This window comes from Leucopleurus acutus (genome assembly GCF_964270905.1).
Source record: "Leucopleurus acutus genome assembly, chromosome: 4".
NCBI lineage: Eukaryota > Metazoa > Chordata > Mammalia > Artiodactyla > Delphinidae > Leucopleurus > Leucopleurus acutus.
The window spans coordinates 116,652,826-116,797,004 of record NC_139146.1 but is presented as its reverse complement, the minus strand read 5'-3'; the positions used below and the strand labels follow the sequence as shown (position 1 = coordinate 116,797,004).

The 144,179-nt window shown below is 40.1% G+C and overlaps 3 protein-coding genes and 1 pseudogene across 6 annotated transcripts; 3 read left to right on the top strand and 1 right to left on the bottom strand.

Annotated features, from left to right (window-relative positions):
* Window positions 1-25,494: 25,494 nt before the first annotated feature.
* TMEM150C (transmembrane protein 150C) lies at window positions 25,495-41,120 on the top strand (the record flags this gene model as incomplete). The annotated part of the gene is made up of 7 exons (XM_082837706.1): window positions 25,495-25,580; window positions 27,055-27,108; window positions 27,238-27,270; window positions 27,736-27,803; window positions 34,425-34,552; window positions 37,717-37,894; window positions 40,912-41,120. Exons 1-7 carry the CDS (start codon window positions 25,501-25,503, stop codon window positions 41,118-41,120), a joined length of 750 nt encoding a protein of 249 aa, XP_082693832.1. The 5' UTR covers window positions 25,495-25,500.
* A 16,514-nt stretch (window positions 41,121-57,634) lies between these two features.
* Window positions 57,635-93,264, bottom strand: ENOPH1 (enolase-phosphatase 1). 2 transcript variants are annotated; one of them, XM_082838343.1, is made up of 6 exons: window positions 92,963-93,264; window positions 70,017-70,118; window positions 68,374-68,576; window positions 66,161-66,293; window positions 64,088-64,211; window positions 57,635-58,716 (listed from the first exon to the last, which is right to left on the bottom strand). In XM_082838343.1, exons 1-6 carry the CDS (start codon window positions 93,044-93,046, stop codon window positions 58,577-58,579), a joined length of 786 nt encoding a protein of 261 aa, XP_082694469.1. In that variant the 5' UTR covers window positions 93,047-93,264; the 3' UTR covers window positions 57,635-58,576. The 2 variants fall into 2 exon arrangements, with proteins under 2 accessions (XP_082694469.1, XP_082694470.1); XM_082838344.1 differs by having other exon boundaries at window positions 92,992-93,035.
* Window positions 93,265-93,712: 448 nt separating this feature from the next.
* Window positions 93,713-99,236, top strand: HNRNPDL (heterogeneous nuclear ribonucleoprotein D like). Of its 2 annotated transcripts, XR_014326183.1 has the most exons (9): window positions 93,713-94,630; window positions 95,423-95,591; window positions 95,691-95,852; window positions 96,303-96,434; window positions 96,582-96,696; window positions 97,222-97,392; window positions 97,733-97,825; window positions 98,198-98,302; window positions 98,981-99,007. XR_014326183.1 is itself a non-coding variant. In XM_082838659.1 (8 exons), exons 1-7 carry the CDS (start codon window positions 94,188-94,190, stop codon window positions 97,801-97,803), a joined length of 1,263 nt encoding a protein of 420 aa, XP_082694785.1. In that variant the 5' UTR covers window positions 93,714-94,187; the 3' UTR covers window positions 97,804-97,825; window positions 98,981-99,236. The 2 variants fall into 2 exon arrangements, 1 of the variants encoding a protein (XP_082694785.1); XM_082838659.1 differs by lacking the exon at window positions 98,198-98,302 and having other exon boundaries at window positions 93,714-94,630; window positions 98,981-99,236.
* Window positions 99,237-112,801: 13,565 nt separating this feature from the next.
* Window positions 112,802-120,065, top strand: LOC309961142 (small ribosomal subunit protein uS17m-like; annotated as a pseudogene). The gene is made up of 2 exons: window positions 112,802-112,867; window positions 119,613-120,065. The product of its transcript is annotated as a small ribosomal subunit protein uS17m-like (transcript).
* Window positions 120,066-144,179: the final 24,114 nt, after the last annotated feature.

Sequence of the window (144,179 nt, the reverse complement as noted above, 5' to 3'; positions counted from 1 at the left end):
TTGTCTAGTTGTGTCCTGTTACAAGGAGAACAGATTCTTATTGAGCTTATACAAATACATATATTGTCATGAAAAATAAAAATATTTAATAAGGGTTTCTGAATTCTGGGGGATTCGAATAGTGAGAAAAAGAGAAATGTTTCAACTTTTGTTTACAAAAGTATACTTTATCAAATTGCTGTAAGGTATAAATAGTTTTTTTAAAAGAGAGGAGGAAAGAGGCTCTTTAAATCTGTAAAACAAATCATTAAAGAAGCAGCAATGTTTTCAATGAAGTCATAAAAATTGTAGTCATCTTCATCAGTTCATTCAGTCTCCTGTAATTAATTTTTGTTTTGCTTCATCTTGGGTTTGAAGCTTTATGAATCTATCAGTTTTCCATTAGCATTTAGAAATTCTTACTCAGTTCAGTAGTATGATGTTAAAGTTGCCAGCATCTTGGCCTTGAATCTCTTTGAAGATAAAGAGATTTTTGCCTGTAGTTGATTGTAAATGCTTTCAGAGAAGAATGGAGAGTAAAACAATAACTATCTGTGAGTGACAAAAGACTTAAATAGCCATCGTTAAAGATCTGGTGAGAGAAAGTTCACCTAAAATGATGCAACTGAGAAGCAAATTGTTATTTTTGTGATACACAAGATTGTAAAATAATAACTGGAATTATGACTGATAGTATTATACCAGGACACATCAGATTTTTAGGAATTTTGTATAATTTCTGGAGCACTTATATAACCATGTAAATATAATCTAAAAAGTTTAAACATTACTTTTTATTTGACCTTGTTTCCCATGTAATTTAACATATCAAATAAGCCTAAATAAATTAACATTTTTCTTTTATAAGGAGAGAGAACAAATCTTTTGAGATCTTCCCTGGGCCCTCTGGAAAATCCCAGATTTAGTTTGAGGTCAAAAAGACTTCATTCAGAATTTGATTTGGGGAAGTTTGTCCAAAATGTCAAACGATTTAAAACACTTGATCAAATAGGATCACAGGTCACTGTGAAACAATACTTAGTTATATATTCAACCAAAGTGACAATTAAAAGATTTCAAAGGCTAATAGAGAAAGTTATATAGTTGTAAAAAACCTTAGCTCTTTTAATATGGAAAACTCAGTTTTCTTAATCAAAGACATGATAAAGACAACGTGAAGCCCCAGAAATTATTTTGATAAAACACAGGGTCTTTGTTTTCTAGGCAGCTTACTTTAAGGGTAAAGAAAAAGCTTGCAGAAGCTTATCAAGAGCAGACCAATGGTCCAATAAGTTTTAGTTTTACATAAGGACACTACTTATTAAAGCTTATTTTTTAAAATCCTTATAACAGAACCATTCAATTTTAGCCAGCTTTGACTTCACAACATAAAATTTCTTTTCCACAAACGTGTAACTTTCTATATCCATTTAGGTTTTGTCTTATTCTTTTCCTTTCTTAATCTGGAACAACTAGTTATTTTATTTTAGACAGCATTTCTCTCTTTTTCCCTGACAAACTCATTCTATATTCCTTGCATACTCTGCATATAAAATTACATCCCATTTTCTTCCCATATTTTGTATGCAAAGTTGTTTCCCTTCACTCTTATTGTTTCTTATAGTTTTGTTTTTATGTATTGATTATAAATTTTAACCATTAGTAAATTTTACCTTCCAGTGAAAACTGGGAAGCAGGCAATTGTGAACTGTCTATCACATATTAGCATCCAGTAGTAGATTAGCAAATTTATATAATTTAATAATATATATTATTATATATAATATATATTATTATATTATATAATAATATATAATTATGAAAACATTCTTTTTAGAGACATGTTTTTCATAGTATAATTTTTAATGTGATAAAAGATATTTATTAATAAAACTAAACATATTTTGTCTCTCTGTAAAAATTAAAAAACCAAAAGTAGATAAACTTATGTTTAGCAATCAGTCTCAGTATATTATCTTATTTGGATATCTAAATATTTGAATATCTAGATATCAGTGAATATCCATTATTTAGTTTAACTTAGTATAAACTTTTATCTCAATTGTTTATTTAAATTACTTTTTAAATTTACCTTTAACAATCATGCTTAGATTATACATCAAACAGCTAAACATTATCTTAAGTTATTTTTCTTATTGACAAATTTTGTAACATAGAGATAGCATGAGCTTATGTGACAAGCAAACCCAGGTAGGAAAAGTTGTATGTTTGTATTACATTTAATGTTGACAATCCTGAAGACATGTCTGTTTTTATTAAACCAACAAACTTAAACTAGTTTTTTTTCCAAATTAGTTGTTCTTTTTTTTTTTTTTTTGTTTGTTTGTTTGTTTGTTTGTTTGCGGTACGCGGGCCTCTCACTGTTGTGGCCTCTCCCGTTGCGGAGTACAGGCTCCGGACGCGCAGGCTCAGCGGCCATGGCTCACGGGCCTAGCAGCTCCGCGGCATGTGGGATCTTCTCGGACCGGGGCACGAACCCGTGTCCCCTGCATCGGCAGGCGGACTCTCAACCACTGCGCCACCAGGGAAGCCCAGTTGTTCTTTTATTTAAAAATTCTTTTAAGTTTTTATACAATTTTTCAAAGTTACTTTCAAAGTTACAAAGTTACTTTCAAAGAATTTAAAAATTCTTTTAAGTTTTTATACAATTTTTCAAAGTTACTTTCCGTTTACAGTTATTACAAAATATTAACTATAGTCCCCAAGTTGTACAATACATCCTTGAATCCATCTTACACCTAATAGTTTGTACCTCCCATTTCCCCACCCCTGTGTTGCCCCTCCCCTGCCCACTGGTAACCACTAGTTTGTTCTCTCTAACTGCGTCTCCTTTTTTTTATTATATTCACTAATTTGTTGTGTTTTTTAGATTCCACATATAAGTGATATCATACAGCATTTGTCTTATTCTGTCTGACTTATTTCACTTAGTATAATGCCCTCCAAGTCCATCCATGTTGCTGCAGATGGCAATATTTCATTTTTTATAGGTGAGTAGTATTGCATTGTATATGTATACCACATCTTTTTTATCCATTCATCTGTTGACAGACACTTAGGTTGCTTCCATATCTTGGCAATTGTAAATCATGCTGCTATGAACATTGGGATGCATGTATCTTTTCAAGTTAGTGTTTATGGATTTTTTTGGATATATACCCAGGAGTGGAAATGCTGGGTCATATGGTAGTTCTATTTTTAGTGTTTTGAGAAACCTCCATACTGTTTTCCACAGTTGCTGCAATAATTTACATTCCCACCCACAAATGTATGAGGGTTCCCTTTTTTCCACATCCTTGCCAGCATTTGTTATTTGTGTTCTTTTTGATGATAGTCATTCTGACAGGTGTGAGGTGATATCTCATTGTGGTTTTGATTTGCATTTCCCTAATAATTAGTGATGTTGAGCATCTTTTCATGTGTCTGCATTTCCTCTGGAAAAATGTCTATTCAGTTCTTATGCCCATTTTTAAATCTGGTTGTTTCTTTTTTTGTTGTAGAGTTGTGTGAGCTGTTTATACATGTTGGATATTAATCCCTTATCAATCGTATCATTTGCGAATATTTTTTCCCATTCAGTAGATTGCTTTTTTCGTTTCGTCAATGCTTCCTTTGTTATGCAAAAGCTTTTAAGTTTTATTAAGTCCCATTTATTTTTTTTTCTTTTATTTCCTTTAAGAGATGGATCCAAAAACATATTGCTGCGATTTATATCAAAGAGTCTTCTGCCAATGTTTACCTCTAGGAGTTAAATTAGTTTTTATTTATCAAAGATTATCCCAGATCATGTGAACTTGAAAAACATTTGGATTAGATTTTACATTTCTGAGAGTTTTAGGAATCAATTTATATGAGCATTTATTTTTCTTTAAGTCAATTAAATAGAACTCTTAAAAATATCACATGTACATAATATACATACATACATACACGTAAACATATAGACAGACACAAAGAGAGATCTTGTGGCCTTCATTTAAAAATTTTAGCCACGTTGGGAATTCCCTGGCAGTCCAGTGTTTAGGACTCCAAGTTTTCACTGCTGAGGGCCCAGGTGCAATCCCTGGTTGGGGAACTAAGATTCCGCAAGCCACACGGCGCGGCCAAAAATAAATAAATAAAAATTTTAGCCATGTCTTAGGTACAAGACAAAAAAATAACTGGATCCAAATTGTGTTTTGGGCCGGTGGACTCAGTTAAGATAACCTGCTCAGTTAGACAAAGTTATTTACAAAAGATTTTTTTTGCATTCTGTAAGGATTCTTTTAGAGAAAATATTTTTGGAGTCATTTTGTCTTTTAGAAGCTTCTGCATGCCAGTCAAAGAATGCATTCCATTATCTCTGAGAGGTTTTGGATCCTCTTTTCCAGGGTCTCCCTTTAGGTGGACTTACCTCAGTTAAAATTTCCCCAAAGTGGCCACTGCAATTACAAATTATTCAAAAGTTCACCCATTTTTCCAGAAAGGCACAAGATCCTGGTCCCTAGTGGGTATACATATAAGAAGCAGGAGTCTTTTAAGGGAGAAGGAGGAACTTCAGATCAGGTAGACCCCCTCTCTGCCTTTAGATTCCCCGAAACAATCTATGGGGAGCCCAGTAATCCAACGGCTGCCTAAACCCCAGGGAATCACGGGTTTCTCCCCTCACAGACAGACGCGTGACTTAGCAAGAAGCTTCAACAAACAGAAACAGAGAGCAAGTGTGCACAATAAGGTTGGAGAACTCAGAATGCAAAGAGAGGAAAGCTCAGACCCAAGAGAGACTTAACCCCCAAACTCCAGGGTCCGCGAGAAAGCAGTGAGCGCAGTGGGCTGTGGGTCCTGACTCCTGATTGCTCCTTGGAGTCATTGGGAGAGTCTTCTTTGGATCCCACTTCTGATGCTATGAACTGTCAAAAGTTCGGAAAAAAGCAAAAGTAAAACCAATGAATCACTGAAGTCATCATACTAGTTTAAGTTTATTGTGCACACACCAAAAAAGACAGTTTGCAAGACAGGAGCATTCAAACGAAAACATGGAATGAGGCTCAGAGGTGTATTGCTGTATTGCTCTAAAGCAGCTTATATAGTATGGAGGCATTGGTTGTTTATTCTTCACAGCGATTGGTTACAATATTAGAATTTTCTTAAATGAAAGGGAATTGGTTAGCGATGCCTCATTATCAATTTGGGGGAACGATTAAGTTTCACTTTTGACTTTCCCAGAGGCAGAAGCAAGAAGTGACCCAGATTGGCCTTGCTTGTCTTGCAAAATAAGCCGAATTAAGTTTTGCTTGTATAACTAAACTGATTTTGCTCAGGGAGTTTTCAAGTCTGGTCTCCATTTGTGTTTGATTTTAATGAAACAAAAAAGAGACACTTGGGAGAGACGGCATGTGTGTCCTAGGGGATGATTCCTCTGCCTCCACCCTGCCCCTCCCTTCCACTCTCAGGAACTGGGTATCATGTATGATCACATATGATCCATCTTCACAGGGAAGCAGAGATGGGCCGCAGAAGGGAGCTGGCATCTGAGCTGTGAAAGGGGCAATTGGGAGAGCATTGACCTAAAGAAGTAACCCAGGACCAAGGCCAAAGCATCCTGGGTCTAGTGAAGGACACTCGAGCCTTTGGAGAACCACCAAGGGGCACAACGGCTGGGCCCAGCACACTGAGTGGTTCAGAGTTCCAGTTTCACGCCAGTCACTACTTTCTGAGAGTTGGGAAGCATGCCAGTCTCTTAGCAGGATGCTTGTAAGTCGTTGTTCAGATGTGTTACTGCTCAAAGTGCTTAATTTCATTGGTTCACTATGGAGGCACTTTTGTTGGTGATTTTGCTAATTTTGCTCTTAATTCTGCAGGCACACCCTTATGTATACCCTGTAGCCTTCTAAGTGCTTAAAATGAACATGCAGTGACATCATCTGTGGGAATGAGGATTTGAGAAAGACAGAAGAGGTTGATGATTTATGAGGTCTATTCCAGGTTGTTTTTTGTGCAAGGGAACTGTATGAAATGAGAAACTGCATTAGGTCACCTTTCACAAGGTGTGTGGAACGCCAGCTGGGTGTGGAAGACTAGGCATCAGGCAGTAAACTACATTTTATAAATCCCTGGTTTCACTGATTTTTATTCTGGTGATGTAGTGGTTCTGAGTGTTCGGGGGAGTTCAGGTTCTGAGTTGCTGATTAGTTCCTCTGGCCTTGAGAACGATGCAGGATGATGTACAACCTTCTTCAGTGCACATCTGAGCTCCACAAAGCAACCTCTGGTCTCATATATTTCATGTGGTTTTTTGGTCCTTCCAAAGACGTCATCAGCATAATTTCTAGGAGACAGTTTGAAGGATTTTTGTACCATACCCTGCTTCACCAAGAGAACATTAAAAGCTTACCTTACTTTCTCTTACACGTTCCTCACTGAATTCCTGAGCAGTCACTGTTAAGCTAGAATAAATTTGCACATTTCTACTTTCTTTTTCTGGACCACAAATGGGTGGGCACTAGTGATATTAAGACAGCAATTTATAATGATAGGCTTCCAATTATTGAGCTCTTGCCATATACTTATCAAAGAGCCTTACATGTTTTAACTTCCTTAATCCTCATGGCAGCCCTAGGAAGTAGGTATTATTATGATCCCATTCTATAGATGAGAAAATTGAGGCTTAGAGAGGTTAAGCGATTTGCACAGCATCACCCAGCAACTCTGTGGCAGACTCTGGATCCAGGACACATGCTTAGGGATCCAGCTCTATTCTGTGTTCCCACTGTAATGGAGAGTGGAAGAATTATCATTTTGACTCTCACTTTTGATATATCACATCCACTGTGCCAGTTTGTTGGATGAGGAGATACAAGTTCAGTGCTTGGGGCTTGATGGTCATGTGCAGTAGTAGCCTAGCATTTTTCAGCCACATAAGATTCTACCTGAATTTCCTTCTCAGATCCCCATGTCTTGAACTTACCGAACTTACCTATCCTTTGGGGATTTCTTTTTTGCTCTTGTTTGCTTCATGTTTGTTTCAGGCCTGTGGAGTTGGTGTCAGAGCCCAGCAAGAGAGCGCCAGCATCACAAGGAGTCGTCGTTTGTTTTGGCACTTGGAGCTGTGACTGTGGGTCAGAAGGGGTTGTTGTGATGCTGTTTCAAAGCTCTGGATCAGGGACTCCCGGGCACAAGGATTTCATTTCCAGTTAGCCTGTGGTCAGATGGCTTTATAGTCTTTTTTGTGTTTGTTTTTTGCCTTAGGGATAGGAAGGCACATGAAATAATTGCATGTGGCAAAGAGTCTAGACAAGATTCTTTAGAACTGGTGAATCGAGAATGTTAAAAGCAATGACGTCATTGTCATCTATAAAATAAAATTAATAATATTACTCAACTTTTTTGTACCTCCCAGGATGCCCTGAGGATTCATTTGATTCCAGATCTATAAAATACAACTAGCTCTTTAGGAAAAACATGTGTTTGTGTATTTGTAAAGGCTTTTTGAAAATTATGTGTAAAATATTGGTCACTGCTAAGTGAGGAAGATGTCCCCTGGCCTTAATTATTTCATGTACTTAGAGAAAACACCTAGTCACTTGGAATGCTTGGGTATCATCTGATCATCAGGGCAGGATTCTCTTAAATTGTTGTCACCTAAGAATCCATGTACTTCTCCAATAGCTCGTGGACAGAGTGACTTCATCATTTTTATGGGAAATGATGGCAGGTATCAGATAAGATATTTGGGCTGCGGTGAACAGAGTATCTGAATGTATTCGCTGTGGTAAAAGGTTCAGCTGCTGTAAAAAGAAACCCAACAACAGTGTGGCTTAAAAATGAAGTTTGTTTTCTCAAGTATCAGTCCCGGGCGGGTGTCCCATATCAGCGGGAGAGGAGAGATTCATGACAGGCCATGCTCAACGTAACTTCTTTCTTCTGGTCACCACTGTCTCAGCCCATAGGAAATGAGTGTTTGAGAGACGTGTGTGCCGGGACAGGAAGTGGCACCCATCTCTTCTACTCACATTCCATTGGCAGGAATTCAGTCCCAGTGCTACTTCACATGCAGAGGAGGCTGGGCAGCCAAATGATGCCTAGCTATTCTTTTAACACAGTGGAAGAAGGGGAAAGTGGATTTTCATAGACAGCTAGCTAACAATCTTTTTAAATTTTTATTGAAATATAGTTGATTTACAATGTTGTGTTAGTTTCAGGTGTACAGCAAAGTGACTCAGATATATATATAGATTCTTTTCCACTATAGGTTATTATAAGATATTGAATATAGTTCCCTGAGCTATACAATAGGTTATTTATTTTATGTACAGTAGTGTGTACATGTTAATCCCAAGCTCCTAATTTTTGCCTCCCCCCCTTCCCCTTTGGTAACCATAAGTTTGTTTTCTATGTCTGTGAGTCTCTTTCTGTTTTGTAAATAAGTTCATTTGTATCATTTATTTAGATTCCACATATAAGTGATATCATATGGTATTTGTCTTTCTCTGTCTTATACTTCACTTAGTATAATAATCTCTAGGTTCATTCATGTTGCTGCAAATGGCACTGTTTCATTCTTTTTTATGGATGAATTAATTTTCCATTGTATATATATACCACATCTTCTTTATCCATTCATCTGTTGATGGACACTTAGGTTGACAGCTAACAGTCATATGATTTTGTCTCTGTCTGGCTTACTTCACTTAGTATGATAATCTCTAGGTCCCTCCATGTTGCTGCAATGGCATTATTTCATTCTTTCTTATGGCTGAGTAATATTTCATTATATATATATATATATATACCACATCTTCTTTATCCATTCCTCTGTTGATGGACATTTAGGTTGCTTCATGTCTTGACTATTGTAAATATTGCTGCAATGAACATTGGGGTGCATGTATCTTTTTGAATTATGGTTTTCTCTGAATATATGCCCAGGAGTGGGATTGCAAGATCATGTGGTAACTCTATTTTTACTTTTTTAAGGAACCTCCATACTGTTTTCCATAGTGACTGCACCAGTTTACACTCCCACAACAGTGTAAGAGTGTTCACTTTTCTCCATACCCTCTCCAGCAGTTATTATTTGTAGACTTATTAATGATGGCCATTTTGACCAGAGTGAGGTGATACCTCACTGTAGTTTTGATTTCACTTTCTCTAATAATTAGCAATGTTAAGTATCTTTTTTTGTGTGTGCTTTTTAAAAATTTATTTTATTTTTAATAGATCTTTATTAGAGTATAATTACTTCACAATACTGTGTTAGTTTCTGTTGCACAACAAAGCGAATCAGCCATATGCACACATGAGTCCCCATATCCTCTTCCTCTTGAGCCTCCGTCACATCCTTCCTACCCCACCCCTCTAGGTCACTGCAAAGCACTGAGCCGATCTCACTGTGCTATGCTGCTGCTTCCCACCAGCCAACTATTTTATATTCGGTAGTGTATACATGTCGATGCTACTCTCACTTCGCCCTAGCTTCCCCCTCCCACCCCATGTCCTCAAGTGCATTCAGGGCAGATTTATTCCTGCCCTGCAACTAGTTCATCAGTACCTTTTTTTTTTAAGATTCCATATATATGCATTAGCATATGGTATTTGTTTTTATATTTTATAACAGCTTTATTGGAGTATAATTACTTTACAATGGTGTGTTTGTTTCTGCTTTATAACAAAGTGAGTCAGCTATATGTATACATATATCCCCATATCCCCTCCCTCTTGCGTCTCCCTCCCACCCTCCCTATCCTACCCCTCTAGATGGACACAAAGCACCGAGCTGATCTCCCTGTGCTATGCGGCTGCTTCCCACTAGCTATGTGTTTTACATTTGGTAGTGTATATATGTCCATGCCACTCTCTCACTTCGTCCCAGCTTACCCTTCCCCCTCCCCATGTCCTCAAGTCCATTCTCTACATCTGCGTCTTTATTCCTGTCCTGACCCTAGGTTCTTCAGAACCTTTTTTTTTTTTATGTTCCATATTTATGTATTAGCATACGGTATTTGTTTTTCTCTTTCTGACTTACTTCATTCTGTATCACAGTCTCTAGGTCGATCCACCTCACTACAAATAACTCAGTTTCATTTCTTTTTATGGCTGAGTAATATTGCATTGTATATATGTGCCACATCTTTTTTATCCATTCATCTGTTGATGGACATTTAGGTTGCTTCTGTGTCCTGGCTATTGTAAATAGTGCTGCAATGAACATTGTGGTACATGTCTCTTTTTCAATTATGGTTTTCTCAGGGTATGTGCCCAGTAGTGGGATTGCTGGGTCATATGGTAGTTCTATTTTTAGTTTTTCAAGGAACCTCCATACTGTTTTCCATAGTGGTTGTATCAATTTACATTCCCACCAACAATGCAGGAGGGTTCCCTTTTCACCACACCCTTTCCAGCATTTATTGTTTCTAGACATTTTGATAATGGCCATTCTGACTGGCGTGAGGTGATACCTCATTGTAGTTTTGATTTGCATTTCTCTAATGATTAGTGATGTTGAGCATCTTTTCATGTGCCTCTTGGCCATCTGTATGTCTTCCTTGGAGAAATGTCTATTTAGGTCATCTGCCCATTTTTTAACTGGATTGTTTGTTTTTTTGATATTGAGCTCCATGAGCTGTTTGTATATTTTGGAGATTAATCCTTTGTCTGTTGTTTCATTTGCAAATATTTTGTCCTATTCTGAAGGTTGTCTTTTTGTCTTATTTATGGTTTCCTTTGCTGTGCAAAAGCTTTTAAGTTTAATTAAGTCCCATTTGTTTATTTTTGTTTTTATTTCCATTACTCTAGGAGGTGGGTCAAAAAAGATCTTGCTGTGGTTTATGTCAAAGAGTGGTTTTTCCTATGTTTTCCTCTAAGAGTTTTATAGTGTCTTGTCTTACATTTAAGTCTTTACTCCATTTGGAGTTTATTTTTGTGTATAGTGTTAGGTAGTGTTCTAATTTCATTCTTTTACATGTAGCTGTCCAGTTTTTCCAGCACCACTTATTGAAGAGGCTGTCTTTTCTCCATTGTATGTTCTTGCCTCCTTTGTTATAAATTAGGTTCCCATATGTGTGTGGGTTTATCTCTGGGCATTCTACCTTATACCATTGACTATATTTCTGTTTTTGTGCCAGTACCATACTGTCTTGATTACTGTAGCTTTGTGGTATAGTTTGAAGTTGGGGAGCCTGATTTCTCCAACTCCATTTTTCTTTCTCAAGATTGCTTTTGCTATTCGGGGTCTTTTGTGTTTCCATATGAATTGTAAAAATTTTTGTTCTAATTCTGTGAAGAATGCCATTGGTAGTTTGATAGGGATTGCACTGAATCTGTAGATTGCTTTGGGTAGTATAGTCATTTTCACAATATTGATTCTTCCAATCCAAGAACATGGTATATTTCTCCATCTGTGTGTGTCATCTTTGATTTCTTTCATCAGTGTTTTATAGTTTTCTGAGTACAAGTCTTTTGCCTCCTTAAGCAGGTTTATTCCAAGGTATTTTATTCTTTTTGTTGCAGTGGTAAATGGGAATGTTTCCTTAATTTCTCTTTCTGATTTTTTGTTGTTGGTGTATAGGAATGCCAGAGATTTCTGTGCATTAATTTTGTATCCTGAAACCTTACCAAATTCATTGATTAGTTCTAGTAGTTTTCTGGTGACATCTTTAGTATTTTCTATACTATGTATAGTATCATATCATCGGCAAACAGTGACAGTTTTACTTCTTTTCCAATTTGTATTCCTTTTATTTCTTTTTCTTCTCTGATTGCTGTGGCTAGGACTTCCAAAACTATGTTGAATAAGAGTGGTGAGGATGGACATCCTTGTCTTGTTCCTGATCTTAGTGGAAATGCTTTCAGTTTTTCACCATTGTGTATGATGCGTGCTGTGAGTTTGTCATATATGGCCTTTATTATGTTGACGTAGGTTCCCTCTATGCCCATTTTCTGGAGAGTTTTTATCATAAATGGGTGTTGCATTTTGTCAAAAGCTTTTTCTGCATCTGTTGAGATGATCGTATGGTTTTTATTACTTAATTTGTTAATGTGGTGTATCACATTGATTGATTTGCATATATTGAAGAATCCTTGCATCCCTAGGATAAATCCCACTTGATCATGGTGTATGATCCTTTTAATGTGCTGTTGGATTCTGTGTGCTAGTATTTTGTTCAGGATTTTTGCATCTATGTTCATCAGTGATATTGGTCTATGATTTTCTATTTTGTGATATCTTTTTCTTGTTTTGGTATCAGGGTGATGGTGGCTTCACAGAATGAATTTGGGAGTGTTTCTCCCTCTGCAGTTTTTTAGAAGAGTTTGAGAAGGATTGATGTTAGCTCTTCTCTAAATGTTTGATAGAGTTTGCCTGTGAAGCCATCTTGTCCTGGGCTTTTCTTTGTTGGGAGCTTTTTAATCATGGTTTCAATTTCATTACTTGTGATAAGTCTGTTTATATTTTCTAATTCTTCCTGGTTCAGTCTTAGAAAATTGTACCTTTCCAAGAATTTGTCCATTTCTTCATGGTTGCCCATTTTATTGGCGTATAGTTATTTGTAGTAGTCTCTTACTATCCTTTGTATTTCTGCTGTGTCAGTTGTTATTTCTCCTTTTTCATTTCTAATTTTATTGATTTGCGTCCTCTTCCTTTTTTTCTTGATGAGTCTGGCTAAAGGTTTATCAATTTTGTTTATCTTCTCAAAGAACCAGCTTTTAGTTTTATTGATCTTTGCTACTATTTTCTTCATTTCTATTTCATTTACTTCTGCTCTGATCTTTATGATTTCTTTCCTTCTACTTTGGGTTTTTTTTGTTCTTCTTTCTCTAGTTGTTTTAAGTGTAGGGTTAGATTGTTTATTTGAGATTTTTCTTGTTTCTTGAGGTGAGATTGTATTGGTATATACTTCCCTCTTAGAACTGCTTTTACTGCATCTCATAGGTTTTGGGTCGTCATGTTTTCATTGTCATTTGTTTCTATGTATTTTTTTATTTCTTCTTTGATTTCTTCAGTGATCTCTTGGTTATTTAGTAATGCACTGTTTAGCCTCCATGTATTTGTGTTTTTTACAGTATTTTTTCCTGTAATTGATTTCTAGTCTCATAGCATTGTGGTCAGAAAAGATGCTTGATAGAATTTCAATTTTCTTAATTTTTCTGAGGCTTGATTTGTGACCCAAGATGTGATCTATCCTGGAGAATGTTCCATGTGCACTTGAGAAGAAAGTGTATTCTACCACTTTTGGGTGGAATGTTCTATAAATATCAATTAGATCTATCTGGTCTGTTGTATCATTTAAAGCTTGTGTTTCCTTATTTATTTTCTGTTTGGATGATCTGTCCATTGGTATAAGTGGGGTGTTAAAGTCCCCTAATATTATTGTGTTACTGTCGATTTCTCCTTTCATGGTTGTTAGCATTTGCCTTATGTATTAAGGTGCTCCTATGTTGGGTGCATAAACATTTATAATTGTTATATCTTCTTCTTGGATTGATCCTTTGATCATTATGTAGTGTCCTTCTTTGTCTCTTGTAACAGTCTTTATTTTAAAGTCTGTTTTATCTGATACAAGTCTTGCTACTCCAGCTTTCTTTTGATTTCCATTTGCATGGAATATCTTTTTCCATCCCTTCACTTTCAGTCTGTATGTGTCCCTAGGTCTGAAGTGGGTCTCTTGTAGGTAGCATATATATGGGTCTTGTTTTTGTATCCATTCAGCCAGTCTGTGTCTTTGGGTTGGGGCATTTAATCCATTTACATTCAAGGTTATTATCGTATATATGTTCCTATTACCATTTTCTTAATTATTTTGTGTTTGTTTTTGTGGGTCTTTTTCTTCTCTTTTGTTTCCCACCTAGAGAACTTCTTTAGCTTTCTTGTAAAGCTGGTTTGGTGGTGCTGAATTTCTCTTAGCTTTTGTTTGTCTGAAAAGCTTTTGACTTCTCCATCAGATCTGAATGAGATCCTTGCTGGGTAGAGTAATCTTGGCTGTAGATTTTTCTCTTTCATCACTTTAAGTATATCCTGCCACTCCCTTCTGGCCTGCAGAGTTTCTGCTGAAAAATCAGCTGATAACCTTATGGGGATTCCTTTGTATGTTCTTTTTGGTTTTTCCCTTGCTGCTTTTAATATTTTTTCTTTGAATTTAATTTTTGTTAGTTTGATTAATATGTGTCTTGGTGTTTTTTTCCTAGGGTTTATCCTATATGGGACTCTCTGTGCTTCCTGGACTTGGGTGACTATTTCCTTTCCCATGTTAGGAAAGTTTTCAACTGTAATCTCTTCAAATGTTTTCTCAGACCCTTTCCTTCTCTCTTCTTCTTCTGGGACACCTATAGTTTGAATGTTGGTGTGTTTAGTGTTATCTAGAGGTCTCTGAGATTTTCTTCAATTCTTTTCATTCTTTTTTCTTTATCCTGTTCCTTGGCAGTTATTTCCACCATTTTGTCTTCGAGCTCACTTATTCATTCTTCTGCTTCAGTTATTCTGTTATTGATCCCTTCTAGTGATTTTTCATTTCAGTTATTGTGTTGTTCATCTCTGTTTGTTTGTTCTTTAGTTCTTCTAGATTTTTAAGTATGTTTTCATGTGTCTTTTGGCCTGTATGTCTTCTTTGGAGAAATGTCTGTTTAGATCTTCTGTGACATTTTTCTTGTGTCTGTTCTTTTTTTTAAATTGTGGTAAAATATCATATAAAAGTTACCATTTTAAGTGTATAATTTAGTGGCATTAAGTACATTCACATTGTTTTGCAACCATCACCTTCATCCATCTCCAGAACTCTTCTCATCTTGCAAACTCTGTAGCCATTAAACACTAACTCCCTATCCCCTTTTTCCCCCAGCCCCTAACAACCACCATTCTACTTTCCAACTCAATAAAGTTGATTACTCTAGGTACCTCATATAAGTGGAATCACACAGTATTTGTCCTTCTGTGACTGGCTTATTTCACCTAGCATTATGTCCTCAAAATGTCCATGTTGTAGAGTATGTCAGAATTTCCTTCCTCTTTAGGCTGAATAATACTCCATTGTATGTTTACACCACATTTTGTTTAGCCATCCATTGATGAACACTGATTGCTTCCACCTTTTAGCTACCTTGAAAAATGCTGCTGTGAACATGGGTGTGCAAGTATCTCTGAGTCTCTGCTTTCAGTCCTTATGGGTGTGTATCCAGAAATGTGTTACTGGCCCGTATGGTAATTCTATGTTTAATTTTTTGAGGAACTACCACACTGTTTTCCATAGCAGCTGCCCTATTTTACATTCCTGCCAATACTACACAAAGGTTCCAGTTTCTTTCCATCCTCACCAACATTTGTTATTTTCTGGGGTTTTTTTGGTTTTGGTTTTGATTTTGATAATGGACATCCTAATCAGTGTCACGTGGTACATCTTTTTTTGATGATGTAGGTTTCTAAAATTATTTTTCTACTATGGTAAAAAATATATAACGTAAAATGTACCATTTTAACCATTTTTAAGTATATAATTCAGAGGCACTGATTAGATTGGCAATGTTTTATAACTATCACCACTCTATTTCTAAAATTCTTTCATCGCCCCATGGATGAAGTTTTTAAAAGTGAATTTTAGACACTATGACAATTAATCCCCAAATACTTCAGTGTGCATCTCTAGAAAATAGATACCTTTTCCTATATAATACAATATTTTTATTGTAAGAGCCTTCACTTACATTCCATTGGACAGAACTTACACACAGGGCCACACTCACTTGAAAGGGAGGCTGCTAATTATAGTGTAGTTGAGCAGCCACTTGCCCAGTTATAATGGAAGAAGGGAGAGCAGATTTTGATGCTATACCAACCTACAGTAATAAAGCAATGAAGACTTAATTGGTTCACATTACGAGAAGTTTGGGAGCTGGTGATATCGGGAATTTAGTACGGTGTCTAATGAATGATATTATCAAGGAGTCAGTTCTTTCCATCTGCTACTCTGCCATCCTTAGTATTTTGGCTTTGGGTCCTTGTGTTTGTTGTCTCATGGTTACATGATGGCTGCCATAGCACTAGGTATCATACTTTCACAACAGCATCCCAAGGGGGAAAGGAGAAGAATGGGCAGAAAAGAGGCTTTCCATTTCATCTCATTGGCCAGGTGCAAGGGAGTCTGGAAAGATATTTGTCTAAGGAAAATGAGATAGCTATAATTGACTTATACTGGCCATGACTTATACTCTTGGGCCGAACACATTGCTGTACTGGGTAAAACTAGATTCTGTTAGCTAAGAAAAAGAGGAGAAATGATTTTTGAGTTGGCAATTATATTTGCCATATGTGGGAAATATTTTTATTATTGAAGGTATAAATGGACTCTGAGGAGGATCTTGGCATAGAAATTCTAAGAGGTTAATATTGAATTGAAAGACTAGAAGAAGGGACTTCCTTCTGGGATTATTCCGTGAATGGTGTGAGGACAGTATGTTCCATCTATTTCTGAGAAAAAGAATCATTTGGGCCACTAGCGTGAATGGATCCCTATAAGTCATTTGTTGACTGAATGAAAGCGATTGATTTTAGAAATCAAGAGCCCATTGAAGAAAAACCAGTCACCATTCGTTCTACATAGAAACTATCATATTCCTTTGGAGATGGTAATATTTTAAAGAATTCCATTATTAATTAATATATTGTTTCTTTCCAGTGCTTGTGGAAATTATTTTGGCTCAAAATTGACCTCATAGCTTGAATAGTATTGTTTATATCTGTATGATTAAAGGAAGTCATATATTTTTATATGACACCAAGTCACTCAAGCTATCATGCTTTCCCAAACTTAGGATTTTGAAAGCAAAACTTTAACCATCAGCATATTGAGTTTGCTGTATTGAAGATCTCTATGCTGACTTACATCTGAGACCCTGTAAACATTTTAGGGCTGAAACAAAACAAAACAAATAGTCCTTGTCTTTACCATCTATAATTGTAAATGAATTACAAAATAACTCACGCTGTCCACATTTGTCTATGATACACGTGGAAAATAACTCGAGATTCCCAGAAGGTTAAAAAAAAATCAAGGGTGCTCTTGGTCCATAGACACTGCAACAATCCTGGTCATTAGTGGGTGACTCGTTAATCTTTCCTGCTCCATGCCAGCTGGCCCTGGGAGCAGAATGAAAAATTGCTTTGGTAGAGAGTTTATTTCCTGATAAATTACAAAATTTTAAGAAAGATAACTGAAGACCCCGAAGATCACTTGCAGTGGCATATAGTTAAGACTTATTGAAAAGCCATCAAATGTTAGGCACTGTTATCAGAGACTTAAATGTATTTTCAACCCTCATAAAAACCCGATGAGTAGGTACTATTATTGTTCCCACTTTACTGAAGAAACTGAGGTACAGAGAGGACTGAAAAACCGAGATCACACAACCACTATAATAAGTGGCAGAGCTGGGATTCCAAGCCCTGGTAAGCTGGCCTCTGAGTCCATGAACTCTAGCTGCCTCTCACCACTACCCTAGGTTATACAAAATCCTTCCAATTCATAACAAGCAAATCGTTTCCAGCCCCAAAAGATATTATCTTAACTTTTGAGACATTTCACTGTCATAAGTAGTTTCTTATTAATAAAGTTTTAAAATCTGTAAGTCAAGATGATCCAATGGGCTTTCTTTTTCCATTTGTTGCTTGGAGGAGTTTTACCGCCACCTGAAAGAACGGAAAGTTTGTCTTCAAGGATTATTATTGGTAACAGTATGCTATATTCTTTGACTTGAGTAGCTTCATTAGATTATACTATAAGAATCATCTGTTTGGAATTTGGTGATAAAATTATGAATATATGACCTTAATTTTATCAAGACCCGTTCATGTAGTTGGAGTCAAATCACGTTTTTCAAATCACGTTCATGTAGTTGGAGTCTTGGGTGCTGAGCAAATGTGGGCTTAAGTAACACTTTGTTTCTTTCCATGAGATTGTAAATTTTCAAATGACCAAGTGTTCTCTTAACCATTAAAGCTAGAAGACTTACAGAGGAACAAAAGTGTCGACAGCAGAGCCACTGCAAACGTTTGACGGTTCATTTTTCTTTCTGAGGAAGAAGGAGCGCTCAGGGAAGCAGGGAGCAGATTGAGATTTTCAGCCTTTGACTCTGAGTGCTCAGCAGTCCGCACTGTGCAGTCCCACTCCTACCACAGATTCCATGAAAGAGACTGAAGATCGCTCAAACTTTGAGAATGCTATTTATTGGAAGAAAAGAACATGCAAGAGAAATGTACAGGGGATTAACAGTACTGGCATTCGAGGAGGATTTGACCATCTGGATAACAGCTTTGCAAATCATTTGGGTAAATGACACCATTTGGAGGGGAGTCTTCCAAACTGAGTCTAAATGCCAGAACCCTTTCGAGAAGGTTTATGCAATTCTGGCTCTTTTCCTCCTTTTGTCAGAAACGCATTAGGTGACCTTGTTCCAGATATAGTTTACCATTTGGGACATGGAAGCAATTATCCTAAGTTTTTTCCTATGAGGTATTATTGGAAGATTAATATCAATGGAGTAAATATTACACAAAAATTTTAAAAAGTATAATTCAGAATGCACAGATAAAACTATCTTAAGAGTATGGAGTAGTCCTTCCTTCTTCCCCTCTTTCTTTAAAAAGGCAAGGAAAAATGTATCCTCATAGCTGGTAGGTACCATGTTGATGCAGCTCAGGGAAAGAGTGGAACTTGTCCTTGCTTGGAAATATAAGTAAAGTTTGTGTGACACTTTCTACTGTGATAGGAAGCATTGGGCCAGTTTATTTTAATGGTGTCTGGAAGGATGGGAGAAAGAGAACCACCTCTCAGTTTTAACTTTTAATTCTTAGATAACATTGAGGCAATGAAGAGAGTTGATTGAATAGATCTATTCATTTTTTTCTTTTAGAAGTACTTCCAGTCAAACATCTGAACTTGTCAAGCCAGAACACCTTATGAACCAAACCAAATCAAATATTCATCTCCTGGCATCTCCAGAAATCCTCCTCCAGCACAGAAAGTAGAGAGTATATCAGTGTTTTTTCTATTGCAGGTTCTTTGGTTACATTATCAGCTGGGTATGCGCTAAGGAAAGACAAATAGATTATTTTGGACAAGAAAAGTATATGTAACAGAGTCCCCTTCTTTGGTTAACACAGTCCCACCAGGGAGGGAGAAGGAAATAAAAGCATCAAGATATGTCAGATGGGGTATTGGTTGGTTAACAAAACCAGAAGCTGGTCCTGAAAGAGCATTTTACTTTGATTTTCTGGTCTCCATGATAACTCAAAGGTGGGTAAGGAGGTGAAGTAGGGAACTTCCCCCATCTACACACATACACCTCACTGTTCTGTTCTTAACCTCATACTCGTCAGTTGACAAAAGAACCTGGCATGGTAGGGTGTATTATGGCTTAAATATATGTTCTTCATTATAAGAATCTTCTTTACTACTTATTACTAAGTCAGAAGACTGACTTAGCTCATCACCTATTTCCTGATCCTTGTTAAAGTGATTTATAAATGGTCTAGGGTCTAATACAATTGAATAAGACAATAGAAATCTATTGTTTAAAAAGACATAACCAGATCACAGATTTAAATGTAAAATTATACATCTTTTAGGAAAAAAATACAGGAGGAAATCTTCGATATTAAGGGCTAGGCAAAGAGTTCTTAGGCTTGACATCAAAATCATGATCCACAAAAGGAAAACTTGGTAAGTTAGAACTCATCAAAATTTAAAAAGACAGTCTTTTAAATAAATAGTTCTGGATACTATCAAGAAACCAGAAAATAGGGAATTCCCTGGTGGTCCAGTGGTTAGGACCCCACGCTTTCACTGCCAAAGGCCCGGGTTCAATCCCTGGTCAGGGAACTAACATTCCACAAGCTGCACAGTGTGGCCAAATAAATAAATAAATAAATAAATAAATAAATAAAATCTGACACAATCCCTGTTTAAATAAAAAAGAAGAAAAAGAAAACAGAAAATAACAAGTGTTGGTGAGGATGTGGAGAAACTGGAACCCTTGTACATCACTGGTGGGAATGTAAAATGGCGCAGCTACCATGGGGGTTCCTCAAAAACTTAAACATAAAATTACCACATGACCACCAAGTACCAGCAATTTAATTCCTAGGTATATACTCAAAAGAACTGAAAGCAGGGACATGAATAGATATTTGTGTATGTCATACATATGTTTATAGCAGCATTATTCACAATAACCAAAAGGTGGAAACAAGCCAAGTGTCCATTTACAGATGAATGGGTAAACAAAATATGGCATATACATACAGTGGTATATTATTCAGCCTTAAAAAGAAATGAAGGGCTTCCCTGGTGGCGCAGTGGTTAAGAATCTGCCTGCCAATGCAGGGGACACAGGTTTGAGCCTTGGCCTGGGAAGATCCCACATGCCGTGGAGCAACTAAGCCCACGCGTCACAATTACTGAGCCTGTGCTCTAGAGCCCACGAGCCACAACTACTGAGCCCGTGTGCCACAACTACCGAAGCCCATGTGCCTAGAGCCCGGGCTCCGCAACAAGAGAAGCTACTGCAATGAGAAGCCCGCGCACCACAACGAAGAGTAGCCCACGCTCGCCGCAACTAGAGAAAGCCGTGCACAGCAACAAAGAACTAAAGCAGCCAAAAATAAATAAGTAAAATTAATTAATTTAAAAAGAAATGAAGTTCTGGGACTTCCCTTGTGGTCCAGTGATAAAGAATCTGCCTTCCAATGCAGGGGACACGGGTTTGATCCCTGGCTAGGGAACTAAGATCCCACATGCTGCGGGGCAACTAAGCCCGCACACCACAACTACTGAGCTTGCGCACCTCAACTACAGAAGAGAAAACCTGCAGGCCACAACTAGAGAGAAACCCACGCACTGCAAAGAAAGATCCCGCATGCCTCAACAAATATCCCGCGTGCCGCAGCTAAGACCCAACACAGCCAAAAATAAATTAAATAAATAAATAAAATTTTAAAAAAGGAAAAGAAATGAAGTTCTGATACATGCTACATCATGGTTGAACCTCAAGAACTTTATAATAAATGAAATAAGCCAGACACAGAAAGACAAATACTGTATGATTCCACTTACATGAGGTAGCTAGAGTAGTCAAAATCATAGAAGTAGGGAGTAGAATGGTGGATACCAGGGGCTGGGGGAGGAGGGAATAGAGTTATTGTTTAACGGGTATAGAGTTTCAGTTTGAGAAGATGAAAAGGTTCTGGAGATGAATAGTGGTGATGGTTGCACAACAATATGAAGGTACTTAATGCCACTGAATTGTACACTTACGATGGTTAAAATGGTAAAATTTTTACATTATGTATATTTTATCACACATACACAAAAATAATTTTTAAAAAGACCCTGTATAAGAGGATAGAGATGCTACAGACTTGAAGAAAATAAATTGCAAACTACATGTCCAAAAACAGACTAGTATCTAGAATATATGAAGAAATCTCAAACTGTTTTTTTATTCTCAACTGTAAAAAAAAAAAAAGAAAGAAATCCAAGTTGAAAATGGGTAAAAGACAAGAATAGACATTTCACTGAAGAGAGCATACAGATGGCAAATAAGCACAGGAAAAGATGTTTAATATCACTAGCCACCAGGGAAATGCAAATTAAAACCACAATGAGATATCACTATATGACTCTCAGAATGGCTAACATAAAAAATTGTGATAGCACCAATTAACACTGATTATTTAATGATAACACCAAATAGTGATATCATCGATAGTGATAATGATGTGAAGAAACCGCATCAATCATACATTGCTGGTAGGAAAATAAAATGGTACAGCTGCTCTGGAAACAGTTTGACCAAGTCTTTAAAAACTAAACATGTATAAGCTTTGCTCAGTGGCAGTATTGTAGCCAATGAGGTTTATCCAAGGCGTGATTATTGCTAACTGAAAACTTTTCCCAGTACCCCACCACCATAACGACTTGAAATATAGTCCGCAATGGCAATTTTTGACAGTCTCTATGGAGATTGAAAGAAAAAACTAAACATGTATTAGCAAATGACCAGCAATTGCAATCTTGGGTGTTTATTCCAGAGAAATAAAAACTTATGTTCCGAGACTTCCCTGGTGGCGCAGTGGTTAAGAATCCGCCTGCCAGTGCAGGGGACATGGGTTCGATCCCTGGTCCAGGAAGATCCCACATGCCATGGAGGAACGAGGCCCGTGTGCCACAACTACTGAGCCTGCGCTCTAGAGCCTGCAAGCCACAACTACTGAGCCCACGCGCAGCAACTATTGAAGACCACGCGCCTAGAGCCTGTGCTCCACAACAAGAGAAGCCTCTGCTCGGCACAACTAGAGAAAGCCTGCACGCAGCAGTGGAGACCCAATGCAGCCTAAATAAATAAATAAATATTTTTAAAATAGTAATAATCAATTTAAAAAAACTTATGTTCCCACAAAAACCTGTACACTAATGTTCATAGCTTCTTGATTTGCAATGGCCAAAATCTTGAAACAAACCAGATACCTTGTAAGAGGTAAATCAACACACTTGGTCCATCCATACCATGGAATACTACACAACAATGAAAGGTACCAAACTGTTGATCAACACAAACCTTACATGGTCTCCAGGGAATTATGATGAGTGAAAAAAAGTCAATCCTAAAGGTTGCATACTATATGATTCCATTTGTATATCATTCTTGAAATGGTAAAATTATAGAAATGGAGAACAGATTAATGGGCGCTAGAGATCATTAAGGAGGGTGCAGGGGAGGGAAGTGGGTGTGGTTATAAAAGGGCAACATTAGGGATCTTTGAGGTGTTGGAACTGTCCTGTACCTTGACTGTAGTGGTGGCCACATGGATCTACAAATGTAGTAAAATTGCATAAACTAAATACACGTGCACACACACACACACACACACACACACACACACACACACACAGAAAGGAGAGCATGTAAAGCTGGTGGAATCTGAATAAAGTGAAAGGATTATATCAATGTCAGTATCTTGGTGTTGATATTGTACTGTGGTTATACAAGATGGGAAGACAGAGTGAAGGATGTACAGGATCTCTCTGTTTTCTTTCTTACAACTGCCCATGAATTTGCAGTTTTCTCTAAGGGAAAATAAAAAAGCATAACCAATGTAAACTTCCTGAGGAAGCACCAAAATAGTTCCATTAGAAGCTAAATAATACAATTATCCATAGACTTACTCTTATCCCCTCCCAAGGCATACTTTTAGGTTAAAAAAGGGAAATTTCATCTATCATTAGGCAAGGGATACAGTATGGTTTTCTCATAATTTGTATACAAGGTTTCCCTATGAGAATTAAACTAGTAAAAATAAAACAATTTAGGGCTTCCCTGGTGGTGCAGTGGTTGAGAGTCCGCCTGCCGATGCAGGGGACACGGGTTCGTGCCCCGGTCCGGGAAGATCCCACATGCTGCGGAGCGGCTGGGCCCGTGAGCCATGGCTGCTGAGCCTGCGCGTCCGGAGCCTGTGCTCCGCAACAGGAGAGGCCACAACAGTGAGATTCCCATGTACCGCAAAAAAAAAAATAAATAAAAAATGAAATAAAACAATTTAGGAGAGTAGCCATTAGCCACCTTAGCTGCTTCCAAAACAAAGTAAGAAAAGCAATGCATACTTAATGATAACCAGAGGGTAGAAACTTAAGAAGGTGGGCCTTCAATATATGTGTAAGAAAAAGGTATTAATTAATTTTTTGGAGCGTCATCTGAAGAAAGAAACTATTACTAATACTATCAGGAAGGGAGTCTGCCCTGTTCTAGAAAAGCGGGAGCCCAGAGAAGAAAGTGTTAAGCTGTCGTGAGGCCCTGCCCTTGTCCTAACAGGTGTATTGATCTGCTTGGCAGTTAAGAGTTGGCAGGGATGCCACTTACAGAACATGTATTTATGTGTGAGGTACTTTACCTGCCTTGTCATTAATCCTCAGCACAACTCTACAAAATAGAAGTTATCTCCATCATTAAACTAAGGTTTAAGAGATGAAATAACTTGCTAGTGAAATAACTTACTAGATCACACAGCTAGTGAGTGGCTATTGTGCTTGATGCCTTGGTCTTAGAATTATCTCATTAACTCTCTTCACTCTAACTTCCTGCTTCAAAATTTTGATTTTCCATATAGACATTCCTAAAAGGGAAGCCCATGTGAATATTTAACCTTTTGGCAGTTCTGTTTTCACTGTATATCAGTTAAGTTGACACTGTGATTTACTCACCAGCCTAGTGTGAAAATGGTTCATAGGCATGAGTTCTTCTGCAGCTGATTATTCTGGGTATATGGGAGCATTCTGTTACTGTAAAAATATAAGAAACTGAACTTGGGTTAATTTCCAAGGTACCACCACCCTGTGAGGCTTCAGTCTTTGATGCCCTTCTCCCTCTCTTAGATTTCAGTCTTCATGCGGCAAGATGGGGAAATGGTGTTGCTGATTTAAGTAAATGGCTCAGGCTTACGGAGTCAGTTACAGGCAAAGAAAAAGTTGAGAACTAGGTCCCCTAACTCTTACTCCAGTGTAACCCTTTTGGCTGTACTCATCTTTTCAGAGCACCCTATTTCAAGGGGCAGATCCAGAAAAATTGGTTTACATGCTCAGTTAACATCCCTATTTTCTGTACTCCCTCTGCATCTTGGCTACTGGTGGAATTATTTTTGTTAGCATTATTGATAGCTTTATTATGAGCTCAATTTTCTGGACATAAATAAATGAATAGACAGTGAAAAGTCATATTGTATTTGTTTAAAATGTTCATCGTTTCGACATCGTATAAACTGGGCAGCCATGCACCACTGGCTCAGATAATAGCTTTTATATATTGCATAGACTATTACATATAAAGAGTTATACTCATTAGACCTCAGTATTTCCACTGCCTGGTATAGTACCTGGCACAAGTAGGTTGTCAATACCTGTGAACTGGATCAGATTGGATTAGACTGAATTAAATTGATTGAAAGTGGCTCTAATGTGTTTCGACTCCTAGATTCTGTAATTTATTTAACACCCCTACCCAAGTAGGTGTTTACACTACAGCATGTCTGTTCAAAGACACATTATTAGGTCAAGTTGTCTGTCCCCTGCTCTGAAAGATCTACCTAATCAGGTAGGTCAGTTCTGGGAACTAAGACCTTCCTGAGACCTCACAGATTACCAGCCTGGAAGGGAAGGCTGTGTTCTCTCTCTGTTCTCAGCACTGGGAAGGGCCAGGGAGTCTCAACACATGATAGCAGATATTGCAGAGGTGCTCAGAAATGTGGCAGCGCTGGTTCAAACCCAGTAAGTGACTTTTTGAAGTTAATTGTAAAACCCCAAATAATGAGCAGTGATATTTCCTTAGAGGTGCCACTTAATCACTTCACCCTTCTCTTTGTTAGGTCACCTGCGGAAGTCACTAGGGCACTTTATTTTCTTGAAACAGGTTTTTTTCCATCTTGAAAGAGTGAGATCAATTTTTGCCTTAGTTATTAATACCTGTTCATTTTATTTCAGGGGTACAGGCATGGATGGGAAGAAATGCAGCATATGGATGTTTTTACCCCTTGTATTTACCTTATTTACTTCAGCTGGATTGTGGATAGTGTGAGTATTCTCTTATTTAAGGATTCAGGTGCAATGTAGATAAAAATGTCAAGTGTTGATAGTATGGTTGCCCCTTTGTATCTGCAGACTGCACATCCTTGGAGTCAACCAACTGCAGATCAAAATTATTCAGGAAAAAAAATTCCAGAAAGTTCCAAAAGGCAAAACTTGAATTTGCTGCTCACTGGCAACTATTTACATAGCATTTACATTGTATTTACAACTATTTATATTTTATTAGGTATTATAAATAACTTAGAGATGAAAGTATACAGGAGGATGTGCGTAGGTTACAGTTGACCCTTGAACAACAGGAGTTTGAACTGCGAGGGCCCACTTATATGTGGATTTTTTTCAATAAATACTACAGTACTGTATGGTCCATGGTTGATTGAGTTCGAGGATATGGACCCTTGGATGTGGAGCTGACTATGGGACTTGATTATCCACAGCATCTGGTGTCCACTGCTGGTCCTGGGACCAATCCCCCACATATACCGAGGGACAACTGTTCATATTCATATGAATGTATTTGTAAATACTTTAAAATAATGTTTACTAATTCAATCATGCTAAATTCCCCATTTCTCTTCCCTTCTTGTTTCACCCAAAGTAGATAATAAGAGCAAGTAATAAATTATGCAAAGCAGATGGTGAAGAATACTGGTGATGTGGACTCATTATTTGCAAGATTTGCTAATTTGACATTAACATGCTATAAAGATTCCATTCACAGTCCCGTTCGTAGTCCAGTTTTTTGGTGTGTGTGACTGGCTCTGGTATGTTTATAAAATGGGTATCATTACATTAGAAGTCTTGCTTATCACAAAATATTCCCACACTTGCTTATTTCAAGTACTGTTTACTTCTAGAAAATAATTTTAGTTCCTTGCAGTTCATTAAGAAAGGTGGACACATATTCCTGAGAAATTAGAAACTTTGAATCCTAATTTTAGTTTGCCCAAAGTTGTATGGTCTTACTTCTTTGCTTCCCGGTTTCCAGATTATAATGCTTGCCATTAATTAATTGCCATTAATTTTCTTTTGAAAATTACAGAAATACTATTAATGACATTTATGGTTCAGAGGGCTAGGTGAGCTATAGGTAAAGCATTGTAGTAAAACAACATTGTCCCAGTTAGAAAAAAATGAATATGATTTAATGTGGTTAGTCCAATAAAACTGGGAAACAAATGATTCTTGGGTTTTTTGTTTTGTTTTGTTGCGGTACGCGGGCCTCTCACTGCTGTGGCCTCTCCCGTTGCGGAGCACAGGCTCCGGACGTGCAGGCTCAGCGACCATGGCTCACGGGCCCAGCCGCTCTGCGGCATGTGGGATCTTCCCGGACCAGGGCACGAACCTGTGTCCCCTGCATCGGCAGGCGGACTCTCAACCACTGCGCCACCAGGGAAGCCCGATTCTTGGGTTTTTTACATTTCTTTGTTTTATAAATTTTTTTGTTTTTTCTTCATAGATACTTTATAGCTGTGGAGGATGACAAAATTTTCCCATTAAACTCAGCTGAAAGGTAAATTTATCTCTGGGTAATTCTTTGTTCATCAGTAGATTTAACAAAAACTTTGCCACTGATGAAGTTAAGCTATGCACAAGTGACCATGCTTTAACCTGAGCTTCTGGGTTTTCTTTTGTTATCCAGGAAACCTGGTGTGAAGCATGCACCCTATATAAGGTAACTTGATAATTCTCTTCTGATCTGTTGGATCTTAGGAAAGTTTAGGGTGTATTAGTTCTGGCTACTAAGACAAAGTAACATAGACTGGATGGCTTATAAACATGAGAAACTTATTTCTCACATCTCTAGAGGCTGGAAGTCCAAGATCAGGGTGCTAGCATGGTCAGGTTCTGATGAGAGCCTTCTTCCAGGTTGCAGACTGCCATCCTCTCATTGTGTCCTCACATGGCAGAAAGAGGGCAAGAGAACTCTTTAGAGTCCCTTTTATAAGGGCACTAATCCCATTCACCAGGGCTCCACCCTCATGATCTAATCACCTCCCAAAGGCCCCACCTCCTAATGCCATCACATTGGGGGTTAGGATTTCAGCATATGAGTTTTTAGGGGACACAGACATTCAGTCGATGGCAGAGAGTTATCAATTTTACTACAGTAATAATAAAACACTTCCTGTTTTTCAAGTATTGCAGGTGATGAACCTCCTGCAAGCTGTGTGTTTAGTCAAGTTATGAACATGGCAGCATTCCTAGGTAAGAAGAGCATAAAGAATGCTTTATGTGCTTTGGTATGTTTCTTTTTTATTTTAAATTCTCCCAAACCCATATCAAAATCATGGTGGACTTAGTTGATAATTCGGTATCATATCATGTCAATATGCTGAAGAGGGCTTTTTGTTTTGAGGGTCTTTTTTTCTCATGAATCCTTTTACATTCACCTGCTTACCTTACGTTTTCTTTTCCCTTTACCATCTTTATTCATTTCAGCCAATTCTTGACTTTATTTCTTTTGCTGCATGAAATAATATATTTCATGGGCCATAAAATCCTGCATGAGAATGTAATATTGTGCGATATGTTTGCTTTAAAAAGAATGCCTTATTTTTTCCTTCACTGGCAAGGATGAAAAAATGCTTAGGCTCTGTGATAAATATTGTGTGTAGATATTGTCTTTAAATCTAAAGGTCAGCCTTAACATTAGGGTGATGCTCTCCCCTCTGCCTATACACATATCAAGCTGGCAAATGGAAATATAGGTTAAAAAAAAAAAGAAAGAAACCTTTTGTACTCATGTCTGGCCCCAATTCCCCACTTTTCCTTTAGGGACCAAGGCCCTCATTTAATATCCTGTCCCCTTTGTACTGTTCCCTGGGGATCGTGGGAACCAGCCATGCTCTCTGTCTTCCTCCAAACTGACCTTATAGCCCATTTCCTCCAGGCCAGGACTCTCGGTGTCTTTCAAAGGGTCAACCAGCTACCACCACTGGCATATTGTTGGGTCGGCCAGTGACAGCTAAATTTTTCAACAGTGGTTTTCTGGAAGTGTTTATTTTGCATAGTAAGACTTTCACTCCAAGTAAGAGAGAATGATGATGTTATTACCAAGGGAGTATTGGCACCTGTCCCCCAGAGAGGTGCCCTGTTATTTCATCTATTTATAAACACCCCACAAAGAAATTTCTGTTCACTCTTACATGTTCCTTTTTAATGTTTGCTGTAGGAAAAAGGAAGACCTGTAGAATTCCCTGGAAAATCAAGGGAGACTGTTGGTCCAACATGCAACACAGGCAGAATCTTAGTTGGTTCAGAAGGCTGATAATGTGAGAAACATGGAGAATGTTCCCTGTGAGGCACCAGGGGAAGTGCTAGTGGGTCCGGTTTTGTGTCACTGCCTTTAGCCTCAAAGTTGCCAGGAGCTGTAGACTCACTCTTTTTTCCTAGCCTTGACACTACTCTTCTGAAGAGCTCTAATAAACATATTCATGCTAAGGCATAAATGACCTCTAAGGAGATATTTGCATTTAATAGAACACAAAGTCCCAAGGGTGAATCTGGACTTGCAGGGTCAGGGACCCTTCCCAGCCCCTCTGCAATCACACCACGTAGGCCTGCAGGTTGGTACAGACTCATATGATCATCCCCACGGAGCACAATAATAACAATAATTAATGGCAGTCACTTAATATTCCAGGCACAATGCTGAGTGCTTTGCAAATACTACCTCTTCTAATCATGATACACAGGAGACTGCCTTTATGAGGAAGGAGACTGCCTTTATGAGGAAGCTATCACAGGCTGTCTGTCCTCCACTGGGCTTTAAAGAAACCAATGAACATGTTGGAAACAATATATTATCCTTTATATTCTTAAGACAAATTGATATGTCCCAATAGTCTTTAGTGTAAAGTCTAAAATATGCCAGTTTGCACAGCTCACAAATTTATCCAGTTATAAAGCTGATGATTAACTCATTATAAAAGCATTTCCAAAAACACAGTCATGAAAACAAGTTCCCCTCTTGCAGATGACATTCGTCATCATCTGACTCTCCAGTCCTCCCCTGCTCCACCAAGAAGCAATTAAGTTTTTACTAGCTTTTGCTCTAAGGTATTACAGCATCCAATATTTATACTTTATTATCTTTCATCATTTTTAGTGCCATCTGGTAGACACAGAACTGATTAAGATTAGTGTTCAGTGGGAGTGAACCAACAATTATTTATCTGGGAATGAAAAAGAATCAGTTTACTAATGATTCTTGCTCTAAACTGTGGTTGCTTTTGTCTCCCCAGGCCTATCCCTCTTAGACCTCAGACTGTTACTTTAGACGACATCACTGACTATAAGAAACAACATAGACCACCTGTAAATCACTGCTTGTTGGCAGCTGTATAGATGATAATTTATAACCTACAAATGAGTTGGTGTAGCAAAGATCTTATATCTTTTTGATGGACTAATCAAAGATCAAATGCTCAGTGATTTCCTTATAGAATTAGTTATGCTTTTTGTCCTGAATCCACACCTCCATTTCTCCTGAATGGTGGGGTGTAAAGACCTAAGACAAATTTCTTTTTTTTTTTTTAGGTAAGAAGTGGATTTATTTAGAGAGAAACACACTCCACAGACAGAGTGTGGGCCATCTCAGAAGTCAAAAGGCCCCAGGTTACAGGGTGGTTAGTTTTTATGGGCTGGGTAATTTCTTTTTTTTTTTTAACTTCCTAAATTTTATTTATTTGTTTGTTTGTTTATCTCTTTTTATACAGCAGGTTGTTATTAGCTATCCATTTGATACATATTAATGTATACATGTCAATCCCAATCTCCCAATTCATCCCACCACCACCACCACCCCACTTTCCCCCCTTGGTGTCCATACGTTTGTTCTCTACATCTGTGTCTCTATTTTTGCCTTGCAAACTGGTTCATCTGTACCATTTTTCCAGATTCCACATAAATGCGTTAATAGACAATATTTGTTTTTCCCTTTCTGACTTACTTCACTCTGTATGACAGTCTCCAGATCTATCCACGTCTCTACAAATGACCCAATTTTGTTGCTTTTTATGGTTGAGTACTATTCCATTGTATACATGTACCACATCTTCTTTATCCATTCATCTGTCGATGGGCATTTAGGTTGCTTCCATGACCTGGCCATTGTAAATAGTGCTGCAATGCACATTGGGGTGCATGACTCTTTTTGAATTTTGGTTTTCTCAGGGTATATGCCCAGTAGTGGAATTGCTGGGTCATATCTAATTCTGTCTTTAGTTTTTTAAGGAACCTCCATACTGTTCTCCATAGAGGCTGTATCAATTTACATTCCCACCAACAGTGCAAGAGGGTTCCCATTTCTCCACACCCTCTCTAGCATTTGTTGTTTGTAGATTTTCTGATGATGCCCATTCTAACTGGTGTGAGGTGATACCTCATTGTAGTTTTGATTTGTATTTCTCTAATAATTAATGATGTTGAGCAGCTTTTCACGTGCCACGGCCATCTGTATGTCTTCTTTGGAGACCAAGAAAAATTTCTTAAAAGGAATATTATTTTCTGCTCTGGAGAGGTTGTGAGGATAAACTAATAGCTGAATGATTTTGGTCACCTAATAGCGGCGTCTTTCCCTCCTTCAGCCAAAACATATTGATTGTCATGTTCTACTGCTGTCATAAATAAGAATTATTGATGCATAAACAGTAAAACTAAACAAAATGAAAAAGAATTTGGCCAGACACCAGTCTAGAACTGCAGTGAAGAGCTGCTGTTTTGAGTTTGAACTTTAAAAACCCGATCAGCTTCAAAATAAAAGAATTTAACAAAGAAAATAAGGAATTACTCTAATATTTATATTTTTTAACAGGCAGATAAATAAATAAGGGACACTTGTATAGCAAAGGACTGTTGGGAATATCAAAAACAACAAAAGGGTGGGTTTTAAAAATCTTTTCTGAAACTGTAAGTAAAATTTTAAATTTTTAAATGAAACAAAAAATATGTCTATTGAGCAGAATGTTAATGTGGTAAAAATTGGTTGACATATATAAAGATGGTTTTGAAATTGCCCTACTGCCCAAGAAAACTTTTTCAATAAGGTATAATTAAATCATTACTTGGTTGTAAATGGACTTCATAACAGATAGTCTGAATCTGTCTGCATTTAAACCTGTTAATAAAACTGTTAATGGATCAGAAGCTTTATTATTTCCACAACCATAAAATTTCAACTAGACCCTATTATGGAAAGAAATTAGGCCTAGCCTCAGCTGATTAATAATGGAGTTAATAGGTTAAAAGGGCCAAGTGTGGTGTTTGGAATGCTGTTCTGGAAGTTGGGAATGTTGGGTTGATTCCTGTCTTCAGGGAAGTTTCTGTTTCCTGGTTAATGTCATCATCTGTTCTTGATGAAATGACTTACCATCCATATTACAAATGAGAAGGCTAGCAATGCTGGAGCCAGGAGAATAGTACACATCCAGAGTTCACTGGAGAGAAATGAGTAACACAGACAGTGGCACTGACTGTGTCCCTTTGGGTAGAGTGACACAAACTACCTGGATGGTCAACGTGAAGTGCCATTTCGGTGTCTGCTTTGGCAGTGGGTTAGGGCTTTGGCGAGAGTTGCGACACCATCCTAGCTCTCCAAACTAGATGACAACCAGAAAGTTCCCAGAGTCATACTCTCCACTAGTCGTTTTTAAAAGAAATTAAATGTGCTGCCTCAGTATTCTGTCATTATGTGCTGACTAATATCCACACACAATTAATTAGCAAATGTCTCCCCTGGTGCCTTGTGTGGAGATTTCTGGTCTAAATCTAATGACTTCTTTATCTGAAGATCACTTTGTGTCAGGGCGCTTATGTTGAATTTCTTGTCTCCCCACTTCTTCCTCCTATTCGTATCCCCAAAAGTATTAGAAATTGTGCTTATTTTTTCATCCTCTAGGATAGTTATGGTCAACATTAATAGACTTCTGATAATATGATAACTCCTAACTGGATCCCTCAAACCATTAGGTTGAAAAACTATTATCAAAAAAATGGTTCTGAAGAACCTAGGGGCAGGACAGGAATAAAGACACAGACGTAGAGAAGGGACTTGAGGATACGGGGAAGGGGAAGGGTAAGCTGGGTTGAAGTGAGAGAGTGGCATGGACATATATACACTATCAAACGTAAGATAGATAGCTAGTGGGAAGCAGCCACATAGCACAGGGAGATCAGCTCGGTGCTTTGTGACCACCTAGAGGGGTGGGATAGGGAGGGTGGGAGGGAGGGAGACGCAAGAGGGAAGAGATATGGGAACATATGTATATGTATAACTGATTCACTTCGTTATAAAGCAGAAACTAACACACCACTGTAAAGCAATTATACTCCAATAAAGATGTTAAAAAGCTATTATCAACTCAAGTATAATCTATTAATTTGATGATGAATCATGGGCATTAGCTTTAACATAAATATACTAAAAGCTAAATCAGATCCAAACAATTTAAGATTTCATAGATTGCAGTTTATTTCTATTTTGTTTCCAGAATCCAACTATTAACCAAGTTGTATACCATTCTTTGACCAGAGGTACTTGGAACTGAAAGTCAACTCACTGAACCAACTTTGTAGCTTGAAACTATGAAATTCGTCATACTTGGGAAATGCAAACTTGTGAATGGGTTTCTTTGTTAATGGCTACTAATAATGGCCTGAAATCAAGGCAGACTTACAGCAAATAATTACCTACTAATTGTTGTATAAATAGGATGATTCTTGAATTCCTAATTGTCTTCCCTGCTAAACCTTAATGTCAAAATAAATTGCCTTAGGAAGTAGTAAGTGCATTTCTTCATATTAGATATAACATATTAATTGCAAGTGCTTTTTAAAAATCATTTGTAGACTGACCTCTCCCAGCTTTTTGTATAAATATGAAAATATCCCTGCACCAAGCAATTAATAAAAGGAGATTCTTAGATTAGTGACTTGAGTATGGACTGGCCTCAAGGTTACTATTAGAAGTCAGATTTGAAATCTAAGTAACTTCCTTTTTCTCTCTGCAGATTCTCCAATGACAATTTGATTCAAAAGAGTGGGATTTTAAAATAAGTAATTAACATCATGTGAAGAATTGAGCTTTCTTAATATAATCAATATGATTTTCAGTACATACCAAACCGCCAAATCTGCTATGTTAAAATACAGATTCCATGATTTTATTGCTGTAACTGCTCTAATTTGGGTGAGCTGTCTTTGTCCTTTGACAGTGAACACCTGCAGGTAGAATCAGAAGGGAGAGGGAATAAACCAGTAATAAAGGGATTTGTACATGTGCCTTTATCTTCCTTCCTATCCCCGGGAATGATTTCTGGCACAGGGACCAGCAGGTTTGTCTAGATTGGTAACCTTGTCTTCTTCCCCGTGTTTTCTTACCCTATCTGTTCTAACACGGTTCTAAACTAAAGGCTGATTGAATCAGTGAATTCCTGTGCCACGGGCTGTCTCTCTGTGTCTGATCTGTTGTGTGCCAAGCCTCTGTGATGTTCTCCTAAGCCAGTCTGTCTTGTGCTGACCTTGTTTTTGAAAACTCTGAGAACAACACTAGTTGTTACCAGTCTATCATCTTGCGTCACCCAAATAACATATAGCACGCTGCTTCAGTTCCTCTCTGCTTTCCCCAGGTTAGCTAGAATAAAACATCTCAGTAATCAGAAACATCACATGGAAAATTTCTTTTAAAAATGCATCTGTCGTTTTAGAGATTTAAAGGTGTACTGTGGCAAAAAGTTTACTTCTGCACATTGTGGCTTTAGAACGCTGCTTCCTAGTCTGACTGTGTGATTTAACTTTTTCAATTATAACATTTTGTTTTATTCCCAGCTCTGGTGGTAGCTGTTCTGCGCTTCATACAACTGAAACCAAAGGTTTTAAATCCATGGCTGAATATTAGTGGATTGGTGGCGCTCTGTCTGGCTTCCTTTGGAATGACCTTACTTGGTAATTTTCAGGTACTTCATTTGGCCTTTTTCACCTCCATCTCACACTTCACCTATATGATGATCACAGCCACTGAGTTATAGTCACTACGTGGCCCATAGAATTCTCCATGAATCTTTAAAAAAATGCTAACAGTGGTTCCTGATATGCACAGTTTCTCCAGCAGTCAGCCCATCTGTTCTTTGAGCCTCGCCTACGTAAGTCTGAATTAAACATGAGAAATTCCTCCCTATGCATTAGAAATACAGCACACCTATTGGGAAACGTATCTACTAAAATAGGGCTTTCAAACCGCTATATACTTTTTTTCATAACAAATTGTATTCTAATGTACCTTTCTAGAAAATTAATAGGATCATTGCCTTTCTGTAATTAAACATTGAACATTCTTATTGGATGAAACCTTGCATTTTAGATTAGCAAGCTCACATGGGAGTCAGTTTGAAAACCCAGAATTTCTCTAGAACGCCTGTGACTTGAATAAGGAGGTACTAACCCTCACTCTTCTTCCCAGAGATGTAGAAACCCAAGGTCACTTAAGCATAATTTCCCTTGCCAATACCCTCACACAACTCTTGACCTAAATGACTTCATTTGTAAAATAGACATGGAGACCCTGCCCAGTTACAGTAGTTTTCTGTTTTCCCTGCCTCCATTCCCTCCCCAGCATCCTCCGGCCTCTGTGATATACTACTACTAGAAACTTCCTCCTTGCAGTCAAACACCAATCCTGACACTTCTCCGCCGTCTGTTGAGTGAAATCCAAATGGTGCAGGCATTCCAGACACTCAGCATTCTAGTGAGTGTTTAGGAATGTTCTTACTGAAAATATGGTAGTGGATTTTCTAAGACTGTCTCTCGTCCTTGACCCTCAGTGCTGATAATTCATTAAATTAGGATAACTCATTCCCCAAGATGTCCCCTGGCACACAGTAGCAACTCAATAAGTATTCTTTTTAATAAATAAATTTATTTATTTATTTTTATTTTTGTGGCTGCACTGGGTCTTCGTTGCTGCGCGCGGGCTTTCTCTAGTTGCGGTGAGTAGGGGCTGTTCTTTGTTGCAGTGCGCGGACTTCTCATTGCAGTGTCGTCTCTTGTTGCGGAGCATGGGCTCTAGGTGCACGGGCTTCAGTAGTTGTGGCACGTGGGCTTAGTTGCCCCATGGCATGTGGGATCTTCCCAGACTAGGGCTTGAACCTGTGTCCCCTGCATTGGCAGATGGATTCTTAACCACTGTGCCACCAGGGAAGCCCTTAATAAGTATTTTTTACTTAATGGGCTGTCTGACAGATAGGCAGGCAATCCCACCCATTCCTCTAACTATTCTAGATCTCATTCCGTATCAACCTAGATAATGAGAAAGCTGCATTCTTAGAACATGTTGGCTAGGAGGATGAATTATCAGGAGAATATTTGAGAGTTTATCTGTTAAGCTCCAAAATGTTAGGGCACAGAGCATTTTTTATTGAGATTTTGGTGGTAGTCTTTCCTCCACTTATCCATCTGTGCTACAGGGACTGGCATGTTGTAAAATGCTCAGTAACTATCATTTCTCTCAACCAGGTCTTAGATGGAAGTTACTGAATAGACATTTTGTTTTTCACTAAAGTTCCCTGAAGAATCCCAGTGATTGGGTTGTTTGGGTGAACCACAGATATTCAAAACTGTAAATGATGGCGCTTTATATGAAGAACATTTTCTGGAATATCTACAGAGATTACACAGGAAACAAATAACACATTAGTTGCCTGTGGAGAAACCAGGTGGCTAGTATATGAGATAAGAGACAGACTTTTCAATCTATACTCTTTTTATAATTTTTTAAAGTTTGGCCCATGTAACTGTATCATCTATTTTTAAAATTAGAATTAAAAAATAAATGAACAGACTATGTAGACCATGGAAAACCAATTTCCTAGTAGTAAAATTTGACTTGGGGAATCATTACTTAAAGTGTTTCAGGACTTTCCTGGCGGTCCAGTTGTTTAGACTCCATGCTTCCAATGCAGGGGGTGTGGGTTCGATCCCTGGTCAGGGAACTAAGATCCCACATGCTGCGCAGCCAAAAAATAAATAAATAACAATAAAATAAAATAAAATGTTTCAAAAATATGTGTTTTGAACTGTGAGGGGGGGGAAATGGCTTCTTCAAAGAAGAAAAAATCCTACAGCCAAAACAATAGAAAAATATTGTAAAGGGAAAGTAATATTGATTTGATACAACCATTATTCATAGCAACGCTAAACAATAAAACACCTGAAGGCAATGGCGATTCAAAAAGATATTTTCACCATGTTTTTAAAGCCATCTTTCTACAGTAGATTTTATTACCTGTGTTTCCTATATATGTGGGGTACATGTGTAGTTAAAAATATATGCCATTAATAAAGGTGTTTTAAGTGACAGATATATTTTTTAAATCAGTGGGTAATGATTTGGGCAGTTTACATCTCTAACCCCCAATTGAAATAACCCAGATGGGTCTCCTTTAACCTATTAACTGTATAAAAGCCTTGACCAGGAATCTTCAAACACTGTTGCCCTTTAATGGGTCTCCAGATATGGCAAAAGCTCATAAGTGCAGTTTTCTTATTATAATAGGAAACAAAACAAAAGCCCATTAACAATGAATTGGCCACATTACATAGACTGGCCAGTTTTGTAAGAGTAAAGAACAGCTCAAGTGTTATTAGTTGTCCAGGCCAGTGAAATCTTGGCCTGCTTAGAATTGGCCATCCTCAATCAGTAAATACACAGCCGGATTCTGGTCTCATTTCTTAGTGTAGAAAACAGAGTTTGGGGTTTATGTCTGTAGAAACTTTGACATTTCTCTTTTTTTGTGTAACTCTCCTGCTTTTTTCTTTTACTTTTCTACAAAGCTTTTCTGGAAAATAAATTCAAAGAATAAATTACCACTGCCTGTATGATTCTTCCAAACAAACGTTTTGAGGTGTGGGCATACTATTCATTTCTCTTCTTCCCCTCAGAGTTGGAACCAATGGAGAATAGACACAAAGAGCCAGTGGAGATGAAGGGTTCTACTCTTTCTACAACCTGTCATCCCATTATTGGGACATCTCTTTACCTATTTTTTTCTCCTTCACATATTCCATTGGCTTGTATGTATTTTCTAAATGGGCCTCCACAGGTCATTATCTGTTCATCCCTTAGCTCACAAATGATGAAGAAATCCATAATGTCGGAACTTCCTTGACTTTTGGATTTGGCACATTGACCTGCTGGATCCAGGCTGCATTGACACTCAAAGTAAACATCAAGAATGAAGGACGGAAAGTTGGAATTCCACGAGTTATTCTCTCAGCATCTGTCACTCTCTGCGTGGTCCTCTGTATCCTTTGAATGTGAAAACGTTCTTTGCCAGTGAGATTAAAACACAGATAAGTTGTCCACGTAGAAGATGAGAAGAGTGCCATTCTCAGTTGGTTAGGATATACTGTTGTATCAACTCAGAATATTAGACAAAAAAGAAAAATAAATAGGTATAAAAATGAAAACTTTCAGACCTATTTTTCATGCCAAAGAGGAGATGGAGAACCAAGCTCTGCCTTCTCAAAACGGTTTCAATCTGTAGGAATGGTGCCATGCATTCTCCTTTTGATGTAAAGTTTCCTTTTGTGAAAAACATAGAATGCATAACCAAAAGAGAATTGTAGGGTTTTTTTCCTTCCATCTTGAAAAATTCTTTTCATTTTCGACTTTATTAGTGGCTCTGTTATTTCATTTAATCTATTAACTCTAAAATGAATTTCTAGGGACAAAAATACATTTATACCTTTCAGGAAAACAAGTAAGCTTTTCTGGAAAAATTCAAGAACTAGATTACCACTGCATGTACTGTTGTCCTAAACAAATAATTTTGAGGTGCTATTTATTTCCCTTCATCCCTCAGAGTTTGAACCAATGGAGAACAGTCACACGGAGCCAGATGGGGATGAAGAAATCAGCCTTTATTCCTAGTAAACTTGGAAAGGAAAATCGTGCAGGCCTCTTATCTTACACCCTGGAATTCAATCTATCCACCCAGTAAGAAGCAGAGAAATCAGGGAAAGGCAGAGGAGAGCACTACACTCAGCTGAAGCCCAAACAGATCGCAGAGGGACTGGTCTAGGGTGGAGCACAGTGACCCCACCTACTATAGCAGGGCCCAGTGGAAGTCGGCCAGTAACCACCCCACCAATCAGATCAGTCACTCAATCCTAAGTGTTTACTCCATTAGGTCCTCTGGAAACTGGAGAAGAAGGGAGTTCCTAGATGGCAAACTGTATAGCTAACACAGTTACAATCATCAATATAATAGCCAATATTTATTGGGTACTTATAATGTGCTAGGCAGTATTCTAAGCACTTTAAATGTGTCAACCCTTTTAATCCTCACTTAACAAGTAAGAATGGTGAAAAACGAAGGTTAATTACGCAAGATCACACATGGTATGTGTCGATTTGTTCTAAACTCAGGCTCAGTTCTTATACTCTTAACCACTATGCCATCCCTCCTTAGAGTGGCTTTAAAATACGAAAATGTTGGGCTTCCCTGGTGGCGCAGTGGTTGAGAGTCCGCCTGCCGATACAGGGGATGCGGGTTCGTGCCCCGGTCCTGGAAGATCCCACATGCCGCAGAGCGGCTGGGCCCGTGAGCCATGGCCGCTAAGCCTGTGCGTCCGGAGCCTGTGCTCCGCAACGGGAGAGGCCACAACAGTGAGCAGGCCCGCGTACCGCAAAAAAAAAAAAAAAAAAGGAAAAAACCGAAAATGTTTAGCTTTTGGAGATGTTCGTTAGTGGAGTATTTGGAGCCATTTCTTTATTCTTCCCTCACAAACTGCCATTCAGTCATTTTAGCGGTTTTCTTAAGTCTCATTAGATTGAGAACATTTAAGGACTTGAAATTCAAGCCAAAAAACTTGCTTATTACTAGCAACCTGATAAAATATTTTATGAGTAAACGGGTCAGAATTCTGCCAGTGTGAGATTTGAAGATATATTCCTCCCCTGTAAGTTAATATTGCTTTTGCAACATTTTGAACCCTCAGTCAGAAGAGTATGTACAGATTTTAAATCATTCTGAGTTTTGAGCTTATACCAAACAATTCTGATCCATGATATTTCCGAAGACTTGGAACCATTTCGTGGTTCCCAGGTGAATGAATCCAGGCCTAGTCAGGAGAGTGAAGTTCGGCTGAAGTAGTTGTCACAGAATTTTTCACTCTCTGAAAATTTCCCAAGATTTTAAGGCTAAGTTCTGAAGGTAGAACTAATTCTAAGGGAACATTTCTGATTTTTCTAAATAACTTTATTTAGTCCTTGGCCTCTTAGCTTTTCACTATAGAACGTTATGAACCTCTCTCCTCCCCAGCTCCTACCTTCATATATACTGATGTGTGTGTGTGTGTACATATACATACACTCTGTGTATAGTCAGGCATAGATGAATCATCTGTTCTTTGGTTTTTTAATTGCCTGCTTTCATTTAAGTTTAAATGCAACACCAGGAATGAAACCAGCCTATAGAATATTGTCTGAAAGGCAATAGTGAAAACTAGAGAGAAGAAGAGGGGCCACTTAGACCTTATTAGTATCACTGCAGAGACAAACACAGCCTATATGGAGGTAGTTAGCTGTTTGATACGTTCACATTGTTCCATCGTCATTTGCAGTGGCCTTTTTTTTTTTTTTTTTTTTTTTTTTTTTTGCGGTACGTGGGCCTCTCACTGTTGTGGCTTTTCCCGTTGTGGAGCACAGGCTCCGGACGTGCAGGCTCAGCAGCCATGGCTTACGGGCCCAGCCACTCCATGGCATGTGGGATCCTCCTGGACCAAGGCACGAACCCGTGTCCCCTCCATCGGCAGGTGGACTCTCAACCACTGCGCCACCAGGGAAGCCCTGCAGTGTCTTTTAAAAATACAGCGTTGTTTTTCTGGCCAACTAGTTACTTTGGAATTGTAATTCTTTAGCTAGTCTCACAGTTTATTAGGCAGCCGTAGAGTATAGCGGTCGAATGCATGGCCAGGGAGTCAGAGTGCTTGTGTTTGAATCCCAGTTCCACCAGTTAATACCCGTGTTACCCATTTGGCCTCCGTTTCCCTATTTTAAGCGAACTGCTGATAACAGGATGTTGTGATGAATAAGTTAGGTTTTCCATGAAAGCACCTAGAGGCATGTCTGGCACAAAGTAAGGGCTCAATAATGTTACCTTGTATTATTTATGTAGATGGTGTTCAGCTGGCTCTGTGAAGCTCTTCTGCTAGTCAGGGGGAGAGCCAGGCTTTTCCCGTAACCTGTCTCTGCCCAGAAAAGAGCCCCGTCTTAATGTGGCCGATGGAGGAACTTGCCTTGACTACTTCTCCCCAGACTTCATCCTCATGGCCCAAGGCATCCACCTGTACGCAGCCAGGGTCCAGTGGGGCCTGGTCATGTGCTTCCTGTCTTACTTTGGCACCTTTGCTGTGGAGTTCCGGCATTATCGTTATGAGATTGTATGTTCCGAATACCAGGAGACTTTCCTAAGCTTCTCAGAAAGCCTGTCTGAAGCTTCTGAATATCAAACCGACCAGGTGTAACCCATCAGTTTTTCCTTGCTGGTGAGGTGGGTGTAGCATCAGGGGAGGGGCCAAGGCACACCCACAGGACTTGACACACAACCTCATGACACATCGTAAACACAGGCACGTGCACACGCACACACCCACACACACATTCATGGCCACGTTTGCCAAACGAGCGTTTCGAGGCGAGTTATTTAACAAAAAAGCACAAGCCCTATGTGTCGAAATACACGCTGTTAGCACTGAAAATATAATGCACGACAGAGCAAGAAGCTTGTGCATGATCACCTCTCTCCCAGCACCCCCTGCTCTTCTTGTCCTCTTCACGTATTCCAGACATCCTGATCACCCTACCTTGGGCAGGCCAAATGTAACATGGGAATAATGCCAACTCCCAACTGCCTTCAGATCCAGAGGGCTTGGAACCAGCTCATGAGGACATTCTGAATCTGGCACTAGGGCTCTTGAATGGACAGAGTATCATTTGGTTGGATGGAAACTGTACAGAGATGTGACCCCGTGTAACCTGTGGATGATGTTGGATCAAGGATAGAACTTTCCCACAAAAACTCCCTTCATCATCGTTCAGTGGCTGGCTGAGCAGATTCGACAAAATGAATACGCTATGAGCTGTGAGGGGGAAGCCCACCACCATGATTTGGACTTTACTGTGACTGAGAAAATATTTCCAAATGTGAATATTTGTAGGCCATGGTCTGCCATGGAGAGATGGGGGTGGCGAGGGTGTGGTTTCAGTTTTGCTTCCATAGTATGCTATGTTCAGTTTTTATTTTCTATTTCATAGTTTGCTTTGTTTTCTTTTTTTTTTTTAAGTAACTACCATGGTTCTCTTGGGGCCTCACGGACAGAGAAGATGTAGGCCAAACGCAAGAACTGAGCTTGTTTGGGGTTCAACATGATAAAAGAAAAAAAAAAGGAAGGTCACCTGCAGGCTTAATTTGCTGCTTTTATGTTTGAAGCTAAGAAAATGTTCACAGAAAAGCACAAAGAAATACGTGCGGAGGTAATAAAAAGAGTTCCTGCTGGACATCTGTAAAAGAGAGGAGTTTCAGAGGATCGTGTTGTAAATCCAAATCAAGGAGGAGTTTCTTAATATGTATCTGTTGCTCAAATTTAGTATTTTGGGGGGCAGGGGGTTAAGGGCTTTTCATACTCAGAATTTGTAGTAGCCAATTAAAAGGTTACCCTCCCCGAAAAACAAATTGGTTCAGTTCGTCCCCTACAACACATCATGTAGTTCCCACCTGCAAAGAGTTTAGAACTCAAACTCTATTCCTGGGCTTTAGAGGATGTGCTTCATAAAAAAGGGCAGAATTCTAAATCAAAATGCGTTGGAGTGGGCCAAGCTGATGGACCCTCCGTGAGTGCACTTTGTTTCAAGAAATCCCCAAACTTACTTCATAGCGGCTTGGGATTTCATGGAATATAATGTGAAAAAATGTTTTTTTAATCCAACCCAAACTCTGAGCTTCTTGAGGAGGGGGTTCAATGACTTTTCATCTCTGTATTTATCCCCACCTCTTAGCACAGTGCCTGGCACATATTAGGTGCTCAACAAACATCTGTTGAATAGAATTACTGGTAATTTACAGTACGAAAAGAGTATCAGAGAAAGACTCAAAGATGTGTGAGAGAATGGAAGATGACTGTTTCATGCAAGACAGGAATGGAAGAAATCACGGGGGTTAGATGGGGGAGGCAGAACACCTCTAAGGGACAAGTAAAATGTGAGAAAAAGAGACAAGCAGAGAGTGTTCTCCTATTAGAAAGTCATCTTACTGTAAATAGTCCAAGGTGACATTTATTATTTTTGAATACTGCTTTTGGGGTTTTTTTTCATTTTTATATTTTAAAAATTTTATCAGAGAACAAAGATTTATGAAGTTTTCTTTTACTGTACACAATCCAAATTAAATAGCTTTTGGTGATGCACCGTACACTTTCTTAAGAGTAGATCTAATAGCGCATTTTAACAGAATCAAGCAATGACCGGCATTATTCATCGGGATCTGACCACTAAATAAAATTCTTTTGTGCAGAATTGTGATTTTTCTTTTGTCTCTTACAAGAACATTTCTTCTCTAATATTAAAGCATGTGTAAACTGACTCAGACATTATGTTGAAAACTTCAGTGTGACATTGGCAGCATATTTCTAGGGTGTTTTCCAACACTAACAACCAATTCTCTGATTCTCTGGACACCAACTGGGTGTCCTACAATTCAGTTCAATTCTGACACTACCCAAAGTTATCCTCAGACCCCACGGGTTTAAAGGCTTGGTCCCGCAAGACCTCCCTCGCTTCAAATGCCGGTTGCAAGTATCATGTCCCCAGATAACCCATACTTCGGTCCAACCTGGTCATAAAATTGGAGGGTTCCCACAATTCCCTTCCCTTCTGGATTCAATAATTTCCTGGAACAGCTCGCAGAACTTGGGAAAACACTTTACTTCCATTTTCTGGTTTATTATAAAAGATATAACTTGAGAGCAGCCAAATGGAAGAGATGCATGGGGCAAGGAAGGGGAGGGATGCAGGGGCACAGCATCCTCCCAGGGTTCAATGTGCTCACCAACCCAGAAGCTCTCTGAATCTCACTATTGCTGAGTTTATAGAGCTTCCTCTCCAGCCCCCTCTGCCACCCCTGCCTGGAGGTCAGTCAGTAGGTCTAGCCACTTGGTCTTTCTGGTGACCAGCTCCAACCTGAGGCCATCTAGTGGCCTCACCCTTAGTGATCTCATTAGCATAAACTCAAGTGTGATCAAAGGGGCTCATTACAAAAAACAAAAGCCATTCCTATCACTCAGAAAATGCCAAGAGCTCTAGCAGCTCTTGGCAGGAACCGGAAGACAAAGACCAAATAAATTTTTGTATTAGACCACACAGACACATAAAGATCAAATTTACAGAACCTCCTAGGAGTTAAGGACCACAGCATTCATCCAGAAGGACAAGGCCAGGGAATCTGCATTTGGAGTGAGCATTCCTGGAGGAGCTAACGCAGATGACCCAGAGAACAAAATAGTAAATATACTACACTATGTTTCTGGTAGTCCAGCTAAGTCTCTTGAAGAAAAGTTGCCTTCCTGGTTAGGAGAGAAATATTTTACGAACAATGTTAACATTTTCAAGGTTCAATAGTTTTTGATTTAATGGAGAACTGACAGTGAGGTCAAGTTTTATTACCTGTGTTATTTATTGGGTTTTCTTTGCCCCTGGTATGGGAAAGTAAAACTTGCGTACCCTGAAATTTGCATTCTGCTGGTTATTGTGGAGACTGGTACATCACTGTTTATTTTGGTCCTTAGGCATTGTGTCAGGATGGATCGGGTTTTGCTATCCCAAAATAAAACTAACGAAACTAAAGTTTATTACTCATGCTAGGTGTCTAACCCGGGTTATCAAAGGGGCTCTGCTCATCACTATGACTCAGACCCTGGCTGGTAGATGCTTCGTCTTAACACTGCTTCCACAGTTGCTGTCAGCCAAGGCAATGTGGGAGACTGCTCACTGGTCTTAAAGCTGCTCTGAAGTGACAAACAAAACCACATGGCCATACCCTAGAGTGGCTTTCCTGCCATGGGCTCAGAATGGGAGAAACATTTGTGAACAGCCTAGTAACTTACTGGCCACAGTAAGTGGACTCCTGGCCACATGTGTTTTGTCCCTCAAAGTAGTGGGAAGTTGGGGAAAGAGAATTCCACATATGAAATAAGTTGATTTTCACAATCCTCAGTTCCATATCAGCTCAGATTCCCTATTAACATTCCTCAAAGTGAGGGTTCCAAGAAACAGCAAATATCCAAATCTGAAGTCCAAGGAAGGGAGGGTGGGTGAGAAAGCTAGGTTCCTCACTGGAAAAGCAAAGATCTTTCCATTAGCATAACTATTGTTTTATTTCTCCTATCTAAAAAAAAAAAAAAAAAGTTCATATTTGCTCTCTCCAGCCCCTCTCTCCCAATTCTTTCTTCTTCTTTTTAAAAATTTATTTATTTATTTATTATTTATTTTTTTGGTTGCATTGGGTCTTTGTTGCTGCGCACAGACTTTCTCTAGTTGCGACGAGCGGGGGCTACTCTTCGTTGTGGTGCGCGGGCTTCTCATTGCAGTGGCTTCTCTTGTTGTGGAGCATGGGCTCTAGGCGCGCGGGCTCAGTAGTTGTGGCTCGCGGGCTCCAGAGTGCAGGCTCAGCAGTCATGGCACACGGGCTTAATTGCTCTGCGGCATGTGGGATCTTCCCAGACCAGGGCTCAAACCTGTATCCCCTGCATTGGCAGGTGGATTCTCAACCACTGCGTCATCAGGGAAGCCCCCAATTCTTTCAAAAAATTTTTTAAAATTTTGTTGAAGTATAGTTGATTTACAATGTTGTGTTAATTTCTGCTGTATGGCAAAGTGACTCAGTTATACATATATATTTTTTTCATATTCTTTTCCATTAAGGTTTATCACAGGATATTGAATATGTTCCTTGTGCTATACAGTAGGACCAGTTCTTTCGTGCACACACTCCAGTCTTGTTTGTTACCACTTCACTGGACCTGCTCTGCTCAAGTTCTCCAAAGACCTTGTCATGTTATATACACAGTTCATTCTTTTCATACCTTACCTAGCAACACTTCACAACTGGATCACCTACCTGCATAAACATTTTCTTCACGTGGCTTCCAGAACACCATGCTCTTTTAGTTTTCCTCCTGCTTCTGTCCCCTCCTCAGTCTCCTTTGCTGGGCCTTCTCCTCCCTGACATCTTTGAATGTTGAAGTCCCCCATGGCTCAGGCCTTGGAACTCCTCCTTCCCATCTACACTCACTCTCTTGGTGACCTAATACAGTCTTCTAGTTTGAACAATTGCCATATGCTGACCGCTCCCAACTTCTCCAGCCCAGACCTCTATCCTAAATGCCAGACCTGTATATACAACTACCATTGTGACATCTCCGCTTGAAGGGCACCTAAAGTTTAACAGTCCTGATCTGAACTCTTTAAACTCACTCCTCCAGGAGTCCTCCCATCTAAGTTAAGGACAACTCATCTTTCAGTTACCAGACAGAAACCTTGAAGTAATCCTTATCTCTTCTTTCTCTCACACCCCACCCACATCTGTCAGCAAATTTGGTTTGCTCTATCTTCAAATTATAATAGAATTCGTCCACTTCTACCATCTAATCCAAGCCACTTCCATCTCTCCTGGACTTTTAGAATAGCCTACAAAAACTACTTTCTCTGCTTTTTCATTTGCTCCCTTCAGACTGTCCTCAACACAGCAGTCACAATGATCTCAGATCATCACTCCTCTGCTTAAAATCCTCCAGTGGCTTCTCTTGTACTCCTACTAAAAAACCCCGTTCACTAAAATGCCCTACAAGCCCCAACAGGACCTGCCTCTCCATCTTTCATTTCGCCTGGTCCACTCCCTCTGCCTCCTTGTGTTCCTCCAACAGCCAGCCATGCTCTGACCTCAGGACTTTTGCACTTGCTAAAACCTCTGGCTTGGACAATCTTCCCCCGTCTCTCACCTTCTTCACCTACTTAAGTGTTACCTTCTCACTAAGGCCTCCTTGGCCTCTAAAATTCACCCCCCTCAAGCCCATCCCAACACTGTCACTCTTTCCAGCTTTATTTTGCCCCATAGCATTTTTAAAAACATGGTCCTGGGCTTCCCTGGTGGCGCAATGGTTAAGAATCCACCTGCCAATGCAGGGGACACGGGTTCGAGCCCTGGTCTGGGAAGATCCCACGCAGAGCAACTAAGCCCATGCGCCACAACTACTGAGCCTGCGCTGTAGAGCCCACGAGCCACAACTACTGAGCCCTCCTGCCACAACTACTGAAGCCCGTACGCCTAGAGCCCATGCTCCACAACAAGAGAAACCACTGCAGTGAGAAGCCCGAGCACCGCAACAAAGAGTAGCCCCCACTCGCCACAACTAGAGAGTCTGCGCACAGCAACAAAGACCCAACGCAGCCAAAAATAAATTAATTAAAAAAAAAAAAACATGGTCCTGTGATTACTTAAAAGTCTGACATACGTAACACTCTCTAACACCTTTTACTTATTTTATTATCTCATCTTCTCTACCCCTAAAGTGCAAGCTCCACGAGGGCAGGGATTTTTGTCTGCCATATACCTGGCACCTAGAACAGTGCCCAGCACATAGTTAAGTGCTTGGTAAATTTTTTTTAACACCTTTATTGGAATATAATTGCTTTACAATGGTGTGTTAGTTTCTGCTTTATAACAAATTGAATCAGCTATACATATACATATATCCCCATATCTCCTCCCTCTTGCGTCTCCCTCCCACTCTCCCTATCCCACCCCTCTAGGTGGACACAAAGCACCGAGCTGATCTCCCTGTGCTATGCGGCTGCTTCCCACTAGCTATCTATTTTACATTTGGTAGTGTATATATGTCCATGCCACTCTCTCACTTTGTCACAGCTTACCCTCCCCGCTCCCCGTGTCCTCAAGTCCATTCTCTACATCTGCGTCTTTATTCCTGTCCTGCCCCTGCCCCTGGGTTCTTCAGAACCATTTTTTTTTTTTTTTAGATTCCATATATATGTATTAGCATACAGTATTTGTTTTTCTCTTTCTGACTTTGGTAAATATTTTTTTAAATAAATGAATGACTGGTAGTTACTATCCCCTTCTTTTTCTTTTCTTTTTTTTTTTTTAAAATTTAGTCTCTTAAATATGAGCTGCTCAGTGTTCAAGGCACTTAGGAAACAATAGTAACAGGGACAGATTTCAGAGGATGCAACTGTCCCCATGCTTCTCATAGCAAACAGCTTTATGGGTCTTAAGGAGGAAATTCTAGATTAAAAAAAGGGTTTTTCTTATGATGTCTGCAGCAACTAGTACACGTTAAATACCCAAGTTCTAAATAGGACCTAAAATAATCCTTATGCAAACTCTGTGTCAGTACCTGATTTTCTCTCATGGAGCTTCAAAAATAAAATCGTTATTTTTGGATAACTGGGTCCTTACCTGAGGAAAATTGCATCTATTTCATGGTTTTAAGACAGGAAGCTGAGATGACTCTGCAGGTCATACTCAGATTTTTTAAATTTAAATCGTCAAAAACTCTCCTTACAAATACTGTTTGGATTAGGATAAAGAAAATGGTGTAAGTTATTGAATGAATATTTTTGTAGAAAGTAGAACTAAGGGATTTAACAGTCAATATTGGAATAATATCTAACACCTCTAGATTTTTGTTAAACCAAGTTTAGATTTGTAGCCCGGGATCATTCAGAGGGGCTGGAGCAAAAGAGCTTTGACTAAACACAGGAACAAAGTGGATCCAAGGACTAGAAGTACTCCAGGGACTTCCCTGGCGGTCCAGTGGTTAGGACACCGCACTTCCACTGCAGGGGGTCTGGGTTTGATCCCTGGTCGGGAAGCTAAAATCCCACAAGCCGTGCAGTGCGGCCAAAAAAATAATAATAATAAAATTTTTAAAAAACAACAAAAAAATAAAGAAGTACTCCAGAGACTACCCAGTGATTTGCTTCTTGAATGGCCCTGGAGGCGCCTTCTCAAAATACAGCCGACTTCCATGTCATATCTATAAGCATCATTTCTTGCCCTTGGAAAGCTTTAAATGCTACCTTTCGCTAGTATGAAACCTGAGTGCATGATGCCTATTATTACTGGCAGTCTTTTTCTACCCCATTGCTCTGTATTCTGTAAGTAATAATGAACTCCTGGAACTTCAAGCACAGGCTGTTAGGAATGGGAAGTAAAGAACAAATTTGTGAGGCTGTGAAAAAGACAGTGGGTGTCACTTGCTACCCACGTGAGGAGGGTGAAGGGGAAGGAAAAATCAGAGACATTCTGAGGTTTCAAGCCTGGATGATTGGGAAGGTGGGACACTCACAAAATCTAGGAAGATGAGATGCCACTGTTTGGAGGGAGGAAAAGGGAGCACATGAGGCAATCTTGATGCTCCTCACTTGCACTCTGCAGCACAGGCCCTTTAAATCCATCTGTGCTGAAAGGGATGAGAAGTCTGTCCACTGCTTGGTACCATATGACACACTTGGTGACTTTCCAGTTACTGTGGCTGCCTAGCAAATTACCACAAAATATAGCGGCATAAAAATAACTATGCATTATGCTCACAGATTCTGTGAGTCAGGAATTCAGACAGGGCACAGCAGGGACAACTTATTCCTGCTCTACGATGTCTGAGGTCTCAGCTGGAAGACTTGAGGGCTGGAGGCTGGAAGCATCTGAAGGCTAGTTTATTCCTATGTCTGCAGATGGAGGCCAGCGTCAGCTTGGGGCCTCCTTTCCTCTCCCCAGGGGCCTCTCCACCTGGTCTCTCCCTATGGGCTAATTTAGGCCCTCACAGCATGGTAGCTGGCTTCCTCAGGGCAAGTGTCCGAGACCTAGCTCCTGAAAAAAAGGATATAGAAGCTGTATCCTTTTCATAACCTACCCTGGAAAGTCACAGAGCATCACTTCTGTGGGCCTCTTTTGGTTGGAGCAGTCATAAGCTCCCACCTAGATTCAAGGGAAGGGAACAAAGGCCCCCACCTCCTAGTGGGAGGAGTGTCAGTGTCACACTGTTAAAAGAGCACGTCGGGTGACATCAGTGAAAATGGAGGAATGAGGAACATCAAAAGTGCTTCCCTCCAAAAAAGCAACAAATAGACTGGCAAAAACTGTCACCATCAACTTTTTCAAAATTCTGGAAAGTAAGTAAAAGCTTACAGCAGCCCGGGGGAATGCTTAATCAAGGCAAAAACAGCTGAATCTCAGTAAAGACAGAGAGCTTGGTGGTGTTTTAACTCACCTTGGTCCCATCCCTGCTCCCCAGCTCAGGGGTAGCCTAGACAATAACAGCCTGTATTTCTGGAACGGGTAAGAGAACCAAAGGGAGCAGAAAAATGGACCTCATTTGCCAAGAACTGTGGTTGTTTGTTTTGAGCTGTGTATTAGCTCAAGCTGCAGTCACAAAATACCACAGGCTGGTTGTTTGAAACAGCAGAAGTTTACTTTCTCACAGTTCTGGAGGCTGGCAAGTCCAAGATCAAGGCTCTGGCCGATTCAGTTTTTGGTGAGGGCTGTCTGGTGTCTCTTCCTCCTGCTGTGAGGACATCAATCCCATCAGACTAGGGCCCCACCCTGATGACTTGCTTTAACCCTAACTATCTCCTGAAGGTCCTATCTCCAAGTAGAGTCACACTGGAGGTCAGGATTTCAACATATGAATCTGAGAGGGGCCGGTGGGGGGAGGGGGCAAGCCCTAGAAACACAATTCAGTGATAACCATCTGCCTGGCCACTCCTTGGAGGACTGGCTAAAAGCGTTTACCTTTATCTTGCCGAGCTAAGAATTCTGCCAGTGTTGAGGCAGCTGCCCAGGGGCATTTGTCAAAAAACGTTTGAAGGCAATGTATTAGTCACAGCTACCGGGAGCACTGGATAACAAATGGGACAAAAGACAGACTAACCAAAAAGCTTGAGTGGAAAGAGTGGAGAATGAGGTGCCTCGGCAAATAAGGGCTTTGAAAAGCTCTGACATATTCCTGGTGTTATGGGTTGAATTGTGTCTCCCCAAAAAGATTTGTTGAAGTCCTAATCCCCAATAGCTCAGAATGTGACCTTATCTGGAAATAGAATTGTTGTAGATGCAGTTGGTTAAGACGAGGTCATGCTGGAGTAGGGTAGGCCCCTAATCCAACACTACTTGTAAGACAGCATGTGAAGACACAGACACACAGGGAGAATGCCATGTGAGATGGAGATGGAGATTAGAGTAATACATCTGCATGCCAAGCACTGCTAAGGGTTGTCAGCTGTCATGAGAAGCTAGGAGGCAAGGGACAGATTCTCCTTCAGTGCTTCGGTGCTTCCAGAAAGAACCAACTCTGCTGACACCTTCACTTCAGATTTTTGGCATCCAGAACTGTGAGAGAATAAATTTCTATTGCTTTAAGCCACCCAATTTGTGGTATTTTGCAGCCCTAGAAAACTAATACAACAGGTAAATATTAAAAGAAAATATAAATATGTTTGTTGTTTGTAACTCCTTTTTTTTCTCCTATCTGGTTTAGAAGACAACTGCATAAAGAAATAATTATAAATCTATGTTGATAGGCACACAATAAAGATGTAATTTGTGACAACAACATAAGTGTGGGGGAGATGGAGTTACATATGAGCCAAGTTTTATATCCTATTAAAATTAAGGTAGTAGTAATTAGAACTGGATTGGTATAAACTAAGATGTTAATTATAACCCCCAGAGAAACCACTAGGAAAATAACTCAAGAATATAGTGTAAAAGAAACAACAAGCAAACTAAAATGGTGTACTAAAAAATACCTCTTTAACACAAAAGAAGTCAGTGATGGAAGACTGAGGAACAAAAAAGATATAAGAAATACAGAAATCAATTTTGAAGTATATAATGCAGTATTGTTGACTATCATCACAATGTTGCGCGTTAGATCTCCAGAACTTATTCATCTTCTAGTTACAAGTTTGTACCCAATAGCAAAATGACAGAAGTAGGTCCTTATCAGTAATTACATGAAATGTGGTGGATTAATCTTCAATTAAAAGGCAGAGACCGACAGAATGGATTTTTAAAACATAATCTGCTATACTCTGTCTCCATGAAACACATTTTCAATTTAAAGGTAAAAATAGGGCTTCCCTGGTGGCGCAGTGGTTGAGAGTCTGCCTGCCGATTCAGGGGACGTGGGTTCGTGCCCCGGTCCGGGAAGATCCCACATGCCGCGGAGTGGCTGGACCCGTGAGCCATGGCTGCTGAGCCTGCGCGTCCGGAGCCTGTGCTCTGCAACAGGAGAGGCCACAACAGTGAGAGGCCCACGTACCGCAAAAAAAAAATAAAATAAAAATAAAGGTAAAAATAGGTTGAAAATTAAAAAATGAAAAAAGATATGCCATGTAAACAGTAACCAAAACAGGGCTGGAGTGGTCAGAGTAACATTAGGCAAAATAGACTTTTAAGACAGAAACTGTTACAAGACACAAAAAAGTTTATTCATGATAATGTTAAAGGGCCAATCCATCAAGAAGATATGACAATTATAGACATATATACACCTAAAACAAAGCACCAAAGTAAATGAAGCAAAAACAGACAAGAATTAAAGGGAGAAATAGTCCAACAATAATAGATTGAGAATTCAATACTCCACATTTACATTTAACAATGGAAAAAACAACTAGACAGAAGACTCAATACTATAAACCAACTACACCTAGTGAACATATCCAGAGCACTCCACCTAACAACAGAATACAATGCTCTTCTCCATGGCATAGAGGACATTCTCCAGGACAGACCATATGTTAGGCCACAAAACAGGTCTCAAAAAATTTTAAAAGATCAAAATCATACAAAGTATGTTCTCCAAGTACAATGGAATGAAATTAGAAACCAATAACAGAAGGAAATTTAGAAAATTCACAAATATGTGGAAACTCAACAACACACTCTTAAACAACCAATTGTTCAAAGAAGAAATCACAAAGAAACTAGAAAATACTTCAAGATGAACAAAAATGAAAACACAAGATACCAAAATCTACAGGATGCAGTGAAAGCAGTACTCAGAGGGAAATTCACAGCTATAAATGACCATATTTAAAAAAATAAGAAAGATCTCAAAGCAATAACCTAACCACCCACCTTAAGGAACTGGAAAAAGAAGAGCAAACTAAACCCAACACAAGCAGAAGGAAGGAAATAATGAAGATTAGAGACAAATAAAATAGAGAAGCAAAAAACCCAAATGTTGCTTCTTTGAAAAGATCCACAAAATTGATAAATCTTTAGTTAGACCTCATATTATCTCAACTTAAACTAATCATACTTTTGTTCCCACCACTCCACTGAGACTGCATTTGTCCAATCCAAGGGCCACTGCTATTCTCAAATGACTTGAATTCTTACCAGCACTGACACATTTGAGCACCCCCTTCTTCATTTGGCCCTCGTGCTTCTCTCCTGATTTTCCTTCCTCCAGGCCCAATCCTTTTCCATCTACTTGGCTGGTTTCTCTCCTTAGCTTGATCTCTAACGTTGGAGACTAAGGGCTCTGTCTAGGCCTTCTATCAACAGTCTCTTCTTATGTGCCCACATCCCATAGCTTCTAACAGCATCTCCAGGCCAATGAGCTCACAAATCTGGTATCCAGCCAGGGCAAGACCCTCAGCTCTAGACTTAAATTCAACTGCTTGTTGGTCACGTTTACCCTGGCATTTCATACTTTACGTGCTATGTCAGTGGCACCACCTATCCAACTGCTCAAGCTAAAAGTCTAGAAGTTATCCTACCAAATCCAATCAATAAACAAGTGCTATCATTGTCACCTCTAAAACATACTCTGAATGTGTCCACTTCCATATATTTCCACTTCTGCCACCCTAAGCCAAGCCACCACCATCCTTTACCTTTATTACTGCAATAGCCTTCTATCTTAGATGTAGCAAACTGTCTCTCTGAAGCACCATTTTATTCATGAACTGGAGGTTATAAACCTAAAAACATGTCCCAGACACCCTAACATGTAGAGTTCTGGGTTAGAATCAGCTACTGCCAGTTAAAAGCACTAGCACAATATTTGTAAAGAGAAGGAAGACAGAGGCAATCTTCCTATTGGTATTGCTGTTGGTAAGCGAGGTCACAGAGTACCAGTGCTTGGAGGAAGTTGTAAGGGTTAATTTGGTATTCCAGTATCTGGCCAGCTTTGTGGATATGAGGCACAGTGTCAGTGATGGCAGGATTCCTGAGCTCTGGATTCAACTACTGTGGGAGTCCTTCAGCTCCGTAGCCCAGCAGTAGCCCCCCACTATTACTACTCTAGTCCTTCCCATCAATTTTGTAAATGTCTCGCTCTTTCTTTAAAACCCCTCTCTGAATAAAATACCTAAAGCAGTTTCTGCCTTGGCATTCAACTCTGATATATCTAACTGGTTTTCCTCATCCACTCTTGCCCACCTATAATCCATTCTCCATCCAACAGAGAATTCCCTGAAAAATGTAAATCACATCACACCATCTTCCATTTAAAATTTTCCAGTGGCTTCCCACCACACCTAGAAAACAACCCAAACTCCTTACCGTGGTACCAAGCCCTAACGATCTGGCTCTGCCCACTTCTCTGATGGCATCCAGCCACTGGCCTTCTCTCAATTCCTGGAATAGGCCAAGCTTTGCCCTAGAGCTTTACTACATGCTGTTCCATCTTCATGGAATGCTCTTCCTTCTAGTTTCTCAAATATCTATTCTTTTATGTTTAGATTAGATGTCACCTTCTTTAGCATCCCCTTTGTAAAAAGCCACTCTACCCTAGTTTCTCTGCAGAGCACTTACTGGTGTCTAATTTTCTGTTGCTGTTTATTGTTGACTGCTCCCTCCAAAAATGGATGTACCATGAGAGTAGGGAGGGACTTTGTCCCCTTATAGCATACTGTAGATGCTCAATAAATATTTGCATGAATAACTTAGGTAAAATCTGCAAGCAGAGTGAATTTTACTTCTGTTAGAGTTACTCCAATGTTTCAACAAAAACTACAAATTATTCTTAAATATTAAGTTGAGGATAACAGCAGTTTACCATCTAGGTTTGGGTGCTGGGAATTACAAATTCTTTTGGCATACATTACATTCAACTTTGTACTCCAATGGGTTTTTTTTAAACCCCAAAACAAGTCCATTTTAACACTGCAGATGGAAAAACCAGCTATCCAAAAATCACTGATATTTTAAAAATGTGACTTAGGGAACAAGGGGGGAAGAGAAATATTAGTGGGTAGATTTCATTCAGGATTACTGCCATTTTTTCAAAACCACTCTGACTTTTGCAATATCATGTTATGATTTTTTGGGGTTTTTTTTTGGCTGCATTGGGTCTTTGTTGCTGCGTGTGGGCTTTCTCTAGTTGCAGCAAGTGGAGCTACTCTTCGTTGCAGTGCGTGGGCTTCTCATTGCGGTGGCTTCTCTTGTTGTGGAGCACGGGCTCTAGGCATGCAGTCTTCGGTAGTTGTGGCATGGGGGCTCAGTAGTTGTGGCGCACGGGCTTAGTTGCTCCGCAGCATGTGGGATCTTCCTGGACCAGGGCTCGAACCCGTGTCCCCTGCATTGGCAGGAAGATTCTTAACCACCACGCCACCAGGGAAGCCCCATGTTATGGTTTTTAAGAATAAATATACTCATTTTCCTCTCTTAATGCTACCTCCTAGCTCCCATCTGCTGTGTCTGGGGAGGCCTCACACTTGCTAGTCTCTAGAGAAACAGCACCATCTGCTGGGCAAAGCCTGCTGTGCACCTGTCTTGGTGAAAAACGCTGGGCTCTCAACTTCTTGTGCCACCATGAACTGGACACCAGTTGGGCTTAGCAACTAAAGCCTGCCTTGCAGAAGGCCAAACAGAAAGCCCTGCTACCACAGAAGTGCTGATAAGATTAGAGACGCCTGAGGCTTCTCTTCTAAGAAACTAACTTGGGTTTTGACCCAAGATTGGAAATCAGTGCCCCCGATCAGATCAACTAAGGCAGATCTGGATTAACAAATAGAAATAACAAGAGCCACAACTTTAAGAGACCTTTGTCCCCTGCATTCTCTGCAGACAAGATGCTGAGAAAATTTAGTAACTTTGTCTGTTTCCGGAAATTGCAGAGGTGAGAATTTTTTCCCCTTTCCCTTACTAAGGATCATGATTTGAACTGGACTCACCTCCTAGCTCACTACCCACTCTCTAGGCATTTTTCCCTTCCTCATGACCAGCCTACTTTATGACTCAAGTTCTTCCTAAGATCCTTTTCCATCACGTTAATTATGAATGCGTTTCCTAAGACCTCAGAAATATTCCACTCACCTTCTTTTTCCCTTCCTTCACAGCCCACTCTGAGAAACTAAATCTGATATTGCAATTTTCTCTTAATTTTTTAATCTATTTCCATCTTCAGCTACTCAGTATAAACTACAGTTTTTCTGGTACCTTTTTTATCATGGATAGTAAATGTCTCTTGCTGTAGACAATGTTAGTGTCCCCCCAAGGTGATGTATTGATGGTGGGGCCTTTGGGAGGCCTTTGGGGCCATGAATGGGATTAGTGTCCATATAAAAGAGGCCCAAGAAAGCTGCTTTACCCCTTCTGCCATGTGAGCTTACTGAGAAAAAGACAGCCACGTGTGAGGAGACAGGCTCTCACCAGACACTGAATTTGCCAGCACCTTGATCTTGGACTTCCCAGCCTCCAGAACTGTGAAAAATAAAGTTTTGTTGTTTATAAGCCACCCAGTGTCTGGAATCCTGTTACAGCAACCTAGATGGACTAAGATACTTCTCCAGCTCAATTCTCTGCTGGCTAGATACTGAGCATCCTCCTTTTCCTTTAATTCCTTTCTATCTAGTCCCTGGTGCATAATTTTCTTTCTTTCCTTCCTTAATTTTCCAATTGTTCATTTACTATCATTAAGAGACCCCTTTTCTTACGCCTTCTCATAAACTTTTTCAGAAACTATATGAAGTTCATCCTTTAATTACCATTTGTGGCTTTACCATCACTTACAAATTACTCCCATTTCTAAGATTTACGTAAATTCATTCCCCTTTCACTACTCTTCTGTATCTTCATAGTCCTTAGATTTCTTCATTAGCTACTAGAAGATAAAAACTGTCAACATAAAATCTTTTATATTCCCTGTCCTCTCATATTTGCAAGGCTACTTCCTTTTCCTTATTCAAAGCATCCCCAAAATTATTCCTCCAGGATTCATTAGTTTTTCTTGATTAATTAGGAGAATAATTGCCTCCTTCAAGCATTATCTTATATACCTCAAATATAAGATTCTCAAAAATCTAAGAAATCTACTCATATCTTGAATGTTTACTATCCAAATGAAATAATAACCACTAAGGTTAGCCATATATGTATATATAACTCAAATGATAGTCAGTGATTTTCTACTGGCATTCCATTAAAACACACACATGCATATTCACACATATCACAGACACACACAAGATTAAGGCAAAAAACTAAACTAAAATTCTTATTTGTCCAATCTCTCTTCAGTTTCTCTTCTGCTTATGGCAGTAAGCAAACCTACATAAAACTGAGTGAAGGAACTTCCCTGGTGGCTCAGTGGTTAAGAATCGCCTGCCAACAGAGGGGACACGGGTTCAATCCCTGGCCCGGGAAGATCCCACATGCCACAGAGCAACTAAGCCCATGAGCCACAACTACTGAGCCTGCGCTCTAGAGCCCTCGAGCCACAACTACTGAGCCCGCAAGCCACAACTACTGAAGCCCACGTGCTGCAACAAGAGAGGCCACAGCAATGTGAAGCCTGCACACCGCAACAAAGAGTAGACCCCGCTCACCACAACTAGAGAAAGCCCGCGCGCAGCAACGAAGACCCAACGCAGCCAAAAATAAATAAATACAATAAATATTTATTTAAAAAAAACAACAACTGAGCAAAGAAGAAAATGTTTTTATTAATTACCACATGAAATTGACACGACATCCTATTAGGCTGAACTAGGATAAATAATGCTGTTATAAAATTTACATTTCTCATATCCATTTAAGAGAAAACATTAGATATTAGGGCTCTTCTAGGTCTTATGGACAAATTTCAGCAAACCTTTTGTTTTTTAATAGTAAACAGCAGTTAACATATGTTCTCAAACTGTGCTAAGAAGTAGTTAGCAAGGTTAACTCTGAAATCTGTGATAAGTGGCAGGGTTAGGACTGTTTTGTTAAACATTAGGAAGCACATTTCTATTTTAGCTGTTACGTTAGTGCATCTTTTTCACTGGTAAGGCAACTGCTTGCTGTGGGTACCACAACGATTAGCAAGTTTCTTAAGTAACAGATATATGATTAATCAAGACTCAAATGAGTTTCCTTTCCCAACTTTGCTCTCTTTTGGAGCAGAAACAAATAGCTTTGTCATTTGTAAATAGGGAAGGTTAATAGCTTGAAATTCAGTTGCTGTAATCTTCTAACTCACAATTTAAAAGAGGAGTAGATTATTACTAGGAATGTCTTCGAAATACTTCTAGTTTTTAAAATAACCAGGCTTCTGAGTAACTTCTCAAACCTACCTTTCTATTTTGGTACATGACTTGATAAACGTAACACATTTGACCTGTATAGTAGTAATTTCTTCTATCAACTATATTTCGCCCTCAATAATGGTTAGAGCTGTGGTTTCAAACAATTTCTACATATAAAGCATCATCTTTAAATAAGTTTCCTTTTCACTGAACTGAGATTCTTTTTCCCACTTACGTGCTTGTGAAAGGTAATTTGAACATACACACACTTACATACCTTATGTATGTGTATGTATGTATTTTTTAAGTAAGTTACTTTTACCATTAGAATAAAACTAGACTACAGGGACAACTCTGTGAAGACAGTTTGGTCTTCCTTAGAACTCCTCCTCTAGGTTGAGGAAGGCAGGTACAGTTCACTGAAGGACGTGATGAGGCTGAAGTAAGTCTTCTCATCATCTGTTAACCCCGCATTGCCAGGTCTCACCACCACAGCTACGTGCACGTCAGCTTCCTCAGCAGCGCTGGCCTCTGCGAAAATCCAAATATGTGTCAGAAATGGCAGAATATGATGTTTGGGATTTGCTTCAAAATAATCAGAGGGATGTGGGAATGTAACAAATCAGTCTGGTCCAGATTTGGTAACTGTTGAAGCTAAAAGACAAGCACAGGGGGTGGACTTATTATTCTTTTATATAATTTTTAATTTTTCCATAAAAATTTTTTTCAAATGCATAACTAACTGTACTGACAGACAAGGAGGGCAGTGTGTCCTAGACTTCTAAGCTTTATTAAGTACTTATGAATGCACAAAGACAGAGCCATGTCCACAGCTTTCTTCCATTCCCTCCCATCAGTCCTACAGAGAACTGAGCTGTTTCCCAAAGGACAGGCTGTCAGGAATAATACCAATTAAATAGATATGGGGCAAATGGAATCCCAGGATCTAATCAGGCTGAAATACCTACTCTCACACCTGGAGCCCAAACATGTCACAACCCTTGGCTAGACTGCCCATCTTTTTTGTCTGGCAAATTCCTACTCTTCAAAATTCAGCTCAAGTATTCTATCTTCTAGAGCTACTACCATCTGTATTAGAACATCCTATGTGCTCCATTAACACCCTGTATTTAGTCCTATCAAGACAATATGATTTGACATGTTATTACCTGTTGTCTCTCTCCTCATTGGACTAAGAGTGTTTTAAGATCAGTGACTGCGTGGAAGTAAAAACAGGACTAGTCAAATGAAACTAAGTAAGCTATGTATTTGAGGGTATATCTCTAATATGTCTTGGGTTAGGTACCCCTCCTCATTTTGTGTCCATCTGAAAGATAATAGCTAATACCTTGTATTAATTTAGCACCTACTATGTGCCAGGTACTATTCTAGGACCAGAGATATGTGAACAAAACAAAGTTCCTGCTTTCCTGGAACTTCCATTCCCATCTAAATCTTCACAACAACCCTGAGGTTGTTAGTATTACTATCTCCATTCTACAGATGCAGAAACTGAGAGCTAGCAAGTGGTAGAGGTGAAATTTGAAATCGTGTGTCAGACTCTGTGGTCTGTGCTCTAGAACAAGGGTCAGCAAATTATGGCCCACCGCCTGTTTTTGTAAACATGGTCTTATTGGAACACAGTCACACCCACTCACTTATGTACTATCTGTGGCTTCTTTTGCATTACAAGGACCAGAGTTGAACAGCTACTACCTGGCCCTTTACAGCAGTGGTCCCCAACCTTTTTGGCACCAGGGACTGATTTCATGGACGACAATTCTTCCACGGACAGGGGTAGTGGTGGGGGACGGTTCAGGCGGTAATGCGAGCGATGGGGAGTGGGGAGCAGCAGATGAAGCTTCCCTCGCTTGCCTGCCACTCACCTCCTGCTGTGCGGCCCACATCCTAACAGGGGATTGGGGATCCCCTGCTTTACCGAACAATTTTGCCAACTCCTGCTCTAGAGCATTGCTGCTCTGAGTGTAGTCCCTGGACCAGCAGTGTGGAAATCACGTGGAAGCTTGTTACAAATACAGAATGTCAGGTTCCCCAATGTGCAACTACTGAATTAGGACCTGCAATTTAACAAATGACTCCTCTGCACAGATAGTAAGTTTTGATCAGAAATTTCAAGGAAGGAAAACTGGCAAGAGAGGAGGAATTGTAGGCAGACATAAAGTACATGTGCAAACAGTAGGAGAATGGACACAGGACACAGGTCTGTGGTCACAGAGATGGGGCATACTTGGGCAGATAGAGCAAAACTGGGGAAGAATCTGAAACACATTCTTTGCAATTCAGATCTGGTGTAATAAGAAACCCCAGTAGTTTCTCAATCTGTGGAAAACAGCCAGAGCAACGGAATGCATTAATTAAAGGGCAGCAGTACTAAGAAAGAGTAAATGGGGCAGAGCTGTCTCTTCCACCTACCCACCTCCTATGAAAGGACTGTCACCTCCCAGAGCAAAAATAGTGCTCCAAAATCCCCACCTCTGGCAAATTCTGCTGATGCCATTCACTCCAGCAGCAAAGGCGTTGCCTTCCACGCACCCCAAGTTCCCAGCCTGGCTCCCTCAAGCACAGTCCTCTGGACCAGCAACCCAGGATCTCAACCACGTTGAGTCATCACGATCCATGTGGGATTTACTAGTGGCCGTTCCACATTCAGCCTCTTACCAAGATCACCGTGGAGCAAGTTTTTGTTCTTAAGCATCTATTTGCTCTTTTCATATATTATTGAGACACTTATCTAATAATACTTGTTGACTTCAAACCCTGGACCTCTTTTTTCTTTTCCTCCAAAGGGAAAAGTCTTTCAGTTCTCTCTTTTATATTTGAGTATTATTTGGGATATCAACTTAGTCTTCCACTCTGCCTTGGCAGTGGAAGTCTGGACACGTGCTACTAAAACACAGGATCAGAGACAATAGAAAAGAGCAAGGCAGGTAGCCAGGTGCCTGGCCCTGTCCCAGCTACAGGTGAGCCCAGGTCTGGCCCTACTGCCTAAGCAGGAGTGGGGCTGGCAGAAGATGAACGGCAGGAATAAAACCTCCTTGCAGAGGACTCAAGGGAGAGACAACTTGGAGATTATCTCTAGTCTCTAAAGAGAATAGGAATAATTTCTGGGACTGCAACCTAAGGATATGGTTTAAGTGAAAAAAGAAAGACTTGAAATTATGATGCACTTTGATGGCAACTAGAAAAAAAATGTGGCTAAAGACAAGAATATGAAGAAACTATAAGTGGTCTTCGGGCAGGGGTTACAATTATTAGCAGTAACCAAAAAGGAGGGAATAAGGCGAGAGTCTGGGGATCACAGGTTGAATCATGCATTCAATCCCAGAATGCTTGGGACAGGCTGACTTTGTGGGGAGCTCCAGCCACAAAGCAGATCTCTAATTCTAAGCCTGCAGACGCTCACCGTTTAAAATCCTAGCGGAATTAAATATAGGGCAAACCATGGATTTTCATCTCCAACAGCCCTGTTTACGTGAATGATTAAAGAAAAGCAATTCACAGGTTAAACCAGCTAAACTCACCAGAAAGAGACCTATTTCCTTTGCATAAGGAGCAAAACAAAGCAAAAGGTCTTCAAATTATCATTCCTCACACCTTTATCTACACAGATAGTAAAGTGACCTCCCCAGCCCACCACTCAAAGCCCCAAAAAGCCATTCAAGGAAGAGGGTAAAATGTAGCTTTGAATCAGTAAATGGTTTATACACAGAAATATGACAGGCAAACATTTACAGTACGCTGACAGTTCAAAGCAGAGGCCAGGTGAAATGGCTATTGGTACATAGGTGTAGCCTGGCCAGCTGGTTACACAGTGAACCTTGAAGCTGTGTGTCCACACGTCTGTCTCTCACCTTCAGTGCAGTTAAGACACGCAAATGCAAAAAGCTTTCCAGGATGCAGAAAAATAAGATGACAGTTTGTAGAACCTTGCACTTTGAGGCTGACCCAAACCAGGACGTGTAGCAGGGGCAGGTCTCCGCTAAATCTACTGAGCTTTCAAAATTCCAAACAACAAATGGCTATGATTTGCTACCATCTCCCTAGATCAAAAATTCCAGTCTAGATTCACCGAGGATTGAAATTTAACAAAGATATTAGCGGTTACTGAATGTCAACTGTACGTCAGGTAAAATTAAGCCTGTCTACCACTCTTTCTCTGGAACACACATTATGACTTCTTGAAGGCATTAGATGACCTATGCTGGTTAAGATATTTTTTTTAAACTGCTTCACAAATTAGTATATATTTGTTTATATGCCTACAGATCGTACCTAACATGATAAACCAAAGCAGCAGACAAAGAATATACTCACACTAGCACAGATAAGATGCCTTTGCCAGCAGCCTGGGTTTGCCTTTGGGCGACATCTGGGAAAAGTCCCAGTGAGTGGGAGTGACTCTAGTTCTGCAACAACGAACAGAAGGGCTGGAGGGAGGAATGTCAACTACAGACTGCCGAAGCTGCTTCCACAGGGCCCAGGAGTCCCTCGGAGCCACCAGATAGGAGAGCGCCCCTGCCCTCCGCCCCTTTTCCCTACTTCCCTTCTTGAGCCTGGTGAAATAGATGTAGTGTATCAGAGCAGCTGCACTGTACACAAAGCCCTGTACTATGGGTAAACGAAGGGTAAAACTTATGATCCAAGATGAATGGCAGAAACACAAAAAAGTAAAACTATCCTCCAACACAAGTGTAATTACAAATACACCAAAGTAGGACCCCGAGAGATGCACAGACTCTAAGGAAAATGACCACAAGATCAAAGGCTGCAGCCAGCTGGGGGAGTCTGGGAAAGCCTCGTCAGCCAGGGGCAGAGACCCCCCACCTCCCCCAGCACCCCCCGACCTCTTCGCCTGCTGCTGCTTGCTTCCTTCTTCACTACCGGTTCCTTCTGTAATTCTCTGGAGGACTCATATTCTCATACAGATAGATGCTTGAGCGTATGCTTTACGTTTGGTCAAAACTGCTCTTGAGGGCTTCCCTGGTGGCGCAGTGGTTGAGAGCCTGCCTGCCGATGCAGGGGACACGGGTTCGTGCCCCGGTCCGGGAAGATCCCACATGCCGCGTAGCGGCTGGGCCTGTGAGCCATGGCCGCTGAGCCTGCGCGTCCGGAGCCTGTGCTCCGCAACGGGAGAGGCCGCAACAGTGAGAGGCCCGCGTACCGCAAAAAAAACCTGCTCTTGAAATCACTTAAATTGCCGATACTGTACAGTATGTGCTGTTTCATACATTCACTCCTTACAGTGATAATGCATGTGCTAATGCACTGTATATCATATAAAGAGGGCCATGCTGGGTAAAAAAGATGCCAATTTTTAAACATGAGATCCGTGTGCAGTGAGGCTGAGGTTACAACATGAGGGGCGCCCAGGGCCTGAGCCCATCTGAGGGAAGGGAGAAATGAGGTTCCTCCTCGCTGAGGGGCAGTGCTCATCAGCCAGCAGGAAAATGAGGCAAAATCGCTCCAACTACAGACTTCTCTCTCTCTCTCTCTCTCACTTTTTTTTGCTGAGGGTGTATAGCTGATCTCACTGCTGTTAAGTACATTTGATGCAGGTCCCCTGTGACTTGACTGTGCTGGACTGGCCACACACCCACCCTCATACTCCTGGCTGCATGCTCCTTCCCACCCTTACGGCTGGGTGCCTGTTATCTCCCCATTTCATGTTAAAAGGAGAAAAATTCATCTTTCCAATGCCACTTCCCCCAAGGATGGGTAGATGGAGAGGGAGGTGGGTTGGCTGTTTCACTGTTTCCTTTTATAAACCTGCTTCATTTTCCAGGGCTACCCACATAAACTTTCTTTATGAAGGCAAAGCATGTGCAGTGCCAGGCTCGGCTCCCACCCTGGAGTGTACAGTGCAAGAAGTCAGATTACTCACCTCGGGTAACGTCCGTCAGAAACAAGATGTTGTTGGTTGAGCACCCAATGCTGCTGGCAATCTTTCGATAACTCTCACTCTCCACTTTATGTCCAATCTTGGTATCAAAGTGACCGTCCACAAGCTGGACACAGAGAAGGGGAAAGAACAATGCTACTAACACACATGCAACCCAGCCCCTCTGTCTCTCATCCCTTTTCTCTGAACTACTCGACAATCATAGTGACTTCATCCACTCAACAAATATTCCCTGTAAGTCTACTTCATAGAGAATTTTATGGAAGCTACAAAAAGTAAATATAAACTAAGGTTTTATAGAAATAAACATTTGGAAAAAGAAAACTACCAATTCAATGTATATAAGATCATTTTATAATCTTGGCCTTCTTCCATTAGCATTAATTTTGTATCCAAATTCTTTTAAAATATATATGCCCTACTTCCTATCCTTAAAACACTATATTCACTCAAACTACTTGTTAGACTGGGATTCACCCGATGAAAGGTTCTCAACATTGTCCTTTTGATCCCAGAATGACCAGATTTCTCTAACCTGCCTAATTAGTAAGCTATTACTTTACTTTCAAGAAACCTTCGTTTTCTAATTAAAACATTTTTAAATTCTACCCAAGAGCTCATATATACCCTTGACATCTTAGAAATAATTGGGGTCAAATATATAACTTACTAATTTAACCAACAGTCATTAAAATAAGTTCACATTTAGGATCAGCTATTACAATGTGATCTTTTGAATATTTTCAGAACTTTTCACAAACTAAAAATAAGTCTAACAAAGATAAATTAAGGTAATATTAATATTGTGATTTTTAAAGTTAATAATTGTTTTGCATATTTTCTTTCTCTCTGAAGTCTGCCTCACACTAAGCAAGTGTAGAATAAAGTTTTATTACTCAACTCGGAGGGTAATTACTGTGTCCTGTCTACTATCACCTTATTGTCTATTTCATCAGAGAGAGCAGAAAAGAAGCTTATATCTGTATTCAGAGGAGAATAGTTAACAAGCAATTAAAGGGTTTTACTACTGATTTAATATTTGACTTAGAACTCAGATGAAAAGCAGGAAAGTAAGATGAGACTATGACAATCTCCAAAGTCAAAGTGTTCTCTGCACATGGTAGAGGGTCAATAAATACTTATTTAAAAAAAATGTTGGCTGAGTAAACTACTGTGAATCACTAATTTCAGCCTGTATTCAGTTAGTCAGCATTTCTTTTTAAAGTCCTAAATGTAGTCCCTTTTTCCAATGACTACCCTGTCTTCCAGGGGACGTAGGGACTGTGGGACAGAAAAGCTAGCAAGACTTTTCTCAGGTACAAGGAATGTTAATAGGAGGCCTTAAGTAATCACTGTGTAATAACATGCCCAGTTCTCTTACAGAAGAATGCTGAATCTGCTAAAATAAAATCTGTCTCTCTCCAAAGTACCAGAAACAAATGAATCCACCATGTACTCTCCTGCATTCAAGGAGTCTGTGTGCCCTTTTGTGAGGGATAGTGGCATGTGCTCACTCTTTTACATCTTACCTAATACTCTAAACAACCAAAAGAAGCCATTAGTTTCCTTTGCTTTGGGTTGATGATTTTCTAATACTGACAAGATAGCTGATTTACAAGCTAGCTTAGGTCTTATTTATCTGTGAGATACATATATATATATATATATATATATATATATATATATGGTTCTAATACTACTGTCATCAGAATCACTTAGGGTAGATATTTGAAAATGCAGATTCCCAACCGTAGCCCAGACCTTCTGATATAGATTTGCCAGGAAACAGGGCCCAGGGATCTACATTTTTAACAAACTCCCCAGGTGATCCTTATGCACAGCAAAGTTTAAGAACCCCTGATGCAGAGATTGGTACCACAGCTACATTTCACCCTTCCACAATGTATTCCCCAGTTTTTCCACTTCTTTTTTACAACCTGCATAGCATATGTAAATGCAATTATCTGAATGCTGCTTAGCTTATAACTTTAGCACTCACATTCACTGTTTTATGCTTTGATGGTGTCAAAAAACCAAAGTAATCAGGTAACCTACCTCAAGAATATCTCCCTCTGTAGAATGCCCAAATAACAGCTTCTGTGCCTCTACACTCCCTGAAGAATAGATATACACCTTCATTCCAGCCTCTCTCCATTTCCTGACTGCTGGAACCACATCTTCAAAGAACCTAGAGGGAAGACCACCAAGTTGAAATGAAGGAACATGTTATCCAGCCAAATGAAAACCAGTCAAATAGCTGCCACAAGTTTCTCTATTTGTGTCCAAATGGTGGCCAGGAAAAGCACCTCCATGAGACTGTGAACTCCTGCAGATCTAATGAGCGTGTCCCCAGAGTTCCAGGGTCACAGTAGATTAGAAGCAGTAATTTAGGTCGAGGGGAGAAGAGTTTTTGACAGACAGCCACACTAAGGACAGTAAAAAGTGATTACAGAAAAAGAGATAAAATAAGAAAGGAATTTTTTTTAATTGAAGTATAGTTAATTTACAATGTTGTGTTAGTTTCTGGTATACAGGAAAGTGATTCAGTCATATATATATATATATATATATATATATATATATATATATATATACATTTTTAGATTCTTTTCCATTATAGTTTATCACAAGATACTGAATACAGTTCCCTGAGAAAGGGATTTTTTGAATTGCCAAGAAATTCAAAAAAGCAAACAACAATAGTAGTGTACTATTGTGTGCCTTTGATATAATTCATGACGAGAAAAGGTTCAATTATGTCCAGTGTGCCTTAAGAGAGCATGGAAATGCTTTTAGAAAGATCTACACCCAAACAATTAAAAAAATGTTTGGAGGCTCAAAGCTATTAATCTTTGATTAGCTAGAAAACAGAACTACGTTTCTTGAGAACTAAGAAAACCTTAGGTTTTACTATACAGGAAAAAAATTATGTAACAAAGCAGTTAACAGACATGTACCATTTCACATTAGCTAATCAGCAATGATTCCTGACAGTCTTGTTCACCAACTCTACAGTGGACAACATCACAGGAGATGAGTGAAAAGAGAAGTACAAGCAACTTGGGATGTGGAACCAGTCATCTATAAAAGATTAACTGGAAAATGTCAGAGAAGTCTTCTATTGGATGAAACAACATTGAACAAAATGAAGAAAAGGGATTAGCTACTGGTTCAAAACAAGCAGTAACTGTTACTTTGTATGTTACTTTGCACTCAGAGACAGGATTAGTCCATGTTGAATTTGCAGATTGTTATTGCTCCAAAGCAGGGCTTAGAAGACAAAGATGATTTATTTCAAGTCCTTGGTTTTATAATTAAGGAACTAAAACCAGGAGAAGGATGGGCTAACTCCTGTGAGCATCATCTCCTGACTCCAATACTTTGAGTGTTTTACCAAGTGAACTAACTGATATTTATTTCCACATCACTGGCTTATCCTGAAATTCTAAAGCATCCTTAAAAGGTGGAAGCCTCTTGTAAAGTACGTAAGGAATGGCATCTCAGTTGACAGAAAAACAAAAGAAATATAGGCAGCTAGTAACAGTCTTGGATCTTAGGGTTTACATCAGGCAATGCCCTGAAATCCTTAGTGGCAGCAACTTATTAAGATTTCTTAATATAGCAACATAGGACTCACGAGTCTCCTTCGGCAGGAGTGCTCTTAGGAACCCCACAATCAAGACTCCGAGGTCTGGAAGTTGCTGTAAGAGCACAGAACAGAGTGGCACTGCTGACACTGAGTAACCCCACAGTGACGGGGTGCATAATTTTATAGCATTCTTACTTCTCTAACAGAGCAGAAAGCAGGTAATCTAACTTTCAATCCTGGGAAGCAGCCCAACAGTGCTGTCACTCATACACTAAGGATCAGATACGACTTAGTTCAAGGAAGTTGCCATTTTCTAAGAAGCTGATTTTTTTGTGTGTGGGTTTTTTTTTTTTCTTTTTTAATTGGAGTATAGTTGATTTACATCTAGGAAGCTGTTTTAGACTTGAGTTAAAAGTCTCCAACCAAAAAAAAAAAAAAAAAGTCTCCAACCATCACACAAAGCCAGACGTGGGCCTGGGGGATTTATCTGGGTGAAATGCTTTATCCCAGCTTTGAAAAAACAAAACAAAATAACTCACTCACTTGTTGGAATAAAAAGAATGTTGATTTTATCTACTTGGCAAATCATGCAACTTACACTGGAGAGAGAGGACTAGTGGAAAATGTATTTGCTTTGGTGGCTAGTGAAGTGTTTAGAGTCACTTGAGGAGCTACATACTCTGCTTTCATGCTCCCAGCTTTGAATGCCGCTCTCCACATGTGGCCCTGCAGCTGTTTCAGCGCCGTGGTCTTCCGGTCCAGAGACATCTGCCAGCACACGTTATCTACCACGGCCTGGATCATCCGCTGCAGGTCATCCGCCCCATTCCCGGATGCTGCTGGGATCGGAACAGCCCCATCCAGGTGGGAGTCCTCTTCAGCCTTTAAATCATAAACAACACAAAATTTGTTTCTTACTCATTTTTAAAAAGATCCCTTAAATGATACCTGAAAACTAGCAGACCAACTTTCTCCAACCACCATTAGCACCGAGCCCTGTTAAAATTAAAGTATCCTACGCTTTGGGACTGATATGAATGATTCCTAAAAAAAACTGGATTATAATTAATAAATTTACCTTTCCTGTATCACTAAAGCTGAAACTTAAACCAAGAGGCATGTTATGTGTGAGACAAGAGATAGCACAAAATGATAAAATGTTATAATAAGACCTGGTTTGTTGATTCACTTACTAGGATCAACAAACTAGGACTTCAATTAAATCAGATCATTTTCTCTGCACTATAACTAACTGAGGAAGAAATAAAGAAAATCTCAGTGAAATTAGTTTATGCCTGGAATTCAATGAAAAGAAACTAGTGAAGCAATGTCTGGGGTTGGTTTACATTCAGTCTCCTGCAATCTCCCACATCTTGCAAAACCTTAATAGCTATTTAGAAGCTGTTTAGCCTATGACAATGCATATGTCCAATCCCTAAAGACTCAATGATTTATTTATATGCTACAATGAGGGATTATGTATGTTTCAACAACAGGAGTTGAGACAACAAAAAAAGGTAAAGAAGGTAGTGTTTCAGACTAACCCTGAGTTATCTAGAAAATTCAACAAACCCAAATGCCCCATGCCTCAAAGGATGTGACCCTCTTTCCAATCCTAACTTCTAACATTATAGAATTTACAGAAAGCCTTCCACATTGTCCAATGTAGAAAATTAACTCAGAAAAGCCAGAGAGTTAGCTCTGCATAGCATGTAAGACCTTTGCCAATGAAGCAATTTTAATAAGAAAAACAACAGATCGGGAGTTCCACAGCACACGATGTGGAAGAAGAAAGACTGAAAACTGGGGAGGGATCAAAGTAGAACAAAGTACATGTAACGAAGGCGAAGGCAGGTATGAAGGCTGGGCTGAATGTGAGCTGGGGAGAGAGGTATGTGAGGGCCCAGGAACTCTGTGGAGGGGCAGCAGGGGCTCATGCCATGAGGAGAAGAGAGTGGAGAATGAGGTGATGAGGTGTTATCACTTGGAGACATTGATGAAAAATGTGATCAGATGGCACAAGACCCTTTTGCATTCCACCCAGAAATGACTTAGTTTTATAAATACATGATATTTTATGCAACTGAAATAGCTCCAGAAAGAGGCAATTGTAGAGACAACAAACTGCCACTGATGTCATTATATCTGGCGTTTTAATTAGGTACTGTGAATTCCTAAGCAGGCAAGTCACTACAACGTCCGTGCCCTGTGAATCCAGAGCACTTATTTTAAAATATGCTCAGAGAATATTCTAAGTCTTTAGGCATCCTCAGTTCTAACACCCTTGGGAATGTAGAAGCAATGGAATAGAAATATCCCAACCTGTTTCCTCAAAAGATTGATATCCTGCTGGCACTCCTCTTCTTCCCAATGTGTCTGCAGATACTCTTTAACATTTTCTTTGATGTAAGGAAATAAAATGTCCTGGATAAAAGTGCAAAAGAAAAAAACAAGAATTAGCTTTAGTGGTTTGCATGAGATCAAGTTCTTCAACAATCTCACCTTAACTAATTCTAGCAAATAAGACAATGAAAATTTCATTGAAAATATGAAAATTGGTGCTCCGGATATAGGAGTCAGACGGAGACTGAGAAACAAATGAACTAGATCGAGGGTCAGCACCTACAGCCTGTGGGCTAAATCCAATCTTCTCCCATTTTTGTAAATGAAGTTTTATTGGAATGTGTCCACACTCATTTGTTTACAGGGTGTCTATGGCCACTTTGGGGCCACAATGCAGAGCTGAGTACTTGTAACCAAGACCATATAGCCCTCAAAGTCTCAACATTTCGTATTCAGTCTTTTACAGAAAAAGTTGGCTGATTCAAACCAGATGGCTAGACTATACATCCTTGAGGGTAGGGATCAAGTATACCCTGCTCACAGCTACATCCCCATTGCACACCACAGTACTTGGGACATGCACGTAACTCAAATATCTTGTGACAGAATGATGTCCACGTATGACAAATGTTTTTGTTGTTGTTGTTGTTTTAATTAACTAATTTATTTCTTTATTTTTGGCTGTGTTGGGTCTTCACTGCTGCATGTGGGCTTTCTCTAGTTGAGGTGACCGGGGGCTACTCTTCGTTGCAGTGTGCAGGCTTCTCATTCTGGTGGTTTCTCTTGCTGCGGAGCACGGGCTCTAGGTGCACAGGCTTCAGTAGTTGTGGCATGCGGGCTCAGTAGTTGTGGCTCACAGAATCTAGAGCACAGGCTCAGTAGTTGTAGCACATGGGCTTCGTTGCTCAGCGGCATGTGGGATCTTCCTGGACCAGGGCTCAAACCCGTGTCCCCTGCATTGGCAGGTGGATTCTTAACCACTGAGCCACCAGGGAAGTCCACAAATGTTTTAAAAAAACACCTGATCATGATGATTCTTTCTTGGAAATCAGAATACCTACAGAATTACCCTATGTATTCTGATGTGCAAAACAATTCAGAAATAAATAACCTGTCAGTAATCCATGCATTGGGAACATGATTTTTCTTAGGTCAAAATTTTTACATCTACTTGCAATTGTAGTGTATGTATCTTTTCAAATCCAATTTGACACATTCAGGAAAATATTAGTGTCTACTATATACTAAGATATGCTACTGCGGCATGGAGAAGGGGATTGAAAAGATAAACAAGTCACAATCCCTTTTCTCAATAAGCTTCTGAAGAATCTAGTGGGGGGGATGGAAGGTAAACAGAGAATCGTAACATGGTGCAATGGGTGAGACAGAGTATGAGCAGAATGCTGCACAGATCCGGGGTGTAATGGCCCTGCAACAGTCTTAGCAATAATCAGTCTGAAAAAACAGAAAATAAATATATGCTCTGAATAGAGACAACAGGTACACAATTCAGAGAAGGACTTACATTTTAAGGGAAAGTCTATAATCAAGTGGAATCCAAGAAGTCTGTTTATTTAAATTGATTCACTCATTTATTTATTTAAATATGCACCAAATGCCCAGTACAGGGCAGGCCTTTGTGGCAAGGGCTGAGGATATAATTGTGCGCAAAACCCATACGTGATCCCTAATCTCAAGGAGCCAAGTAGCAGAAACAGACATTAAAGTTAAGGTGGTACTTTAATAAATGGTACAGACGAGAGGAACATAGTACTACTAGGGCATAATAGGAAAGTTTGACCTAGGGAGGGAGGTCAGGGAAGCCTTCGCTGGAGAAGTGACAACAGAACTGAGATCTAATGCAATGATTCTGAAAGTGAGATTCAGGACCCCTGAGGTCCTGAGACCCTTTTAGAAGGCTCCACGAGGTCAAACTATTTTCAAAAAAATACTAAGATGTTATTTGCCTTTTTCACTTTCATTCTTTCAGGAGTGTACAATAGTTTTCCAGAGGCTACACAGGTGTGATATCACAACAGACCCAATGCAGATATGAGAATCCAGCCATCTTCCTAGCCCGTTTATAAAATGTAAAACAATGTCTAAAACAGTCTTCTAACCATGTTTTCCAAAACAAAGAAAATATTCTTCATAAAAATATATTATTTATTAAAGTTAACAAATTAATAGGGTTTATTGTTTAAAATGAATAAATATTTTTGAATTTCTCAGTTTTAATTGCTAATATGGTAAATGTTGATCAATATAACCCACATAGGGCTTTCCTGGTGGCAGAGTGGTTAACAATCTGCCTGCCAATGCAGGGGACACGGGTTCGAGCCCTGGTCCAGGAAGATACCACATGCAGTGGAGCAACTAAGCCTGCACGCCACGACTACTGAGCCTGCACTCTAGAGCCCGCGAGCCACAACTACTGAGCTCGTGTGCCACAATTACTGAAGCCCTCATGCCTAGAGCCTGAGCTCCGCAACAAGAGAAGCCACTGAAATGAGAAGGCTGCACACTGCAACAAAGAGTAGCCCCCGCTCGCCGCAATTAGAGAAAGCCTGTGTGCAGCGACGAAGACCCAACACAGCCATAAATAAATAAATAAATTTATTTTAAAATATATATATATACACATATATGTGTGTGTGTGTATATATATATATATATATATATATATATATATATATATATATATATATATATATAAAACCCACATAAACAAAAGTTCTTTGGGTCCTCAGAAATTTTTAAGCATGTAAAGGAATCCTGAGAATAAGAAGTCTGAGAACCACCCAAAGGTGGATAGGACTAACCTGGAGAAGACTAGAGGAGAGAATGTTACACACAGAGAGAACAGTGTGGGTAGGGAAAGACTCCCGTAGTGTGCAAAAGGCCCTGGAGACAAGCAATCCTCTTCCCTGCAGAGAGGGCTCACTAAATGTAAAAATAAGAATGGGCTCCAATTCACTAAGCGCCAGCATGTGCTACTGCAGGGTCATTTGTGCCAAACAGCACACCCGGTTTCTTCTGATTAGTACTAACCAGTAGCAGCCCACCACCCAGCTTCGTGCTGAAAACCACTGATCTGTGTCTTCTCCCTCTCTTCCCTTTCCGCTTCCTCCTTATTATAAGCTTCTGCATCATGAGATTTTCTTAACTACTGCTACAATAGAGTGAACAAGGGCAAAAAGAGAAGAAAGAAGCTGGCAGAGGAGAGGGGGTGGGGGGATGGGCAAAGTAGGTGAAGAGGTACAAACTTCCATTTATAAAATAAATAAGGCATAGGGATGCAATGTACAGCATAGGGAATATAGTCAATAATACTGTAATAACTTTGTATGGTGACAGATGGAAACTAGACTTATCCTTATTTTGTAGTGTATAAAAATATCAAATCACTATGTTGTATACCTGAAACTAATTTAATATTGTAAGTCAGCGATTTTTCAATTAAAAAAAAAGAAAAAGAGGAAGCTGACAGAAACCTTTTTATTTTATTTCCTGCTAACAGGCCTGGGGGATGACATGGTTAGGACATAGTTAATAGATCATTATGAATAAAACCATGTTTTTTAGTGTGCATAGAATTTCCCTGACTGGAACAGAGGCTTGGCTCCATAATTAGAATTTTTTTAACACTTCAGAAGACCCAATTCTAAGTTCAACTTAAATTGCACTCCCAAATGCAAATATACAACACAAGAAAGCTATTTTGGATTTTTTTTAAATGGTAGGACTGAAGTGTTTACCTCTCTTCACAATACGTTTTTCAAATTTCACCTGCCCCAGTAAAAATAAAGAAGCCATTCGGGTTTCCCTGGTGGCGCAGTGGTTGAGAGCCCACCTGCTAATGCAGGGGACACCGGTTCGTGCCCCGGTCTGGGAAGATCCCACATGCCGTGGGGAGGCTGGGCCCGTGGGCCATGGCCGCTGAGCCTGCCTGCGTGTCCAGAGCCTGTGCTCCGCAACGGGAGAGGCCACAACAGTGAGAGGCCCACATACCGCAAAAAAAAAAAAAAAAAAGAAGAAGCCATTCAATTTTGCTTGTTCTCATGGTGCATTCCAGTAAGTAATGGATCACTCAGCAGATTCAGAACAGTGTGATCAGACAAAATTTTCAGCATACTTGACACAAAAGCTTTGTTTAAGCTCCATAAAATCTCATTTTTGATCTTAAAGAAGGAAAACGAAGAGCCAAGATTGACAGCTTTCCTTTTCTGCAAGAGATTCCTTTTACTGGGCTGATATACTTCTGATTTTCTTGAAATACTCGGTTTTCTCAGCATGCCCCTCCTCATTCCTTGCTTTCTCCCACTTAGCATCTCTCCTGCACTCATGCACTGTGGCAGGACTGCAAACCCGCCCCCACTTGAGAGTGCTATCTGAGAAGATGCAGCAGAATCGAAGGCGCACATACACAGCACTTCTTCTCCTAGGCAGACACACATGTGCAGAGAAGAAAGTAAAAAAAAAAGTTTACTGTCCCACTGGGTATGCTGCAAAATAATTGGAAACAACCTAAATCGTCATCAGCTAGAGAATAAACGGGTATATTCATACTCTGAAACATTACATAGCAGTTAAAAATGAATGTACTAAAATTGTATTTATCAACATGAATATAAACTCTAACATATGAATAAAAGTCTAATACAAAATGGGATGTGCTAAGGGACTCGGTTATAGCTGTAATGTTCTATTTCTTTAAGATCTGAAACAAACATAATATGAAGGTTTAATTAGCTTTGTGGTCGGTGCATAGTCATTACATTAATCTTTATCCTTGCTTGTTTTAAATGGGTTACAATTAAAAAACAAACAAGCCACCTTTGATCCCTCGTCCTACACCTTTCTCATTTGGTCCTTCTCCTCCAGCGCCCAGCCTCCATTACTCCCCAACTCCTAAGCAACTGGAATATTCCCCAGGGAAAACTTTTGGTCAGATTCAGGGCCACCCAGTAACTGAAGAGCTGAAGTACTCAAAAAATTTCTAAACGCATGCAGTGCTGTATTATTTACTTTGTGCTTCACAAAGTTGAATTTCCTATATCCAGCTTTACTGGTACCAAGAACAATTCATGAAGAGCCTGTTAATCCTGAAAGCCCAGGTCCTTAATCTCTGTGGGAGAGCAGATAAAGAGTACAGACTACAGGCAGCATGCCAGGCTGGGGTCCTACCTCTGTCTTTTACTAGCTGTGTTCAAGTAACTTATCCTCTTTGAGCCTGTTTTCTCATCTGCTAAACGGCAATGACAATACCAAGCAAAGTCACTGCAGTCATTAGAGATAATCAGATGAAAGCACCCAGTACCTTACCACTAATTATATACTCCTGCACAAACATTTAAACTGGGCAAGGATCACCTTTACCCCAATTTAGTGATAAATAATTGCAGAGAAGTCCCCAGAGATAAATCACAAAGACAACCAACTCATTCATTCAACATTTACTGAGGACCTATTGAGTGCCAGACATTTCTGATAACAGAGTTATAAACCAGAGACCCTCTCCTCAGAGAACTCACAGAAATAAAAGGTTAAGATTTCAAACAATTCTAAACTTTTAGGAAAAGCTTTAGAAATTACTTTAGAACTCCTCGTCATCCAATTTGCCTCTTTCCTCTATCCATAAAACTCCCCTCTGCACTAATACACAAAGGCAGGCAATGAAGCTTGAACTTAGTATAACTGGAATTGGCATGCTAGCAGATCGAACAGTCTATTTTAGTGCAAAAGTGTTACTGCATAACATAAAAGTACATGGGGCAAATAACTAAATTGTGAAGATTTTATCCATTCTTTAAACATACTTATTGAGCATCTATCATGCAAAAAAAATGCCTTCAAGTTGCTTATTTTTAAAAGCCAATAATTATATCATAGCCTGATATGTACTACGATACCAGGTAAGAATGCTCTAAAAATAGACTTTTTAAAGTTAGTACTTATTGCCCAAACCTGCCCATTGAAAATTTTCAGGCTTTAAAATTAATTCCAGAAATAACTGTGATGATAAATACTTTAACTTCAGTTATAGTTATAATCCATTTATAGATAATTTCAGAATTCTATAGTATGTAAAAATGCTACAATAAACCCAGGATTCTATAAGCATGTAAATATTTTTAGTTCACCAGTCACCTATGGGGTTGTTACAGTAGTACATATAAAAGGCTACAGAACTAAATGAGAGTACTTGTCTTTCAGGGGACTATGATTAAATTCCACTAAATGTTAGATGGGATACTCTGCAAGCAGAAATTTATTATTCTACACAGCTCAACGACAGCATTCTGAAAAAGCTCCACTAGGGCTACAATATTTCTGACGATCTAATTAAAGAAGTTGCCTCATAAATGTTCAGAAGTCCAAATATGGATTTGCTTTATGGTCAAGTGGCTGTTTTAATGAAATGTCATAGAATCAATAAAAATAAAATTGTTGCTATAATATTTACTCAAGTCTCCTTTGAAGAAAATGGGTAATAAAAAAGTAATGGGTAATACTACTGCTATTTAAAGAAACTATTTTAAAAGGCTTCCAAAGGAACCACACAGTGCAAATGATTTATAGTATTTGAGAACTTAATATTTTTCCAGCCAGAAAATTAAACAACACAAAGGCAATATTGGTGGGCTATTAGTTCTGTATTAATCTCAGAGGATAAAAAGCAAAGGAACAGACTTCCCTGGTGGCACAGTGGTTAAGAATCCGCCTGCCAATGCAGGGGACATGGGTTCGATCCCTGGTCCGGGAAGATCCCACATGCCACGGAGCAACAAAGCCAGTGAGCCGCAACTACTGAGCCCACGCACCACAACTACTGAAGCCCGTGTGCCTAGAGCCTGTGCTCCACAACAAGAGAAGCCACCGCAATGGCCCGTGCTCGCCGCAACTAAAGAAAGCCCGCACGCAGGAGCGAAGACCCAACACAGCCAAAAACTAATTATTTTTTTAAAAAAGCAAAGGAAAATCAAGTAGCTTGATGGATCTTAAGAACAAATCACAATTCTTGGGACTTCCCTGGTGGTGCAGTGGTTAAGACTCCATGCTCCTGATTCAGGGCATCCAGGTTCGATCCCAGGTTGGGGAACTAAGATCCCACGTACCGCAACTAAGCCCGCACGCCGCAACGAAGACCCAGCGCAGCCAAAATTAATTAATTAATTTTTTTAAAAAAATCACATTCTCTAAATAAAAAATAGAGCATAATCGTATTTTCGGAAATGTCTAACAGATAAAATCTAAGAGAATATGGACATAAAGGTTTACAAAGGTTTTCTCTGGGTCATGAGATACCTAGGGGAAATCCCCCCCTTTTTTTGACATATTTATTTCTACAATGAAAGTGTATAGTCTTTTTTTTTTTAAGATTTTAAAAAAATTTTTATTGGAGTATAGTTGATTTACAGTGTTGTGTTAGTTTCTCCTGTACAGCAAAGTGAATCAGTTATACATATACATATAACCACTTTTTTTTAGATTCTTTTCCCATATAGGTCATTACAGAGTATTGAGTAGAGTCCCCTGTGTTATACAATAGGTCCTTATTAGTTATCTACTTTATGTATAGTAGTGTGTATATGTCAATCTCAATCTCGCAATTTATCCCTTCCCCACCTTCCCCCCGCTGGTAACCATAAGTTTGTTTTCTACATCTGTAACTCTATTTCTGTTTTGTAAATAAGTTCATTTGTATCATTTTTTAGATTCCACATATAAGTGATAATTATATGATGTCTTTCTCTTTCTGACTTACTTCACTTAGTATAATCATCTCCAGGTCCATCCATGTTGCTGCAAATGGCATTATTTCATTCTTTTTTATGGCTGGGTAATATTCTATTGCATATATATACCACATCTTCTTTATCCATTCACCTGTTGCTGGACATTTAGGTTGCTTCCATGTCTTGGCTATTGTAAACAGTGCTGCTATGAACACTGGGGTGCATGTATCTTTTCGAAATAGAGTTTCCTCCGGATATATGCCCAGGAGTGGGATTACTGGATCATATGGTAGTTCTATTTTTAGTTTTTTAAGGAACCTCCATACTGTTCTCTATAATGGTTGTACCAATTTACATTCCCACCATCAGTGTAGGAGGGTTCCCTTTTCTCCACACCCTCTCTAACATTTATTGTTTGTAGACTTCTTTTTTTTCTTTTTCTTCGCTGTGCCACACAGCACGTGGGATCTTAGTTCCCCGACCAGGGATCGAACCCATCCCCCCTGCAGTGGAAGCGCAGGGTCCTAACCACTGGACTGCCAGGGAATGCCCTGTAGACTTTTTGATGATGGCCATTCTGACTGGTGTGAGGTGATACCTCATTGTAGCTCTGATTTGCATTTCTCTGATAATTAGTGATGCTGAGCATCTTTTCATGTGCTTTTTTTGGCCATCTATATGTCTTCTTTGGAGAAATGTCTATTTAGATCTTCTGCCCATTTTTTGATTGTGTTGTTTTTTGTTTCTTCTTTTTCTGACATAGAGCTGCATGAGCTGTTTGTATATTTTGGAGATTAATCCCCTGTTGGTAGCTTCATTTGCAAATATTTTCTCCCATTCTGTGGGTTGTTTTTTCATTTTGTTTATGGTTTCCTTTGCTGTGCAGAAGCTTTTACGTTTAATCAGTATAGTCTTTTCTTAAATTGAGATATAACTGACATATAACACTATATTAGTCTCAGGTGTACAACATATTGGTTCAATATTTGTATGTATTGTGAAATGATCACAATAAGTCTAGTTGACATCAATCACGACACAGTTAAAACAAAGTTTTTCTCTTGTGATGAGAACTTTTAAGATTAGCCCTCTTCGCAACCTTCAGATATACAATACAGTATCATTAACTCTAGTCACTGCGTCATATATTACATCTCCGTGACTTATTTGTTTCATAACCGGAAATCTGTACCTGCTTGAACACTTCTAACAATGGAAAATGTACTACTTCTTGGAGTGGCTCATGCCATCCATCAGAGTGCTTCAGCAGTTGTGGTATTAGAATTACTCCTTAAATATCCTTCCTGAAGACCATACTAGGAGCTACCAAAAAGAAGTTTCGGTGCTCTGGCTGCTACAAAGGGCCACAGGGGCTCAGAAATTATAACTTTGCTGTCCCTATTTTCAAGGGGTAAGCAGAGACATAGCCGTTACCCTTTGAAAGCTGAAGCGTTTAAGGAATGAACATTAGATTTCATCATCTGCATTCAAAAAGAATAAAATGTGTTGCTCATAAGACAAGTGTCTTCTAAATCACATTAAGAAGATTAAACTGTAATTCGGGTTTCCCTGGTGGCGCAGTGGTTGAGAGTCCGCCTGCCGATGCAGGGGACACGGGTTCGTGCCCCGGTCTGGGAAGATCCCACATGCCGCGGAGAGGCTGGGACCGTGAGCCATGGCCGCTGAGCCTGAGCGTCCGGAGCCTGTGCTCCGCAACGGGAGAGGCCACAACAGTGAGAGGCCCGCGTACCACAATAAAAAAAAAAAAAAAGATTAAACTGTAATTCAAGAAAGATAAACTATAATCTAATTAATTGCAATGACTCACATCTCACAAAGGAAGGTTATCATTACAAGGGGCTAGTAGTTGGCATAAGGTTTTAAAAAGAAGCACAGAGACAGAAAGAATATCAGTATCTCATGAGCTGCAGAGAGGGAACCCTGACTGGCTCTAGGATGGAGTCCAAGTCCCTATGAGCAGAGAAGACAGGGAAGAAACTGACATTTACTTCCTTGAATCCACCTGTCATCTCTGCAAGGTGACTCCTTTGAATAGATGAAGAAGTTGAGGCTCAAAAAGGTTTCACTCTATACTGAATAGTGTCAACTTCAGAAAATATATATGTAGAACACATATACTGGGACAAAATACACTAAACTGTTGAGCAATTATCAAATGGTTAAGATATGGTGATCTCTATTTTCCTTTTTATATGTTCGTCTTCCAGACTGCATCTTAGTCTATTGTACATTTTTAATCATGATGCTATTTAATAGAAGAGGCTGATCTGAAAAATCAAAAATCTAAAATCCAATCAAATAAATGTATGTGGTTTGCCCATGGAAAAAAAAAGGAGAGCTCTTTAAAGTTCTTATTTATCATTCATATTGTTTAAAAATAATTAAACTTGAAAAAAGCACCTCTTTTTTGGCACGCGGGCCTCTCACTGTTGTGGCCTCTCCCGTTGCGGAGCACAGGCTCCGGACGCGCAGGCTCAGCGGCCATGGCTCACGGGCCCAGCCGCTCCGCAGCATGTGGGATTATCCCGGACCGGGGCACGAACTCGTGTCCCCTGCATCTCCAAGCGGACTCTCGACCACTGCGCCACCAGAGAAGCCCAAAAGCACCTCTGAAATAGTGTTGTATTAGTTTCTTATGGCTGCTGTAACAAATGACTTCAAACTGTGAGGCTGAAAACAACAGATAAACATCACTGATAAACAGATAAACATAAACAGATAAACATTCTCTTGCAGTTCTGGGGGCCAAAAATCTGAAATCATAATGTTGACAGGGCCTGATTCCCTTCAAAGACTCCAGGAGAGGTTCCATTCCTCGCCGCTTCCGTTTTCTGGTCTTGTAGCTGCATCGCTCCAATCTCTGACTTTGTGCTCACACTGCCTCCTCCTTCTCTGTGCATCTATCTTCCCTGTGTCTCTTATAGGACACTTGGCATTGAACTTAGGGCTCACCAGATAATCAAGGGTGATTTCTCCATCTCTGTCAATACTCCTTTTTTCCAGTAAGTTAACATTCATAGGTTCCAGGGATTAGGAAATGGATATCTTTTGGGGGGCTATCATTCAGCCCACTAGAGCTGGCTTATTTTATCATTGTATAATCAATATTGTATTTCCAATTAGGAACATCACCGTTTTTGAAAGCAGATTCTAATAAGACATGACAGATTAAGTGACTATGATGTATTAAGTGACTATGATGTACATTTGAATGTACATTGAAACATGTATGCCACATGTTTTAATATTGAGGGTGAATGCTAATATGAAGTATGTTATGGGCTACATTAAATTCCTTGAATGCTGTTTTATTTTAACAGAATATTGCTTGATAAAAGAAAATCATTTTATTGTCCAAAAAAAAAAAAAAGGTTTCAATGCTGGTACAAAGTAAAGCCTAGACTCAACCCCAGGTCTACTGAATTCTAATGCCTGAGCCTAACCAGCTCTGGGGGTGAATGACTTCGGGGAGCACAACTCATTAGGATCATCCAAATCCCTGGATACTGATAATATATTCTCTACAGAAACTTCTAATACCATTTTTCTCAAAGAGATCTGTACTAAAAAGAATGAGAGATTTTGGTTCACCTGGCAGTTCTGTAACAGTTCTAATAAGTAGGAATAATATGAGTAATCATAGTAATAGTGGGAATAACTGCCAACACTGACTAAGCCCTCACTATTCCAGGCACTCATTCTACAGTCAATCCTTAGTGATCTCATCTAATCCATGATTTTAAATACCATCTGTTGCTGATGACCCTCAAATCCATAGCTTTAGCCTGGACCTCTTCCCTGAACTCCAGACTGCTTTTTTCCAGCTGCCTACCCCAGATCTCCACTTGGATGTCTGAAACTCAACTCTTGCTTCTAGCCCTTAACCCTACTCCTCCCACATCTCCCCCATCTCAGTAAGTGGCAGCTCCATCCTGCCAAGATGCTCAGGCCAAAAGCCTTAGAGTCGTGCTTGACTCCTTTTTCTCTCACATGCCACATCCAACCAATTCATCAGCAAATGAGTTAGCCCCACCTACAAAATACATCCAGAATCTTACCACTTCTCACCATCTGCCACTGTTCCCAAGGCACTCCAAATTTACTCAATGAATTGATTAATGAATGGCCTGAATTATGTCATTTCAATCCTCATAATAGCTCTATGAAACAAGTGCCCTTATTTCCTCCATTTCACAAAGGCACATAAAAGTTAAGCATAAATTAAGAAACTATGGTTATAGTTTATCAAACAGGTCTTTTTTTTTAGTTTGAAGAGTCAGATCCCCAGAACCCGATAATCCCAGGAAAAGGGATCTAATTAGCTTACTGGACCCACACAAGGTCCGGGGCAGGAGTCAGCCAGTCTCTCGGAGCACACCACGTTAGCTGCCAAGTGCCGATCTAACCATGGGCTCCTCTCTCAAGTCCCACCCAGGCCCCACTGCCAGCATTACCACTAGTTTCCAAACCACATGTGCTAGTCTCTCTCTACTCAGTAAAGGGTATCAGCTCCACACTTTTTAGACTTAAGAAAAGGAACTTGTTAGAAGGTCACATAATGAATCATTGAAAAGAAAATCAAGTTAAGAAATGAACCGCTCACGTACATACCCAGAAGACAAAGAACCCTTTTCTGTATTAAAGAATTCTGTGTTTGAAAAGAAATCCATGCTTCTGAAATGGAGTCCCCTGGGAAGGGTCCAATGAGTTTCCAGTAGGGCCTCTGAGGACAGAGCTACCAACTTTCCACACAATGCAGAAAGGTGATGGAGAACCAGGTGCAAGAGGGTCAGGGTGGCTTGGCTCCCACCCCTCTTATGACCCCTACCTGAACCAAAACCAATTTTGAAAATTAAGTGAGTTAATAAATGTGAAAATTTAAAGTTTTATACAAAAATAAGCTTTTACTGTAAAAAGAATACTTTTTTTTTTTTTTTTTTTAGTGAAGGGGTGACATGGGGTGAGCCGTAAGGATGGAAAATTTTAAGAACCATCAGACAAGGTAGGACTTTTCAGAGCTAAACACAGGATATCCTTTAAAAGTTTATCTGAGCAAGATAAAGGCTTATCTATGTATTTTCAAAACAGGGGTTATTTATTAGAATTGGTACCTTTTTGGGGGTCAATGTGACTACATTTCTTTCAAGGATCTAAGTGACTTTACTGTATGCATAGGGAAAAAAATCAGGAGGAATGTTCACCAAACTCTTAATGACTATTGCTGGGTGGTAGGAGCAGAAAGGGCATTCATTCTCTACACTAAAATCTTCTGTAATGTTTGCAATTCGTAACAAGTGTGAATTAATTTTTGAGGAAAAATTTTGGGGAAAAAACACTTCCCTCTATGCTCACATTAACAGATACAAGTTTCCACAGAATAACATATTTAGCTCTTTAAATACTTAAATTTAATTGTTAATCAAAATTTTTTTATAGTTTTTAATTTCCATTGTTAACTGACTTCTTTCTCTAAAACTAAGAGGTTTTAGAAATCTTGGGTCAATGAATATTCTAATGAGACTCTAGAAATACATCAGTTAAATTGCATACTGTGCAAATAAGATAAAAGTATCACTTTGAGGAAATCTGAAATAGCAGGGATAGCAGAAGTGGGAGAAGCAATACCAGCCATTCCCAGGCCCATTCTGGAATGCATCATATCACCATCAACAAGCATTTGCTGAATGCCTTATGTGCAAGTACTATGCCAGGCTCTGCTTTCTGCCCTTAAGGAGCTCTCTCAGCATCGCTGGAAGACAGCACACACAGACACCACCACAAGGCAGCATCTGCTACAGTGGCAAATACAGGGCCCTGCAAAGGAGGGAGAGAGAGGATTTTGAAATTCCTGCTTAAACAGAAGTCCTGTGAAAGCAGAAGCAGGTCTTACCTGTGTATTCCCATAACCTAACGCAATAAATATGTTTTAAATTAATAAGTATATGGAACCAACTTGCACTTGGAGAGGAAAAAGTATGACATCCCAAGCTGGAGGAATGGTGGTGGCACGAAAGTGTGGCATGACCCAAATGGGCATGTTCAGCTATTAAAAAAAAAGTGTAAAGAAATAGAGGAATAGAAAGTTGGAAAACCCAATTCACTGAAGTTGAGGAGTTGAAACTATCTTTGAGCCAACAGGAAACCACAAAGGATTCTGATGGTGCAAAGACAACCTGTTAACGTTCCTGTCTTCCTTACTAGGTTCCTTAAGGATGGCAGCAGCATCTTTAAGGATTTTGGTTGCCTAGCAGAGCCTGGCACATGATAGGTATTCAAATAAATGTGAGGGAAAAGAAGGGAAGATTGATTAGGCTGGAAAGATTATGCAAGTGCCATGATACGGAAGGCGGTAGACGAATAAGAGACCAGAAATTAAGGCCGGAGGTGTTTTCTAATCTACCTCATGATATACTCAGACCCAATACAGTGATTCTCCAAAGGCTCCTCCCCTTGTCTCAGGTTGAATCAACAAAATTCCTCTCACATACCACCGTGGGTATATCTCCCTTTAGGAATCCTGAGCAACTGGGAAGGTTTGGGGAATGTTGATCAACCCATCAACAGCTACTTATCAAGGCAGTCCTGCCATTCCAGTGCCTCCTCAAGTTCTCTGAGGTTAGCCAAGTTCTGCATCTTGTTCTTAGCTTATATCTGGCCAGGGCCATAAGGAGCAGAGGCGGAGGTAATCACAGCGGGTTTCAGTAAATGTTAGTTCCCCCTTTTCCACAATGACCCTTCACAAGCACTTTCTGTCTCCACCAAACAGTCTGATATTTCCTGCATTATAATCAGTGTTTCTACAGGGCTTTATATTTTTCAAAGGTTTTTGCACTCTATCTCAATCTTCATCACTACCTTATAAGCATGACGGATCCTACTACCGCATTCTTGAAGATGAAAAAGCCTAAATCCCTAGACTGAATGAAGCCAGGGAAGATGACACAATTACAGTTACTAGCATCAATAATAAACAGCACAAGTGGAAGCAAGCTCGTGGTTGCTGTCCCTTGTGGGTAGTCTTCTAGCAGTTTCATATTGAAAGCAGAATGATAAAACTTACCAAATGGATATTTAACTAAAGTTGGGAGATACTATCAGACAACACAAGCTCTCTTCTTAGAAAGACCATAAAATTAACATAACCGTTTTCATGAGAAAAAAAGTGTCAATTTCAACATTTCTTGATTATTATCTTCCAAAATATATCGTTAGAATATAAGAGAACATAAAAGAGTAAATTACAAGTATTGTTAAACAATTGAGAATGTATTAGCTATTTCTAAAAGTGCTTTAACATAAAATATCAAGATATTCCAAAGAAATTCATTAAACAAATGTCAGAAAAGCATACAAACATGATTCTGCTGTTAATTGAATCAATATCTTTATCATTTTGATTTTCAATTACTTCAAATAAATATTATTTGTAGGATCAAGGATTTGTCTGCTTAATTCATATTTTCTAACACAGAACGTTCAGTTTGTGATCTCTTCTTTTCCCTTAGTCTTGTTCGAACCTTGCCAAATATCTTGTTCTTTAAGGTAAAACTCCAGTCCCTTAAACACTGTCTTTACCAACCTCCACACCACCACAATCCTTAAGAGAAACACAATCTTTAAAAAAAAAAAAAAAAAAACTGTCTATTTTTAAAAAAATTTATAGATCCTATCCAGTACCATAAATAATAAATTTCAAGACAAAACTGGAGCTACTATAAAGCCGAACTCTGATGTAGCCAAAAACCTGTAAAGGGATCTATTAGTCAGAAATGTTGGTGCTAGCCAAGTGTGGCAGAGAGGAAACTGCCCCCTACCCTCAAATGTACATGTTCCTAATCCCCAAAACCTATGACTATGTTACTTTACTCAGCAAAAGGGGCTGTTTTTAAAGGCATGATTTAAATTAAGGATCTCAGGATGGGGAGATTACCCTGGATTATCTGGTTGGGCCTGATATAATCAAAGTCCTTGCAAGTGAAAGAAGGAAGTAGGAGTGTCAAAGTCAGAGAGTGAAGGACCAATCTGAAGATACTACTCTGCTGGCTTTAAAGACAGAGGAAGGGCCCAAGAACCAGGGAATGTGGGTAGCCTCTAGAAGCTGGAAAAGCAAGGAAGAGTTTTCCCCTAGTCTCCAGAAGGGACACACCATGCCAACACCTTCCTTTTAGCTCACTGAGACCTATTTCAGAGTTGTGACCCTCCAGAACTGTAAGATGATAAATCTGTACTGTTTTAAACCACTAAACTTATGGCAATTAGTTACAGCAGCCACAGGAACTAATACAGCAGGTTAAAGCAAGGCACTACTCACCTGCCCATCTGCCAGGACACTTAGAGCCTTATTCTTCAGGTCCCTATTGTACAGACATTCAGTGAAATGTTTCTACTAACAAATTATCTAGAAAATGACATAAGATGGTGGTAGTGAGGGAGAAGAGGGAGCCGCAGAGGAATTTTGGAGATCTGTCAGGAATTTTCAGGCCTATTATCCTGCTTCCCTATTAAGTACACATAATTCCTTTCTATTTCTATTATTAAGAAAGTTGTTTTTACAGTTCAATTTCTGGAAGACAATTTGCAAAAGCTGGGGAAGTGGCCACTTGCTTAATGGTTTGTTGTCTACCAGTTTATTTCATCATCTTGCTCTCCTTTATCAATTTACTTGACTTTTGAGAGGTTTTGGTTCTGTTAATGATAGACCTCCCCTAATTCACCTACACCCTTGGTCTGCTCTATCACCTCCTCTGAGCCACTGGAAAAGAGGAGTGCTAACAGACCTCGGCACAGGTAGAACTTACGAATTTGTATAAAGCCTAACTACAGGGACTTCCCTGGTGGCACAGTGGTTAAGAATCCGCCTGCCAATGCAGTGGACACAGGCTCGATCCCTCGTCTGGGAAGATCCCACATGCCGCGGAGCAACTAAGCCCGTGTGCCACAACTACTGAGCCTGCACTCCAGAGCCCGAGAGCCACAACTACTGAGCCCATGTGCCACAACTACTGAAGCCCATGTGCCTAGAGCCCATGTTCTGCCACGAGAAGCCACCACAATGTGCACTGCACTGCCTGTGCACTGCAACAAAGAGTAGCCCCCGCTCGCCACAACTAGAGAAAGTCCATGTGCAGCAACGAAGACCCAACACAGCCAATACATAAATAAATAAAATAGATTTATTAAGAGGAAAAAAAAAAGCCTAACTACAGAGTTCAGTCCATGGACCATAGTATCACCTGGGAACCTGTACGAAATTCAGCATCAAGTTCTGTTCCACATTATTCAGCAATAAAAAAGAATGAAATCTTGCCATTTGTGAAGTGGATGGACCTAGAGGGTATTATGCTAAATGAAGTAAGTCAGGCAGAGAAAGACAAATCCCATCTGATTTCACATATCTAAAAAACAAATGAACAAACATAACAAAACAACAGAGTCATACATACAGAGAAGAAATAGGTGGTTGCCAGAGGGGAGGGGGTTGGGGGATTAGTGAAATAGGTGAGGGAGATTAAGAGGTACAAACTTCCAGTTACAAAATAAATGAGGATGAAATGTTTAGCATGAGGAATATAGTCAATTATATTGTAATATCTTTGTATGGTGACAGATGGTAACTAGATATATCACGGTGATCATTTTGTAATGTATAGAAATATCTAATCACTATGTTGTGCACCTGGAACTAACATAATATTGTAGGTCAATTATACTTCCATTAAAAAAATATGTAGACACTGGGAGGAAATGCATCAAAATGCAAACAATGTTTATCTCTGGGGGGGTGGAGATTATGGGTGATTGTTAATTTTTACTTTATGCTTTTATGTATTTCTAATTGTCTGCAATGAACACATATTGCTTGTAAAATTAGAAAGAAAACAATAAATGTCATTAAAAATGAAAAAAAAGTTCCTTTCCAGATCTTCTGAATCAGAAATTACATTTTAGACAAATTTCTAGATGATTTGTAAACACATTCAAGTCTGAGAAGCGCAAAGAGCCATTGGCAAGGGTACTCACCATGACCCACTTACTATATTGTAGGGACAAATATTCTAATCAGATTCATACTTTCAGTTAATGAGAGGTTCTTAATTATTACAAAGATTTTATTTCCAAGCACAAAAAGTTTTCCTAAGGCATAAGTGAAAAACATGCCCCCGCCCCTGCTAGTACCCCTGCCCACTACTCCTGACAAGATTTGTTGAGATGGTGGATGAAATAGTGATTGTAAGGCCAACTGGCCCGAGGCAGGGGAACACAATCAGATTCACAGGTTGCATCAGACCGAAATTCTCCAGACCACCCAGTTCCAGAAACTGCCCTGGAGACATTCCGGACCACCCAGTTCTGGGGACTTTGAAACCAGCCCAGCCTTCCCGCCTTTTGAGGGGCGGGACTAACGGTCCCCCAGGATACCCGAAAAGACCACCAAATAAGGAATACCGGGCGCCCTCCCAGATTCACCGCACCCCTTTCCCTTCTTCCCCTATAAAATCTTGCCCAACCCTCGCCCGGGTGCGACTTCTCTGGCCCCTTTCTCTCGGACCAGTGAACCTCGCCCGGAGCGCTCCCTAATAAAGCTCACTTGAAGCTTTCCTCTGTTTCGCGGTGCCGTTTGTTAAGATCCGACCCTACAGTGATGGAAATATATTTATTTTTATAAAGTTTTTTCAAGGGCTAAACATTCATTAAATGTTCACAGTAGCCTTATGAGGTGGATATCCCCAAAGTACAGTTGAGGGAATATGTACCTAGACTCAGAGACATTAACTAACTTGCCATAGATCATTTAGGCAAGAGCCAGAATGCTAATCAAGACTTGCAGTCTCCAAGCCCATCCTTATAACTACTACTCTACGAAGCCAATCCTCATTATTTAAAGATTCTGTATTTGCAAATTCTCCTACTCACTAAAACTTATTTATAACCCCAAAATCATTACTCACTGCACTTTCCCAATTTTTTGAGGACAGGTACATACATGAGGAGAACAGCTAAAATTGTGAAAAACCAGATGCACGTGTTCCCAGTATGTGATGCTTTGCCTTCTTATTTCACCTCTCATATTTTAAACAAGTACCCTTTTCAAGGTCTACTTAGCACCACATTTTTCGCATTTTGTGCTTTTTGTTGGTGAGTGTGCAGTTTAAAATGGTCCCCAAGCAAAGTGCTGTCTAGTGTTCCTAAAGGCAAGAAAGCTGCCTTACAGAGAAAACACATGTGTTACATAAGCTTCGCTAAAGCATAAGCTATAGGGCTACTGGCAGTGAGTTCAATGTTAATGGATCAACGATATATATTAGATAAGGCAAACAGAAACACACATAAAACAAGGTTATGTACTGATCAGCTGACAAATATGCTGTGACCAGAGGCTCACAGGAACCAAACCCTGCATTTTCTCTAGGGGCAATGATTCAGTGTTTGCTAAGATGGCGTTCACGGTAACTTCACAGAACATAACTGCCGCAACTGTTGTTACATGTACTAACTTGACATGTAATGGCAGGAAAGGCACCAAATTATAGAGCGTTTTCAGAAACAAAACACCATTTTCTCCAACTCAAAAACAATAGTTGAAGGTTCTTGACAGGATAACCCCAAGGACTGGTAATGGTGTTATTTCATAGCTTACAGACTAAAAACACTGGAATAATACAATGCACAAAGTCAGAAAATGAATATTACATCACACAGACAAAGATCAAGCAGTGGCTCTGTGAGGTGCATGCAAGATGATTCAAGGGGAGAAGGGAAGTGAATACAATAACATTCATTTACACTTATTTAAATCTCATCTTTAAATTCCAATTTACTTTACAACTTAATAGTACAGTAATATGTGTACACAATAAATTCTATTGGTAGTGCCTGCCTGCTCCAATTCTGCTGATGATGTACATGACCAAAAAATGTTGGGAGATCACCACTGTAGAGAATCAAAGTTAGCGCTTGAAAAGAAAAGAAAAACCCCAGAGGCACACGTCCTGCAGTGGGCTGGTGGCTTTGAGGACTCGCATGCACTGGGAACCATCTATTGCTGCTCTGTCCCCAACACATTGTGAGGATCCTCACAAAGATATCCCTCCAGGCATCAGTTGATTCATATGAGAAATTAATTAGCTGGTTGTGACACTGATTAGATGATCCAAGCTAGGAACCCTTCGCTTTCTAGAAATTTGACCAAAGAAAATAAGACATAATAGCAGGAAGTAAAAACATTGTTTATTGTTGCCCGGAGCCCAAAGGCTGAAGGCATGCCCTGATAGAGCAACAGCCTGTCCTCAGAGCACTCAAACTGGGAGGATTCTATGGTATCCCATAAGATATCCAGCACTGTTAGTGTCATCTTATATAGTTAAGTTGCATCATATACACATTCAACTCTAAGTGCTCAGCAAAAAGAGAGAGAGAGAGAGAGAGAGAGAGAGAGAGAGAGAGAGGGAAAAAAAAACACATAACCAGAGCTGGCAATCTGTCTGCCATTCTACTCAATGAAGGTGTTCTGTTCCCTTGGACAGTCTCTCAGTTCCTCAGTGTCTCTTACAGCATGAATGGTTCATTGTGAGGCTAAAGTTTGACACAATATATTTTTCATCTACATCACCTAATCCCAAACCAACTTCCTCTGATACTCAAAGGAAGAAGCAGGGATACATTTCAACCCTGAAGGAAAAATGGCTGCATATGACTTACTGAAAGACGGAATCAATCTCCAAAGAGAACTGATTTCCTAAGGGTAGTTCAAGGGCAATTTTTGAAAATACTCAACTTTCACAGTGTACGCTGACTGTAGAAGCAACCCCCCAGATAAAGTGAGACTCAACTATAGTTATTCTGTTCCAAGGGCTCACTCTTATACCTACCACCTAGAGGTGGTGTATATTGAAATTTGCTGCCATATACTTTTATGGTACTTCTTACTGATTAAAGTGCTCTCATACCAGCTGTGTCATTTAACACCCACAAGGCCAGGCAACGAAAATGGAACGAGCGCTGTGGTTCCCATTTCAGAGATCGAGTGCAATAATGGAAAGAGTAAGAGTTGAGTCAGACAATTTGGTTTCAAATCCCAGGCATACTGTTCAATTTTTCAGAGCCTTAGTTTCCTATCAGTAAAATGCAAAGAGTACACACACCTCACCAAGTTTTTGAGGATGAGTCAAGTATACAAGCTGCAGGTATACATTACTCAATGTTTCCTTACACCATTCCACAGGAAGGAGGGCTACAAGTTCACACACCTAATGTGACTAATAAAGCCCAAGTAGAACAAACATCGCCCAATTCCCAGCTCCATGCTCAGAGGTCCAAGAAGCATATAACTTAGCATCTCTTTAAAAGGTGTTCAAAAAGATAGAGATACTCTGGTAAAAGTTTTTCTGGTTCAAGTAAATTTGTGACATGCTAGTCTCTTTAAGGCTCACAGTGTGTGTGTGTGTGTGTGTGTGCAAGTGTGTACATGATATAAAGGCTCTGAGAAGGTGTGCAATAAAGAAACCTGGTTGAATACATATAGAACATTCCCCCAAAGTGGATTTAATAATGGAAACCTTTTCTGCATAATTACTAAAAACAGCCACACAAACATAATGTTCTTCTGAACATACTTTTAGAAACACTGGTTTTGGTAAATTAATGTATAACAAACTAACAGACGATTATATTGTAATAGATTAATATTAATAAAAATAATAACAGATTATAGAACAAGGCACAAGAAACTACCCTTTAAACAAGACCCCGAATCATTTTTTGGCAGTCTGGTGTCAAATCCAAAAAAAAAATCTATTTGGGAATTCCCTGGCGGTCCAGTGGTTAGGGCTCCACACTTCCACTGCAGGGGCCTGGGTTCGATCCCTGGTCGGGGAACTAAGATTCCACAAGCCAAACAAAACCAAAGAAACAAATCAAAAACAAAAAAAATCTATTTAGATCATCAAGGCATTTTTATTCTCAGAAAGATCTCAGGATAAGTCTTTCATAAACAAAGATTCCAAGAAGTGGCTCGTGTCATCTTACAGAAGACATAGTGGGTAAAAAAGGTGAGAGACACATAATGTTTTGTTACAAAATTGATTTGCATGAGGTATCTTACTCCCTAAATCAACTTTCCAAGAACACTACATATGCCATATAACAACTACCTGTCCTGTCATTATCCCTGGTCTCCTGATAACAGTGGCAAGCAAGAGAAAGCCAGAATGGAGATAGTGACTTGTAGACTATAAACCACAAAGTGAGGAATCCTTTTTATCTTTAAAAACTACAAGAAAGCAGTTATTATTTTTCCTACTTTGTACTTTCCCTCCTTTCTCGGTTATTACTGCACGCAAGCACTTCTAGTGAATACTTCTATCTTAAACCTCTAGAAGTCAAATAAGAGAAGACCAGGCCCGAGGAATTCTTTAAAAAATTATATTAATATTTGATATTTACTTATCCTGGCAAATACAATATATATATATAAAAGGAACCTGCTCTAATGCAAAGTTGTAAGTTTGTGAACTAGGTATAGACAAGTGTTGGTTAGCACTGACATCCTAGGAGGAAGGCTTTTGGTAAGAACTTTAAGCTTCCATGGTTTTTCGAAGAAAATGAACGGAATCTAGACGTTTGCTAGCCTAGTCCAGTAACATACAGTGTGCATTTCGGCCACTAAGAGCAGGAGTGGGAACGGGCCAAGAGCAACCATTACCGCCTATCACCAGGGGTACCTGAAAAGTCATCTTCATCCTTCAGCCTTCCCATTTTACTAGACTAGAAGCCTCAAGGACCACTAGATCGCGGCCGCCGCCTCGCCAGGTCCAACCCGCCACAAGGCGGAAGCTCACCAGCGAGTCGACGCGGCGCACACCTGCCCGGCGCGCGGCGCCCACAACGCTTCACCTTGCTGCGGCGTACCTGCCCTCCTCGGCCCTTCTTCACCACCACCTCCATCCCTTCCCACCTGCAAATAACCGAGGGCAGGGACGCGGGAAGGTGAAGACGGTGCGGAAAAGCATCCCAGCAATCCGCCGCAGACTACCTCCTCCCATCCCAGAGCCGCTGCAAAGCCACATCGTTTCTCCCACGCCTCGTGTCTCTAGTGCAAGGTCTGCAATAGTTTAAAATTTTTGTTTTAAAGCACAAGTAACTTCCCCGCTCCCTTCCGCCCCTCACCTTCACGAAAGCAATCGGGGTTGTGGTACCTTCGATATCTAACAGGATCACAGTGACTTCGGCAGGCACCGAAAGCACAACCATTTCCCCACCGGCTGCTACTACGAGAATCGGCCTACTGGTAGGGAGGGCGGAGGGCCGTGCCGCCTGCGCCCAGCAAACTGCTGGGCTTCCGACAGCCCCGAAAAGAGTCCCGGAGCGCACAACCGCGCGCGGCCTGACGCACGAGGCGGAGAGGACACGTCGGCGCCCCTGAAAATAGAGAAACCCGCAGCACAGGGACCTTGAACTCGCAAGCTGCCCGGGCCTGGAGGCCTAGACCACGTGGGCATGGAAATGGGGCGGTCCTCGCGAGGTTCCGATGGGGCGGGGAGAGGTAATGGCACCGACGTCGATTGGCCGCTAGAGGGCCTCTAACCCGATCAGTCAAAATGGGCCTCGCGTGGGCGGGAACAAAGGAGCGAACGCGGGAGCCCGGTGCGCGGGCGCGCGCTCTCCGCAGACTGGTTGAGCGAGCGGGAGAGGCCCGGGGCACGTGCAGACGGGAGCCCCGCGAGTGGCGCGCCGGGGATGTGAGTGCCCCTTGCCCTCTACGGCACCTAGCCCCCTCCCTGCCCACGGCCTCCGCTTTTGCATTTTTACAGTAATCCGACTGGGCCCGCGCCCCTCCTCCCGTCAGCCAGCGAAAGAGGCCGTTTGCATCCCGGTCAGCCTGACTGCGTTGGCCCCGGTTCCGGCCGAGCGGCTAGGGAGGCCCGCCGCGCCCCCTCGGCCCGCGCGCCTGTAGCGGCAGCGGAAGAGGCCCCCGCGCCGCGCCGCTGTCCGGAGGGGCCAACGCGCGCCCGCTTCCTGTTCGGCTGCTTCCAGCCAGCTCGAGGACAAAACACGCGTGCGCGCGGCGGACGGCAGGGCGCGCTCGCCGCCTCAGCCACCGGCGCTGGGCGCAGTCCGCCTTTTTCCGGAGCAGCGCGGCCCCGGTGCCAATCGATAGCAGCAGCTCCGCACAGGGGGACCGAGGGCGGAAAAAGGCGGGGTTGACGGCTCTTTGCTGGGAGTGGGCTGGACCGGACGCCAGAGACAAAGGCTCTCAAGGCAAGAGGGGCTGTGACGCTGCTCGGGATTTTTGACCCAGGACTTTTCGCCCCTTCGTTTTTCTCTTCTGACGCTCTTTTCCCAAGCCCGCGTCCCTTCACCTGCGACCTCGTTCCTCAGCGGAAGGGCCGCGATGGAGGTCCCGCCCCGGCTTTCCCATGTGCCGCCGCCATTGTTCCCCTCCGCTCCCGCTACTTTAGCCTCCCGCAGCCTCTCCCATTGGCGGCCGAGGGCGCCGCGGCAGCTCGCCCCACTCCTCCCTTCGCTCGCTCCCAGCTCCGCCCGGCAGGGGGCGCGCCGGGCCCAGCGCCACGTCACCGCCCAGCAGCCCTCCCGATTGGCGGGTGGGGCGGCTATAAAGGGAGGGCGCAGGCGGCGCCCGGATCTCTTCCGCCGCCATTTTAAATCCAGCTCCATACAACGTTCTGCCGCCGCTGCTGCCGCGACACGGATTGCACGCCAGCGCCTCCCGGCCGATAACTCAGCCGCTATGGAAGACATGAACGAGTACAGCAACATAGAGGAATTTGCAGAGGGATCTAAGATCAACGCGAGCAAGAATCAGCAGGATGACGGGTACCGCACGCTTCTCCTCTTTCCCCCCTCCCCCAGCGCTCTGCATGCACCCCTTCGTCCCTCGGGGGCCGCGTGCTGCCTCTGTTCTTTCCCCAAGTCGATTCCCCGCGTGCCCGCTGGGCCTCACTAGGTTGGAGGGAACAGGAAAGTAGGAAACGGAGGTGGGGCGGTGACTCGAGAGGCCCGCGGGAGGTGGGGGAAGGGCAGAGGGGTTGGAGGCGGAGGGCGGTGGCGTTTGTGTCCCGAGTGCGCAGGCGCGCGTGGGGCCCGAGGGGGAGGGGCCGGCCGCGCTGTGCCCCATGCTGCAGCTGCAGCCGCCTCTTCATTGTGTCTGTGTTACGGTTCCGCGCAGTTTTCAGGGGGAGGATTTAGGGAACTTCTGGTTTGGGAACCTGTAGGCGACTGGTACCCAGATTCCCAGTACGTCTGATGATGAGTTCTTTTAGGTGGAACGTTGACTTGATAGTTGAGGAAGACGGTGAGCCTAAGTTGTGTGGGATCAGTATAGAAAGTTGGATTTTCTAGTCGGGAACAATCTTTACCATGTATTGTTGGCCTCGTTTAAACTTGGCATTGTGCAGTGAGGAGAGCAAGGTGTCCACCGTTTTGAATAAGTAAGGAACTTGGGGATCTTTGTGGTCTTCGTGTGTGTCTGTAAACGGGTTAAATTATTTGTACATCAGGATGTATTTCCCCATGCTTATTTTATACTTTTATTTCGTAAACGTAATTTCAGAATTTAAGTAATCGTTGTAGTTGCTGCTAACCTTAAAAAACAACTTTTATTTCTAGTAAAATGTTTATTGGAGGCTTGAGCTGGGATACAAGCAAGAAAGATCTGACTGAATATTTGTCTCGATTTGGGGAAGTTGTAGACTGCACAATTAAAACAGATCCAGTCACTGGAAGATCAAGAGGATTTGGATTTGTGCTTTTCAAAGATGCTGCTAGTGTTGATAAGGTAGGAACATGTTTCGCATTGTGGTGTTTTTGTGTGTTTCTTGCAAATTGTTCAGAGGGTTGCTTGTATGTTGTCAGATTAAATAAATCTGTCTTTTAGGTTTTGGAAATGAAAGAACACAAGCTGGATGGCAAATTGATAGACCCTAAAAGAGCCAAAGCTTTAAAAGGGAAGGAACCCCCTAAAAAGGTTTTTGTGGGTGGATTGAGCCCAGATACTTCAGAAGAACAAATTAAAGAATATTTTGGAGCCTTTGGAGAGGTGCGCTCTGCTTTTACGTTTACGTGTATTTTCATTTGATATGTTTATATAATGTTTATCCCTGATCCAGTTCTTACAGAGCAAACTCAATTCCAGTCACCGTACCTTAATCAGTGCTTTCTGTGTTATAATGGAAACTAGTGTCTAATGGAAACTAATTCAGCAAAAAGAAGGATGCTTTGGTGTGGTTAGGGTTTGGATTTATTAACTAGTGGCATCTGTGGAGTAAGAAATGGCATTAAATAAGGTTTTACTCTCCCTTCTCAATGCTCCATAGATGAAACAGATCACTCTAGTTTCATGTGGATAATAAAGCGGTGGTTTATACAGAAGTTATTTCGTTAGAATGATATGTTATGTTGAAGCTTGAAAAGGACTTGTGGCATTCTAAAACATCTTGGTAGCTTTTTACCATTAGTGGGTGACCTTGAGTGTGTATCTTGATTTCAGATTGAAAATATTGAACTTCCCATGGATACAAAAACAAATGAAAGAAGAGGATTTTGTTTTATTACATATACAGACGAAGAGCCAGTAAAGAAATTGTTAGAAAGCAGATATCATCAAATTGGTTCTGGGAAGGTAAAGCCATTTTGATTATAGTAAATGAACAATAATCCTTTTCTTTTCTTAAAGTGAAATTTCTCAACCTGTTTTGAGAAGAAAAACAATGGCTTGACATTAGAATATTGGTAATAATTCTGTTTGCTTTTTAAATTTTGTTTTTAGTGTGAAATCAAAGTTGCACAACCCAAAGAGGTATATAGGCAGCAACAGCAACAACAAAAAGGAGGAAGAGGTGCTGCAGCTGGTGGACGAGGTGGTACTAGGGGTCGTGGCCGAGGTGAGACTTAATTCCTGGGCAATGACTCAATGCTGTAAGCTATAAACTGCGGAATATGAATAAGCCCATAGGAAAGTGAAGCCAAATTTAAACTGTTACAACATGGAAACTGCTCAGCTTAGTTGGTGGGCTTTTGTATTTACTGGTTTCACCTCTTCAAACAGTGGCCACTCTGACAGTGTCATTACTGGTGGGAAAATAACACCATTAAACGTAATTAAGATTACATGGAACACTTTGGCCTGATAGGTTTTCTAGGGCAGGAGTCCTTGTTTTAAAGATAAACACTCTGTCTTCTCCTTTGTCCTGATTTTTCATTGAATTTCGGAAGCCTGATACTGGCACAATTGGACTTTCTGCCCCCTTTTTTATGCCAACTGTAATAATACTTTCTTGGTCAGTTAGCAATATAGGTATCCATTCTGCCTTTTTAAGATTTGCAGAGTGAGGGACAGGAACGCATCATTTTATGTTAGGATTGGGGGTCAGAAGTTGTTTCCTAACAATCATTGTGCATTGTTTCAGGTCAGGGCCAAAACTGGAACCAAGGATTTAATAACTATTATGATCAAGGATATGGAAATTACAATAGTGCCTATGGTGGTGATCAAAACTATAGTGGCTATGGCGGCTATGATTATACTGGGTATAACTATGGGAACTATGGATATGGACAGGGATATACAGACTACAGTGGTAAGAATATTTAACTTAATTTCATAAACCAATGGTACTAAAATTCGGTGTTTAAAGTACAATCCCATTCTGAGACTCTGTGTGTGGGGGTGTTTTCTATTTCTTGAAGTGTTTGGAGTTAAATTTTTGAGACATTTAATAGTCATGGGAGCTTATACTGATAGACTTCAGTCATTACAAACATTCTAGAATGTGATATGTGACTAGTTTATAATGACTTTTAAAATATCTGGTTATTTTAATTGCCATGGAGGATTTTGCATATTTAATAGTTTTTTAAATATACAGTGAAACCATTTCATTAAAAGTTAAGCATAATCTTTTGTTTTTTTCAAAATAGGCCAACAGAGCACTTATGGCAAGGCATCTCGAGGGGGTGGCAATCACCAAAATAATTACCAGCCATACTAAAAGGGGACGTTGGAGAAAACAGGTGTGTATAAGAGTTCAAGACACCAGTGGAAATTCTAATTTAATTTAAAGATCAATAGACAAATGAAAAATAAGTGAAAACAAAATATCATGTAGCCTGTTTTTACTAAATTGTTAATTTTTTACCTGCTTTATGAACCTGTTTTGCCTAAAGTGTCTATAGATCTTTAACTTTAAAGTTTTATCTCACTTTCTTTAGTATTACAGAAAAACTTAAGAGTTTTTCTGTTTGCTTTGTGTACCAGGTGGTCTAGAGGAATAATTAAACTTTTTTAGAACTATTAACAGGTAAAGTACTGAAATGGGTACAACTTAAGGAAAACAGGAATGTTGTCTTCTAACTCTGACATTATACCTTGTTTGTACCCGCCAGCGGGAACTTCATTGCAGGCCGTGTGTCACCCTGACCACGTCTATCTCTGGGGGTCGCACGTTGCGGGCAGAGCGCAAGGCATACACCAGAAAACGCTGTCCTGTGGTATGGTCTCTTCCAACTTCATGTACCAGCGTAAAGATTAAAGTGGAAAACTTCAGACTTTGGCTTCTTTTTTAATCTTTTTGAAGATTAAGTGTCTAAACTTAACTTAAATGGTTTTTTACAGGAGTTAAAGTACATAAATGCCTTTTTACAGCTTAATCATTTTGGTCTTCTGTTTAGTGTTGTATTTCAATTGTGGAGCCTCATTTTAAGTGTTCATTTAAGATTTAATGCTTGCTTTTTCTTTTTATAGCTAATAGTGAAATCTACAAACCAAAACAAGAACTTTAAAATCTGGGATATAAATTAAAGATCATATGCACACAGAAATTTGTTTTCTTGTAATACAAGCCTATTAGAAATTCATGTTTGTAATAGCATTGTACGTGGCTTACTAGAGATGTTTCTAGTAGACCTTGAACCTAGCACAGTTCAACCTGTGAATATGGGAAGACTGCATTCCCAGATTTTCTAAGTAAATTTTACTTTAATATCATTTGGGAACTTCAGGGTGAATTTATTAATTACCCGAACTGCGTTTTGCCAATGAATTTGCATGTGATCTTTAATTATTGAAGAAAAGAATAAAGTGAGAACTTAAAACAATTCATGAAAGTGGACCTTTGAAAGCTTGTCAGAGTTGCACAAATCTAATTGCCATTTTGTTTTTGTTTTTAGGAAGAGATTGCTAAAGTAACCCATCTTGCAGGACGACATTGAAGATTGGTCTTCTGTTGATCTAAGATGATTATTTTGTAAAAGACTTTCTAGTGTACAAGACACAACTGTGTCCAACTGTATATAGCCGCCAATTAGTTTTTGTTTTTACTTTGTCTTTTGCTATCTGTGTTATGACTCGACGTGGATTTGTGTTTATACAAATTTTATTTGTATGATTTCATGTTAAACCTCAAATAAATGCTTCCTTATGTGATTGTTTTTCTGCGTCAGGTACTAAATAGCCCTGTAAAAGTGTAATTTTAAATAAGCAATAATTAAGGCACAGTTTATTTTGTAGGGAGTGTTGATCCATAGGGAGAAACTGTGGTCCTTTACAAATAGCCAGCTACAGTGTCTACTCTGTTCTCTTTTTGTTAGATGTATTCTGTGTTCTAAGGCTTCATTTCCCTGTTAACTGAGGCTTCCACATACCTTTAAGTAATGTTGTTTTCTCTTTGTGTATCTGGAGACTTTGTCATGAAAGTTTCTGTGGCGTAGTTATAGTGTTGTGATGAGTGGAAGCTTTCTAGTAGACCATAAGTCTTCTGGTTATATTTTGAAAAGTAACTTTTTAATGGCACAAAGCATGCTGGTAGCTCCTTTTATGAATAGAAAATATTTTGCTTTGCTCTTGTCTCTGGAAAGGCATTTGTTACGACTTGCTGTATTCAGTGGTCTGCTAGAAAGAGCTTTGGCTAATCATAATACCATAACTTTGTTTTCTTGATTAAACTGTCTAAATATACCCAGGGGAAAAAAACACTTGAACTGTGTTATAGGAGCCACAGTTTAAGAATATCAGATGTAGTTACATTTAACACAAGGATTTTGGCAAATAGGTATGAAGTTACTAAAATTTGAACAAAAGTTAGATTAAAATATATGACGTAGTGGATGAGTAACTAAATTAATTGTATACTATTCTGTTGGTATTATGTCACAGCAAGCACCAAACTGAACAAAATGTTTTCTGTTGGGGCATTTTTAGGAAGCTGTATTGGGTGTTAACTGTTACGTGGTGTGAGTTCTTAGAAAAAATCATGGTAGTAAGTTTCATCATTTTTAGCGCAGTTAGTGCATGAGCTGAATAGTTAAGCATATCCATATTCAAACGTAAAAGGAATAGTGGGGAAAGGTATCCCTTAAATCTTATGTAAATGCAAATCTAAGTGTGACCAAGTCATGTCATTACAACAGATCTTCTGGTGCATTAAAAGTTTTAGCTGTAGATTTTGGAGGATGTCCTGGGTAAACTCAAGTTTTGAATTTTACATGCAGTGTAGTTATTGAATTTAAGGTTTTTGTTTTTGTTTCTGTGGTTCCATGTTAGCCATTAGGATTGGCATACAAGTTCATATGTGGAATAGTTGACCTCACCTTCAACCAAGTGTAAATTTTTTTATGCTAATGAACCTGCCTTGTTTTATTTGGTGCCTGCAACTTTCTTTGTTCCGATGATGTTTGTACTTGCTGGGCTATCAAGTTAACAATGCTTTTGGCCTTTTGCTCCTGTTTCGCTATTCGACCGTACACCTAGGCCAAGTACCAGTGTTGGCTGTTGCAAGGGATTGTTTGATTCGTTCAACATGCAACCTTAGGGAACAGAAAGGAGATTTTCATTTTAAGTTATCTTGTCAAAGTCAGTAGGTGCAGTGTCTTTAGGGCAGTGAATCCTGTAAGTTCAAATTTATGATTAGGTGACAAGTTGACATTGAGATTGTCCTTTCCCTGATCAAAAATGAATAAAGGCTTTTTAAACAAAATCCAAACTCTTCAGTCAAGTCTTGATATATATGACTTTGAAGAAATACATCTAGAGATTATTGAGGTCTTTTAGAAAAACTGAAGTACCTATGACAAACATAATTAACCTGTATATTCTTAAATATGCTTCCTGAGTTGTTTTGAGCAAGTTCTATGTGTTGCTACTTACCCTGAAAGAAACCTAATTAGCAGTTTTGTTGATTAACACGTTAGTATTCTGTAGTCTGATGGCTACATTTACAAGATTAGGGATTTAAGAGTTAAACTGTCATTGGGATACTAACATGGATGAGCAGCATTTATTTCATTCTCTTCCATGTATCTTTTTCATAATGGTGACAGTAACTGGACCCTTTGCTAATCTTACAAATTTCAATACAAAAAAACCTGAGAAATTAATTGCTATAGGTTGCAAGTATTTGATAGGATGTCCACCACAGGATACTATGTTTCACTGATGAAAAAGGTGATTCAAGGACACTGCAATTATAATTGCACTTTTAAATGTAATTTTATATAAACTGCAATTTTTAGTTACAGGGGTGTGTGTGTGTGTGTGTGCGCGCGCGCGTTTCTGCCATTTGAATTGCTCCTAGTGTTAAGCGAAGTCAGAAAATGTCATTCTGTAAAAATCTCTCTCAAACTTTCCAACTTAATAGAATTGCCATCTACTGTGGTCTCAACTTTCTGAGCAAAAGCAATACAACTTTGTTTTCATGTAAAGTCATTCAAAAGTGTATTGCCATAAAAATGTAGGCTGTTCCTTTAGCATTGGTTGAGGTTTTATATTTGTCTTGAAATAGTCAGATGTGGGATTTCAGTGAGTTTGGGTTGAATAGAAAAAAGTGGAAACTTTGACTTAACCGCTGTGTTTTATAAACTGTAAGAAAGAATACAGTGGTATTCTATGGATTAGAGGGTAATGCTGAACATCCTAAAGATTGTTGCTTTAAGTGGCAGTTTAATTCCTGACCTTATTCTTATTCTTTGGTCTACTCATTCAAGAGGAGTACCCCCATTTGAGGAGGTATATCATGATCTCAGTGTGATTGGGGAAGGGATATTCAACAGTCTCTGATTTGACTTAAAATCTAAAAATTTCAAGTAACAATGCTTAAGAGTTTGGTTTATCAAAGACTAGCATGTGTTATAGATATGTGAGAAGCACTGAACTGCAGACAGGTTTTCTCATACTGTTCCAATGCTTATCTCCTTTTGAGAATCTGACTAAAATGAGTTTTCTTAAGACAAAATCATGGCTATATATAAATGTCTCAAGGAAATGATAAACTACTTTGAAAGCTATCTAGTTTTAAAAGACTCGAAGTTGGCTCTTACGGTGACAGATTGACTAGAATTCATTCATTTAGGTCACACCATGCAGTTTGTAGGATCTTCGTTCCCCCACCAAGAATCAAACCGGGCCCCACAGCAGTGAGAAGCACCAAGTCTTAACCACTGGACTGTCAGGGAATTTCCAAAATTTATTGAATTTGCTATCATTGATGTGGTTACCCAAAGGAAGTTTCTTCAAATGTTCTCAGAAGTTTGTGTGCTGGCTGGTGGACAAATACAGGGTGATTGTTTTATTGATGAGACAGGAAGGGCCAACCCCATAAAAGGACTTATGGAAAACCATAATTAATCCCCTGATTTTTCAAATTGAGGAAGTTGGCTAATTGAAAGTAACTCATTACATTTTGGAGTCTATCAAGCATCTCTGAGGACTAGATTCAGTGTTTGCCACTTCTGGGAGGGATCTCTAAGCATTAAGATTGGTCAGCAGTCTTAATTTGTGAGTGCTGAAGTCTTTTGTAGGAAAGTAGCATTTGATTATAATTCATTCATTCTTGGGACTTCCCTGGTGGTGCAGTGGTTAAGACCGAGTTCCCAATGCAGGGGGCCCGGGTTCAGTCCCTGAACTGGATCCCACATGCCTGCCACAACTGAGGAGTCCGCCTGCCACAGCTAAGACCCAGTGCAACCAAATAAGTATTTTTTAAAAAAACAATTGATTCATTCTTGTTCCTCTGATGAAACTGGAGCCTAGATAATCTGAAGCAGCTATTCATTCTCATGAGAGAGCTTTTCTATGGTATTTATTTTATTTATTTGGCTGTGCCGGGTCTTAGTTGCAGCATGCGGGTTTCTTTGTTTTAGTTGCAGCTTGCAGGATCTTTTAGTTGCGGCGTGTGAGATCTAGTTCCCTGACCAGGGATGGAACCCGGGCCACCTGCATTGGGAGCGTGGAGTCTCCGCCACTGGACCACCAGGGAAGTCCCTGTCCTATGGAATTGAGTGATTACTTTGGTTACCCTTGAACCATGAGACGTATGGGACATAAAAGTTCTTTAGACCACCATACAGGCAGAAGGGTGAAGGGAGGGTGTGACAGTGAGGACTAAAATATTTTAGGGTACTTCCAATATTTTTCACTACCAAGAAACACTTTAGGTATTTTCTCCCCATAAACTGTTTTGAATGGCTGTACATGTCACATATATTGCTCTCATTATGTAGTGACATTTCTATTAATCAAAGGCATATAGCTGTCAATCAGAACGTCTACAGTGATAATCAGCATTGTACCATCAACTTAATAATGCCAGTTAAAATCTAAGAATATTTTCATTAGCTTGTACAGATTTTTTTTAATGTGTGATTTCTATCAGACAAAATACAGAAAAAAAGTCCAAGAATTTTTATTACTTCTTCCTAGGAGTTTAGAACTATACCTAGCACATCATTTGGAGATAAGGGCAAACAAAAGGCATTTTTGAGTGTGTGTTACTTTCATAATCTGGAAAAAAGTGATTTTTAAAATATTTTTATGGATATAATTATAATTTTTTAATTATGCATTTGAATGACTTCAGAAATAAAGAGATCCCCAAATTACACCTTTGATCTCATTTAAAATATGTCTATTTTTTCATGTATTTATTCTTTAGTTACAATCCATGTAAAAATAGGACTTAGAGCCTGTCATAACTAAGAATATCTCCACTTTGACCTATCGTCACCACTCGCCCAGCTTGTGGGATCTTAATTCCCCGACCACCAGGGATTGAACCGGGGCCCTCTGCAGTGAAAGCGAGGAGTCCTAACTACTGGACCGCCAGGAAGTTTTCTTCCCTTTTTCATTTAATTAAAGTTATTTTAATTGCTATTAACATGATGCTTTAGAACACCAAGATATAGACGTGGCAAAAGGGTTTTTATTTTCCCTTGATTCTCCATCCAAGACAATAACAAATTCAGACATAACATTCCATTACCGATTCACTGATTGTGGAGTTTGGTTTTTTTGTTTATGTTTGTTTTTCCCACGTATCCCAGACCCCAGGAGAGAAGGGTCTTGGTGTTGGTGGCAGGTACAGGGATTTTTCACCAACCCATAGCCAAGATTCATGGTACTACCATTGTAGGGTCTTGGTTTTGTATTTTCTTGAACCTGAATCTTAAAATTCTACTGGTGTTAAATATTTGCCACTTGGTGAAATAAAATCATTCTTCTCTTCATTAAAGACCAAGGAGCAAATTTCTCTCTCTGCCTTTAGTAGAAAAAATCAAGCAGACACTCTTAACCAGGAAATATACAGGCATTAACTACTGCTCTCTTGACAATTCTCCTGGGAAAGGTATGCAGACTCTTAGTATAACTTGATTAAGAACAACGGTCACAGTTTATTAACTGCATTTATTGTGTAAGAAAGTAAAAAAAGCATTACATGAAGATGTCAAAGGTTTTCAGAATTACTCGATAAATCACTGCTAAGATCATGCCCTGTTTTTTAAATTTGCATTACATATTTACATTTCCATGCATTAGTGCAGTCCTACATATAGTGTAAGAGTATTCAGGTGTACATATATACCTAATAAGATAAAAGGCATACAGGCCATACAGGCATACATATACTTTAAAAATATTGCAGGTAAAGTTCCAGACCATCGCAATAAAGCAATACGGTGAGTCACACAAATTGTTTTTGTTTCCCAGTACATATAGGTTATGCTTACACTATAACTGTAGTCTATTAAGTGTGCAATAGTGTTATGTCTAAAAAAACAATGTATACACCTTAATTTAAAAATACTTTATTGCTAAATAATGCTAACCATCATCTGAGCCTTTAGTGAGTCATAATCTTTTTGCCAGTGGGGGTCTTACCCGGATGTTGATGCTGCTGACTGATCAGGGTGGTGGTTGCTGAAGGTGGGTGGCTGAGGCAGTCTCTTGAATAAGACACCAAGGAGGTCTGTCTTTCATGAAGGATTTCTCTGTAGCATGCAAGGCTGTTTGACGGCACTTTACCCTGCTCAGTAGAACTTCTTTCAGAATTGGAGTCAACCCTCTCAAATTCTGCAACTGCTTTACCAACTACGTTTATGTAATATTCTAAATTCTTGACACAACTAGGGCAACTCCCAGGCTCTGGTGGGGGACGTCGGACCCCTAAAGGGACAGGAAAAGTACCCACACAACCAGGTAGGACGTGGCAGGGAAGGAGGGGGGAGAGAAAGTGGAGGGAGCAGGGGACTGGCACCCGTGAGGGGTGGCTGGGGAAGGAGAGGGGTTCCATGACCAGAGGGGGAGCCCACCCATGGTGCAGGGATCAGTGGGGACAGAGAGAGACCTCTGGGGGATTGGGGGATCAGAGGGGAACGCAGCTAGCATCTCCCCTGACTGCTTGGGTCCGGCAAACCTGCTGGGGTCCCAGGCCTCTACCTCCACTCTCCGGGGCCCCCACTGTCTAGGCTGAGCCTAAGCCATGACCCCAAGCCCACAAGGCCTTTTCTGGCCATGAGGGTCCTGCGCCTAGGCCCCACCCCCAAGGCTTCTTCTGGCCTTTTTTTTTTTTTTCTGTAGTGGTTCTGTTTTGCCTTGTCATTTCATTCGTATTTTTTTTCTAATATATTTTTTATTTTTCTAGTTTTATTTTTTATTCTTTGTTATTGTTCTGCTCTCATTTTTTTTTTTTTTTCTACACCGCATGGCTTGCAGGACCTTGGTTCCCAGGCTGGGGGTCAGGCCTGAGCTCCTGTGGTGGGAGCACTGAGTCCAAACCACTGGACTAACAGAACCTCAGACCCCAGGGAATATCAAATGGAGTGAGGTCTCCCAAGGTCCTCATCTCAGCACCAAGACCCAGCTGTACCCAAGTGCCTGTAAACTCCAGTACTGGATGCCTCAGGCCAAACAGCCAGTAAGACAGGAACACAGCCCCACCCATCAAAACAAATGAGATGACAAAAAAATACATTACAGACGGAAGGGCAAGGTAAAAACCTGCAAGACCAAATAAATGAGGAGGAAATAGGAAACCTACCTAAAAAAGAATTCAGAGTAATGATAGTAAAGATGATCCAAAATCTCAGAAATAGAATGGAGGCAAGGATTGAGAAAATACAAGGAATGTTTAACAAAGACCCAGAAGAACTAAAGAACAAACAAACAGCGATGAACAAAACAATAACTGAAATGAAGAATACACTAGAAGGAATCAATAGCTGAATAACTGAGGCAGAAGAACAGGTAAGTGAGCTGGAAGACAGAATGGTGGGAATAACTGCTGAGGAGCAGAATAAAGAAGACAGAATGAAAAGAACTGACAGGACAGGCTCAGAGATTTCTGGGACAACATTAAACACACCAACATTCGAAATATAGGGGTCCCAGAAGAAGAAGAGAAAGAGAAAAGGTCTGAGAAAATAGTTGAAGAGATTATAGTTGAGAACTTCCCTAACATGGGAAAGAAAATAGCCACCCAAGTCCAGGAAGCGCAGAGAGTCCCAGGCAGGATAAACCCAAGGAGAAACACACCAAGACACACGTTAATCAAACTAACAAAAAATTAAATTCAAAGAAAAAATGTTAAAAGCAGCAAGGGAAAAGCAACAAATAACATACAAAAGAATCCCCATAAGGTTAACAGCTGATTTTTCAGCAGAAACTCTGCAGGCCAGAAGGGAATGGCATGGTATATTTAAAGTGATGAAAGGGAAAAACCTACAACCAAGATTACTTTACCCAGCAAGGATCTCATTCAGATTTAATGGAGAAATCAAAAGCTTTACTGACAGGCAAAAGCTAAGAATTCAGCTCCACCAAACCAGCTTTACAGCAAATGCTAAAGGAACTTCTCTAGGCGGGAAACAGAGGAAAAAGACCCACAAAAACAAACCCAAGACAATTGAGAAAATGGTAATAGGAACATACATATTGATAATTACCTTGAATGTAAATAGATTAAATGCTCCAACCAAAAGACTGGATAAATGGATACAAAAGCAAGACCCGTATATGTGCTGTCTACAAGAGACCCATTTCAGACCTAGGGACATATACAGACTGAAAGTGAGTGGATGGGAAAAGATATACCACGCAAATGGAAATCAAAAGAAAGCTGGAGTAGCAATACTCATATCAGATAAAATAAACTTTAAAATAAAGACTGTTGGGCTTCCCTGGTGGAGCAGCAGTTGAGAGTCCGCCTGCCGATGCAGGGGACATGGGTTCATGCCCCGGTCCGGGAAGATCCCACATGCCGTGGAGCAGCTGGGCCCATGAGCCATGGCCACTGAGCCTGCACGTCCAGAGCCTGTGCTCCGCAATGGGAGAGGCCACAACAGTGAGAGGCCCGCATACTGCAAAAAAAAATTAATAAAAAAAATAAAAATACTGTTATAAGAGATAAGGAAGGACACTACATAATGATCAAGGGATCAATCCAAGAAGAAGATACAACAATTATAAATATTTATGCACCCAACATAGGAGCACCTCAAAACATTAAGCAAATGCTAACAGCCATAAAAGGGGAAATCAACAGTAACATAATAATAGTGGGGGGACTTTAACACCCCACTTACACCAATGGACAGATCATCCAGACATAAAATAAAGAAACACAAGCTCTAAATGACACAATAAACCAGATAGATTTAACTGATATTCATAAGACATTCTGCCCAAAAGCAGCAGAATACATTTTCTTCTCAAGTGCACACAGAACATTCTCCAGGATAAATCACATCTTGGGTCACAAATCAAGCCTTGGAAAATTTAAGAAAATTGAAATTGTATCCAGCGTATTTTCCAACCACAATGATATGAGATTAGGAGTGAATTACAGGAAAAATACAAAAACACATGGAGGCTAAACAATATGCTACTAAATAACCAAGAGATCACTGAAGAAATCAAAGAGGAAATTTTAAAAATACATAGGAACAAATAACAACGAAAACATGACAACCCAAAACCTAATGGGATGTAGCAAAAGCAGTTCTAAGAGGGAAGTTTATAGCAATTCTATCTCCCCTCAAGAAACAAGAAAAATCTCAAATGAACAATTTAACCTTACACCTAAAGCAACTAGAGAAAGAAGAACAAAAAACAAAAAAGTTAGTAGAAGGAAAGAAATCATAAAGAGGAGAGCAGAAATAAATGAAATAGAAATGAAGAAAACAATAACAAAGATCAATAAAACTAAAAGTTGGTTCTTTGAGAAGATAAACAAAATTGATAAACCTTTAGCCAGACTCATCAAGAAAAAAGGGAGAGGATTCAAATCAATAAAATTATAAATGAAAAAGGAGAAATTACAATTGACATTGCAGCAATATAAAGGATCATAAGAGAATACTACAAGCAATCATATGCCAATAAAATAGACAACCTGGAAGAAATGGACAGATTCTTAGAAAGATACAACTTTCCAAGACTGAATGAGGAAGAATTAGAAAATATAAACAGACCAATCACAAGTAATATGAAAAGATGCTCAACATCACTAATTACTAGAGAAATGCAAATCAAGACTACACTGAAGTATCACCTCACACCAGTCAGAATGGCCATCAACAAAAAAAATCTACAAACAATAAATGCTGGAGAGGGTATGGAGAAAAGGGAACCCTCTTGCACTGTTGGTGAGAATGTGAATTGATACAGCCACTATGGAGAACAGTATGGAGGTTCCTTCAAAAACTAAAAATAGAACTACCATATGACCCAGCAGTCCCACTACTGGGTATATACCCTGAGAAAACCATAATTCAAAAAGACACATGTACCCCAGTGTTCACTGCAGCACTATTTACAATAGCCAGGACATGGAAACAACCTAAATGTCCATCTACAGATGAATGGATAAAGAAGATGTGGTACATATATTCAATGGAATATTGCTCAGCCATAAAAAGGAACAAAACTGGGTCATTTGTAGAGATGTGGATGGACCTAGAGTCTGTCATACAGAGTGAAGTAAGTCAGAAAGAGAAAAACAAATACCGTATATTAATGCATATATGTGGAATCTAGAAAAATGGTACAGATGAACCTATTTGCAGGGCAGGAATAGAGACACAGACCTAGAGAAAAGACATGTGGATACAGTGGGGGAAGGGAAGGGTGGAACTAACTGGGAGATTAGGATTAACATTTATACACTGCCATGTTAAAATAGCTAGCTAGTGGGAACCTGCTGTATAGCACAGGGAGCTCAGCTCAGTGCTCTATGATGACTTAGATGGATGGGAGGGGGGTGGGGGTGGGGGTGGGAGGGAGGTCCAAGAGGGAGGGGATGTATGTATACATATAGCTGATTCACTTCGTTGTACAGCAGAAACTAACACAACATTGTAAAACAACTATACTCCAATAAAAAATAGTAATAAAATAATAAAATTTTAAAAATAAATTCTTTGTTGTCATTTTGGCAATCTTCACAGAATCTTCAACAGGAGTAGGTTCCATCTCAAGAAACCGCTTTGCTCATCCATAAGAAGCAATTCCTCATCCGTTAAAGTTTTATCATGAGATTGCAGCAATTCAGACACATAGAAACAAATAACAGACTTCACTTCTAATTCTAAATCTCTTGCCATTTCCACCACGTCTCCCAACTGAAGTCTTGAACCCCTCAAAGTCATCCATGAGAGTTGGAATCAACTTCTTCCAAACTGGTATTTGATATTTTGACCTCTTCTCACAAATCACAAACGTTCTTAATGGCATCTAGAATGGTGGATCCTTTCCAGAATGTTTTCAATTGACTTTGCCCAGATCCATCAAAGGAATCACAATGTATGGCAGCTATAGCCTTACGAAATGTACTTCTTTGATAAGACTTGACAGTCAAAATTATTCCTTGATCCATGGGCTGCAGAATGGGCATTGTGTTAGCAGGCATGAAAATAAAATAAAACTCATTGTATATCTCCATCAGAGCTCTTGGGTGGCCGGGCGCATTTTCAATGAGCAGTAATATTTTGAAAGGAATCTTTTTTTCTGAGGAGTAGTTCTCAAAGTGGGCTTAAAATATTCAGCAAACCATGTTGTAAACAGATGTGCTGTAATCCAGGCTTTGTGCCACTTATAGAGCACAAGTGGAGTAGATTTAGCATAATTTTTAAGGGCCCTAGAATTTTTGGAATGGTAAATGAGCATTGGCTTCAACTTCAAGTCACCAGCTGCATTAGCCCCTAACAAGAGAGTCAGCCTGTCCTTTGTAGCTTTGAACCCAGGCATTAACTTCTCTCTAGTTATGAAAGCCTAGATGGCATCTTCCAATAGAAGGCTGTTTCATCCACACTGAAAGTCTGTTGTTCACTGTAGCCACCTTCATTAATTACCTTAGCTAGATCTTCTGGATAACTTGCTGCAGCTTCTACATCAGCACTTGCTGCTTCACCTTGCACTTTTATGTTTTGGAGAGGGCTTCTTTTCTTAAACCTCAAGAACCAGCCTCTGCTAGCTTCAAACTTTTCTGCTGTGGCTTCCTCACCTCCCTCAGCCTTCACAGAATTGAAGGAAGTTAGGGCCTTGCTCTGGATTAGGCTTTGGCTTGAGAGAATGTTGTGGCTGGTTTGATCTTCTATCGAGACCACTAAAACTTTCTCCATATCAGCAATACGGCTGTTGCACTTTATCATTCGTATGTTCACTGGAGGAGCACTTTTAATTTCCTTCAAGAACTTTTCTGTTGCATTCACAACTTGGCTAACTATCTGGTGAAAGAGGCCCAGCTTTCAGCCTGTCTCAGCTTTGGACATGCCTTCCTCACTAAGCTTAATCATTTTTAGCTTTTGATTTAAATTGAGACATATGTGACTCTTTCACCTGAAAACTGAGAGACAATTGTAGAGTTATTAATTAGCCTAATTTCAATATTGTTGTGTCTCAAGGAGTAGAAAGGCCTGAGGAGAGGGAGAGAGACAGGGGAGCAGCCAGAACACACACATTTATTGATTAAGTTTGCCTTCTTAAATGGGCATGGTTCACGGTGCCCCAAAACAATTACAGTAGTAAATCAAAGATCATTGGTTACAGATCACCATAACAAATATAATAATAACTTAAAAGTTTGATATATTTTGAGAATTACCAAAATGTGTTGCAGAGACATTAAGTGAGCAAATGCTATTGGAAAAATGGTGCCAATAGACTTGCTCAATGCAGGGTTGCCACAGACTTTCAATTTGTGAGAAAAGTAACATCTTGGAAGCACAGTAAAGTGAAGTGCAATAAAATGAGGTATTCCTGTATAATTTTTCAAAAACTATTTACTTGCCTCTGCATTCAGCAACTATGGCCTAAATAATTCAAACCAATCCTTCTGAAGAAAATTAAGCAGGATGAAATATTATTTTAAATCTTCTTAAAAGAACTGAAAGAGTTTAAAAGATAATGAGAAATTTACCTGGCTAAAATCTAAGAGAAGGTCAAAACCTGGAGAAGCAAACCTAGCTGGGTTTAATGGCCTTACTGGACAAAGGGCACAGAAGCCAAAAACGTAGGTCCAACCCCAGGCGGAGACTCTCATACCTCATTACTCCATTAAACTAAGGTCTTCCAGAGGGCTACACTCTCAAGGCAAGGGATAACCCAGATTCCTCACCTGGGCGGTTAAGGCAACTTCAATCTCAGAATTTAGATTAAGATAGTCCTAGAAAGGTGAAGGGCCTCAAGTGCCTGGAAGAATCAGATGAAAATCATTATTTCATCTTAGGTTTCTGATTGTTTCTACAGATATTTTTTAAAACATGATGACCAGCACATAAATAAATTAAAGCCAGCACAAGTGAGAATCAACACACACTATGAACAGTTCCAGGAGATATCAGGCCTCCATGCCTATTATGTTTTGGGGGGTTTTTTTTTGGCTGCCTTGGGTCTTTGTTGTTGCGCACAGGCTGTCTCTAGTTGCTGCGAGCTGGGGCTACTCTTCGTTGCAGTGTGCAGGCTTCTCATTGCAGTGGCTTCTCTTGTTGTGGAGCACGGGCTTTAGGCACGAGGGCTTCAGTAGTTGTAGCTCTCAGATTAGTTACTCCATGGCATGTGGGATCTTCCCAGGCCAGGGATCGAACCCGTGTCCCCTGCATTAGCAGGTGGATTATTAACCACGGTGCCACCAGGGAAGTCCCCATGCTTATTATGTTGAAATAATATATAAGCTTGAAAATATCTCCAGGGAAGAGGAAACTATAAAAAAAAATAGCAGATCTGATAAAGAATCAAACAGGGCTTCCCTGGTGGCGCAGTGTTTGAGAGTCCGCCTGCCAATGCAGGGGACACGGGTTCGTGCCCTGGTCCGGGAAGATCCCACATGCCGCGGAGCAGCTGGGCCCGTGAGCCATGGCCGCTGGGCCTGCGCATCCGGAGCCTGTACTCCACAACGGGAGAGGCCACAGCAGTGAGAGGCCCGCGTACAGAAAAAAAAAAAAAAAAAAAAAGAATCAAACAGAACTTATACAAATAAAACAATACAATAAATGAAATTAAAAACAAAAGATAGGTGGGTCTAACAACAGATTGGACACAACTTAAGAATTGCAGAACTGAAGGAAAAAATGAGAAGAAACTATCCAAAATGTAGCATGAAAAGATAAAAACATGAAAATTGCCATAGGGAACCAGTGACATATAGGATACAGTGGGTAGATATAACATATTTAATTGGAGGTTTAGAAGAAGAGGCAGAATAAGAGACAATATTTGAAGAGATAATGGCTGAAATTTTTTCAGAAGCAATGGAAGACAATCTACAGATTCAGTATACCAACAAACTGCAAGTAGGAAAAATACAGAGAAATCTTTACAAAGATACATCATGGTGAAACCAAAATATTCAACCACAAAGACAAAATCTTAAAAGGAGCTAAATCTAGATATCCAACCACAAGTAAGTAGGAAATACAAGAAATAGAGGCATATGTTAAACTACCATGAGGATGCAACAATCCAAATCTAGAATGTGGAAAATTCAACTATTAGAATGTCCCACTTCTTCAAAAAATAGATGACATGAAATTAGTGGGGAGTGGAGGTGGTTTAAGATTAAAAGACTTATGGTAAGCAACATGTATTATGGTAAGCAAGCATTTAAAGTGCAAATCACTATTCTTTCTTTAATTATGACATAGCAAGTATTTTATGGAAAATGGAGACTACCATCCCATGTTTGGGGAATTCCCATCATACGAGTCTTGGTAAGAAGCAAAGAGTACCACCCAACATAATATTTAAAAAATCAACTTACCCAGCCTTTCTTACAGCCAGAGCACAGATATATGACCACAGCTCTATCAGTCAGAATTCTCCTACATTAGACTTTGAGACAAACACTAGTGAATCAAATTGATTTAGTGGAATCAATGCTAGGGCAGGTGGCAGCCATGGTAGTAGCTACTTTTCCAAAGGAGCAGTGATGTTCTAGTGGCAGCATCCAGTATCTAGCATTGATGATGTCAGTGTTGAAAGCAGCAGGATCTGTGGATAGCAGGAGCAGCAGCAGTAGAAACACGGTGGCTTTATGGAGCCAGCTTTGTGGTGTGATTTTGGAAATGGTTCCTGGATGAGAGTTCCCAAGTGTGGCTTTCCAACTCTCCTGGAGAGGCTAAGGTACTAAAATAGTCTTTATTAAATTCATTTTTAGCACAAAAAAAAAACCTCAAGAGAGTGAGGAATGGATATATAATAGATGAATTAATCAGAATAAGTGCCAGAATAGCAGAGTGAGGACATCCAAAATTTCACTACTCCATAAAAGGAATGAGAACAATGGCAAAAAATTGTCACAATCAACTTTTTCTTAACATTGGAAATAAAGTTTTGCAACAGTCCAAGGAGCTTCTTTTTTTTAATGACTGAATCTCAGAACAGTAAGCTTTGTGACAATGCAACTTCCCAATGAGGGAATACAATGAACAAATTAGATAACCTAGTTGAAATAGGTAAATTCCTAGAAAGACAAAAACTACTGAAACTACCTCAAGAAGAAATAGAAAAACTGAACAAGTAAAGCCATTGAATTAATAATTTTAAAAAACAGGGTTTCTCTGGTGGCACAGGGGTTGAGAGTCCGCTTGTCGATGCAGGGGATGCGGGTTCGTGCCCTGGTACGGGAGGATCCCACGTGCTGCGGAGCGGCTGGGCCCCGTGCGCCATGGCCGCTGAGCCTGCGTGTCCGGAGCCTGTGTTCAGCAGGGTGGCAGGATACAAGATCAATGTACAAAAATCAGTTTTATTTCTATTCACTAGCAATGAACAATCCAAAACTGAAATTAAGACAACATTCTTTTTGCAATAGCATCAAAACAGAATGAAATGCTTAGGAATAAATTTAACAAAAGAAATGTAAGATTGCTAAATAGGTAACTATAGGACATTGATAAAAGTAATGAAAGAAGACTTAAATAAATGGAAATATAGCCCACGTACATGGATTTGGCTTAATATCATTAAAATGGCAGTAGTCTCCAAACTGATCTAGAAATTTAATGTAATCACTATCAAAATTTCAGCTGGACATTTTGCATATATTGGCAAGCTGAGCTTAAAATTTTTATGGAAATTTAAGGGACCCAGAATAGCCCAACTATCTTGGGGAAAAAAGAAGAAAGTTGGAGGATTCACACTTCCTGATTTCAAAATTTCCTACAAGCTGCAGTAATCAGGGCAGTGTTGTACTGGCATAAAGATAGACATAGATCCATGGAATAGAGTTGAGTGTCCAGAAATAAATTATTAAATTTATGATCAATTGAGTTTTGATAAGGTTGCCAACACAATGCAATGGGGAAAGAGTAGAATTTTCAACAAACAGTATTGGGACAAGTTGATATCTACATGCAAAAAAATGAAGTTGGACACCTACTTTATAACATATACAAAAATTGTATGCAAATATGCAAATGGTGAAAGATCTAAATGTAATAGCTAAAACTAAAATTCTTAGAAGAAAATGTAGAAGCATTGGAGTAAATCTTTGCCATCTTGGATTAGGCAATGTTTTCCAAAAGCACAAGTGCAAAAAAAAAAAAAAAAACAGATAAATTGGATTTCATCAAAATTAAAAACATTTGTGCTTCGAAGTACACGATCAAGTAAGTGAAGACAATCCACAGAATGGGAGAAAATATTGGAAAACACATATCTGATGAACGACTTGTAACTAGAATATAAAAGAAACACAACTAAGAAAAAAAAAAGACAAAAAGACAAAAAAAGACAAATTATAAAATGGGTAAAGAATCCAAATAGACATTTCTCCAAAAAAGATATACAAATGGTCAAAAGGTACATGAGGGAATTCCCTGGTGGTCCAGTGGTTAGGACTCCACCCGACCATTGCCAAGGGCCTGGGTTCAATCCCTGGTCAGGGAACTAAGATCCTGCAAGTCACACAAAGTGGCCAAAAAAAAAAAAAAGTACATGAAAAGATGCTGAATATCAGTGGTCATTAGGGAAATGCAAATATCAAAAATGCAATGAGATACTGCTTTGAACATACTAGTATGGCCAAATCAAAAAGACAGACAATAACAAGTTTTGGTGAGAATGTGGAGAAATCAATCCTCATACTTTGCTGGTTGGAATGTAAAATTGTGGCGCCACTTTAGAAAACAATGTGACATTTCCTCAAAAAGTTAAACATAGAGTTACCTTATGACCCAGCAATTTTACTCTTAGGTAAATACCAAGAAAAATGAAAACATGTCCACACAAAAACTTGTACACAAATGTTCATAGCAACATTATTTATAATAGCTGAAAAATGGAAACAATCCAAATGTTCAACAACTGATGAATGGATAAACAAAATGTTGTATATCTGTGCAATAGAATATTATTTAGTCACAAAAATAATAAAGTACTGACACATAATACAACATGGATGATATTTGAAAACATGCCAAGTGAAAGTAGCTAGACACAAAAGGTCACATGTTATATAAATATTATATATGAAAATGCTATATGATATTATATGCCCAGTTATATGACATTATATGCCCAGTTATATGAAGTGTCCAAAATATGTAAATCCATAAAGACAGAAAATAGATTAATACTTGCCCAGGGGCTAGAAGAAGACACAGTAGGAAATGACTGCTGATGTGTATGGGATTCCTTTTTTGAAGAAAAAATTCTAAAGTGGTGATGACTACACAGCTCTGTAAACTTACTACAAACCACTAAATTGTACATTTAAAAAATAAATTTTATGTTATGTGAATTATATCTCTTTAAAGTTGTGACTAAAAAAAAAAAGTTGTGACTAAAAAAAGGTACATTAATCCAATACAAAGTATACACCTTTATTGAAAACAGATTTGAACTATCAACTCTGACAAGACAGTTTTTAAACACATTAAGGGAAATTTAAACATGGACATCACAATGGTATTTAGTTATCTTTTAAAGAAAGTTCTTACCTGTTAGAGATACATACAAAAATATTTATGCTAAAATGATATGGTATATGGTATTTACAGCATAAAAAGAAAGAAGTAGAATAAAACAAGTTTGGAATGACGCTGATAATTTTTTAATTGGGTAGTGGGTACATGAGTTCATAATATGATTATTTCTAATTTAGTGTATGTTGTACATTTCCATGTAAAAGTATGAAAAATAACTAATAAGAGAGTAAGATAACAGGCAGCTGGGGGGAGAAGCATTATTTCCAAAGGTGTAGTAAGGCTTATTGCTGACTTCTGAAGAGAAACAATGGAAGTGGGCTTCCCCGGCGGTGCAGTAGTTAAGAATCTGCCAGGACACGGGTTCGAGCCCTGGTCGGGGAAGATCCTACATGCCGCGGAGCAACTAAGCCCGTGTGCCACAACTACTGAGCCTGCGCTCTAGAGCTCGAGAGCCACAGCTACTGAGCCCACGTGCCTAGAGCCCATGCTCCACAACAAGAGAAGCCACTGCAATGAGAAGCCTGTGCACCGCAACGAAGAGTAGCCCCCGCTCGCGGCAACTAGAGGAAGACCACATGTAGCAACGAAGACCCAACGCAGCCAAAAATAAATAAATAAAACAAATAAAATTTAAAAAAAAAGAAACAATGGAAGCCAGCCTATAGTGGAATGGTATATTTAAAAATGCTAAAAGAAAATAACCAGAACTGAGAATTCTCTATCAGCCAAAAATTTTTCAAGATTGGAGGTGAAATAAAAATATTTTCTGAAAGAAGAAAATATTAACATTTCATCATCGGATCTTCCGTGGTGGTGCAGTGGTTAAGAATCTGTCTGCCAATGCAGGGGACACAGGTTCGAGCCCTGGCCTGGGAAAATCTCACATTCCGCAGAGCAACTAAGCCCATGCACCACAACTACTGAGCCTTCACTCTAGAGCCCGTGAGCCACAACTACTGAGCCCAAGTGCCACAACTACTGAAGCCTGCACGCCTAGAGCCCGTGCTCCGCAGCAAGCGAAGCCACCGCAATGAGAAGCCCGCACACCACAACAGAGTAGCCCCCACTCGCCACAACTAGATAAAGCCCGGGCACAGCAAGGAAGACACAATGCAGCCAAAAATTAATTATTAATTAATTAATTAAAAAATAAAACACTTCATCATGAGGAAGCTTTCACTAAAGGAGATTCTAAAGCCAATAGTAAATATAGATCCTAGAGGAAAAAGGCCTGAGATACAAAAAGGAATGAAGAAAAAAAAAATAAAACTGTAGATGTGGGAACGTGTAAATGAATGTTGGCTACGAAAAAATTAATTTTTATAAATTCACAAAACAGAAATAGACTCACAGACATAGAAAACAAACTTATGGTTACCAAAGAGGATAGTTGGGCGGGGCGCATAAATTAGGAGTTTGGGATTAACATATACACACTCTACATAAAACAGATAAACAACAAAGACCTACTGTATAGCACAGGGAACTATATTCAATATCTTGTAATAACCTATAATGGAAAAGAATCTGAAAAAGTATATACATATCTGAATCATTTAGCTGTACACCTGAAACTAACACAACACTGTATATTAATTATACTTCAATTTTAAAACATGGTTGAAAGAAAAATCATGATTAGGATTTGTGGTTTTCAGATTTTTTTTGTTATGAAGGAGAGCATAAATATCTTTGTAAATATTCTTTATTCCTTTGGATTGGAGTAATTCTTATACATTTCTCAAAGTAGTATAATTTTATACCTATTGTCATATTTTAAAATTTTACTTATTTAATTTATTTTTATTTTTGGCTGCGTTGGGTCTTCGTTGCTGGGTGTGGGTTTTCTTTAGTTGCGGGGAGCGGGGGCTGCTCTTCATTGCCATGGCTTCTCTTGTTGCGGAGCTCAGGCTCTAGGCGCGAGGGCTTCAGTAGTTGTGGCTCTCGGGCTTCAGAGCGCAGGCTCAGTGGTTGTGGTGCACGGGGCTTAGTTGCTCCGCAGCATGTGGGATCTTCCAGAACCAGGGCTCGAACCCATGTCCCCTGCATTGGCAGGCGGATTCTTAACCACTGCGCCACCAGGGAAGCCCCCTATTGTTATATTGCTCTCCAAAAAGACTGAATAATCTACAGGGCTATTTACAACATCATTGTACTAGTCAATATTTTTGTTTCATTTGCCAACATTGGTGTTTACTTTTTTTTTTCTAGTTTAAGACAGATGTAATGGTAGCTTAAGTTCTTTTAGTTTGTTTTCTTTACATTTTAATATGACTGAACTAGTTATTTCCCAAAATGCAAAAGAAATATGATTATTTACCTTATCAGTTTTTTACTGAAGAAGGATATCTTGACTGTCATTTTGGCCATTCAGAATATTCTCATATACCACTATTTATTCTTTGCATTAGCCATAGGGCAGACAGTTATTACATCGCATAGAAACTGACCTAAGTATGTGGAAATATTAGATTCGCCAAATGTTAGACCATCTAGTACAATGGGGAGAATCCTGGATGATCAAAAGTTATCCTCATAGGGGCTTCCCTGGTGGCGCAGTGGTTGGGAGTCCGCCTGCCGATGCAGGGGACGTGGGTTCGTGCTCCGGTTCGGGGGGATCCCGCGTGCCGCGGGGCGGCTGGGCCCGTGCGCCGTGGCCGCTGAGCCTGGGCGTCCGGAGCCTGTGCTCCGCAGCGGGAGAGGCCGCAGCAGTGAGAGGCCCGCGTACCGCAAAAAAAAAAAAAAAAAAAGTTATCCTCATAATTTTCTCATGCATTTTCTAAGAAAGAACATAAATTATCAGTCTTTTACCAAATTCAAAATGAATTTTACTGATAAGAAGGACATCAAATAAAATTGATTTCACCTAAAACTGAACATGATAGGGAATTCTCTGGTGGTCCAGTGGTTAGGACTCTGCCCTTTCACTGCATGGCCAGAGGGGAAAAAACAAAAGACAAAAAGCCTGCACATGATAAAATTAGTGATACACTTTTTATTTTTAAAAAATCGCATCTCTTTTTATAGCATGGAAAACTTTAAATATTGACTTAAGAAAGCTTACAGACAGTGGAGCCCTGAGGTGACTGCTGACCCCGCTCTGCTGCCACAGGGGTTGGATTCCAGGGCCGAAGCGCCGCGGCATGGGAGACCTCCAGGTGACCAAAGCCACATAACGTCAATAGCTCATTCATCCATCCATGCCAGATGGGTCGTGGGGAAGGTGATTGCGACAGCAATTCAAATACCTGCTAAAGTGAGAGTAACCAGACTTCTTCTGGATCCCTACTTGTTAAAGCATTTTAATAAGTGAAAAACCTACCTTACGATGCTCTTCAGCAGTGCACAGCTGGGAATACTGTGCTTCTCACAGCTTTACCTGTCCCACGGACACAGCATGTGAAACATGAACTGGCTGCGATCATTTTCAAAGTTGGACAAGTCACAGATCTGGTGACCGGGAAACCCTGAGCAGGAACTCCCTACCTTGAGAGTCCAGTCAATTCGGAAACCACTCACTTGAACCAAAAATCGGGAAGAACTCGCTATCTCTTTAACACAGTGAAGGTGGATTGGAAGATAGAGCCAACAGGAAAGATTCCTAAATTCGTTTTATGGAAAAAATTTTCTAACTTTCGTCACAAACTGTCCAATTTATCTTCTAGTATTTATGACATAGCTAAAAGTAAATGAAGTAAAGACCTTGTTACAATTTTCCATAAAGACTTATAGTCATTTTTCAAATTTCTTTCTCTGTGAGCATACTTTCCTGTTACACTACGTATGCCTAGCAATCCACTGCATTATTTTATAAGCTCGCTGTTTTAGAAGGTGTATTTTTTTTTATTCAAAGGAATCTTGAATTTATCTTAGAATATTTATTTTGGGAGAATAAAACCTACCTTTTGATATCATAAACAGATAAGGCCACATTAAGTGAATATTTATTTTTGAGGGTATATATTCAAAATTAATTAAAATTTTTCTCTGGGCTTCCCTGGTGGCGCAGTGGTTGAGAGTCCGCCTGCCGATGCAGGGGACATGGGTTTGTGCCCCGGTCCGGGAGGATCCCACATGCCGCGGAGCGGCTTGGCCCGTGCGCATGGCTACCGGGCCTGCGCGTCCGGAGCCTGTGCTCCGCAACAGGAGAGGCCACGGCAGTGAGAGGCCCGCACACCGTAAAAAAAAAAAAAAAAAAAAAAATTTTCTCTGATTTAACCAATTCTAAACGGAAATATTTTACATGCTTCGTTCAGACTTTATCAGGTTGAAATCTGTATTAATAAGAATGTTGACACATAGAAAATAAACTTAAAAATTCAAAAAAAGGAAAACAAATAATGAAGTACAAAACAAAACTTTCAGTTGATAAAAGAAAAACATTTATTAACTAAAAATCAAAGAATGAAATCTTTTTGACAAAATTTAGATATGCAAAATTAGAAATGGAAAAATTTGATTTGGTAGCAATTATGGTCATAAAAAGAAATTATAGGGAATTTTCTGGTGGTCCAGTGGTTAGGACTCCACGCTTTCATTGCCAAGGGCCTGGGTTCAATCCCTGGTCGGGGAACTAAGATCCCACGTGCAGCGCAGCCAAAAGAAAAAAGAGAAGAAATTATAGTGGCAAAATCTTCAATGGTAAAATTAGATATGGGCGAAATGTGACCAAATCTTCAAAACAAAGAATTGATTCTGATCAAATTAATTGATTTCAGAGAAATAAAAATAAAATGAAAAACATTGAAAATGGCTTTACTGCTCTCCATATAGAATTAAGCAAAGATTTAAATTTACTTTATATTTAGCTATAGAAAAAAATGGATAATTCATCAGAGTATCATTCTATTAGAATATTTTATTGATAAAAACATGATAAAAATTTACTAATCTCAGAACAGCAGTATAAAAAGTATTCAATTTCATATTAGATGTGTGTGTGTGGGGAAGGGATGAATGGGTTAGAAAATATTATTTTTATTTGTTAATTTTTTTCTTTTGTCTTTATTTCCTGATGACAATTTTGTGGAATAAGTTCAAAATTTTATTTCCTACCACAATTCAGATGTACAGGGGAAAAAAACAGAAGTTTTTCTGGTTTTTGTTTTCCTCTCACACTAGACCTTTTTTTTTTTTTAAGGGGGGTGGGGGTGGAGAAGGACTCTGCAACTTGGTTCAACACAGAATTCCCCAAACAAGCTCCTCCCCTTTTATCCATAGGACACCTTCCCTTTTTTTTTTTCTTTTGGGTATGAGGGCTTCTCACTGCTGTGGCCTCTCCCGTTGCGGAACACAGGCTCCGCACGCACAGGCTCCGCACGCGCAGGCTCAGCGGCCACGGCTCACGGGCCCAGCCGCTCCGCGACATGTGGGATCCTCCCTGACCGGGGCACGAACCCGTGTCCCCTGCATTGAGCAGGCGGACTCTCAACCACTGCGCCACCAGGGAAGCCCCACACTAGACCTTTTATTCAGTGGAAATACAGCATTCTAGTCCATCTTGACATTCTGGGATTCCGTGATTTTGTTTTTCCAAAACAAGATTTTATTCATGGCTACATAATAAATTATCATAAGGCTGTACCATAATGCATTTGTTACCCCACTGATTTACAGTTAAGTTTGGCCAATTACCCACCAATAAAATAACCTTGTAGGGTACAACACAAGTGTTTTTTCAACCTAAAACTATTCTGACCTTCCTCTTATTTAGTGGGAGAGAAAATTATTAAATATCTAATCCAGTTTAAGCTTTGTCTACCCCAATAATTGAAATGATCCATTTAGTCCCCCGAGAATGGAAACCATGCCTACGGAATATTTAAAGTAGAAAAAGAAAACTGTTATTGGAACTAGGGTAATCATCTTTAGATATTTAAAGGACTGTTATATGGAGGCATGATTATATTATCCTATGTGACCAAAGAGTGGGACAGGGACAAATAAAATCATGGAAAGGGAAATTCTACTCTGTTTCAGAAAGAATTCTCTGATATTTGGAGCTGTCCACGATTGAATGATTGCTCATGAGAGATGAGATTTACATCATCAGGAATATTCAAGCTGAGGTTCAGGTGTGTTATAAGAGAAGTCAGCTTTGGTTGAGATCAGATACCCAAAATCAGTCACAGGGAACTTGTTACATGTGGTTTAAGCAGGACCAATGTTTGCAGCGTCAATGTTAGTCCTATAATAATGTCACTTTCTCGGGCTTCCCTGGTGGCGCGGTGGTTGCGAGTCCACCTGCCGATGCAGGGGACATGGGTTTGTGCTGCGGTCTGGGAAGATCCCACATGCCGCGGAGTGGCTGGGCCCGTGAGCCATGGCCGCTGAGCCTGCGCGTCCGGAGCCTGTGCTCCGCAACGGGAGAGGCCCACGTACCGAAAAAAAAAAAAATTATGTCACTTTCTTTTTTTTTTTTAAATAAATTTATTTATTTATCTTTGGATGCGTTGAGTCTTCGTTGCTGCACACGGGCTTTCTCTAGTTGCGGCGAGCGGGGGCTACTCTTCGTTGCGGTGCGCGGGCTTCTCATTGCAGTGGCTTCTCTTTGTTTCGGTGCAGGGCTCTAGGCAAGCAGGCTTCAGTAGTTGTGGCTCTTGGGCTCTAGAGCGCAGGCTCAGTAGTTGTGGCACACGAGTTTAGTTGCTCCGCGACATGTGGGATCTTCCCAGACCAAGGCTCTAACCCGTGTCCCCTTCATTAGCAGGCAGATTTTTACGCACTGTGCCACCGGGGAAGTCCCAATGTCAGTTTCAATTACTAGCATTCCATTAACGTTAATTGAATTGGAAACAGAGGAACAGGGTTTCAGCACAAGTACACCCTTGGAAGTATGTTTTGCAGGAGAAAATCATCCATCATGTCTGTTAATACAAAAAAAAAAAAAAAAAAAAAAGATTAACAAGACCACCGGTCTGATAATCTTAAAAATTTCTTCAGTTCCTAAAAATCTAAGATTCTGCATCTGGGAAAGCTGGTTTAGCTTCAGTCAGGAGAAATGGCTGGAGACAGCTGGCAGAGGTTTAGGAAAGAAGGAGCTGGTGTCTGAAGTGAGGAGTGATTTGGCCACATTAGAGCTCTCAAGAGGCAAATGTGGGAACGGGGTTAATAAACAAACAAACCAAGGTAGAGATAGAAGGTGGAGTTTGGTCACCAGGAAGAAAGCCAGAGACTAACTTTTGGAAGTAGTGTTCAACGAAACCACGACCCCTCCTGGTTGTCTTGACCCAGCCAGCCTTTCCAAGTGTCATCCCCACCCTCTCCCTGTCAACACAAACTGTTTGCAATTCCTTGAACACAGGGAGCCCTCTCATTGTACATGCTGTCCCTTCTGCCTGGAAAACTGCTCCCTCCCTTATCTCCCTGGGGTCCACCAGTCTTTCCTCCAGACAGAGCTCACACATCAGCTTCTCTGTGGAGTCTTCCCAGGCCTCTCCAGGCAGGGGTAGGGACTTGGTTCTCTGTGTTCCAATAGCATCCTCCACATAAGGATTACATTAATATAAATATTCTTAAGGTGCCTGCCTCTCTCACTGGACCATGAGCCCCTCAAAGTTAGGAGCCATGTTCTATTGATATTTTTGTTCACCGGAGTTTAAATTGTGCCAAGTACATATTTATGCCTCAATAGATATTTGAAAAATGAATAAATGAATGACTGAATGAGTCCCTGGTGGTGCAGTGGTTAAGAATCCACTTGCCAGTTATTGAAATGGGGAAAAAACTCAATACAAATAAAAATGATATCAAAAAAAAAAAAGAATCTGCTTGCCAATGCAGGGGACACAGTTTCGATCCCTGGTCTGGGAAGATCCCACATGCCGTGGAGCAACTAAGCCCGAGCACCACAACTACTGAAGCCCGCGTGCCTAGAGCCCGTGCTCCACGAGAGAAGTCACCTCAATGAGAAGCTCGCGCACCGCAATAAAGAATAGCCCCCACTCACCGCAACTAGAGAAACCCCACGCGCAGCAACAAAGACCCAACGTAGCCAAAAAATTAAAAAAAAACAAAGAAAACAACTTTGTAGTTTCCAAGGAAACAAGAGCCTGTTCAATTTGGCAGGCCGGATCTGATGTTGCCACCTTTACATTCAACACTTCTTTGTTTTGATCCTATTAAAACATTTGAATTTCATTTAAATTTCACCTACATGTCAGCATTCCCTCCAGTCCTGTAATTCTTATCTTTTCCTTTGTTTAGTGAGACAACCCATAGTTTCTCCAGTGTGCAGTCCCTCTTGTTTCAACATGTGTGTTCGAATACAGGTTTGTCCCTTATGGTCTTTGGCTGATTGAGCTAAAATAATTGCCATCGAGGTATGGCTAAGCTCTTTGCTGCCACGAACCAGGACCTCGACTCAGTAACAATATGCACATCTGAGACCCCTTGAGTTTCCCCTGCTGAGGCCTCTCTGTTCTCGATTGTGTGGCTTTTGTGCTGAATCTGGACTTTTGTTATCTCTTTGGCCTTCAGAGTCTTGCTGGTTTCTTGAGTAAGTAGGCAGGGCACCTAATCCTTAAGGTTAGGGCCTAAAACTCTTCTAAGTGCTATTTTCATTTTTGACCAACTATCAGCCAACTTCTCATGGGTTGCCTGCTAATAAACTTGCACTACTTCCTGACATAGCTTCATAGTAGATGGTTTGGAATTGTACTGGCTACTCTGAAGAACTTTGACATAAACAAGATTGTTCATTCTAGAGACACCTTAGAATGAAAAAGAAAAAGAAAAAACAACCCTCTCTTGGGACTTTCCTGGTGGCACAGTAGTTAAGACTCTGTGCTCCCAATGCAGGAGACCCAGGTTCGATCCCTGGTCAGGGAACTGGATCCTGCCTGCAGCAACTAAGACCTGGCCCAGCCCAATAAATAAATAAATATTTTAAAACCCTCAAAAATCTCTTGAGGGGATTGTCTATCTTATTTGTGTGAAAGATCATTTAGTTTAAAGAAAAACTCCCTCCCTCCTCAAACATCCTTAATTTCCATTCTGAGGGGATTAATAAATATTGGCTGTTTTATTCTGTGACTTGATAAAATTGTCAAGAGTCTGAGTTACTATTTAAACCAGTTAAAAGGACTCGTGGTGGGCTTCCCTGGTGGCGCAGTGGTTGAGAGTCCGCCTGCCGATGCAGGGGACACGGGTTCGTGCCCCGGTCCGGGAAGATCCCACATGCCGCGGAGCGGCTGGGCTCGTGAGCCATGGTCGCTGAGCCTGCGCGTCCGGAGCCTGTGCTCCGCAACGGGAGAGAGGCCACAACAGTGAGAGGCCCACGTACCACCAAAAAAAAAAAAAAAAGGACTCGTGTGTGTGTGGGTGGGTGGGGGTGGGGGTGGGGGGTGGGGGGTGGGGGTGGGGGGGTGGGTGTGTGTGTGCGCGCGCGCGCGCGCATGTGTTTTGAAATGGGTTTTTGTAAATCTAAATATTTTTCCTCTCCTTGCAGCAGAAAGATTATTAGGCTTTCTCCAATGATAGTTTTATATTTGTCTAAAGCTGGTTCCCTTTCACTTTTTTTTCCTTCTGTCTCCTCCCTCTTCCCCGCTCTCCTGAGAAATCTTAAAGGTGAATTGACCAGAAAAAAATCATTTTGTTGGGACTTCCCTGGTGGCCCAGTGGTAAATAATCCACCTTCCAATGCGGGTACACAGGTTCAATCCCTGGTCGGGGAACTAAGATGCCACATGCCACAGGGCAACTAAGCCTGCGCACCACAACTATTGAGCTCGCACACCTCAACAAGAGAGCCCGTGTGCCCGAAACTACAGAGCCCATGTGCTCTGGACCCCGAGCACTCCTGAGTTTGTATCCAGTAAGTCAGAAGAATGAGTGGCCTGAGGACCTTTGAACTTGCATCTGGTGTCTGAAGTGCAGGCAGTCTTGTTAGGGCTTGTGCTTTTAACCTGCGGAGTCTAACACTAATTCTGAATTGTATTTCAGTACACAAGGTAGATACCTAACAAGGAAATTCCTGGGCCACATGATTTCTATTCATTTTGTTTGGGGTTTTCCCTAACAGAAAAGATTTTGATAAGATAAACTTATCAAGTCGTATTTGATAGATATTCCAAACATTTTTTTTTCTCTTCAGAGACTCCAGAAATCAACTATTCCAACCCTCATTTTTTCAGATGATGGAAACAAGGCCAGGAAAGTTAAAAATATAAAAGCAAATGGGAGTTCCCTGGTGGCCTAGTGGTTAGGATTCTGGGCTTTCCTTGTCGCTGCCCCAGGTCAGTCCCTGGTTGGGAAATGATCCTGTAAGCCGCGTGGTGCAGCCAAAATATAGAAATAAACTGCATTAAATAAATAAATATATATATATATATATATGCAGAGCTGTGCTTTTGATTGGTAGTTCAGAACCCACTACTTTTAGGGGATTCCCTGCCTGTCCAGTGGTTAGGACTCGTTTCTTTCACTGCCAGGGCCTGGGTTCAGTCCCTGGTTGGGGAACTAAGATCTCACAAGCCACATGGTTTGGCCAAAAAAAAAAAGAACCCAATGCTTTTACTGATACTGTTTGAAAAATAGCAAACAATACTAAACTTAAATAAATTTAATCAGAAATAGACATATTTAAAAAAAATTTGCCAGCTATTTCAACTCTTCTATTGACAGACAAGAAAAGCAGGACATAACAGAATAAAGTGTCAAGTTTACAATGGTAAACTTGGGTCTATATTTAGAAAACTTTATGAAAAGCCATATTAATGTAAATAATAAAAAATACAAAGAGAGAGACGGTTAAAGTGTGATGTGTGTGTGTGAGGGAGAGAGGGGGGAGAGTGAGAGAGAGAGAGAGAGCGAGAGCGAGGTGGGTTGGTTTGGGACACTCCAAATCTGTGATTACAGAGAGAATTTTTCATAGATTTCTGTCTTTGATCTTCATACACAGCATACAGCATGTATGAAGGATCCAGTGGATCCAAAAATATTTGCAAGCCACACAAAAGATAAAGGACTAGTACTTAGAATATATAAAGACTATAAAGACCACAGTTCAGTCATAAAAAATAAAGAACTAGGGAGTTCCCTGGTGGTCCAGTGGTTAGGACTTTGCACTTTCACTACCGTGGCCCAAGTTCAAGCCCTGGTTGCAGACCTGAGGTCCTGCAAGCCACGTGGCATGGCAAAAAAAAAAAAAAAAATTTAAATTAGAATATGTCATAAAAGACATCATGATATTGTGGTTTATAATACTAAATACATATTTGTCTCTTTCTAACACATGATTCCCAAAACCCTTATAATATCCTAAGTGATTAGAGTAATAGGGGCATCTTTTGTTATAATAATTACTATTTTGTCCTCAGTTTCTGAAATAGCTTTAGAAAAATAAAGGTGAAATGTGTATCTTTTATTATTCATAAAAACTCCGTTTTACCCACCTGTGTGAATAAGGTGATTTTTTTTTTGGAAAGCCCCTAGATAACCACGTGATGGGAGCTGGTTGTCAGGGGAAACAACCATGTGATTAGAGGGTTGGAACTTTTGCCCACCACCTGATCTCCAAGGAGGGGAGAGGGGCTGGAGGTTGAATTTATCATAAATGATTGATAATTTAATCCATCATGTCTACAAGAGAAGGCCTCCATAAAAACACAAAAGGACAAGGTTTGGGGAGCTTCTGGGTTGGTGAAAACATAGAGACACTGGGAGAGCGATACATTCAGAGAGGGCACGGAAAGCTCTGTGCCCCTTCCCTCATACATTGTCCTACACATCTCTTCTATCTGGTTTTCCTGAGCTGTATCCTTTTATAATAAACTGGTGATCTAGTAAGTAAACTGTTATCCTGAGTTCTGTGAGCCGCCCTAGCAAATTAATGGAACCTGAAGAGGGAGTTGTGGGAAACTCTGATTTGCAGCCGGTTGGTCAGAAGAGCAGGTAAAGACCTGGACTTGTAGTTGGCATCTGAAGTGGAGGAGGCGGGGGCAGTCCTGTGGGTCTGAACCCTTAACCTGTGGATTTGAAGCTAACTCCAGGTAGACAGTGTCAGAATTGAGTTAAATTGTAGGACACCTATCTGGTGTCAGGAGGATCTGAGGATTGCTTGGTGTTGAGGAAAAACTCACACACCTCTGGTCACAGAAGTGCTGTGAATGTAAGTAAAAGAGGAAACAGAGTTTTGTTCCATTAGGGTTGGTGTCAGAACTGTTGTGAAGCGGAGTGTTTAAATGTGAGTGTAGTAGTAGTAGAGCAGAGGAAAAACACAAGGAGCATTTTCCCTGTAAACATGCATAGACATTTCACCGAAACAGGTGAAATATGCAGATGGCAAATAATCACATGAAAAGTTGTATGACATCACTAATCCTCAGGAAATGCAAATTAAAAACACAATGGGATATCACTACACACCTATCAGAATGGCCGAAATAAAAAATAGTGATAATATCAAATACTGGTGAGGATGCAGAAAAAGTACATCATCAGACAGTGTTGGTGAGAATATAAAATGGTACAGCCACCCTGAAAACCTTTTGGCAGTTTTTTATAAAACAAAACATGCAAGTACTATTCGACCCAGCAATTACACTTTTGGGCATTTATTCTAAAGAAATGAACATTTATGTTTGTACAAAAACCTGTACATGGATGTTCATAGCAACTTTACTTGTAATAGCCCCAAACTGGAAACTGCTCAAATGTACTTCAACAGCTGAATGGTTTAAACAAACTGTTGTCCATTCATATCACGGGATACCATGCAAAAATAAAAAGGAATAAGCTACTGATACACGCCACAACCTGGGGATGGAACTCCAGAGAACTATACTGAGTGAAAAATAACCAACACCAAAAGGTTACAGACAGTGTTATTCCTTTATGTAATCTTTTGAAATGATAAAATTTAGAAACGGAGAACAGCATAGTGATTTGGGGGTCAGGGTTTAGCACAAGGTGCTGGAACTCTTTACCATGGTGGTGGGTACACCACCAGTACCTGTCCATGGCCCGTTAGGAACCAGACCGCACAGCAGGAGGTGAGCAGCGAGTGACTGGGTGAAGCTTCATCTGTATTTAGAGCCGCTCCCCATTGCTCGCATTACCGCCTGAGCTCCGCCTCCTGCCAGATCAGCGGTGGCATTAGATTCTCATAGGAGTGTGAATCCTACTGTGAACCCAGCATGCAAGGGATCTAGGTTGCACACTCCTTATAAGAATCTAATGCCTGATGATCTGAGGTGGAGCTGAGGGGTGATGCTAGCACTGGGGAGCGGCTGCAAATACAGATTATCATTAACAGAGAGGTTTGACTGCACAGAGACCATAATAAATTAGTTGCTTGCAGACTCATATCAAAACCCTATCAGTGAGTGGCAAGTGACAATTAAGCTGAATCTGGTGGCAGGCTTTATAGTGACAAGTGAGTTGATGTACTTCAATTGTACAGCTGCATCTGGTGGCAGGCTTTAAGTCAGAATCCAACACTTATTTTAGTCTGTGCGTGGCCCGCCCATTACTTTATTTACAGTTCTGTCTGCATGTCTTTCCCCAACTGTGCACTTGTCTCAGTCACAGTTTTGGTAAGCCCAGAAGCTCACCCTAGCCAAAATGAATAAAAAACAAACATCGTTGGAGAGCCTCTTTGAAAAGGGGGAAAGACCCAATGATGAGACAGCAGAAGACACTAAGACTGCCAACAAAAAGAAAGCTGCATTTAGGGGGCTTCCCTGGTGGTGCAGTGGTTAAGAATCCGCCTGCCAACGCAGGGGACACAGGTTTGAGCTCTGGTCTGGGAAGATCCCACATGCCATGGAGCAACTAAGCCGGAGCACCACAACTACTGAGCCTGCCCTCTAGAGCCCATGAGCCACAACTACTGAAGCCTGTGTGCCTAGAGCCCGCGCTCTGCAAGAGAAGCCACCGCAATGAGAAGCCTGCACACCACAACGAAGAGTAAACCCTGCTAACAGCAACTAGAGAAGGTCCACGTGCAGCAACAAAGGACCCAATGCAGCCAAAAATAAATAAATAAATAAAATCTAAAGAAAGAAAGAAAGCTGCATTTAAAAGAAAATACCAAGAGTCCTACTTAAATTACGGATTCATTGCAACAGGTGATTCACACTCTCCAAGCCTGCTTTGTATAATATGTGGTGACTGGCCATCCAATGAAGCCATGAAACCTTCAAAACTGCTTCACCACATGGAGACCAATCACCCTGCATTAAAAGACAAGTCTTTGGAGTTTTTCAAAAGAAAAAGCTGTGAACACGAAGGACAGAAGCAATTATTGAAGGCCACCACTTCATGAAATGTGTCTGCACTGAGAGCATCATTCTTGGTGGCTAACTGCATTGCTAAAGCTAAGAAGCCCTTTACTATTGGTGAAGAGTTAATCCTGCCTGCTGCTAAGGACATTTGTCATGAACCTTTAGGAGAGGCTGCAGTTCAAAAGGTGGCACGCGTTCCTCTTTCGGCTAGCTCCATAACTGGATGAATTGATGAAATAGCAGAGGATATTGAGGCATAGTTGTTAGAGAAGATTACTGAGTCACCATGGTACACAATCCAGGTTGACGAGTACCGATGTTGACAACAAGGCAACAACGCTTGGTTTTTTTCGATATATTTTTCAGGAGGATGTGCATGAGGATATGTTATGTGCACTTTTGTTGTGAACCAACACCACAGCTGCAGAACTATTCAAGTCTTTGAATGATTACGTATCAGGAAAACTGAACTGTTAATTTTGTGTTGGTTATATGCATGGACAGGGCGGCTGCCACGACTGGACGACTTTCTGGTTTCACTACTCGGGTCAAAGAGGTTGCTTCAGAATGTGAGTCTACGCACTTTGTCATCCATAGAGAAATGCTGGCTAGCTGAAAAATGTCACCTGAACTTAACAACGTTTTGCAGGATGTAATTAAAATGATCAACCCCATTAAAGTACATGCCCTTAACTCATGTCTGTTTGCGCAGCTCTGTGAGGAGATGGAGGCAGAGCACACACGTCTTCTCTTACACACAGAGTGAGATGGCTTTCTAGAGGTAGACCACTGGCCAGAGTTTTTGAGTTGTGAGCTCCAGAGATTTCTTTCAAAAAAACAGTCACCACTGGCAGCAAATTTCAGTGACACAGAATGGGTTGCAACACTTGCTTACTTGTGTGACATATTCAAGCTTTCAACGAACTCAATCTGTCACTTCAGGGGAGAACAACAACTATGTTCAAATCTGCAGATAAAGTGGCTGCATTCAAAGCCAAACTGGAATTATGGGAGCGATGAGTGAACACTGGGAATTTTGACATGTTTCAAACATTGGCAGAGATTTTGAAAGACACTGAGCCAGGGCCTTCTTTCTCCCAGCTGGTGAATGATCCCCTATCTCAGCTTTCAGAACAGTTTGAGCATTACTCCCCAACCACAAAAGACCCCCAAACTGGGAAGGAATGGACCCAGGACCCATTTGTGAATAAGCCAGGTGAATCGACTTTGTCCGTGCTAGAAGAGGATCCACTGTTTGAGATCGCAAATGACAGTGGCCTTAAAAGTATGTTTGAGACAACTTCGAATCTCCATATGTTCTGGTTTAAAGTCATGGAGGAATATCCAGAGATTGCCACAAAAGCACTGAAAAGCCTGCTTCCATTTCCAGCATCCATTCCTTGGGAAGCAGGGTTTTCTGTAGTGAGAGCAACCAAAACGAGATTACGGAGTAGGGTGGACATAAGCAACACACTTCAGGTGTCACTGTCTCCCATCATCCCCAGATGGGACCATCTAGTTGCAGGAAAACAAGGTCAGGGCTCCCACTGGATTCTGCATTATGGTGAGATGTGTAATTATTTCATTATATATTACAATGTAACAACAATAGAAATAAAGTGCACAATAAATGTAATGCGCTTGCATCATTCCGAAACCATCCCCCCACCCCAATCCGTGGAAGAATTGTCTTCCACGAAACCAGTCCCTGGTGCCAAAAAAGTTGGGGACTGCTGACGTACACAGAGTAAAACTGAGGAAGTGTGAAGATATGTGGATTGTATTCATGTCAATTTCCTGGTTCTGATTTAAATTGTAGTTTTGTAAAATGTTGCCATCGGAGGAAAATGGGTGAAATGTACATGGGATCCTTCGATGTTATTTCTTTTTGCGGTACGGGGGCCTCTCGCTGTTGTGGCCTCTCCCGTTGCGGAGCACAGGCTCCGGACGCGCAGGGTCAGCGGCCATGGCTCACGGGCCCAGCCGCTCCTCGGCATGTGGGATCCTCCCGGACCGGGGCACGAACCCGCGTCCCCTTTATCGGCAGGCAGACTCTCAACCACTGTGCCACCAGGGAAGCCCCTATGTTATTTCTTACAATTGCATGTGACTCTAAAATTATCTCAATAAAAATTCAAATAAAGAAAAATAGTTTGATGGAATTGCTTTTAACCGTTCTCGTTGTGCAAAGGTTATTTGAAACAGGACATGAATCTAAAAAAATCTACTACTCTGATGTGGCAAATAAATAAATTTATCTTATACATTCAGCCTTTCAGCTTTCAATTCTTTACACGATTTTTGACATTCAATCACCTGGGCTCAGAGCTGTGATTATGGGAAAATTTACAAAATACCCTAGAACATTCTCTGGTAGAGAGATCAAGAAGTCACTGAAGAAACTTTCCCAGTATAGGTAAAGAAGAGTGAAGACTGAAAAAGGTGGAAGGATGTGAGTAATTTTCAAAAATTAAAAACAAAATTTCTTTTTTGATCAATTTAGATGTTTGCTTCTAGAGACGAATAGCCTAGCAGCTTGTGGGCCACTGTGTAACTGATCATACACTGCACTGAGTGATTATAAATCACACTGATTAAAAAAGTTATCAAAGTGAGATAGTATTTGAAGTTATGAGTATACCTCATCTGTAGATGAAGTCACTAAGAAGGGATCTGTAGTAAGAAGAGAAGAGGACCAAGGAGAAAATTCTGGAGAATAACAGAGTTTAAAGAGAGGACCTACCAGAAGATCTTAGTGGCAAAATTCAAGAATGGTGGTACCACTCTAAAGTTTGTATGTCTATTTTTAGAGAGTGGGAGTGGGTTAGTGGTTTGTCTGGATGTTTAGGGTGAAACTGTATTCATTTATTACTTGTGTACTTTAATACTACTTTAAAGTAAAAATAAGAATATAGTACAAAATAAAATTAAAAAGCTTCACAAGTAGTAGACAGTGTAAGGATATTGATTCCTAGACCCAGAAAGAAGAGTGGTTAGACTGTTAGATCCTGTGCTGGGCCTATCAGGCTGCTTGCCAAACAAGAGGCCACAATGAAGTGTTTGTTAACAGAATGATGTTTGGCAACTTCCTGAGGAAGAGTGCAAAGGCAGCCTTGGTCCCTGCTGTGGCCCATGGAGAGGTATGTGGTCTTCCTGGAGTACCTTGTTGGAAAGTAATATATGGTCTATTGTCTCATCAAACTTGAGAGTCACTAGCTGCTTTTATAAATTTGTGGGAAAGGTCATCCATCCCTTGCAGAAGAGACCTAGGATGTACATTAAAGAATTCAGAAGTGCTGGGCCAGAAGATGAAGTACTTATGAAGGAGTAAAAACAGCATTCTGGACAGTGTTTTCAATAGAAAATTGTCAATGGAAAGGAAGAATGATATGGTATGTAGATGCTTAGCTGCATAGAATCTGGTTTCCTGAATGACATCTTTGGACAATAAAAACTAGTATCTTGGCTAGGGAAAGAGTGCATCCCTAAAGGGCTAGGGGAAAACAGATATTTTTCCAGAAATATGGCAAACTGATCAAGAGGACTTTGTTGAAGGAGGGGGGAAAAACTCCAGATAACGCTAAATCTATATATGACAGAAGGCACTTGAAATGACATAGAATATCAATGAACAGAAATCCGAAGACTTAAAATTATCATGAAGTGGTATTTGAAGCTATGAGTATAGATGAGATCACTCTATTCTCTTCTTGGCTACTTCCTGCCAATTACTGTGCAATTGTCTGGCTGATTTTTGAAGGTTTCAGGTTTGAGGTCTTCCATAGTCAGTAAGGCCAAAGCTCAGCAAATGGAGATGGGAATGAAGGGGGCTGGCAAGCCTCCCAAAAAGAGCCCACAGGGTGGCAGTACTTTAGTATGCCCACCACAGACCAAGGTCTGGTTCTCAGATCTCTAAGTACTGATTCTGCCACTGTAAACACACAAGATGCCACTGCAAAAACCAAAATGCTAATTTATTAATTTATTAATGTACAATTCTGGGGACAAGGGACGTTTCCTTTCCAGTGTCCTGAACATTTATGGCTGCCATGAAGGATAACACCTTCCCCATATGAGGGTAACCATGAGGCTGAATTATTATTATTTTTACAAATATTTATTTATTTGGCTGCGCCGGGTCTTAGTTGAGGCATGCAGGATCTTTTAAGTGGTGGCATGTGGGATCATTATTTGCAGCATGCGAACTCTTAGCTGCAGCATATGAGATCTAGTTCCCTGGCCAGGGATTGAACCCAGGCCCCCTGCATTGGGAGCATGGAGTCTTAGTCACTGGACCACCACCAGTGAAGTCCCCTGAATTATTTTTTCTGTTTATTTATTCTTTACTGAAGTACAGTTGAATTACAATATTGTGTTAATTATTGCTGTACAGCAAAATGACTCAGTTATACATATATACATTCTTTTTCATATTCTTTTCTTTTTTAAATTGAAGTGTAGTTGATGTACAATGTTGTGCCCATCTCTGCTGTACAGCAAAGTGACTCGGTTATACACATATATACATTATTTTTTTATATTCTTTTCCATTATGGTTTATCACAGGATACTGAATATATTTCTGTGTGCTATACGTTAGGACCTTGTTGTTTATCCATTCTATATATACCAGTTTTCATCTGCTAACCCAAACTCCCACTCCTACCTTCTCCCACCCCCCTCCCCCTTGGCAGCCACCAGTCTATTCAAATGTCCCTGATTTTGTTTCTGTTTCATAGGTAGGTTCATTTGTGTCATATTTTAGATTCCACATATGTGATATCATATGGTATATGTCTTTCTGACTTACTTCACTTAGTATGATAATCTCTAGTTACAACCATATTGCTGCAAATGACATTATTCATTCTTTTCTATGGCTGAGTAGCATTCCACTGTATATATGTGCCACATCTTCTTTATCTGTTCATCTGTTGATGGACATTTAGGTTGTTTCCATGTCTTGGCTATTGTGAATAGTGCTGCTATGAACATAGGGGTGCATGCATCTTTTTGAATTATAGTTTCGTCTGGATATATGCCCAGGAGTGGGATTGCTGGATCATACAGTAGTTCAGTTTTTAGTTTTCTGAGGAACCTCCATACTATTTTCCACAGTGGCTGCACCAACTTACATTCCCACCAACAGTGTAGGAGGGTTCCCTTTTCTATGAGGCTGAATTATTCATCAAAGGGTAATTGACCCAGAATAGATACCCCCAAAAAGGTGAACATTAATCTTGAGGATGCAAAATGGTAACGTCTGATTATTTCCAACCCTACAAAAGAGAACCTCTTTCTTATGATAAAAATAGCCATATTTACAAAGTTAGGAATTTCTTTTTGGAATTTCAAACTGGAGAGCACTAGATAATCACTGTGATGTTATTTTTACAGTATATCTATTCAGTAGAATATTAGGCAGCCATTACAATTTTAGCTATGAAGATTATGCAGCAGCATAGGAAATATGTATGGCATAATAGCTGATGAAAAAAGTAGGATATGCAATTTCACTGTTTAAAAGCAAACACAGAAGGGAAAAAAAACTGACATGAAACACATCAAAATGTTCAGAGTGGTTATATTTGGAAGGTTGTCTTAGGGGTGATTTTTTTCTTTGCTTTTCAAATTGAATAAGATATTTTTTCCCTCTGCAGTGGAAGCACCGAGTCTTAACCATTGGACCACCAGGGAAATCCCTGAATAAGATTATTTTAAATGATTAAAAAAAATTACAGCTGGATTGTATGTAGTGACTACTGCTTTTTTCTTTCCACCTCTCCCAAGAATTTGGATGTGGTCACTAAATAATCATTCAGCCTCAGGTCACTTCCTTTCTTTCATTTTTTTTTTTTCTGACAGAATTATGTTAGCAAAATGCTATTGATACAGTATACCCTGATTCCAGCATTTGATATATCTTTGTTCTTGATCAAGGTTCTTTGGGTTACAGTAACAAAAATGTACTCAGATTTGCTCAGGTAAAATGTGAATCTTGGGGAACAGGAGCACTGCGTATAACCCAAGGGAAGAAGTTCAGCTGAGGACAGAAGTCAGTGACGGGTATGTCATGAAGAACCAAGGAAGATACCATCTTCATCTTGTCAGGACAACGTGGCCTCTGGTCTCTCGTTCTTTCTATACATCTGCTCATTCTTTCTCTCTCTCCCCCCTTCACACTCAAAACTTATGTTCTCAGCTTCTATGATCCACATTGTGCAAAAAGGCTGCTCAATCCTCCAATCAGATTTCCTCCTAGCTCTAGCCCTCTAACCAAATGCTTAGAGACCCAGTATCCTAATTTAAATTCAATTTCAATTCCCAGGAGAGAAATCCAATTGATCAGTTGGGGTCAGGTGTCTACCCTGGCTGTGGTTTGGCAATGGAGGTAGGGGTGGAGTCATAGAATATAAATTTGGCTGCAAAGGGGCCACTCTTGGTTGAGGGGAGAGTTCAGAGAAAGAAGTCATGGCTTGGCAGACAACTCAAAATGTATTTACTACCTGGGTTTCTCATGAGTCCTCAGCATCAAGGTGGAGACACAGGAGTTGGTTGAATAGACAAGAAGGTATATCATAACTGGTTATATGATCACACCCACAGGAGATAAATCAGTGACACCCTGCCTAAGGTTTCTGGAGGGAGTGGCTTTCAGATCTTATGAGTAGATCTCTGGTAGCTTCCAGTAAGGCTCTAGGTGGGCTCTGTCCTGATCAACAGTTTTTAATAAAGTCTTGGATTCCCTGGGCCTGGGGAATTTGTGTTTCCACTTTCCTTAATATTCTTAAATCTTCTCTACCTCCACCCCTGTCCACACTCTCTGCTAATGAAAGACTTCTTTTCTATTTTATTTTATTATTTTTAAAATAAATAAATAATTATTTATTTTTTAAATTGAAGTATAGTTGATTTACAATGTTGTAATTACTGCTGTACAGAAAAGTGATTAAGTTATACATATACATTCCTTTTTAATATTCTTTTCCTTTATGGTTTATCATAGGATATTGAATATAGTTCTCTGTGTTATACAGTAGGACCTTGTTGTTTCTCCATTCTCTGTATAAAAGCTTGCATCTGCTAACCTCATCTTCCCACTGCACTGCTTTCTCAACCCGCTTCCCCTTGGCAACCACCGGTCTGTTCTCTATGCTAGTGACAGACTTCTTAACCAGCTGAGAAAAATAGAAGGAATCAGAACTAATTATCTGTTTATCACCAAACTTATTGATTTACCTACATCTGTACTCATATAATCTTCCTTCTCTCCCATACAGCAGATGAATCATCTCTACTCCACTTTGTGCATTGGATCCCATCTTCTCTCACCTACTTAAGAACTTGGCTTCTTCAATTATCCTATTTCTACTCTACATCACCAGTTTTTGTCTTTCTACTGGATCATTACCATCATTTTACAATTATGGTGTAACACCAAAAAAAAAAAAACGAGACCCCCAAAATAGAGCTATAAGTCATCTAGACTGCTGGTTAGCCATAAAGTTAAACTATCAACAGACCAAAAAATCTTTTATAGTCTGGTCCTCTTGAACAGATACTGTATCCCCTTTGAGAAACGTTTTAGCAACCTTTACAAATAGCTTTCCAAATTTGTTAACCTGTGGTCATCACCATAGGATAATATGCAATGTACTCGTTCCATTGGCGTCTTCCAGGATTTGAGTCTAGTTATTAGTCTAGAAGCAATGAAATTAGAAGTGATAGGTATGGGTCTTGAGGAGAATCAACATTCCTCTGCAAAACACTTACTTCAGGATAGGTCATTACAGGTTCTTCAGGCAAGGGGAGGCTAATCTCCAGACAGTAGATGGACTAGATTCCTATTGCTGTTGTAATAAGTTACTACAAATCTAGAGGCTTAAAACAACACAGATTTATTATTTTACAGTTCTAGAGGTCTCATTGGGCTAAATGAGGAGGAATGCAGGTCTGGGAGATGCAGCCAAAGGGTTATAGAACACTCACTATTGACTTTGAATTATTGAAGCAGATGAAGAAGCCGGAACTCATGGAGAAATATAAGAAGACAGAGCTTGTGGAGGAGTCTGAGAAGCTGCCATTTATGGTCACCTTGACTGCAAAGCAGGAGTGTGCACAGAAGTTTGAGATGCCATTGTGTTTGGCTGCCACAACTGCAAAGTGAGAGCTTGTGGCGAGATCTGAGGATCTGGAAACTGCCAGTCTCCTGGAAGAAGCTGCTACAACCTCCTGAGAAGAAAAGCTTCTTTTCTCTGCCTTTCCTATATGCTGTGAGTACCTCTCATTGGCAACTCTAACTTGGAACCATAAAGGGAGGGGAATTCTGGGAAATGTTCTTGGCTTCTCCTCTGCAATGGAGAGATAGTACATGTGGGTGGCAATAACGCAAAGTTGACAACCAACAATTCAGCATAGTTAGAAAACTTCTGATTTTGAGAAATTAACTGGCAAGTCAAACTGTGCTTAAATGATAAAGGGCATGTACTGAATCATGAGACTAAGTCTAGAGGTAGGGATAGCTGTAGTGGAAATTGATCTGGTAGCTCAAAAAATATGAGCAGGACCTGATATCCTGTCTTCCATGTCTTGGTTACTCTTCATTGCTCTTTGATTCCTATCTTCATAGGCATTTTTTGTTGCAAAACAGCTGCCAGTGGTTCCCTCAGCTACATGCTTCTCAGCTTATGATAGACCAGTGGGTAGGAGAGGATTTCTTCACTCAGATGTCAAAGAGAATTTCTTGAATGTGATTGGTTGATTTAGGCTCTGTGCCTTTCCCAAACCAAACTATGTGACAGGGACGATGAGTTCATTCTGATTAGTTGATTGAGAAGGGAAAACCAATGTTTGGCTCCAACCCCAAATGTCTACTATAGTAGCCAAAACATCAAGGACACGAACAAGCTAAATAGAATAAACTCCTCCTACTATGGCCAGATGGACTGTTGATTATGTATCACTACTTTTAAAGTGTGACTTTTGAGCAACTGTATTGAGTCTGAGTGCCTGAGAACTCCCAGCCCTGGTGTAAGGAAGTGATTATTCTCAAGCATCCTGTACCGGATGAGGAATACCAAATAACTCAGAGCCACTGCAATAAAGGAAACGCTCCAAATAGCCCCAGGACAAGAAACACATTCCTAAACTTTTTTTGAGGCTTTCAATGTTTGTTAGTTGAAACTTAATCTGAAAACGCCAACTTTTCAATATTATGTTCTCTTTCAATAATTATTCCCTTGAACTGTAGCTCCTAAAAACTAAGCAGGACAACCACAAAATTAGCAGCTAAAAGAAACTTACAGGTTGATTATGAAACAAAACCTGATATTATTTGGCTTCAGCCTTGGTCCCTGGGGAAAAAAAAGATGTCTGGGGGATCCAAGATGCCAGAACTCAGTTCAAGTCAAAATATTGTATTGCAGTGCCTGAGGCAGGATTATGAAAAGGCTCTGGATAAGCCCTAGCTGCAGCAGTTAACCAAAATTTCATCCCAGAGCTTCAAAAAAGGGGAGGGAAAAACGGAAAAAATACTGAATTTAACGATAATGTTAGTCTTATTCTCTACTTGAAATATTATTAATAATATTAATCCAATTCCTGTTTTATTTTTAATGATCCCTTGCTGTCATCAGAGCATGTTTTTCTTTGTAGAAAATGTCATTCTAGAAAAAATACACTCATGTGACCATATATAAATAACACTTTATTTGGAGATTAGCCTCTCGTCAGAAGAAATCAACCATGAGAGGCCTCATGACAAAGGCCTTCTGACTCATCTTCCTGATACCCTCCCATGGTCCACTGTCCATACAACATCCAGAATGGTCTGGATTATTCGAATCCAGATTATAATTATCTGGATTATTCCGGCCACTTAAAGTTTAAGTCAGATCATATCCTTGCCCTGCTCAAAATCCTCCCATAGTTTCTCATCACATTTATTTTTAAATTTTTATTTATTTATTTTTTAATTAAAAAAATTTATTTGTTTTATTTATTTTTGGCTGCGTTGGATCTTCGTTGCTGCATGTGGCCTTTCTCTAGTTGCAGTGCGTGGCTTCTCATTGTCATGGCTTCTCTTGTTGCGGAGCACAGGCTCTAGACGCAGCCTTTAGTAGTTGTGGCACGTGGGCTCGGCAACTGTGGCTTGTAGGCTCTAGAGCGCAGGCTCAGTAGTTGTGGTGCACAGGCTTAGCTGCTCTGCGGCATGTAGGATCTTCCCAGACCAGGGCTTGAATCCATGTCCCCTGCATTGGCAGGCAGATTCTTAACCACTGCGCCACCAGGGAAGCCCCTCTCCTCACATCTATAATAAAAGCAAAGTGCTAACTGCAGCTTACAAGGCCCTGGGGGACCTGGTTTCTGTATACCTCTCAGGTATGATCTATTATGCTTTCTTGCCTTCACTCTATTCAGTCACATTGGCCTCTATCATTCACTGAAAGTGCCAAGAACAGTCCTGTCTTTGCCTTGTAAAGTCTTCCCTGAGCTATGTGTATGGCTTTCTCCCTCATCTCCTTCAGGGCTCTACTCAGAAAGGCACCTCCTTCAAGGGTCTTCTCTGACTGCTGTATCTAAAATAGCACATTATCTATCTCTAGCACCTTACAAATTTTTCTTCCTATCACTACTTTATATTACATTATTTCATCTATTGTTTGTCTCTTCCACTAGAATGTCAGCTCCATGAGATCAGACCTGTCTGCTTTGGTCACTGTTACATTCCCAGTGCCAGAAATGTACCTGTTTCATGTGTTGCATGGTTGAATGGAATAAATCTAACTAGAAATAACCCACTATTTATGTCCTAAGAAGCATCTGGATGAATGAAGACATATTTTGGAGGTAGGATTTAGTGACTGATTGGATATGGGGGGTGAAGGTGTGGGGTGCTATCAAGGATTCCCTGATTTTTGCCAGGAGCACACAGATGGGTGGAGGTGTCATTTATGGAGAAGAGGAAGACCAAAGAAGCTGATTTGTAGGGAAGGTCAGTTCAGTTTTGGACATCTAAAGCTTGAGATGCCTGTGGGACAACCAAGTGGAGAAGTTAAGCAGGCAGTTGGATATGTAGGTCTGGAGTGAGATAAATGTTTTTATTGTTTGAATCTTTTTTGAGCTAGGTTTTCTTTAATTGACTCTAAAGGCACCCTATTGACATCTCTGTGGTCAAGCATAACTGACTCTATGATAGACTTGCTAAAGTAAAATCTGACACTTCACAGTGATAGGGCCTTTCTCTTCTCTAAGTTGAAAAGGGAGCTTCCTGACAACCAAGAATGATGATAATGTTCACTTTTTGCGCAATTGGTCACTTCACTTAAAATCACAAGCTAATTCTTCAACAAAAAGCTTAAATCCTACTGAAGATGTTCTGCAAGTCAGTAAATGGCTGTTTAACATTGTTGTATTAGAGTCTCAAGTATGTGTACCTTGCATAGGAAATGAATTCTCTCTGCTGTTTCTTCTGGACACTGTTTATTCTAGGTTGCTGAATGGAATGCATATTCCACTTAAAAATTTTTGAGCTCCATTTGTAGAGTATATTTATTTATTTTTTATATTTTGGCCGTGCCACACAGCTTGCGGGATCTCAGTTCTGACTATAGGGGCTGAACCCAGGCCACGGCAGTGAAAGTCCGGAATCCTAATCACTAGGCTACCAGGGAACTCCTTGTACAGTGCATTTAGCAGATAAACTGTGACTTCTTGACTTAGGTGTGTACATCTTGTCCAGGGTAAAAGTGATTCCAGTTTAAAATCTCAAATGAATTCTGCCTTTTATAAGTACTCTAGTCTTTTCTGCAGTTTTTGCTTCATAAATGCTAAATTAAATGAGGATCTAACATTTCAGTGTTATCTGAATCACTGGGAACCTCCTGAAGCATGGAATTTCTGATGTCATGGACACTGAGAGGGGACACGACCTCACTGCAGTGATTTGGGCCAGTCTAACATAGTGCCAATATACAATCTTCAGCCCCTTAAACAGTAAATTCTTACCTATGACTATGGAATACAAGTTTGGTTCTCCCTCTTAAGGAACTTCACACACCAGCAAGTGGTTTGAGGAAGTGTTTTTCTGCCAGAGATGAAGTGGGATGGTGGGAAGAGACTTTTAAGTCCCTGGAAGCATACCTAGTTTGCCTGAAAGATCCTAAACCTAACAAGTTGTCATTCAGTAATTCAACCAGCAATTAGTCTATTATGTGTGTGTATTTGTACATGTGTGCATGAGGGAAGAAGGATATATAGAACACATTAACTTTACTCTCCAGGAACTCATGGTCTAGTAAAATTACATATTTAGAAAAACAGAAGTAAAGATAAAGACTGTGAGAATGTATGATTAATTCTGCCTCAGGGAGTCTGGGAAGGCTTCACAGAGGTAGGAATATTTAATTGGGGTTTTGAAGGATGAATAGTTTACCAGGCAGATGAAGAACGTGAAAAGAACTAGGGTTGAAGTTAAATGGGTACTCAGAAGAATGTTGGGTGGATTTGGAGCATAGGATGCAGAGATTTGGACCATAATATGCAGGGATATGAGTGATAAGGCATCATACATACTCACATAACACATAATAAAGGTGTTAGCTTTAAAATCATTCCTACGTTTCCTGGAACTTTTAATATAAACTCCAAGAAAGTTCCTAAGTTACTGAGCTACGTGTGAATTAAAATAAACCTCTTGGGAAAGTCTATTACTAAGAGACAGGCATGTCTAAAGCTGTCTTAAAAGCAAAAGTGGCTGGGGGTGGTGGTGGTGGTGGTGGTGGTGGTGGTATGAGTTGGGAGATTGGGATTGACATGTGTACACCAATATGTATAAAATGGATAACTAATAAGAACTTGCTGTATAAAAAAATAAATTAAATTAAATTAAAAATTTTTTTAAAAAGCAAAAGAAGTTTTTAAAAAATTTATTTATTTTTGGCTGCGTTGGGTCTTCGTTGCTGCACGCAGACTTTAGTTGTGGCTCTAGGCGCATGGGCTTCAGTAGTTGTGGCGCATAGGCTTAGTTGCTCCGTGGCATGTGGGATCCTCCCAGACCAGGGCTCAAACCCGTGTCCCCCGCATTGGCAGGTGGATTGTTAACCACTGCGCCACCAGGGAAGTCCCAAAAGAATTATCTTCTGAAGACAGAAGAGATTCAACAGGCACCCCCTTCAAGTGAGTTTCTTCTTAGTTGTCTCTAAGTTGGAATATTTGGTTTGAACACAATATCCACTTTCTGCTTAGCTACTATTCCTTTTTTTAGGGGGGCCGTCCCACGCTGCATGAGGGACCTTAGTTCCCCCAACAGTGATCCAACCCCGAGCCCCCTGCAGTGGAAGGGTGGAGTCTTAACCAATGGACCGCCAGGGAAGTCCCTTGGCTACTATTTTGACAGGTGGAGACATACCTGAAGTCACTACCACTTGATCTGCGATACACATTCTTGGCACTGC

What these genes read in the sequence shown, in the direction of transcription:
- ENOPH1 (XM_082838343.1), bottom strand. Translation starts at nt 93,046, where the DNA reads ATGGTTGTGCTTTCGGTGCCTGCCGAAGTCACTGTGATCCTGTTAGAT. An exon ending in CCCCGATTGCTTTCGTGAAG is followed by an intron (nt 70,119 to 92,962) that starts GTGAGGGGCGGA and finishes ACTTTTATCCAG; the next exon opens with GACATTTTATTTCCTTACAT. An exon ending in GCTGGGAGCATGAAAGCAGA is followed by an intron (nt 66,294 to 68,373) that starts GTATGTAGCTCC and finishes TCTTCCCTCTAG; the next exon opens with GTTCTTTGAAGATGTGGTTC.
- HNRNPDL (XM_082838659.1), top strand. Translation starts at nt 94,188, where the DNA reads ATGGAGGTCCCGCCCCGGCTTTCCCATGTGCCGCCGCCATTGTTCCCC. An exon ending in ATTTTGGAGCCTTTGGAGAG is followed by an intron (nt 95,853 to 96,302) that starts GTGCGCTCTGCT and finishes TCTTGATTTCAG; the next exon opens with ATTGAAAATATTGAACTTCC. An exon ending in ATCAAATTGGTTCTGGGAAG is followed by an intron (nt 96,435 to 96,581) that starts GTAAAGCCATTT and finishes TTTTGTTTTTAG; the next exon opens with TGTGAAATCAAAGTTGCACA.